General features: G+C 42.2%; 5 protein-coding genes, 1 long non-coding RNA gene and 5 other non-coding genes across 12 annotated transcripts in view; 7 read left to right on the forward strand and 4 right to left on the reverse strand.

Annotated features, from left to right (window-relative positions):
• Positions 1-4,307: 4,307 nt before the first annotated feature.
• Positions 4,308-33,365, reverse strand: fgd1 (FYVE, RhoGEF and PH domain containing 1). Its single transcript, XM_063894621.1, has 18 exons — positions 33,230-33,365; positions 16,308-16,613; positions 15,976-16,174; positions 15,076-15,820; positions 14,693-14,782; positions 13,982-14,130; positions 12,894-13,050; positions 12,658-12,796; positions 11,289-11,347; positions 10,689-10,835; positions 10,408-10,500; positions 10,239-10,318; positions 9,697-9,727; positions 9,471-9,572; positions 8,347-8,475; positions 7,377-7,535; positions 7,120-7,266; positions 4,308-7,012 (listed from the first exon to the last, which is right to left on the reverse strand). Exons 1-18 carry the CDS (start codon positions 33,336-33,338, stop codon positions 6,737-6,739), a joined length of 3,117 nt encoding a protein of 1,038 aa, XP_063750691.1. The 5' UTR covers positions 33,339-33,365; the 3' UTR covers positions 4,308-6,736.
• A 1,880-nt stretch (positions 33,366-35,245) lies between these two features.
• LOC134868777 (uncharacterized) lies at positions 35,246-40,154 on the reverse strand. 2 transcript variants are annotated; one of them, XM_063890085.1, is made up of 10 exons: positions 39,844-40,154; positions 39,027-39,200; positions 38,744-38,901; positions 38,393-38,591; positions 38,136-38,232; positions 37,874-38,045; positions 37,316-37,362; positions 37,067-37,241; positions 36,757-36,953; positions 35,246-35,380 (listed from the first exon to the last, which is right to left on the reverse strand). In XM_063890085.1, the coding sequence occupies exons 1-10, from the start codon at positions 40,104-40,106 to the stop codon at positions 35,339-35,341; spliced, it is 1,524 nt and encodes a 507-aa protein (XP_063746155.1). In that variant the 5' UTR covers positions 40,107-40,154; the 3' UTR covers positions 35,246-35,338. The 2 variants fall into 2 exon arrangements, with proteins under 2 accessions (XP_063746155.1, XP_063746160.1); XM_063890090.1 differs by lacking the exon at positions 39,844-40,154 and adding an exon at positions 39,655-39,761.
• An 897-nt stretch (positions 40,155-41,051) lies between these two features.
• mecp2 (methyl CpG binding protein 2) lies at positions 41,052-52,246 on the reverse strand. The gene is made up of 6 exons (XM_063880604.1): positions 52,215-52,246; positions 49,736-49,907; positions 49,017-49,228; positions 48,738-48,931; positions 48,353-48,489; positions 41,052-47,394 (listed from the first exon to the last, which is right to left on the reverse strand). Exons 1-6 carry the CDS (start codon positions 52,244-52,246, stop codon positions 45,010-45,012), a joined length of 3,132 nt encoding a protein of 1,043 aa, XP_063736674.1. The 3' UTR covers positions 41,052-45,009.
• A 744-nt stretch (positions 52,247-52,990) lies between these two features.
• cacna1fb (calcium channel, voltage-dependent, L type, alpha 1F subunit) lies at positions 52,991-98,781 on the reverse strand. Its single transcript, XM_063889171.1, is given in 51 exon segments — positions 52,991-54,934; positions 55,490-55,590; positions 56,027-56,089; positions 56,184-56,427; positions 56,883-56,995; positions 57,221-57,357; positions 57,658-57,765; positions 57,872-58,094; positions 58,189-58,261; positions 58,413-58,547; positions 58,642-58,772; positions 58,866-58,967; positions 59,055-59,157; positions 59,610-59,706; positions 59,802-59,929; positions 60,008-60,167; positions 60,512-60,603; positions 60,761-60,826; positions 60,928-61,056; positions 61,169-61,252; positions 61,645-61,755; positions 61,945-62,103; positions 62,279-62,480; positions 63,220-63,366; positions 63,466-63,518; positions 63,680-63,787; positions 63,963-64,050; positions 64,906-65,012; positions 65,106-65,165; positions 66,797-66,926; positions 68,453-68,555; positions 68,718-68,775; positions 68,855-68,924; positions 69,623-69,698; positions 70,450-70,570; positions 71,062-71,269; positions 71,999-72,224; positions 72,364-72,524; positions 72,631-72,657; positions 72,871-72,952; positions 73,633-73,707; positions 74,285-74,436; positions 78,216-78,319; positions 78,770-78,966; positions 79,133-79,285; positions 79,374-79,525; positions 83,153-83,292; positions 87,043-87,148; positions 88,534-88,634; positions 89,285-89,541; positions 98,482-98,781. Coding segments are annotated over 51 exon segments (6,309 nt in total). The 5' UTR covers positions 98,504-98,781; the 3' UTR covers positions 52,991-54,670.
• On the forward strand, positions 53,680-57,033 carry LOC134868214 (uncharacterized). Its single transcript, XR_010166259.1, has 3 exons — positions 53,680-55,644; positions 56,042-56,129; positions 56,311-57,033. It is a non-coding gene; the product is annotated as an uncharacterized LOC134868214 (long non-coding RNA).
• On the forward strand, positions 75,476-75,548 carry trnak-uuu (transfer RNA lysine (anticodon UUU)). Its single transcript has one exon. It is a non-coding gene; the product is annotated as a tRNA-Lys (tRNA).
• trnak-uuu (transfer RNA lysine (anticodon UUU)) lies at positions 76,331-76,403 on the forward strand. The gene has a single exon. It is a non-coding gene; the product is annotated as a tRNA-Lys (tRNA).
• On the forward strand, positions 77,383-77,455 carry trnak-uuu (transfer RNA lysine (anticodon UUU)). Its single transcript has one exon. It is a non-coding gene; the product is annotated as a tRNA-Lys (tRNA).
• Positions 77,664-77,736, forward strand: trnak-uuu (transfer RNA lysine (anticodon UUU)). The gene has a single exon. It is a non-coding gene; the product is annotated as a tRNA-Lys (tRNA).
• On the forward strand, positions 77,883-77,955 carry trnak-uuu (transfer RNA lysine (anticodon UUU)). The gene has a single exon. It is a non-coding gene; the product is annotated as a tRNA-Lys (tRNA).
• A 25,148-nt stretch (positions 98,782-123,929) lies between the features above and the next one.
• The window catches only part of LOC134862609 (membrane-associated guanylate kinase, WW and PDZ domain-containing protein 1-like), a 28,689-nt gene continuing 16,361 nt past the window's right edge, over positions 123,930-136,257 (forward strand). Inside the window, exons 1-15 of the mRNA XM_063880616.1 lie at positions 123,930-123,971; positions 124,052-124,289; positions 124,412-124,528; positions 125,042-125,161; positions 126,151-126,324; positions 128,238-128,442; positions 128,560-128,630; positions 129,118-129,285; positions 130,800-130,969; positions 131,048-131,141; positions 131,629-131,803; positions 131,884-132,529; positions 133,443-133,506; positions 133,706-133,924; positions 134,072-134,350. Coding sequence (XP_063736686.1) covers positions 123,930-123,971; positions 124,052-124,289; positions 124,412-124,528; positions 125,042-125,161; positions 126,151-126,324; positions 128,238-128,442; positions 128,560-128,630; positions 129,118-129,285; positions 130,800-130,969; positions 131,048-131,141; positions 131,629-131,803; positions 131,884-132,529; positions 133,443-133,506; positions 133,706-133,924; positions 134,072-134,350 — 2,782 coding nt within the window. The remainder of the gene's footprint in view (positions 123,972-124,051; positions 124,290-124,411; positions 124,529-125,041; positions 125,162-126,150; positions 126,325-128,237; positions 128,443-128,559; positions 128,631-129,117; positions 129,286-130,799; positions 130,970-131,047; positions 131,142-131,628; positions 131,804-131,883; positions 132,530-133,442; positions 133,507-133,705; positions 133,925-134,071; positions 134,351-136,257) is intronic.

Below are 136,257 nucleotides of genomic sequence, written 5' to 3' on the forward strand. Positions count from 1 at the left end.
AGCCGTTCTGCTCACAACCAGCCAATAGGAGCGCGGCTGTGTTTGCTGCCAGCCAATGAGCTGCCTCTGCTCTATGTCAGCCTTCAGAACCGCCATCAGGTTTGTTGTTTTATCTTCAGTTACGAGAAGTGAGAGTGGCGGGGAAATCCGAGGTGACGTCAGCCGAACAAGACTGATCGGCCGAGCTCAGACTGGCCAATCAGAGGGCGGAAGAGATAAAAGGGGCGGGACGGAGTGTTGCGTTTGCTCTTTATTTCTGTGGTTATTACACAGCATTTCATCAGCACCGATAAATCATTCACAAAGTTACATTTCAAAAGGAAATGCAATTAAAACTCAAATACAACAGAACCATGACATGTTTAATGTATTTAATTAAGACAGTAAAATAAATAATGCATTTGTGTATATGCCTGTATATGTAATCTGTTTTATATCTATATCTTTATGTGTAGGCAATATATTCATGTTGTGGCTGGTAGAGGTGATACTAATCCTAATTATTTAACATTTCAGTATAATCTGCAACATATTTTCATATTTTATAAACTCAACATAGTTATTTTTCTAAATTATCGATCTATCAAGCCTTTTGAATTAAATAATAATAGTAGTAGGAGTAGTAATAATATGAGGAGTAGAAGTAGTGGTAGTAGTAGGCTAATAGCTGAAGTAGTACTGGAAGTATTAGAAAGGCAGTTTTGGAAATATTTGTACTAGTATTGGTTGTATGATAAGATGAACTTTCAGACGTGTAGTCAGTTTTCATATTTTTATTTCATTGATAACCTCATAATAAACATTTCTCATTGTATTTTCTCATACATAAGGGCATGATGGGGAAACAGACAGGATGGAAGGCAGTGGCCGGCCACTAACCAATAACCTGCGATCAATCAATCAATCAATCAATCAATCAATACTCAATAGGAACAATAAGATACCAGAAGCACAACAGGAAGAAGAAGAATACACCACCATGCTGCTGTTACACCCGGAGAGAGAGAGAGAGAGAGAGAGAGAGAGAGAGAGAGAGAGATTTAATGTTGTCGCCGCGGTAACCGGAATCCAGTAGTTGCTACGGTAACAAATGTGGAACGGATGAGGGTTCCGAAGCCTCGTTGTTACCGTGGCAACACGCTGCGCAAGGAAACCTGTAGCGATAGGGCAATGGGAACCGCGGTTCACTCTGCGGCCATCTTTGGAGGATAGCGTCTGTACTGTAGCACAACAGAATCCGTTAATGTATTTACTGTTATTCTGCGGTTACCTTTTAGCTGTTTTGCAACCGAAACTAATTAAGTGTGTGCAAAATATAAATGCCCTTACAAAGACAAGCTCTATTTAGAGAAGCATCTTCAAATTTCCAGATTTAATGACACTAGATGTAACATGGCTAATGTCATGCTAGCTCAATGCTAACAATCATTGGCTTATCGTGCATAACACATATACCAATATATTTACGTATACTGTGATGTTTCATGTTTTAAATCATTCTCCCTCGTTTCTGTGTGAGTCTAAAAGAATAACATGTAATCCCATGGGCCTTTTTTTGTTTAGTTCGTTGGTTAAGTGATGGTTTGCGTTTGCTGGTTTCCTCCAAAGATGGGCGACTTTACGTTGATGACGTCACATTCCCATTCCTTATATGGTAACGCGTCAGGAGATAAAAAGAGCTCTTTTCACTAGAAATATTTTGTTCAACTCAATGTCATCACTGCCCAGTCCTCTTCTGATTGGCTGTTTTAGAGCTCTGTATTATATAAAATCTGTTTACATTTATCAACATGATTTGGTTTGTTATATATTTTTCAGCTTCAATCTCGGCAAGTCAAAGCATTGATGGTCTTCATGGTAACAGCAGCCCATAATAACACTGTATGACCGTCTGATGAGGAGGAATCGGAGACAGTTTACAAAGGTAATCCTAAAAACCACTGAGGATATCAGAATCAGGACAGGAACTTGGAAAAACCAAAATAACATATTATAACAGTTTGGATTAAAAATGACAAATAAATACAAAACCACAGACTGTAACTGTTGAACAGATCGAGTCGTCTGATTTGGCACAAGCAAAAGTTCAATAAAATTCAGAAACTGTAAGGCAAAATACTGATGACAGTCCAGTGTGACAGAACCAGCTCTGACGGGAGAGAAACCAGTTAGAACCGGTTTTAACCAGCTATCGAAACTACAAGATACTGCACTTGTTACCGGCTCTAACTAGTGAATAAAACTGCGTTATCCGGCTCGGCTTCACTAGAGATGCGGAGGTCAAGTTTTTTAAGTTTAAGTTTAATTATGGTCACATAATAAGTCTCAGAAGTAAAACAATATAACGTAGGGAAATTCTAAACCTTACATAAATGAGTTTAGTATTAGAAAAAGTAAAAGTAATGCCAATCTCTCATGAGACCATTGGTCTGAAAGCATTTCATTATAAAACCCTGCCTTTTATCCCAAATTTAGAAACCCACTGCAAGCCAATTTGGCAGAAATTACCTTGGGGTGTCTGTTAATTTGACACCTTAAAACAAAAATCTAATTTGTGTTATAATTTAAGAACTTTCATCTCTAGTTATAGCTGGCTCAAACTGGTTTATGAGACTGCAACTGGCTATAAACTGGTATCCAGCCCAAAGTAACAATAAGAAATACTGGAAAAACATAATCTGATATATTAGACAACTTCACTGAATACTGTATGGTTCTGAATATTGGCACATAAAGAGAAAAGTGCACACTGGACTGGTACAACACACTGTTCAATTGTATCATACACACACTGGTCAGAACCGGTCAGAACCAGTCTGCAAAAATATCTGAAAACAGAAAGGAAATAAAACAAAAATAATCAACAACTGCTCAACACGAGTCACTCAGATTGAATCTTTTAAACATTTTTCATCACATCAAGACAACTGGTGATGATGGGAACTAAGGCTGAGTTACTGGCCAATTCCCAGTGAGGGAGGAGAGAACACACCACTGCTTTAGTCTGCTTTACACGCCAAAAACACGCTAAAAATACATTGTGACAACCAGAGCCACGTTCACACTGAGCACCATGTTAGTGACAGAGCTGTGAAGGTGAAGAAAGAGTTCAACGGTTTTAGAAATCCAGTTTTTAAAACATTTTCAGAGTTTCATCTCTGTGTGACCAGGATGAGGTTAGCCTAGCTTAGCACAAAGACTAGAAGCAAGGGGAAACAGATAGCCTAGTTTAGCACAAAAACTAGTAGCAATGCGGAACTGCTAGCCTGGCTTGGACAAACTGCTACCCAAGCTTAGCACCAAAGACTTGAAGCAGGGGTAAACTGCTAGCCTAGCTTAGCACCAAAGACTTGAAGCAGGGAGAAACAGATAGCCTAGCTTAGACTTGGAGGATGGAAAATGCTAGCCTAGCTCAGCATGATGTTTGAAAAAAGGAAAGAAATAGCTAAGCTTAACATAAAGGCTAGAAGCAGGGGGAAAGTGCTAGCCTAGCTTAGCACAAAGACCAGAAATAGGAGAAAACTCTTAGCCTAGTTTAGCATTAAGACTAGAAGCTGGGGATAGTGTTAGCCTAGATAGACACGAAGACCAGACACAGGAGAAAACCTGTAGCAAAGCTTAGCACAGAAACTAGGAGCAGGGAGAACCTGATATTCATATGAAACACAAGGAATGAGAGGATTTACTAAAATGTCAGATTGTTTCCCTAAGCTTCACCCTGTTAGCCGTTAGTCAAATGTTGGAGCCAACATGGCCGCAGCTGAAACCCAAACAGTTTGATTGGCTCTGGCTGAATTGAGGGATGGCGAGTTTTAACCTTTAACCTTTACATAGTCACATGACCGGGGAGGTCACAGGAGAATAAATTATATTTACAAAATCTTTACTCTTTGTTTTTCTTCTTGCATCAACTTGCATCAAGCAAACATCAAACACAACCCGGACTCATAAACACCGAAATATCCAACAAGAAGTCTGTTCACTTCATCATAGCATCAGAATAACAATAATAATATTATCAATATTTTCACTATCAAAACACTTTGTCCAAAAGGTGTTAATAGAGACAGAGAGAGAGATACTGGACCACTGGAAGCGAACATGATAAAAACAACTAAAGTCTATTCATTTATGTTCTGTTCGGCTCCGTCTAATAGCTGGATTAATTCCCACCATCCAGGAAACAAACCCCCACCGAGTCCATCTGACAACATGAAGGTGTACAGTCCAGCTGGTTCCTGGTTCCTCTTCATGTATCCGTCTTAAAAAACTCTTTTTACATCCATCTTTAAAAAAAAAAAACCTTCACCATCATCATCTTAGGCTGCGCTCATCAGTGTCCTTTAGAGGCCTCGGTTCTTACTGCAATCAGTGCTGTAGCTAACGATCATTTTCATTCTCTAACTAATTATCTTCTCAATTAACCAATCAACTGTCTGGTCAATAAAATAAAAAATCTCTGGGAGTCCAAAGTGACGTCTAGATGTGTTTAGATTCTCTTAATGGTGGTTATAAGCTCATATATTTTATTTAATATTGGGTGAATATCTTTGGACTGAAAAACTAAAGCATTTAAAAAAACATTTTGGACTTTTTTTGTTTACTTTTCTGACATCTTATAGACCAAACAATCCAAATTAAGTGTGAAAATAATCAGCAAAATGATTAACAATGAAAATAGTGGTTCACAGTCTCCAAAGGTATGCTTCAAATAATGACAAACTAAACAAATGAAGTCACCATATTTACATTTTTGGAGTCTTAATCTGCTTTTTTTTGGTGATCTGAAAACAGAGGTTTCTTTAGGACCCCGATGAACCGCCTCAGTGATTTATAAAAAATCTGCAGTACCGAACCTCCCCAGCAGAAGGCAGAGAGGCGTCAGGTAAAATGAGTCCACCACTTGGAGCCGAGGCTGCTGGGAAATGTAGTTGCCCCCTCGACAGGTGATTCCATTAGGCAGGTTGGGATTTGTCAGACAGTAGCGATGAAGTTTCAGGGGGAAATTTGGGGGTTAAAAATTCAAAAGTCTTTCAAGTGCATTTAAAGAGGACACATCAGTCTGTTTCTTCTTTTGTTTTTTTAAAAATCTCACAGCGTTTCCTCCTTTTGACAGTCTATATCAACTTCCTGCTGACACGTCTCAGGGATTATCTTTTAAAAACAGGGAACAAATCTCTTCTTTAATCTCTTCTTCATGGCTGATCGAGTCCGGTAGAAGAGCCATTCCTAAACCCTCTGCTGGGATTCTTTATCTGTTGTCCATTTTCACTCTGAAATGCTTTTTCATGTGCTTGTTTAATCCGTTTCCACTTGTTGTCAGATTAATGAAGGTTTCCGTTTCATATCAGAAACAGTCTGAACACTGATAGTGGAAGATTCTGCAAAACAACAGATTTACTTCCAACACCAATTTTTAACACTTTTTTACTAAATCTGTGAGCCAACATGCACCAGACGGTGGTTGTAGTTACATCGCTGGCGTTGGATGTAAAACTGGAAGTGCAGAATTGTTCAAAATGGGTGTGAATCACAGGGACACTGAGCTGGACTGCACTCAGGGGGGAATTCACAAAAGGATTGCACAGCCTCTGCAGCCAAAACCCTAAATCTGCATGAATACAAAAATAAGAAACAAAGCGCCTACAAAAGGTTCAATGCATTCCTAATCGCACTTCCAAGAAACGTGCCTCTCCGTTCTCCTGTCGTGTTTGCACGTATTCAAATCTGATTATTTGCAAGGATTTGGCATTAAATTTAGCATCATGCAAAAACTGTCCAATTCACCATGTTTAGCGGTAAAAGCCACACGCAGTTACAGTGAAGTGTCTTCAGAGAGTTCATTTCACCTGAAGCACATTTAAACCGACTGACAAGGAAAGACAATCTAGAATCAGGTTTTTCTGTCTCCTTTAAATACCGTACCTCCTTTTCTCTCTTCCTTTACAATGTGATTAGTGCAAAGACAACCATAGCTTCAACATATATGACCACAATAAGATGCCATTTAGCTGCAAACCTTAATGGGTGTTAATTGTAATATCATTAGGGCAGTATCTTTAGTGAATCGGACTTTGGGATGGTGCAAATAGACGTCGCTAATGCTGCACGATTCATGAAACTAAAAGCAGCTGCAATCCAGTTTTTGTGAATTCAACCCAGTTTGTCCAAGCTGAATCCCTTAACGTTGCTTTGTGTTTCCGAGCTTCTGTATGTAAGTCTCTTAATAGAAGATAACTTTTTACTGGTCTGTGCAGAGAACTGAAAATGGTTGAGATAAGTTAATACTGTTGCACTAAAACCCTCTACGAGTTGTGAGCTCTGTTACAAAGTCATTTAACTACCAAATTCCACCAGTTGATCCTCTGAACACCAGATTAATTGAAACCATAAGTTAAATTTTTTTGTGAAGCAGCTGATGAATGTGCTTCACGTTCCAGGAAATCCGTCAAATCAGAGAGTTCTTTTTTAAAGCCTGAACACCGCTGAGGCTTATGGGTACTGTAGTTTTTGAGACCAAACTGAGGGGATGAAGAACACAGTGCTTCCCATGATTCCTGCGGGAGAAGAGGCTCCGCCCACATCACTGCGTCACAAAAATGTTAAGAAGAAGAGACGTCATCATGCAGTGTGTGTGTGTGTGTGTGTGTAAATATCGGCTACTGGTTTTGTAATGGTTTTCCAACAGGGACCAATCTTCATCATCGCCATTTTTTTTTATCCTCGTCCAATAGAATCACGTGTTCTCGTCCTCCGCTACGGTCGCTAGCTCCTCCCCCTCCTCCTCCACGCTCTCCACGATTGGTCGATGCAACTGAGGCTCCTCCCCCCTCCCGGCGCGCAGTAGGACGTCGATCCACCGTCGCTGCAGCTCCTCGCAGTCGGCGCTGAAGTACAGGGTCAGGTGGCTCTGGGAGATCTTGAAGGCGTGGCGTCGCTCGAGGCGGTCACATGACTCGGGGAGGGAGACCTCGAAGCCAATCAGAGGCACGCTGCGCTGTGCCTTCACGTCCTGGAGGGGAGATAAATACAGTCAGTTATCCATCCAATAAGCACCTGAATGCACCATGGTCTTCCAGGAGAACACTTTTACAGTATTATATATATATTGAAAGGTACCTGTGGAGCTCCGTAGATGTAGAGCACCAGCGGCTCGTTCTCGGGGACGACGAACCAGGCCTTCTGCCAGCCCCGCCCACTGCCTTTCTCCATGTGGTGCAAAAAACTACAAATCACACTGTGCTCCGCTGCCAGGGAGGCCTGTTTCTATAGCAACAAGGGACAGAGATATAAAGAGGGTCAGTGTTTCTGCGAGAATGAGAGGAAACGTTCACAATCAGAGTTCTTTTCTAACGCTACGAACACGTGACACGGACCTCCAGGATGGAGCGCCTCCTCTGGCTGCTGCTGCTCAGCGTGGCGGGCGACGGCGACGCACCCACCAGCATGGCGTAGCAGTCGATACACACGCGGTTGGTGCGGTTGTTGTCGTACGAAAGGCGAGCACGAAACTCTGAGCATTTCCCACAAACCACCTGAGGTGAAAAACAGTCAGTCAGATGTTTGCAGTTTTTAAAGGGGCCATATTCTCCTCATTTTCAGGATGTATTTTGGCCGTCTCCTGGGACATGTCTCCATCCTTTAATGTTCAGAAAGCTCTTTATCTTTCTCATACTGCCTGTGCTGCAGCTCCTCTTTTCACCCTCTGTCTGAAACCAGAGCCCAGTCTGCTCTGATTGGTTAGCTGTGTTGTGATTGGTCGACTTATGAGAGATGTCCCGCCCCTTAGCCTCTGATGTACAATGTGTTGGAGCGCTAGCCAATAGCAGCGCGAGTGTTACAAAGTGATGTCACTTTTTGAGGAGAGAGAAATCTGAGTTTTGGATTGTTAGCCTATGCACATAAACCCACTCAACACACTACATGTAAGGGAAAACCCCAAAATCATTATAAGGCCTCTTTAAAATGACTTCAAATGTCCAGGAGGGCTCAGATCCTTTACTGCAGTAAAATAAGTACTGATTATTACTTATTATAGATCTATAATTGTAACTATAGAATAACATGCATGTCCAGGGGCAGTGTTGTTCATTATTACAGGTGTTAAAACACACACCTTATTAAAGATGACATCATAAATGTAAATTTAGAATAGCCTCTGAGTCCGCAGGCGTCAGTGTTGTTGTTAATTAATACAAATGTAAATATTCATGAATTACCAGTCATTTTAACACTTGTGTAAATATTGAATAATGTCCTCGTCTGCAGGCTCTGCAGGGGAGTCATTAATGATTCAAAATGTAAATATTTATGAACGATTACAGATCTGAACACATGTAAACGTACGTGTCCGCAGGCTTTGCAGTGGTGCCGTCTCTTGGTGATGGAGTTGAACGGCTCCTGACATTTCATACACAGAGTCACCTCCTTCTCTCTGATCGGGGTCGGAGCTCGTTTCCCCAGCTCCACGCAGCTCTGAGGAGGAGCAGATCTGGGGTCAGTTTAATCAAAGTAACTCTGACTGGTTTATCTACTGCAGGTGAAGACACTCTGTAACTAAGCGGAGTGGAGTGTTTTACATTTTGATTAAAGTCAGCTTAACGAAGACAGAATAAAAACCTGAATCGAAAACGATGTATTTGGTTCCTCCTGTAGCTCTTTAATTTACTTTAATTTGAACAGCATCTTTATTCATTTAGGAAATTATTCAAAACTAAAATGTTTGCATCAAAAGAATTTCCCAAAAATAATTCATTCATATTTTTCTACTTTTAATAAGTTGCATTTTTTAACCAAATTCAGTCAAATAACTGATAAATATGAATTCAACTCTTTCTGCATACAGAACACTAGGGATTCTTATCACTGATTAGCAACATTAACTTCAATGCATTTGTGATAACTGGACTTATACCATTCTGTACATTCATTCTATTTAATATTCCACACCTTCACACTTATTGTACATATCATATTCTGCTTTATATTGTCTTTTTGTTTATATTTTCTGTACATTTTTTTCCAAATTGTATATTTTTTACTTTCTTTTTTATTGTAATTACATTGCCTTGTTTTTATTCTGCTGCAACGAAAAAATGTTCCCAAATTGGGATCAATCAAGTACTCCTACCTATCTATTATTGGTGCAGAAAAACAGTAAAATATCTTGTATTTCTCCCACAGGGCGAACATGAGACCGGGGCTCTGGATTGAAAGCTTTGAGTTTCTGTTGTTATGGGCATCATAAATTGTGTAAATGGGTTTCAATGTGGACATTTTTGTCCTTTAGGATCTGAGTGGATTTTATCACACTGTGTATTATAGACTCAATACAGGTTCAAGACTTCCAAAAGTCAAAAAACTAAATGAGAAACAAGTCCTGCCACACAGAATGATTGCTAAATGTCTCTAATGAAGCACAAGGGCTAAGCTTGAGACGTATTTATTTTGAGTCTCAGTGAGTGTGTTACCGGGGAGTGAGGCGGCGTGGACTCGTCGTCTCGCAGAGAGCAGTTGAGATGTCTGAAGCTCTCCATCGTCTGCTCGTGTCTCTGGATGGTCGCCTGGATGGCCTGAACACACACACAGAAGAAGTTTCACAATAAAAGTCTCTGTCGTGCTTTTAATTTGACACATGAACAAGCAGTTTTCTGAACAGAGACACACTGACAGGTGACAGGAAGTTAGAGTGTTTACCTGAATCCAGTCTTTCTTCTCCTCCTCCGTCCTGCAGAGACACAAACAGAGACGCTGTCAGAAAACTAAGATATATATTGTAAACTTTAAAAGCATTTTGGAAAAGAATTGGCAGAATTGGCCGGTTTCCATCCACTGCCAGGATGCATTGTGAGGTGATAAACAGTAGGTGGCGCCAATTACACTGCAGAAGAAGAGGGAGCAACAAGGTGACGTAATTAAGATGGTAGTCTAACCTTAAGGGTGAGAAAACTACTCTGAAAACTGCATCAAAACCAGACATTAGTGTTAGTTTCATGTATAAATGTGAGGAAGACTGTGTATTTTTCCTCTCTTTGTACACTAGTCATCATTTATTCCTTAAATCTGTTTCCATTGCTTCGTCGCATTTTGCTTTCATTGATACATATTTCCCACCACTTCGTTTCATTATTTAAAAAGTTTAAAGATCTCTGAATTTCCTCTCAGGTTATTTCTGGCCAAAATGCTAAATAAATGGCACAAAGCAGGTGGATGGAAATGCACCGTGTCCGTATGTGTACCTGGCCTGCAGCTCCAGGGATCTCTGTTTTCCAGAAACCAGGAACGTCCGGGGAACCGCAGCACTGCTGGTCTCCTTCAGCTGGACAGAGACAGACAGAAGGGTTGGATCAGCTTCAGGTTTATAGTCAATGCTACTCTCAGTTTCATCAACTTAAAAAAGTGTCTCACCTCCATCCCGTCCACATCGATGCGAGCACGGACGCCGTACTTCTGACCAATCAGACGAAGCTTCGGGACGCAGTACAGCAACCTGTCGTTAAACTGCACAGAGACAAGATATTAAAGTGCAGCAGATTACAAGACAGTAGAAAAGACAGAACCTTTTTTATACTGAAGGAATGTATAGACTAGAGTATACATGTACAATGTGTAAGAAATAATACTGACATCAATGCCTAGAGGAGTAGCAATACAAGGAAGTAGTGAAATAGGTAAGAGTAAACTAGTACCAGGATGAGGTATCGGTCCTGGGTGGTGCCGTTCTTGTTGGACAGTTTGAGGATGTGTCCTTCTTTAATGAGCTCGTTAGTTGGGTTAACGATGTCTTCTTCTCCTCCCAGCAGCTCGTACACCTTCAGCAGCTTCCTCATCCGCTCCTGACACAGAAACACAGAGGCAGGTTAAATGACTGTTTTCATTAATGGAGTCTTTGAAGGGAGCATGGGTAACAGATTGTTGGACAGAAAAGTAAAGGAGTCAAAATATTGTTCATTTAGCATTTAACTGATATTTCATTTCATTAGGTGTATCAAACACATCCACAGTTAGCTTCCTGCTGGTACTCCTGTCTCTTTCTACAATCTGCATCTAAAGTAGGTGATACACTGACTTGAAACCACACCTAAAACACTCCGAACTCTCCCCTTAACTCCCGATCCAGAGGAGAAGTTGGTGAGGAGAAACGTGACGGAGTTAAACCCACATGAAGGAGCAGCAGCTGTGAGTAACCAGTTAATGAGTGTAATCAGAGTTTAATTAAAGATGAAGTCGAGATAATGACAAACTAAGTGTGTGTGTGTGTGTGTGTTGTGTGTGTGTGTGAGACTCACCATCTTCCTGATGGCGGCGTTGGAGTGTTCTGCTGCGGTGGCGATCAGCTCCAGAGACTCTGAGATTAAAATGAAGTTTAAAAGCTCACATTAGTAACCTTCACACACACATTTAGCCTTATTTTCATCTCTGTTGCTCTTTAAACTTTACTCTGTGAACTTTTACACATTCCTACACGAAGCCGTACAGCTCACGGATTTTTTTTTAACATGTTTTAGCTCGCTCGGTTTGTAGGTCCACAAGAATTTCCCCTCCCTTTGGCGGTCGCAGTTTTCACCCCAGGAGGCTGAAATCTGGCATGGAGGTAAAGTGTGTGTGAACAAGTGTGTGTGTGGATGCATGAGCATAAGTGGTTGCAGCTCTGGCCAATTTGATCTTGTTTATTGCACCTTATTATCATTACTCAGGAAAAAGGTGCGTCGGCACAAAAAGTGAAAAACAACCTCATGAGAAAAAAGTCTGAACCACCTGAACTCTGAAGATGCTCGCAGAAAAAGACCATTTATTTAGTGCAGTATCAACATTTCTACATTATTAACTCATTAAATCCCTTAACCGTGTTCGCTCTCTTACCCACTGGATCCGTCCAGCGTTTTATCCGCAGATATTTGTAATTAAACTCAAAATCATGATCAATTCATGTTCTTAATTCACACCATTTTCGCCCAATGTAAATGAAATGTAATGTTTGCCTTTCACAGTCTTAACCGTAGATCCCATTATTATTTGCATAGTTGCTTTATATTGTAGTATAATGTCTATATTTTTAAATATCTCCCAAGAGGAACAAATGAAACACATTTTCTGTACATTTATATTTGATTTAATATTCCATTCATCGCACTATAATGTAAATAATATCCTGCTGTATATTCTGTTAATTCCAATAGTGTCTGACAGTTAATAGATTAATTATCTTCATAGTCAGCTGTATATATCTTTCTATGCCAGTTTATTTTTATTCTATTTCTATTTCTTTGAGACATCTCTACTTTTATTTCTTCTTATTGTTTCTAATTATTTGCTCTGCCTTGTTTTGTTTATGCTGCTGCAACATAAACATTAATAAAGTCATTCTTATCTTATGTAATTAACGTAGTTTTCATTAAATGAAAATATTTCTCCTCCTTAATATTGAATATTAAAATGTGTGGTGTTTATAAAAAGCTCTTAACGTTTGCACGGATCATAAAGAGGTTTTAGCGTCTGTGGTGATCAGATATGACGGTGCTTTATTGTCCGATCAACGCTTGAATGTTTTAAATCAGCTCCATTTGCAAAGTCTAAAAGGTCAAATATTAAGACAGGAAACAGACTTATAACGTGTGTGTGTGTGTGTGTGTGTGCGTGTGTGTTTGTTTTACATACTCTGGGCATCCCTGTGGTCCGGGGCGTCCTCCGGCAGTCGGTGCAGATAGTCTTTCAGCAGCAGCTCGTAGCGAGGGATCCTCTGGACCGGCTCCAACATGTGATGCTGCAGTGTCAGGTTCCCACAGCGCTCCTCCCTCTGCACAACACACACACACACACACACACACCCACACACAGGTTAACACACACACTGATAAACACACACACATACACACACTGGGACAAACACACACCTGGATCTCCTGCACGATGGTCTTGAACTGCGCGGATCTCTCCATCCAGATGTTCACCAGCTCCATGGCCCGGTCGAAGTTCTTCACGTACTCTCCGTACATCTTCAGGAAGGGAGCCAGCTTCTGCAGGATGTCCCCGATACGAGGGTTTGATTCCCTGCAGACACACAGAGGAGAGAGGAAATCAGCAGGAGGAGGAGGAGGAGGAGGGGAACGAGGAGATGATGAAGAAGGAGGAAGAGAAGATAAAAGCTGAAGAACAACGAGGAGGAGAGAAAGAACAGGAGGAAGGATAAGAAAGTGAAAAGGATAGAGGTGCTAAGAAGGAAAGAGAGGAGGAGCAACAGCAGTCTAAGAAGAAGAGGTAGGAGGAGGAGGAGGAAGAGGAGAATGAGGAGGAGGAGAAAAGAAGGATAAAGAGAGGAGGGAAAGAAGAAGAGGAAGGAGATGAAGAAAGCAAAAAGGAGGATAATAAGGAGAAGGATAGGGATGCTAAAAAGGAAAGAAAGGAGGAGCAAGAGGAGACAAAATAGCAGAGGAAGGAGGAGAAGGAGGAGAAAATGATAGCGGGGAGAGAGGAAAAGGAGAAGAAAAAGAAGATGACGTGGAAAGAGGAGACGGTGAAGAAGGAGAGAGGATAAAAAGCTGAAGGATAACGAGGAGGAGGAAAAGAACAGGAGGAAGGAGATACAGAAAGTGAAAAGGATAGAGGAAGGAAAGAGAGGGAGAGCAAGAGGAGACTAAGAAGAAGAGGTAGGAGGATGAGGAGGAGGAGGAGAAAAAAGGATGAAGAGAGGAGGAAAACAAGAAGAGGAAGAAGAGGAAGGAGAGGAAGAAAGCAAAAAGGATGATAATAAGAAGAAGGAAAGAGATGAGGACCAAGAGAAGACAAAAAAGCAGAGGAAGAAGGAGCAAAAGGAGGAGGGGGAGGAGAAGGAGGAGGAGAAAAGAAGGAGAGGAAAGAGATGAAGAAAGCCAAAAGGAGGATAATAAGGAGAAGGATAGGGTTGCTAAAAAGGAAAGAGAGGAGTAGCAGAGGAGACAAAAAAGCAGAGGAAGGAGGAGGAGAAGAGGAGTAACGTCCTCACCACTCCTCCATGCGTTTCTGCAGTGCCGGCAGGAGGAACTGCTGGTGGAAGCAGTAGATGGAGCAGATGTTGGAGAAGATTCCCTGAACCACGTCGCAGGGGAAGGAGGAGCGAGAGCGCGCCTCCTCCAGGAGCCGAGCACAGAACACCTGCAGGAGGAGAGAGGAGTCAACACTGGAGGGATATACGGGCAAAACCTTCGCTCCCGGTATGTGTAATTGTACATCGCATTAAAGTGATTGTTCAGAACATCAATAATGATCACATTTTATCACAAACACAACCTTCAGAGCAAAAGACTGAAAGCAGTACAACTACTTTTGTTAAGCAGGTGCAAATAAATGCCAGACTATAGATACACATTTAAGTAATATAATCATCTAAAATCTTAAAGGAAGAGAACCTATAATATCAGACAAAATCCAACCCCTTTAATAAGAATCTATCCAGACATAATTAGCCTGTATTTAAGAGGCATAGCATTTCTTTCCTTCGTCTATTTTAAGAACAATAAGCATGATCAAAGCTCCAGTCAGGCCTGATTCTGGTCCTGTGTTTTTATTCCTTCTTCAAACTGTAAAAAGAGCAATTCAACTCAAATGCAAGCAATACAGTATAGTTCCCAGAGTTCCAAGTGACAGATGAACAGGATACCAGAGAGCATGTGAACACACTCCTGGACTGAGCAAGCTGAGCAGCGCAGGAACTCACCTGGTCCAGGAGGTGGAGTTTGGAGACGTAGCCGATCTCTGTGTGCAGCAGCTCGTTGGCGATGTTGAAGACCCTCTGCTGCACAGACAGCTGCACAGAGAGAGAGAGAGAGAAGAGAGAGGGAGAGACGAGGTGAAACATCTGTACAGTATCTCAGCGACTGGGGGGGGGGGGGGGAGTGTTAGAAATAGTTTACTTGTTTTTTTAACAACTTTTTCTTGTTCATGCATCATTTTACACTAAATCAAATCCCTGGTGAGTGTAAAACTACATTGGAACACATGTAGCAACGTCACATTATATTTCTGACGCTTTGGCCGAGCGGTCGCCTCAACACGTACTTGTTTGGTGAACAAAAGGTCTGGTCTCACTTCCTGTCTCACCTCCACAGAGTCCTGTCTGTCTGTTTTGGGGGGTGGCAGCACCAGGGTCAGCTCGGCCTCCTCCTCCTCTTCCAGGTCGCTGTCTCCCTCCTCGGAAAAGTCCCTCCTCCTCCTGGCGCCGCCCCTCGCCTCCCCCTCCTCCCCGTCGCCTCCCTCCCCGGCGTACGAGGAGGAGCTGGAGAGGCGGGGGAGGAGGGCGGGGCTACACGGGTAGACCGCGCCCCCGTCGTCCACGCCGGCGAAGCAGAGCTCCTCGCTGTGCGACGGCGAGCTGATGCTGTCGATGCCGCTGTCCCGATTTGCCAGCTTTCCCTCCGTCTGCGAGGAGGGGAGGGACAAACGCTCGGAGGGGATCTCTGATTGGTCGAGCTGCGCCGGCTGTTGTTCCCTCATCTCCACGGCAACCACGTCGTCCTCCAGGTGTTTCTCCGATGCGCTGTAACCCGACTCCATGGAGAGACGCTTCTGATGGACGTCGTCACGACACGCCGCCGCCAGCTCCTCATCGTCGTCGTCGTCTTCATCATGCAGGTCTCCCTCTTCCTCTTCCTCTCCTGCCTCACCCCCCAGTGTGATGTCATCGTGACCTTTGACATCAGAGGGAGGATCCTCTTCAGGAGGGGGGGGCGCAGCTGAGGAGGACGGTGGTGATGAAGGGCGTGAGGAGGAGGAGGAGGAGGTTGTGTCCGGCAGGCGGGGGCACAGTGCCCCCCCGGTGATGTCAGGAACCACGATGATCTGCTCGCTGCACACACACACACACACACACACACACACACACACACACACACACACGCTAGAGTTAATTTCATCAAGAAAAAGTTCAGACACGCTCTATAAAAACTCTAATAAAGCCCCTTAATGATGACATCACTCCTCCGTTGACCAATCAGAACTCACCGTTCAAACTTCTCGATGAGTGACAGGACGCATGTGGGGGAGGCAGTGCCATCACTGCGACTGGGTGGAGACCGGCCACCCCGAGGGTCTGCAGGGAGGGGTCTGCAGGGCGGGGGAGGAGGGAGGGGCTTATCTGGGACACGTGGGCGGGGCCTCGACACCCCCGCTTGCTGCTGCAGGTGGGGGGGCTTCGGGGGGACTGTGGAGGGCGGGAAAAGAGCTTAATTAGTGTCCAGGGTGGGAGTGTTACTTTAAAAATATTACAATTACCTGTAAGAGAGTGGAAGCAATAAAATAAACGTTCATATTTAAATTTATATAAAGTTTGTTACCCTGAGGTTTGGGTCCGGGTAGTGGCGGCCTGCTCTTGCTCGTTGGTGTTATTGTGGTAGCCGGTAGCTCCGGCGGCCCCGTGTCGTTGACCAACAGGAGCCCGTTAGCGGAGCTGCGGCGCTCTGTTAGCCCCGCCCCTACTTCCAGCGAGGCGGGGTCTGAGGAGAAGGAGCTGGGCCCCGGGTCGGAGCTCAGCTGCTGGGGAGCATCGGCATCCAGCGCCCCCTGGTGGCCGCACGGACCGCAGGACGTCTCCAGAGAGAGACCTTTAGCCAGCAAACTGGGGCTGGAGGAGGAGGAGGGACCTGAGGGGGGGAGGAGCCAGAATGAGTCACATGACATAACGGCCACACCCACAGACCGCCAAAATAATAGCCGTTTGAATATTATCACCAAAACAAACAACAGTTTAGGACCGGTAATTATATACCCATTATTGCTGCTTTTTCCCCATAACTAAGCCGGTAATCGCAATCCTGAAGAATTCTCGATTTTTTGTTGTTAAAGTAAAAAAATAGGTTTTAAAAAAGAGTTTAAAAAAAGAGTTTTAATTACTTTTAAATCAAAATGTCAGACTTCCTTTCTCACAATCAAAAAGTATTCAGTTTGTCCTTATATTAAGCAAACATTTTTAACCTGTGAACCATTATGTTTATTTTTAATCTGCTGATTCTTTTCTGAATTCTTCTATTATTTTTTGGTCTATAAAACCACAGGAAATATTTCAAAAATCACAGTTTCTCAAAGTCCAAAGATGATGTCTTTAAACGTCTGTCGTCAGATACTCCAAGATAACATATTTAAAGTGATATAAATCACAGGAAAACAATTCATCTTGATATTTGAGAGACTGCCATATTTGCATTAAAAATGACTTCCACGATGAATAGAAAATCAAAATACTCATTATTTGATTTGGTCGATCGTCAAATTACGACAGATCACATCTCTAGACTAGGGTCTGCTTCTAATCAACAGCACAATATATCTGCCTTTTCATCCATGCTTAATTAAGGTTCAACATAAACAAATCCACTTCCACAACTCAGGACAGTTAGAAATAAGCACTGATAAAAAGTCTTCTCCATTATAAAGAATACTTTTGACCACTAGGGGAGTTTTGACAGCAAAGATGAATGTTTTCTACCTCAAACTTATAATAATATTTGGGAAGATTTGAGGATCAGAATGTACAGGAATAACTTTTTGTGGTGTGAGTGAGTGTCTCTCTCATTCCCTTAGTTCTACTCTAATCAGTATTATAAATAAAGTTGTTAAGACACAGACAGACAGGATGTGTTCACCCCCACACACACACACACACACACACACACACACACACACACACACACACACACACACACACACACACACACACACACACACACACACACACACACACACACACACACACACACACACACACACACACACACACACACACACACACACACACACACACACACACACACACACACACACACACACACACACTAATAGCTTCCATATGAGGTCTCTGGCTGCAGCTGGACAGAAATAAACTCCACATGGAGGAAAGAGAGAGAGAGAGAGAGAGAGAGAGAGAGAGAGAGAGAGAGAGATGTTTGTGGTTAAGGTTGAAGCTCATTGGTTGAATCCTGATGCTTCCTGTCACCTGATTGGCTAAAAAGGAATCATTTAAAACAACAATATCAGATTCAAAACTACAGACATTTTTGCTTTGGATCAGATCAACAGCTGCAAGGCCAAATGGAGCGAAAAGATCTATAAAACGGTTTAATACTCATTCTGTACATTATTGATACACCAGAACCAGGAGAAGGAAGATACATGATGTCTAATGATATTAAATATCAATATTGTTTTTAAACTCCCAATTTATTGCCTCCACTGCCTCCAAAATAATAATAAATAACAATAATTAATGTAAAACCATTTTAATCAGTCTTTAATAAGATGTATTTGACATATCAAAATAAAGAATATATAAGTAATTAAACGCAGCAAAATGTTAATATATAAGTACTTTTGGTTAATATTTACTACATAATATGTTCTCCAATACTCACCAATCAAACATAAGAGGTTCATTGTCATTAATCTAAATATTTATAAAAATCTAAAACTGTATGCACTCTTTTGCATCAATATCTGCTTTGGAAAATGGGATTGGATATAAACATTATTTGAGGGAATATATCAAAGCTAGAAACCCAGTATTGTATTTACTGTACCAACTTCCTTGGAAATAACAAAAACCTGATCATTTTCTTTGCCCAAATTACACCATTAAATAAGGGAAGACTAATACCAGCCTTTTGGACAACTAAAACAGCAACAAAATAAACAGATTTGGACTTAAAATGCTTAAAACTAACAAGGATGTATGACAGTAGACCTAACACCCTGAAATCTCAGCCGTGTTGCTAACCGTTACGGGGTCACCGGGTTTACACAGTCTCCACATTAACGTAATGACGGGGGAGGGGATTCAGTTTATTGCTGAGTTGCTGGTTTCTCTCCCCTCTGAGATTCATTGATTATTCAGGATGGATCACAAACCCGTCCGATCGTCAATACGATAACACCTGCTGTCGATTTACGTATAGATTATTCATCTCACCGTCCTGAGAGCCACCTGTTTAAAATTCAGAGTTTTGAGTCAATAATGAGAGGATCCAATCCGACTGACGGACCTCTGTGATTCGCTTTAAACCACAAACACTTAAGATGTTCTGCAGTCGATCAATGTCCTTTTTCTCAGAGGCAAAAGACGACCCTCTGACCTCAGCATCCCAGGGTAGGACAATCTGATTGGTCAATAATTTGTGTTTGAATCAAATAAGCTCCGAATTCATTGCTTACTGATCTGAAAATAGTTGGAAGTTGTCTTTAAACAACGCAAAATAGAATAATAGCTAACAACATAAACCATTAAGTTGTTGACACAATAGCTGTGTGTGTGTGTGTGTGTGTGTGTGCGCAGATGTGAACACGATGGGAAAGGTCATGGGAAAACATCAACAGGCTAATTTAGAGCAGATGGTGTGTGTGTGTGTAGTCTATAAATAACAACAGTCTAAGCTACTAAACTGATTTTCTTCAGTTCAGACCATCAGTCAGTCATTTTTATTCTCCTGTCTGTTGGCAGTCTCACCAAACTACATTACCCAGAATGCCTACAATCGCAACCGTCAAACTTCCAGTCAAAATAACGGAGATAAAAACTAGATTTAGTTCATTTCTCCTTTAGAAAAACCTACCGTACTTCAACTAATATGTGAAAGTACGGTAGGTCGGTCATTCAGTCTGATATTTCTAGGTTTTTGGTAGTAGGGTCAAAAGATTTGTAGGCCAATGGGCCAGTTGGTCAACCTGTAGTTTGGTTGCTAGGCAGATTAGTTTAGTTAGAGGTTCATAGGTAGCTGGGTTGGAAGACAGATCATTGAGTATGATTTATTACAGGTGTCATTTGGGTCTGTCAAGAGGTACGGAGGTAGATAAATTGTTCAGTAAGCAAGTATGCATGTCAGCAGGTCAGTAGGTGGGTAGGTTACCGTGATGTGTGGATGGTATAACCACAGAGGTAAACAGAGGAATTATGTGCACAATATTTCACTGGAGGTGTGCCTAATCTGTCCTTTCTATCTAGTATTGTTCAGCAGTCAACAATGGCATTAATGTACAACTGTTGTCCTTCTACGCTATAATCAGATCAGTGAAACCAATCTTCTTGTTTGGCTGTGGGTGTCTTCAATCAGACAGGTTACTGGTTCGATCCCCAACCCTTGCAATCAAAATGTCAAAGTGTTCTCATGTTTTAATGTCTACGCAGAGGGGTGTGTAAGTCTCTTCGGGTAAGTGTCAGCTAAATAACATGTAATTAATATTTGTTGTTGTTGATAATGGAGCTGCTGTGATGCAAGAAAATGTTCCCACTTTGACAACAAGAGCATCATCGCATCAATTCAAAACCAGACCACTTAAGAGCAATGTCCTCAGCAGTGGAGTCTCTAAATTGAAAAACAATTGCTTCGGGTACATGTGGATTACTATTATGTCAATCCAAGCATCTTTAGGAGGTAAATAAGTGTTTTTGGGGTAATTACTGTTGGCAGAAACCTGCTAGGTAGACTGGTTAGTGGGTAGATTGGTAGGTATGGTGGTGTGTGATATAGGTCAGTGAGAAGGAGGGTAGGTCAAAAGGTTAAGGGTACAAATGAAGGTTGTTCAGATTTCCCCCCCCCCCCCCACCACGGTAGATATTTCTCTGGAAGTTATTATTGTCAATAAGGCATTTTTGCTGTGATTGTGTGAACACTGATCAACACACAAACACACCACACTAAGAATCCACCACTCCTGCAGATATCTTATAATTAAGACCAGGTTTTTGTGAAAATTCCTAAACAATACCCAGATTTACATTCCCGGCGTTCAATCCCGTACCTTGTATTTTCTTATCTTAGGATGGAGCTCGGCTAGCGGTTTGTGCTAAGCTAGGTTAACTATGATTCATTAATTAAATGCTTTGCAGAATCCAAGATGGTTTACCAAAAATATTTCCCTGTGCCTTTAACACAGCCAGTCTGCTGCTGCAGCACTGTCACCTTCACAGCTGACACACACACACACACACTTGCATACACGTTTACATTGAGCTTCCACAGAAACCATCCTGCTGTAACACACACACACACACATTCATGTCTCTGGTGCACAAACCCTTCCCCCTCCACACACACACACAGACACACACACACACACGTTTGTCAGTGATGTATGTTGCAGACAGCTGATGCAGCAGTGAGTGTACTGCACAGAATAGAAATAAATAGAATTAAACAGAGGCGTTTCATTGATTCATGCAGCAGTGTTGGAGAACACACACACACACACACACACAGTCAAAATGAATATAAATGACTGCAGAATATAAACAGTGTTAGAACGAATCTCTCGTGATAATCCACATATTCAGATGACTTCAGTTCAGTGACACACTGTTGGTTCTTCCATTCATTCCTCTGTCCTTTAATTAATTACATTTCCATCAAATCAGCATTGATTCTGGAAATGGTGCCATTGAGGATTATAGGAGACGGGTTGCGATCCAACAAACTGACTCGAATTGTCACAAGTTTTTTCTAAGGTTGCATCATCATCGGGGGGTGTTGCACAATCCGAACCAGAGTCTAACATTTAAAGGCAAGGCGTAGGAACGCGTTGATCGAGTGTGAGCTCAAACATGCAGTCGTTACATCTTGGTCAGATCACCATTATTAACCAGATTCAATCTGGGTTTTTATTAAATAAATATTAATTAAAAAGCAGAAGACGTCATTCATGTTTATATCATGGAGGTACAGTACCCTAAAAGGCAACTAGAACCTCCAAAAGGGCATGTTAAGCCTCCTAGAGCACCTCCATAGCCTACCCACTGACTACTGTAATATCTTTTATGACTACTATGTATCTCTAGAACATCCAAAAAGAGAACTTATCATCTGTAAAACCTCCTCACTGACTACCAAGCATCACTGGAGACTCAAAAATGACTACTAAGCATCTTTAGACCCTTTTTTTACATCCAAAAGGGTGCTTAACATCTGTAGAGCCTCCTAAATTACTAAGTATCTCTAGAACCTCACTGAGTACTAAGCATCTCTAGATCTTCCTTAATGCATACTCAGTATCTATAGCACCTCCTAAATTACTATAAAGTATCTGTAGAATCTACTCAAGGATTACTAAGTATCTCTAAAACCCTCTAAATGACATCTGAGTATCTTTAGAACATCCAAAAGGGTACTTAACATCTGTAAAGCCTCCTAAATGACTAAGTATCTCTAGAACCTCACTGAGTACTAAGCATCTCTAGATCTTCCTTAATGCATACTCAGTATCTATAGCACCTCCTAAATGACTATAAAGGATCTCTGGAATCTCCTCAATAATTACCAAACATCTCCAGAACATCCTAAATAACTACAAAGCATCTCCAGAACATCCTAAATAACTACAAAGCATCTCTAGAACCTTCTAAACGAGCAATAAGCATCTCTAGAACCTTCTAAACGAGCAATAAGCATCTCTAGAACCTACTAAATTACTACTAAGCATTTCCAGAACATCGTTAATGCATACTTATACAGTACATATAGCATCTTCTAAATGACTATAAAGTATCTCTAGAACCTCAAGAACGACCATTTGACCATAATGATGACCAGAACCTTCTTGAAAGGTGACAGGAAGTGACATTACACAGTAAAGGGGGTCTCATAAATACTTCAGGCTATCCTTTAGAAGATGGGTATTTGAAGTGAGACTCTGGGCCTCCAGTTTAGACAAAGCTTGGAAAAAGGCATCCCTGACCCGTTTAGTTTCACTGAATTCCTGGATGCCTGTATGTTATTTGACCCCATAGAAACCAAACATTTGAGTCAAAATAATCTAATATTGTGTTTGACATTACTTCAGACTACACAAAGAATTAAAAAATGTCATTCCTAGAGGCATTTAATTATTGATGACCCTGGGAATTGGGTAAACAGTCAATTTTACATAAAACTACTGTATCTCTGAATCAGACACATCCGGGCGAGTATTTGTGAAGTCTCTTGGTCACTGATGTTTGGAGGATTCTTTGGGGAGGCTCTCCTACCACTTTGACAAAAAAAAAACACTGCTGAAGATGGTTTAACACATCAATGAGAGGATTTCTAATATTCAAAGGCTTTACAGACATGTGCACAATAACTACATCATAGATTTTGGCAACGGAAATCTTAAGGACCGTAAAGAGGAAATAAAATAATGCAAAAGACATAACGGTGCAGTTCTGGAGGTCCCTTAGATTTAATGGTTCTTCAACACGTTCTGATGACTACTAAGAAGTGCCCTTCAGTAAATAAGATGGAGGGGTTCTTAGTGGTCAGAGAAGAGGTCAGTTAAGTGGTTCTACTTCATCTTTAAGGAGGTTAGGGTAGGTTTGGTGGGTTTAGGAGTCTTTAAAGGTGTTAATCTGTTGCTAAATAGCACATTTAGTTTCTTTAAGAGGTTGATCTGTTTCTAAAAACACTATAAATCAGATGCAGATCACAGGTGGAGACGAGGTCTACAGGTGACATATTGTCTGCAGCATGCATAACGACAGGCACACGTGACAGCTGTCAGACATAATACTTTTGTGAAGACGTTATTTGAATGGTTCTTGTCTTCACTGGTTGTTAGGCTAGGTTTGCTGGTCTTTGTTAATCAGTTGGAGGTTTAAGGAGTCTTTAGGGTGTTAATCTGTTTCTCAACACACTGTCTTGGTCTTTAATGGCAGACTAGACCTCCAGATGTGGTCTGAATGAAATGTTCTGCTGCATTAATGCGTGTTTCTATGGATCCAGATCAGATATCAGATGCAGATCACAGGTGGAGATGAGGTCTACAGGTGATGCCCCGTCTGCAGCATGCATGATGATACAGGCACACGTGACAGCTGTCAGATATAATACTTTTCATCATTAACAGCATTTTAGGGGTTAACATGGTGAGATTCTGCTCCCTCTGTGTGCATGTGTGTGTTTAGGGTGGGGGTGTGTCTGTCTGTCTGTCTGCAGAAACAAACCGACACTAATAACTGACACCACCTCTATCCTGCTGTGCATCCACATCAGCATCCAATCAGCATCCCCCTTTAAAAATCAATGGATTAGCAGTCAATCAATAATATGACAACACACACACACACACACTGACACACACACACACACACACACACACACACACACACACACACACACACACACACACACACAGTCTGGACCTGATTGGATTCAGTCTGTCAGTCCTGATTAAATAATACATGCAGCAGAGATTATTGATCAGCTGACATCCTTTCGGATCATTAATATATTTGCACATTTAATGTCACATGCCTGCAGCACACACACAAACCTGCAGCAGTGTGTTGAATAAGGATGATTCCCCCCCACACACGCACACACACACATCTGGCAGACGCAGTATCATGCAGCCATACTAGCCTACATTCACTGCGGCGATATGTCGGTCAGTGTAGGCGCGTCCACGGCACCCTATGTGAACGCGCATATGTCATTCCCAACCCCCTTCTTCCACTATGAGAATTTCTCCCATTAATCATATTTATGCAAGTAAAAAACAGATAAAACGCATAAGAAAAAAGGTGCGGTGGTGAGAGGAGGCTGCAGCTGCATGTGTGCGCGTCCCCGTGTGCTCGTACTGTTGCAGCAGCGGCAGCAGCAGCAGGTATACACGGTGCAGATGTGTGTGTGAATGTGTGTGTACACATGCAGTACACGGTGATGCTCACCTCTGGTCAGGCTGCTTCTGTCCATGTACATCGCGCAGCAAAACACAAATCCGGTCATTAAAGAGAATGTTGGTGCGGAGAGAGAGGGCTCTCCCGGTCTAAGCACGGAGAAGAAACCGGGTCACACACACACACATACACACACACACACACACACTGGCAAGGGTCGGACCGGAGCTTGATGGTTCCGACCCACACATTCACACACACCGACGGTCCGGACCGGCTGACAGACCCCGACAGGCTGCAGCTTGTGGACGGATAAGTAGGTTAGATCCGCTCGGTTTGCTCCACTGGGCAGCCCGATGTGTGAGCGGCAGGCGGGCGGAGGCAGAGCAACAGAGAGAGAAAAAGAGAGGGAGAAAGAGGGAGAGAGAGGGGGGGGAGGTTTTGGTTTCCTTGACAACGTATTAAGAGAGAGGTAGAGAGAGAGAGGCTGGTGTGTAAAAATGATGAGACTGAAAAAAGTGTGATCATGTGATCTGACGGTCACATGTGTTATTATATTTATACTCTATGTTTTATAATGTGTTTTGATTCTGGTTTTCAGTGCATTTCATTCTATGGGTTTCTAATTTGTTGGAAAGCAACTGTAACTGTGTTATCGACTACATACGGTGGCCGACAGGTGCACACGCGCTACAAAAACACATTGCCATTCAGAGGAACGCACAGCAGTTTAAAACAGAGGAAAATATACAAACACAAATGTGCCAAAACACATGCAAAGAAAGGAACATGATTACCAACTTGGCGAAACATGCGCAGCGTTGACTAGAAGCGCCGCATAAACGAAATGCTGCAAGAAGGCCGAAACACAACGGGAACCAGGGGACATTAAAAAGTGATGCACAGAGTTATTTCTAGAAGACTTGCAGCCTCTGCGACGTCAGGATCCGGCTAACCCGGGAAGCTATCCTGTGATTTACAGCGCAATTAATCTACATTTAATTGAAATCGCAACATGGCCAAACTCAATGTTCGAATTGCAGGAGACGCAATATTTGTCAGAAGGAAAAATAAGTGTTAATATTTTATAAATGAAGGATAGTGGTGAGGCAAAGGAAGTCCCAGCCTACCAACCATTATCTATTCACTTAATAAATAGCTTTCTACCACTCCATGATTAATTTAAATACAGCTCTCGATGATAATGACAACAATGATCCTCCCCTCTAATATCATGGTCATATGGCAATGCAGTATCTGACAAAACAACCGCAATAATTTGATTTAGACTTCCACCTCAGACCTGAGTGAGACGATCCCACTGACAAAATATGTCAACAAATAAAGCCTGATGAATTCCTCACATTCCCCTCTGTGGTAGTTCCTGCTACAGCAGACACATGATGACACACACACACACACACACACACACACACACACACACACACACACACACACACACACACACACACACACACACACACACACACTCTCTCAGATTTAAACACAGAACAAACTGCTGACTGGTGGTTTTCCAAATAAGGACACAAACTGCTATCCTTCGACCTTAGCATTGGGGTCGGAAAAGGTTGCATCTGAATGAAATGAATTACATTAGTAGATTGCACGCAGGGCTAACCTGTAACACACAGTCTATCGCCTGCTACTGAATCACAGCAACGAGACGGAACCAGCTAAAGGGCAGGGAATGCATTTTATAAGTGAGGTTTTTTTTTACTTCTCAGCATTGTTTTACATCGTCCTACACAAACTCATTTTAATATCTATTATTTTATTTATTATTATTTACCTTTTCTCACCCTCTGTCTGAAACCAGAGCCCAGTCTTGCTCTGATTGGTTAGCTGGTCGGCTCTGTTGTGATTGGTCAACCAACCGCTTAAAGATGTCCCGCCCCTTTAGCCTATCAAGTACAAGGTGTTTGCGCGCTAGACAATAGAAGCGCTAGTGTTCCACAGTGATGTCACTATGTTCTGGAAGTAAACAAAGGAGTCCAATGGAGGCGTTTCAGGGCGAGTGTGTCACTCTGGAGTGAACATTAGAATTTTAGCCTTTGGAGACCATTTACATGCACTAAAACCTATATAACACACTACAGGAAAATCGTAGGGTTGCCGGTTCAAGTCCCCAAACAGACATGAAATATGGAAAGTGGACTGCTACTTTGAGAGGTCCCAGTTCACTTCCTGGGCCCTGCTGTGTTGCCCTTGAGCAAGGCACCGGACATCTCCAATCCCATTGCTCCCCGGGCGCTGCACGGTAGCTGCCCACTGCTCCTAGTACTGGGATGGGTTAAATGCAGAGGACCAATTTCCCTGTGTGTGCTCTGCTGTGTGCATGTCTGTGACAATAAAGAGGGTTTCATCCTCCGATTCTTCTTCTTCTTTAAAGTGAAAAAGAGGACACCTGAGATAAGCCCCGCCCCTCCAATAACATAAAACCCCCTGATATTTAATCTGCCTTTGCTCTAAATGGAGAGATTTACCTCTATTTCCCCTGAGAGCTGCCACCATCTGCTGCTGCACACACACACACACACACACACACACACACACACACACACACACACACACACACACACACACACACACACACACACACACACACACACACACACACACACACACACACACACACACACACACACACACACACACACACACACACACACACACACAAATGCTGACCTTAAACTCACTCACTCAGATTATGTCCATACTAAATAAAATCTGTTACACAACAACACCTCAAATAATATCATTTAGTCCCGATGAAACCACCAGGGGATGGACTCGTCTGCATCTCAGGATGAATTTTAAATAATCTTGTATAAAAATGTATATTTTTCCACAGCAGAATTTCAACAACAACACTGTCCTGACTCACTGAGTCACTTCTACTGTTGTTATTGAAACTCAACACTTCCTGTAGGTTTTTCAAATTAAAAGACCACCATGAGTGGGAGGTGTTGACTGCTTTTAGAGCCACTGGAACACAGACAGAACGGAAAAATAAAAAAAGCTGACGAGAAGTAAAAATCATCCAGAGTTTTCCTAAATAAAGTTCAACTAGTTACTCTACATGTTTCTTCTGAGCAGAGATCAACACGCTGCAGTGAAACAAGCGCTCCTAATCAGAAGTTGATCCACCCAACAGCTGGGTCAAGACATGATGAACGAAAACAAACACACCCCTGTGAGGGAGCTGCTGGTCCAGCAGTGCAGACAGACAAACAGGGTGATCAAAACAAATATCCCCCATGTCTTCAGTGTCTCAGCTTGAGTCAAACACACCCACACCAGTCACTGTTACATAAAACAAACACACCCAAGTCACTGAAGAAGACAGAGGAGTAGGAGAGGACTCATGACTGTATTGACAACAAATCAAGCGCACCATGTGGTTATTGTATGGTCAGTGCTGATAGACAGTTAAGCTCCACCCCTCTGAGGAGGATAAAGTCACCTCTCTCTAAATCTGAAAGACACCCGAACACACACTGTTATCACCTGGCAGGGGAGGAGATAAAACTACAGGCTGACCTCTGACCTCACACACACACACACACTTGTATATGCACACACACACTTATATATGCACACACACACACACACACACACACACACACACACACACACACACACACACCTCCCTTCCCCCCAGAGCAACAGTAAGCGACCCAGTGACCCAAAGAGAGACATGCTCGCCCGGCCATCCCCCCGGGACAAATGTTAAGAGAGTGTGTGAGAGTGTGTGTGTGTGTGTGTGTGTGTGTGTGTGTGTGTGTGTGTGTGTGTGTACGTCCTTGATATGTCTTTGTACAGCGCTCAGCTGTTCGACTGGTTTAAAACTGAGACCAGGGGTGGTAACAGTGTAATGCTGACAGAGCTGTGTGGATATAAGAGGAGAACAAAATCTACCAAAGGTGTGGGCTGGAATCGAACCAGTGACATCATGATTAAGCGTTAGGCATCTCATACACTCCGTCACCAGGACAGCAACATGTAGAAAAGCACATAGGATCAATTAGTTTCCAATTCAGACCTATCAAGATCAATGCTGCACTCACATGACACATTTCCAGAATTTGGGAAGCTGTAGTTCCATCCTCTGTGTGTTCAAGAGTTTAAAAGATGTCCTTTTATCACTTTTTGGGGGTTTCCCATTCCTGTAGTGTGTTATATATGTTTTATTGCATGTAAATGGTCTGCAAAGGCTAAAATCCCTGCCTGAAACACCTCAATTGGACTCCTTTCGTTACTTTCTGAACATAGTGACATCACTATGGAGCACTCATGCTATTGGCTAGCGCTTCAAGACATTGAGCGTGATAGGCTAAGAGGCGGGACATCTGTAAGAGGTTGCATTTGAGTGTTTTCAGCTTCTGCTACAGGCACATTGTGAAGGAAATGGATCAGGTGATAACGGTTCACCAAATAATTTGCAGATTTTCTGAGCTGTTCTTCAAACTTGAGGGGGTTTAATGCCAACGGAATATACATTTCTTTCCCCCTGCTTGATTTGGATTCACTATGAATGTAAAACTCCCCAAAACACAACTGTAGAAACTTGAAGACCACAGCACAAACTCTAAAACCACAGAAAAAACTCTTTAAGATGTAAAGCCTGGAGCCCTGGAAACATGAGCCGAAATCTGGAGAAATTCAAGGAACAGAATCTCTAAACACTGTTATAGAAACTTCCTAGAAACAATCTGAAGATCACAGAAACCCTGGGAAGAACAGTTTCAACTCTCTAGGAACTCCAGAGACTCCACACAGTCACAGTCACATTGGAAACACACTGATTCAGCCGTCTATTTTTAACCCTCACCTCTTCATTCATATCTACTGTACATGTCCTGCTGCTGCTGCATTGCATGCTGGGAGCACACTGAGGCTTCACATGTAAAAAGTGTCACATGTTTGCCGTGTGTGTTTGACACATGATGCTGTGTCATGAGGGCAGCTGGAAACTAAAACAATGAAAAATGCATTTGCTGTAGAAAATGTTGCCTGAATGCTAAACGTCATGCACTGCTGGAAAACCTGGAAGTTGAAATGGAAAACTGGCAGAGCTGGAAGCCAAACAGATTCCCAGTGGACTGATTTTTTCATAATATGCACAACAAAGGAGCGTGGGTATCTTTAGGGGGTCCTGATGCTGTCAACAGAACACTCACGTTCTCTGGCCCTAATCAGCCTTCAAACTAAAAGCACACGCAGCAAAATCTGAATAAAATCTGCACACGAGAGGAGCAGAAACAATATTCAGCTGACGGACAAATAATCCTGAACATTTCAAATAAACATCAACAACAACAACTGAGTCATTATGGTGTAAGACTGAAGAGAACCCTTCAGTTTCATTCTTTTATGGGGAAACTCTCTCTCTGCCACGTTGTCTGTGGGTTTTTCCGCTTTGCTCGCTCACATTACACACACACACACACACACACACACACACACACACACACACACACAGTTACTTATGCCTGTTTATATCATATCTATGAATTAACAAACACTACATTAGAGGATCTGCTTTTTCCTCCCTAAAGTAAAGTCTTATCCCGTCACACAACTTATTTTATGAACAATATAACACACACACACACACACACACACACACACACACACACACACACACACACACACACACACACACACACACACACACACACACACACACACACACACACACACACACACACACACACACACACACACACACACACACACACACACACACACACACACACACACACACACACACACACACACACACACACACACATTTAGGTTTTTACTGGCAATAATCTTTAAAAGTCTTACATTAAAGTATAAAATTCAAACTGTGTTCAACATATTGCCTTCAAAACAAAATGCCCAGAATATTTTGTGTAAAAACACAAAGGTTGTCAGGAATACTGCTGTTTATTTTCCACAGACATCACAACAATATTTACTCTTAATCTGTATATAGAAACACGTTATGTATAATATCATACTTAGTACATATCAGTTCAACTACCGTGAGCATCATCTTTTATTTAAACATACAAAGAGATCAGATATCAACTATTTTAATATTATAATAAACCAAATAGGAATTCCTAGACCTACAGTCGATGTGAATCACATTTCAGTCTGCAGACACAGGAAGCTCCATGACTAACAACACATTTATTTACCACACACACACACACACACACACACACACACACACACACACACACACACACACACACACACACACACACACACACACACACACACACACACACACACACACACACACACACACACACACACACACACACACACACACACACACACACACACACACACACACACACACACACACACACACACACACACCTTTATCTGCAGTTTGAAACATCCTGATCATCTCCCTGTCACTCTTTGTTTCCTCTGTACTGATTACTGATTGGAAGATTTGGCTGTTACTGATTGGTCTAATTTAGGACTTCACAAATAAAAGCTCAAAACCAGGAAGTCAGTTCTTCATTTTCAATTAAATCTCATTTTATAAACATGTTTTTATTGTGAGCATTTATTCAATATCATCTTTTCATTCTTTACATTTCCTTAGTAATAAACTCCCTATGAACGGCAACCAGCCCTTCAAAATAAAAGCCCCAAAAAGTAAATGTATCCCTACGGTAAGCTCAAGATCAGGCTTGTTTTTCAGAATAAAAGCTCTCAGGTAGGCTTTGACCCATTTCAAAGTAAAAGTCTCACAAATCAGCGATGAGACTTTATCTGGTGCTTTTCCCTGTTCCACAAAGATAATTAAAGGACATCTTAACTCCTTCTTTATAGAAGCACATTTAAGTCCTTGCTGTAAACCCACATTTGAAGAAGTAATTTCATAGCCTACTTTATGTTTGACATCCCTCATCCCCTTCCCTCTTTGCAAACTATTTAAAATACTTCACCACCTGTCCCTATATCGACATACTTAAAGTCAAGTTGACAACAACAGGGTTTGGGAAACAGATAAAAGCTGATATGACTCCCCTACATAAACTGAAATGCTCGATATGAGATGATGAAAGTACTTGAATAAACAGCTTCCTTTGATTTGAACGGGACTGAAAGGATGAGGGTAACTAAAGATGATAAAAACCAACAAAGAAAGAAATATAGTTGGAATAAAACCAGTTATTTGTATCAAGACTTCAACTCTGTCGCTGCTGATTGGACTCGGCTCAACCATGCCAAATGTCAGAGGTTAAATACTGGCGTGCGTGCGTGCGTGCGTGCGTGTCACAGCCTCACTTCCTGTGTATGTACTGAGAGCTTTAATGTGTTCACACAGTCTGAAAACATCAGTCGAGCTTCAGCCTCACAGCAGGATGCCTGGAGCACTCACCAGTGTGTTTGTGTAGTGAGCATACAGACGGACTAATGATGGATCATACGGCATGGCGTGTGAGAGTTTGAGAACAGACGTTTTCCTATCTTGGTGTTAATTGCAACAGCCTTAATTCAACAAGACGTCCATCCTTTATCTACAGTGGAGGTATGCGAGAATTCCTCAGTTTAAAAGACAGCTGCAGACACCAAGAAAGGGGGTCACATTACACCGTCTGTCAGCTTCAGAATACTACTGTTGCTTCACAAAGCACTGACGGGCTTAGGACAGGGGTTTCCACCTTTTTCAAAGAGGACCGGATTTGATAAATAGTCCCTTCTGAAATCTCTTTAAAATGAAAGTGACCTCCAACACATCGTTATTCAACAGTTTTAATTCTCACAATTATCTTTTATTTTGCAAATAGCAATGGAACCAAATGTTAGCCCCTCAGGAAGGCGTGAGCAACTCTTAAAACACAATTCCTCCTTTCATTCATATCTGGGGAGTCCGATAACATCAAACCAACTATATATACACACCTTAAACTTTGTCGTTGGTTTGACCCTATTTTTAATAAAGTGGGGCTAGTCAGAATCAGGTCTAACAAATACTAATCTACAGTTCAGTCTGCTTCAGCAAAGACTCCGGTTGGTTACAACCCCAACAGAAGTTCAATCCAGTTCATGGGCCCACAAACAAAGGCAACTCAAAAAGTCCGCTCCGGCTCCACCCAAAACCAAATAAACCAGGAAATACCGAAACAAAAATACAGCGTCTTTAACAGAAAAACTGAACACAAATACGACCGGCTTAAATTGCACTTCTTAATTCCCCAGACTCTCAGTACGTCAACCAGCTAGCGGGCCATAAATAATACATAATAAGACTGAAGATGCGGGCCTTATTAAACCTTTCCCTGGCCCGACTTTGGACATGCCTGGTTTAGGAAAAACGTATATATTTCTGAGGTATAGAGTTTGTACTGTTGTAAAAGGCATGAATGTACTAAAGGATCTGATATACAGAATACACAGTAATAAAAGTATAAGTACACTGCAGGTCTGATATGTACGGAATAGTAAAAGCAAAAATACAAACATCGTGTGAAATGTACATCACAGTCAACGTATAAGTACACTATAGTTCTGATACATAAAGCAGTAACAGTATAAATACACTATGGAATAAAACAGCCTCACTCATTGGACCTGCAGTTCACTCACCTGTCCTGTGGGGGGCGCTAATGTGTGGGGGTGCAGGAGGAGGCGGGGAGGTGTTCAGGTGGTAGGAAAACCTCATGGTGCTGAACTGATTGGAGAAGGAGGGCTGCATGCCGCGCAGGAACGAGCGTCCGCACGGAGGGTCAGAGGTCACGCTCCGTCAGCTTCAGTTCAGTTCATCTCCACCTTTTCAAAAACACCAGACTCTTATTTTGACGGGTTCCGTTTGAATCGGTCACTTCCTGTCGGGTCCTCAGAGAGTTCATCACATCGAATAAAGTCAGGTTTCGGGAAAACTTCAGCATCAGTTTTTTTTTTTTCTCTCTTCTTCCTCTCTGGTGGAAGTCATGAGGAGGTCAGCGTCTCGCCTCCCTCATCCTCCCCCCCTCTCTCCCCCATCTCTCCCCCCTTTAACCCGGTCACTCGTTCAGAAATCGTAAAAATCCTCTCGTCTCCATCTCCCGAGAATCCAAATAATGTGATTTGAAAGATTAAAATGAAACTTCCTCAGATCAGCTGATGCTTCTTTAAGTTTCCCCAAGATAAGATCCCAGCGTACGTGAAGAAAAAGTGACAAAAAAATGATTTTATGTCCTTAAAATGTAACTTTTCTCAGTATTTTCCCCCATGAAGAATCCAGAATGTGCCGACTCAGCTCCAGCAGAGAAGCAGCTTCACTTTTCCTTCAACTTCCCACTTTTTCCCAGATTTAATTTCCCTGTTGCTGCTTCCTTTTTTACATCTTCTTCAGAATTAAAGTGTCTTTACTCCTGCATCAGTTTCCTCCAGACGGTCGGTAGATTTTCTCTTGGTAGCTTCAGGCTTTTGTGTGAAAATCTGATGTGAGCTGCAGACACACACCACAACTCCTCCTCTTTCTTCTCCTCCTCCTTCGGCATGCCGACATCTGATCCCAGACCAGCCCCCCTCCTCCTCCTCCTCCTCCTCCTCCTCGCCATGGTCTGGTTCTCATTTTCTTTCCTCCTTTTTTGTTTTTTCTGGAGGCTGAAACTTGAAGCAAAAGGAAAACTGTGTGGAGAAAAATTCCAGCAGCAGTTTTTTGTTTTTGTTCTGTCCTCTTTCTATCAGAGCTGCAGGAGTCAGTCAGCTGATTCTCATCTTCATCACTTTGTGATATTTGTATCACTTTAAATCAGCACAGATTAAATTAATCATGTGATGGTCTGTCTGCCAGCAGAGGGCTCTATCCCTCCTCTGTCCATCTGCTAAAATTGACATATCAGAGCAACTTTGAGTCATTAAACTCTCTATAGAGTGGTGCAGGAATGAGTCCTAAAACTAAGAAATGAGTCAGCATTTTACCACTTTTGGTTCAATAAAATACGTCAGTAATTATCCCTGTGGTGAATGTCTGAAGCTTCTATGTGTCTTTATAACGGGCAGTTGCTAACAATTGTCTAAATGAGACCACTAAGCATCATCAGGCCCCAACATTAGCCTCCTTTAGCTTAGCCGTGGTGACGTGAAGTCATGTGACCGTGCGGTGGCTCCTTTATAGCCTAGCATTAGCTACTTGGTGTACCTCCAGATTATTTGATTTTATTGTTCTTTTAAACCAATCAGCTCTCGGAGGGGCGTGGCCAGCAGCAGCTCATTAGCATTTAAAGCTACAGACACAGAATCAGCACTTATGGAACAGGACTGAAACAGAGGGGTTTATGGGATGCTACAATGTTCTGTTTAGTGTTTCAGCCAATCAGAGACATGTTCTGTATATATCAGAGACCTTTGATATATTGTTGAAAAGGAATCAGGCTATGATTTATGAAGTTCTTTCACATCTGACCTGTTCTTCTAGTAACATACATATTTTAATTATGATAAGACATGATGTTGTCTGCTGTGAGAGAAGAAGCTTTGTTTGTTAAACTATAATAAGAGTTATCAGTTTCTCTTTCCAGCTGCTGAACTGAGAGGCTGTGATGGTCCAGACGTCCTGCAGGGGGCAGTGTTTGTGCATGAACACTAATAATAAAAAAAGAAAGAAATCTTTAAAATATAACAATTTAATTTATATTCAGAAAAACAACAAAATTCAGTTTAAAATAAATAGCATATAAACAACCAATAAACGAGACAAATGTGACTCCTTCAGTGGGTCTCTGATCTCCTGCTCCTCAGGCTGTAACGAGGCTGAGATAAAAAGGAAACATACATTTAGATATCAGATGTTGTTCTTGAGTAAAAGTAGAAGTACTCAGATGTTGTTCTTGAGTAAAAGTAGAAGTACTCAGATCTTGTACTCGAGTAAAAGTAGAAGTACTCAGATCCTGTACTTGAGTAAAAGTAGAAGTACTCAGATCTTGTTCTTGAGTAAAAGTAGAAGTACTCAGATCTTGTACTCGAGTAAAAGTAGAAGTACTCAGATCCTGTACTTGAGTAAAAGTAGAAGTACTCAGATGTTGTTCTTGAGTAAAAGTAGAAGTACTCAGATCTTGTTCTTGAGTAAAAGTAGAAGTACTCAGATCTTGTACTCGAGTAAAAGTAGAAGTACTCAGATCTTGTACTTGAGTAAAAGTAGAAGTACTCAGATCTTGTACTTGAGTAAAAGTAGAAGTACTCAGGTCTTGTACTTGAGTAAAAGTAGAAGTACTCAGATCTTGTACTTGAGTAAAGTAGAAGTACTCAGATCTTGTACTTGAGTAAAGTAGAAGTACTCAGGTCTTGTACTTGAGTAAAGTAGAAGTACTCAGGTCTTGTACTTGAGTAAAGTAGAAGTACTCAGATCTTGTACTTGAGTAAAGTAGAAGTACTCAGGTCTTGTACTTGAGTAAAGTAGAAGTACTCAGATCTTGTACTTGAGTAAAGTAGAAGTACTCAGATCTCGTACTTGAGTAAAGTAGAAGTACTCAGATCTTGTACTTGAGTAAAGTAGAAGTACTCATTCTACTTTAGTAAAGTAGAAGTACTCAGATCTTGTACTTGAGTAAAGTAGAAGTACTCAGATCTCGTACTTGAGTAAAGTAGAAGTACTCAGGTCTTGTACTTGAGTAAAGTAGAAGTACCAGAGTGTAGGAATACTCTGTCACAGTAAAAGTATTCTAAATGTTCCTCCAGTGAAAGTAGAAAGTACTCTCCTCTAAATGTACTTAAAGTAGCGACAGTAAAAGTAGTCATTGTCAGATTGGTCCATTTCAGAATAATATCTCTGATATGTTTTATAATGATTGATCATTAAAGTGTTCTCAGAGCTGGTAAAGGTGCAGCTAGTTTGAATGGCTTTGTATACTGCAGGGTAGCTGCTGGATTTACTGCAGGGGAACTAAAGTCTGATTTAAGGGCTGATTATATTTACCATCATTAATCCTAATCTGCCTAGCAACTAAAGGGGTAAATACATGTAGTGGAGGAAAAGTACACTGTAGCATAAAAAGGAAATACTCAAGTAAAGTACAAGAAATCTCAAAACTGTACCTAATGCCAGAGAGGAACCTCCATTCCCTGTGACATACTAAATAAAGTTGTGTAATTAAGTAACTCAGGATCACATAGTTTATATTTAGCTTTACCCGTTCGTCCTCCACCAGGATGCTGTACACCAGAGGGGCGGAGGAGCAGGAGCGACGGGGACGCCTGGCCGGACTCACTGAGGCCTTCCGGGTAGTGGTGCTCAGCACTGAAGAATTGTGGGTAATGTCGGGCAGCAGCGTGCTGTCGGCTGCAGAGCTGTTCACTGTACTGCTGAGGAAACTGTCAGGCGTCCAAGCTGCAGAACAAAGAGCCCACTTACATGGTAATCATATAAGACAGTGACATATTTAAATTAACCTCGGTATTTAAAACAGATTATAAAGAGTTCATTTCTAGACAGGAACTGACCCATGAGTGAGAGGGTAGACAGATCTGTGATGTCGGTCTGAGACAACAAAGTGCTGCACCCCTCCCCCTCCTCCTCCTCCTCCTCCTCTTCCTCTTCTTCTTCTTTTTCTTCCACTATTTTTATTTCTTCTCTCCTCCTGAGCAACTCCTCTCTTCTTCTGCTCCCTGACCTCCTCTGGAAGAGAACCGATTGGTTAGTTTGATCAAACAGGAAGTAACCTTTTCCCCCTCCCTTCCTTTTGTTCTCACCTTCACCTGCAGCTCATTGTTCTTCTGCTGCTGCTCCCCCAAACTCTCTGCAGACAGACGGAGTAACGAGTCACATGGAGATACATTACATCCTTACATGTAGAATAAGAAACACTTATGGGGGAAAATGGATTTTTAAAAGTGTTGTACAGTAACGATGCTAAAGCGATGTTAGCATTGCAGAGCTAAATCCTTTTCCAGGTTATATGGCATATGTTTTGAAATGCATTAGCATCTTTATATGCAATACTTACTTTTTTACATTTGAATATTATTGTAGTTACTATTTTCTACAGTTATTACTGGCTACTTCTACTTGTTGATTTTGTCTTTATAAAGCGGCTACTTAATGCAGGACTTTTACTTGTAACAGAGTATTCCTACACTCTGGTACTTCTACTTCACTCGAGTACAAGATCTGAGTACTTCTTCAACCTCTGAAACTAAAAACAGACATGTCTCTGCTGCTGGACCAATAAAAAACGTTGACGCCTGATCAAACGTATGTTTTAGATTCATTTCCCAGTTTAAAACACTTCTCCCTCTGCTTTGTCTCACCTGCATGCTGCAGCGCCTCCTGCAGGCTCCTCTGCGTCTCCTTCAGCTGCTGCAGCACATGCAGACTCTGCTGCACGGGGTCTCTGTACCGGACACACACAACCAGCAGCACACACACTCCAACACACACCATGAAGCGCCGCAACACACTCACATACGTACTGACCAGCTCCTGCACACACGCACACACACTCACAGAAGTTATGACGATGACACCCGGCTGCTGCAGGACACGTCAGAGGCTCGGGTGAAAGGTGCTCACCATGTGTTTGTGTTCAGGATGATCCGAGTTCATCACAGACTGGTAGATCTTCCTCTCCAGGTAGAAATTTAAACACACCAACGTCAACAACACTAACCTAAACAAACACACACATAAATACAGCTCATCAATCAAGCACAATCTGAAACACACACATTGGTCACTCAAAAAAAACTTGACAAGGAGGTGTCTGAGATGGGAGGTGAGGAGGAGGAGTTTCCTCTCTGGGGGTGGAGATGACGAAGAGGAGGAGTAACCTGGCTCTGGAGGAGCGCTGGGTGGCGGTGATGAGGAAGGCGGTGCAGATGGCAGCAGCGCTGTAGCAGCAGGAGCTCAGGCTGTGAGCCTCCACCATCAGGAAACTCTGCAGGAAGGAAACTCTGTTGAAGAGCTCAGACAGCGCCACCTGCTGCTGCTTGGAGGCGCCGTTCAGCTCCGAGAACACCGAGCGCAGACCTGACAGACAAACGGGTGGAGAGAGAGACAGGTGGAGCAGGGTTAAGGCTGCTGACCCATTTTTGGCATTTTTCTTAAGGCTCTGTTGTACGTGTTTTTTAACCCAGTGGCTAGTCTTTAAGGCTGTTTTTGAATATGGATTTATTTTATACCCTGGGTCGAGTCTTGCAGGGTGACTCTCAGCTCTTCTCCGTTATCAAGGATCTCCTTCTGTGCTTGTAAGGCAAGGGTCTGGGCATCGATGAGGTCTTCAGCCATCTGCCTGGTGGACTGAAGCTGCTCAGCTACACCAGCCGAGCTCTCCGTCAACCTGACACACACAAAGTGCATATGTATAGGTACGGATCATGTTATTGCAGTGTGTGAAACGCAGTGTGTCAGACGTGCGTTAAGTCCGCTGCTAGACACCAAACCCCTGTGTTACCTGAGTCTTACCTGTGCATGGTGTTCTCCGCTCGGCTCTGCCAGGCTTCAGACTGCAGGTGTTGACAGATGGAGTGTGTGTGCGTGAAGAACTCAGTGTAGGCGTTGAAGGCCACGGCGTCCATCACACCGGTACAGCTGCTGACCTCCGACCCCTCAGGGCATGATGGGAAATCCCTGCCTGAGCTGACAGACAGAGATCATTTACTTGTCATTGCACAACACAGAATTGTGCAATGAAATTCAGTCATGAGACTATTTTTGGACGAAGACGAAACAAAAAAAGGCATTTCGTGCTTCTTTATACTTTTTAGTCACCTAGCTACTTTATCTGATGTTACTCTAAAGACTCAAGAATTATAACACAAAATATAGTTTGGGACATTCACAAGCTACTAACAAAAAGTCTGTCCCTTGCCCAGCTGCAACATTTAAGTGATGAATTGCATCAATACTTAAAAGTGCATTTTGTAATATATAGAACTTGCCCATGTTTAGTAACATTTTGAATGCAGATGCTTAACTTGACAGAGAACGGTTACACTCTAAAGTAAAACACCTGACAATGAGTACACAATAATAAAAAGGTACATCATTCTAATGTCAACAATATTATAATGAGTAAATGAGTGAAACGCACCAAGAGGAATCCTGCAGGTACGTTAGCTTCCAATAAGCCACGTCAATTTAGCATGTGATGTGACAAGGCCAGACAGGAAGTGTTCGTCCAGGACACTGCTCTCCTGTCCCTCAGGTTATTTAATATCTTTAAGTATAATCAAGATAAAGTCAGATAAACGCCTCTTTCAGAGCCTGCTGTTTCACTTACCTGCTCAGGTGACAGAAGGTGAAGCTCAGCGCGATGCGGCTCTGGCTCTCTGACGTCATGTCCCTGCAGCGCGTGTCCAGGTTCTCAAGAGCTCGGGCCCAGCACCCTCCGTACCTGGGTTGAGTCGCGAGGCTTTGCACGCGCCGCAGCTCCGCCATGCCTCGCTCAGAGTCCGGAGTGGATCCCCGTGGGGAGAGCGCGAGCAGCACCGAGCCGCCCAGCAGCAGCAGCAGCCTCAGCAGCGCAGACACCTGAGCTGCCATCTTCACCTGTCTGAAGCTCAGCCAATCAGAGAGCCGGAATTTCACCCGGTCAGAGGTCCCCGAGAGGTCACGAGGTGTTGTTATTATTTCAGTTACATAAAAAAAGCATCAGTCAACTTTATTCTCTAAATTTAATTTGAGTGGTTTTTATTTTTTGTTTCGGTGACGTACTTCTTTGTTTTTGGTGTCAATAAAGTTAATGATTTGCTTTTAATTTAAATTCCTTTCTGTCTTGTTTTATTCCGTTTTTATAGTTTTTTATTCATCAATTAATTATTGTTCGCTGGATAGTAAAGGTGTTGTTTTGTTTTTATTGATATTATTTTCTTAATTGTTACCTATTGTGTATCAAAAGTGCTCTTTAAATAAATAAACAACTATAATAGAAAGGGTCAAATTGTTTTAGTTTAATTGACATGGAAAGTGAAGCTCGTAAAAAAAACTCCCCTTATTGAGACGTGATCCTTCAGCTGAGCAGACGCAGTATGAACTCGTGCCAGCCAGCAGATGGCAGCAGTGCATCATGGGATGTGAAGTCTTTACCTTCACATGTCTTTGGAGCCATTCAGTTTGAATGAAATCTTATATTGTTTTTCATTTGAACAAAATATACTTAAACTATTTAACATACTCATTGTGCAGTACAATGCACCCTGTCTTATTATAATATGCAGAATGTTTATGAATTTTCCGAATATAATTAGACCCTTACCCAAAATGTCGAGGTAAATGTTTATGTTAGTGCCAGAAAAATAACGTTTGCTTGAATACTACATTTTTACTTGCATTATGTTTTGGTTTTATTCAAATTCACATCATCTGTGAACTTCTGGGGTTCAATCTGTAAAATCATTCAACATTCTTCCCTTTTTTAACTCAGAAAAATGAAGTCTAAAGACCATAAATGAACGACTGGTGGTATTAAGTATGAAACAAGTTGCCTGATTGTGGTTTTTATACTGTATTCTTTATTAATAGTCAAACCGGGAGGATAGAAGTTGATAGGAAGACAAGGGTTTTCACTGCAGGTAGGGGATGAAAAACTAAAAGATAGATAAGAGAAGTTAAATTAAAAGTTCAATATCCAATAAGTGAAGTAGAAATAGCACAACATGTAAATACTCAAGTAAATGTACTCAGCTAATTTCCAGCAGTGTTTTTTTGTGTGTGTGTTGAGCTACAATCAGTCAGACGACCACAGATCAGGGGACAACAAACGCTTTTAGTTAGAAAGAAAAAATAAGAAAACAGGTAAAAACTAGTTTTGTCTACAGCGACATTGTATTGGAGTTTCCACTGAATTCCAACCAGAGTAAAAGCAGAATATTCATCCTCAATATTAGCAACTATGAAGTCACCACACACATCACTACTAAGTCTAGAAACACAACATGGCTTGGCTCGACATGGTGGCTTCTGGCAAGACGCACAATATTATAGGCACTAAACTCTGGAACATGCAATATGGTGGCTGGTTACTGTAGGTTGTGCCGGGTCGGGTCCTGTGGAGGGAGTCCGTTCACAGAGGGGCGTTTGATTTATGCAGCTGCGTGAGAGACAGCATGCTATAACTGGGCGGCAGGCGGAGCGTCAGGTAAGCAGAGGTGAGGCTTCAGGTGGAGACAACAAACATCAGGTGAGAGGACTTTAGAGAACGAGGCACATTTATCGGATCCAGGGTGAAGACATTCAGTTTGTTTTTCTTGTTTGAGGGTCGAAGAGCTCAATTTTCCCGATTTATTTGTTAAAGTGCAGGAGCCTTCCCCCACATGTGAAAAATAAGGTGCAAAAGTTTTAGATTTCTGGATGGCAAATCTATCGAGAGAGCATTAACATTCAGCATCTGGACGTTCAGATTTGAGAGCTCAGGAGACTATTACACAACTTCCCTTTGTTTTAGGAGTAGTTTCAGCGAAGAACCTACAAGACCCCTTTGGAAATAAAACTACAGCTGTCCAAAAAAACCTCAAAACTGATTTCTTGGCTGAGACGGACGACAGGGCATTGCAACACGTATGTTTCAGGTTAATTAAAAACACACATTTTCTTTGATTCTGCTCTTTGTATGGTTACAGCCAAGGTGAAATAAAGTGTGAGTGCTTTAAGAGAGAGGGGAACGTAAGCCCAAGATACGTTGGCATATATTTCTACATTTTCAATCAGAACAAGTTAGATATTTAGTGCAATTACCAAGTATAAGGTGCTGGGTCTAGCACTCAAATCTACAATCAAAGGAAAGACATCAACTACCACTCCCAGGGTGCACTTCACTAACAAACAGCCAATAACAGAGCTTAAATAAAGCTGAGGTGAAGATGAAGATAAAATTGCTGAGAACATTTTACATTATTGTATTCGTCAAACTTTATCAGAAAGGCTTTCCTTTGCATAAAATCACAATGGGCCACGGAGAGAATCTCTACCGAGCATGTGCAGTTAGATCCGTGAAGCTAAAAAGCAATTTCCTTTAAGTTTGCGACATATCTTTGATATCTGGTCCTTATAATACATTCATGCTTCAGTAGGACACGTCCATATCTGTCAGCTTAACGTCCAAACAGGTGCAGTGAATCCTAAACTGAAGTGCCATAAACTGCAGTTCCTCATGTGGCCACTTGAGCAACAACAACAACAACAACAACAACAACAACAACAACAACAACTGAGTCATTCACCTAAAAGCATCTGCCTGAAGAATACTTGATCCCATTGACTTACATTGGGAAACAGACATCTGTAAGTAATTGTTTTTAGGTCGAACATTTGTAAAATGCGCTAAAATGCATTAATTTGTCCCAAGACCGAACGTCTACGATGTAGCGGCTAGGAGACGGGTTTAAAGATCGCCAGAAGATCCGGATCATTTTGTTCTTGAAAGAAAGGCCATTTTGAGTTCCTGTGCAACCAAGAACATTTCATAGGAATGAATGAAGCCCCGTACCCAACGCTGTATCCATTTCTCAATAAACATCCATGGCTAATTGGCTACAATTACACTGATGCCCAGTTGTAAATTAGCCAGAGTTATACCCTTCAGAAGCCCATGGATGATATTAGAAACCATATCCATATTTCATACGGTCTATGGTTTCAAGTCATTTAGACAGATAAGAACACTTCCTAAGCCCAACAAGTGACATTCAAGTCGAACCCATTTAAAGATGAACTGTCTGATCTAAACACAAAAGGCACTAAGAAATATTTTCTAAAATGTCAGGAGGACTGTTTGATACGAAGTTCATGATTCTGTTATTAGCTCTTCAACGTGATTAGAAACCTTTGAGTGATTTGGTTGGTTTTGTTGACACCCGCTCCCTGTTTTCATGTTCACCAACTGTTGAATCAAGTTGAGCTAGTTAAGAATATCAACCGAGTTGCTTCAGGTTGTCAATCAGATGATCTCTATGTTGAGTCCTTGCAAAAAAACTCCTCCCACTCTTACAAATATCTCCTTCATGCTCTCAAATCTGGACTTTCAGACTGAAAGGTTGTTGTCTGCTCACTGAATGTTGTGTCTCCACACGACCAGACCTCGTTTAGGGTTTAACTTCCCCGAAGAAGTCTTCCCTGACTTAACCAACATGTCCGACAGTAAAAACCCAGCAAGGTCGACCTCTGCGTATGTTGCAGCTCTGGTTGAACGCCTGCAAAGTCTCCGAGCGACATGCAGGCGGTTGATTGTATAAACTGGAGGGGATGCAAACTGTTCCAGACATTCAACACGAAGACACAATGAGTCCTTTTCCCACTCATTTCATTAAGACTACAAACTAAAACAGAGCTACTGTGAAAGTGGGTTTGGTTTGATATTAAAAGCGCTTCCTTTGGAAACAAAAACACTACCAAAACAAACAGATTCAATGAAGACCTGAATGGAAGAATCTCTAACCTGGAAGAACGTCTCGGTGGGTTTGAAATAAAACCAAATTAGGAGCTCTTGAGATTTTTCTTATCAAACATCTGACCTGTTTAGGCTGTTCAGTGTCTGATAGGAGGACTCAAGAACTCCTAAAGTTGATCAAATATTTTAAACAATATTCAAAATGGGTTTGAAAGACTCAGCTCAGAGTGAGGTCTGTGTGAATTTGCTTCCTGTCAGGGGCATTTCGGAAGTTGATGGGAAACATTACAGACCCCATGCCTTTGTTTATCGTGGGCCAAATGGGAAATGGTGATTAAAAAAAAATATGGTAGATTTCTAAGAAACCAGTTTAAGGTGCAAACCACCGCCCCACATCACCTCTGAGGCTCTCAGTCAAGGACTAGTTTCAGTAAGGGACTTTCAGTTAATAGAAGGAGTCTTGATGAGACACCGTCAGTTTAAAAAGCAGGACTTTAAATAAGGGACTGTCAGTCAGCAGCACGGCGATGAGTAAGGGTCCATCAGTCAATAATATCAGAGTTTAAAGCTGTATAACAAACAGACAAAACAATAAACTATCATAATACCAAATAAAAAAAAAACAGGTTATATTCCGGAAGCAACATTTCGTTCAGAGTAATGTGTTGTTAAGCGTTGGTTTTTAGTTCCAAACTACTCCCCCCCCTTCCCCCTTAGAGACTAGCGGGACACAACAGCTGCCTTTTGATTATATATACACACACACTTTTTTTTCCTCTTTGTTTGATTTTCCTAGAAAAAGACACTATCTGTTCTCCTCTCCAGCTGCCCTTGAGCGTCAGGTTGGTTCTCAAATCCAGATCCTCTGCAGAGTCTCCAGACAGAATCAGACGGAGTAGAGACTCCGACAGTCCTACCAGCTCTGACGTTATCCTTCGTTATCTGAAAACAGTGTCCAATCATTAAAACTCCGTGAACAACCCTGTCCCACTCCTTTTCCTTCTGTCGCCGACTCAGTCCGCGAGTCTACCGATCAGTCATCCCGGTCATCCACCTGACCGATCAGCTGACTCTTTCGCTGACGGCAGTCCGTGACTCTACGGTTTCTTCTCGGCTAGGACAGGGGACTGCGGACTGGGGGACGATGTCTCTGAGCTCCCTGCTCTCACCTGCTGCTTCTGGTTCAGCCCGGAGCCTCGCCCTTCCATCTACTCCACCAACTCCGGCTCCGGATGCTCCTGTGGGTCTAGGAGGAAGGGAGCTTGAAGGCCTTGAGTTGCTGTTTGAACCTCTGTCTCCTCTTGAAACCTCTCTGCTCTCTGATGCAGAATCCCGTCTGCCCTCCGCCCTGACGCCTTCATCCCTGACCTCTCGGATTGGCAAAAGGCTTCCGCGGCTAGGTCGTGTGGTGCTCAGATCTTGGGGCTGTTCGCTCTGGTTCTGCTGAGCCAGGTTGGTCCTGGTTAGGCTTGGAGATGGTCGGTGGGATGAGTGGTGCTGCACATGGGGCCTGGTGAGCTGGGGGTGGGGCTGGGGACGTGGCTGTGTTTGAATCCGTTGAAAATGTGGTTGTGCTTGGGACTGGGCCGGGGGTGGCGTAGGCTGGGAGAGAGACTGTCTGGCTTGTTGTCTGTGTTGGGTCTGGAGGTTTTGCGATGGGGGCCTCGTCAGGGACTGGGGCTGCATTTGATGCCTTTGTTGCAGGTGAGGTTGGACTGATGTCCGGGACTGGGGTTGAGGCAAAGTTTGGGCTGGGGTCCTGGATTGGGGTTGATGTGGAATTTGAGCAGGACCCCTGGATTGCAGTTGATTTGGAGTTTGGGCCAGGTTCCTGGACTGGGGTTGAGGCTGAGTTTGGGATGGGGTCCTGGACTGGGGCTGAGGCTGAGTTTGGGATGGGGTCCTGGACTGGGGTTGAGGCTGAGTTTGGGATTGGGTCCTGGACGTTGGTTGAGGCTGAGTTTGGGATGGGGTCCTGGACATTGGTTGATGCTGAGTTTGGGCTGGGGTTCTGGAATGGGGCTGAGGTGGAGTTTGGGGTGGGGTCCTGGGTTGGGATTGAGGCTGAATTTGGGCAGGGGTTCTGTGTTGCAGTTGCGTCTGAAGTTGGGCTGGGGTTCTGGCCTGGGGTTGGAGTTGGAGATGAGACTGCAGTGATTGCCGGAGCTGGGGTTGTTGTTTGAGCTGTGTTAGGGGTTGAGACGGGTGCCTGGGCTGGGTTTGAGGCTGGAGTACTGTGGGAGACTGGGTTTGTGGAGGTGGATGCCTTGTTTGGGGCGGATGAATGTGCAGGATGGATTGAGGAAGGTGTGTCCGAGGGGGAGTCTGAAGCTCGGTTTGGTGCTTGGCTGGGGAAAGGACAGGATGTGACTGGCCTTTTTGTGAGGATGCCTGGCTCTGACTGTGAGATTGGGGCCGTGGCTGGGGCAAGAAATGCCTGGTAGGAGAGGGCTGGGGTGCTGGGTATCTTGGCTGGGCTTGTGGCTGAGTGGGAGACTGGCACTGGGGATGCTGCTGGGAACTGGGCTGAGGGGGAGTTTGTCGAGGTTCAGGCTTGGATTGTGGTTTCGGAGGAGCTTCATGAGTGTGGTGCACTTGTTGTGTGGAGAGCTGAGGTACAGCCTGGGGCTTGACTTCCGCCTTTGACTGGCTGGATGGTGCTGGATGTCTGGAGGCTGGAGAAAGAGGCGGATCCAATGTGGAGGCGGAGGAATGTTGGTGGCGGTGATGATGGTGGTGGTGGTGGTGATGATGGTGGTGTTTGTGTGGCGGTCGGTCCTTCCGTTTGTGACTTTTTGATGGGCTAATGCTACTACTGCTGCTGCTACTTCTTTCTCCAGTTTCCTCCGCTCCTCCCTTATCACCTATATCTTCGTCTAATTCCTGTCCTCTGCTTCTGCCATCTCCTGTTGCTATTCCCGTTTTCTCCTTGTGCTTCTTTCCTTTATGCGCCTTGTGTCCATGTGGTTGACTTTCTTCGGAAGCAGATTGCTGTTTCTGCGATTGTGTCTGGCTCTGCTCAGAGGGGGTAGGCTGAGGTTCTGGGGTTGGAGCTTCCTCCCCTTTACTTGCCTCCCCCTTTACTGTATCGGCCGTTGAAGCTGATGGAGTTTGAACACTTTCCCTTTCCTCCACTGTCTCTCTCGTTTTGCGCTTTTTGATTGGCAGGGCTGTTTCCTGGACGACAAGTTTGGTGGAAGACTCCTTTGCTGCTCTCCGCTTGGCCTCCGCGGCTAAAATGGCGGCTGCAGCGTAGCTCCCAGCTGTTGGGCTACCAGAGGTCGATGGCGTGGAGGTCGATGTTGCCGCAACGGATGACGCTGCTGAGGCTGAGGCTGGTTTCCTTCCCCGTTTCTTCGGGGCGGTCTGTGGCGGGGCCGGAAGTTCCTGTTCTGATTTCCTCTTTCTGCCCGGACGGGATTTGGTCACCACGGCAGGAGACACCACCTGTGTTGGGAAATACCGCATCATTAGGTGGCATTAGCACCAACGTTGTTACTGCTTATTTAAAACGGTATAGTAAGGTCTAGTACCAGATATACTTTGCCAATGAAAACATCTCAAGGGTCTGTTTAAGGTATATTGACTGCATGAAGATGTGAAATTGAAATGTTTCAAAATCGAAGTGTTGGGAGCTTTAACAAAGTATGCTGATCTGTTGAATGCTTTCTTTCACACAGCCTTGGTTAGTGTAATACCCACTTTAAAACAAAGTCATGGGACTCCTCCTCAAAGCACAAGTGGACTGGACCATGGAAACACATGTTGCTTTAATAATGCTTTGCAAGGATAAAGAACCAATGATGAGTATTTTGTCTAAATCGTATGCAAATAACTGTCTCTCTCGCTCCTACTTCTTCCTGGGGCCTTCTGAAAGTCCTTTCTGTGGGCTGATTTCAAGTTTCAAACCTCCTTAGCCAGACTTTCTCAGTTCCCCTTTACTACAGGTTTGCCTCAGTCTGGCATCCTCCCCTGCCAGCAGATTGAACTGAGGTGCTTTTCTGTCAGTTACTCAGTTGCTTCTTTCTCTTAAGTTCATCATCAATAAGGGTTTTTGGTACCAGGTACTATATCAAGCTCCAACAGTTCATGTGTAAATTATAGACCGATGATAAAACACTGCTCAGATTCAGTTCAGACAGCCTCTTTCAGTTTGCCTTGCTTTCACTTGTTCATCTTTTTTGTCTGCTGCTTCATAATGATCTTTATATAAGTTGCTATCTTGAGACCAATTTTCTTTTGGAGACACAAACAAGAGCTGCTGAATGATTGCCCATCAATCACAAGACGATGGTGATTCACAGAAGAGAGGCCCCAAACATTCTACATTTAGCTTTGTTTTTCAGTTCTTCCATGATTGGAGCTTAGAGAAAGTTAATTTCATTTAATGACAGACTGATCCTACCTTTGAGGCAGCGGAGGCGGTGCCAGTGGAGGACTCTGCTTTGCCGAAGGGCATCTTGACCAGCAGTTTGCCCGGAGTTTTCTCTACCACACGCTTCATGGCCACGCCCTCCGTAGCCTGCCGCATCTTCCCGCTGCCTACACAGACACAAAGAAAAATAAACATATCCAACAAACAACTAGGGTGTTCTTTCTTATAGTCGTTCTGTCCTTGATCTTATCTTACAACTCATTTTCTTATGTTGTTTATGTTTACCACCAAACACCAAAGCAAATTCCTTGTATGTGTGAAAGTACCTGGCAAAAAACTCAATTCTGAAATGAACTGTGCTGATAGTTGGGTTCAATTAAATAATTTAGGTTTACGTTTCTAAGTGCCTGATTACCTTTTGGACGCCCCCGACCTCGACCTGATGGTTTCACCACCTTGACTTTCTTGGGGGGACGCTTCTCACGGCGGGAGGGACTTCCACGTCCGGTGACGGTGAAATCAAAATCGTTGGGGTCGGTGGTCGTGTCGCCGACCTTCTGGAAGTAGGCGATAAGTTCAACCTTGGAACGAAAGGCTTTTCCGTCCGAGCTGAACAAAGAGAAACACGTTATTTATAAAACAGTTTGATTCTCCATCTCTTGATAATAAACCAACACAGGGAGGTTTGGCTTACTTGATCAGGTAGACATCGAACTTCCCGGCTGAGCGACCAGACTTCCTCTGTTTGAGTTTGCGGGTCCAGCCTTCGGGCAGTGAGGGGTCGTCGTACAGAGGCCCACGGTCCCGGATAACAGAGCGTCGCTGCCTGGGAGAACCTGCAGACTCGCTACCGGCCGCTGACTCTGATCCCAGCTCTGAGGGGCCCGCCACCGGCTCCTCTGAAGGCTGCAGAAAGGAGGGGACATTTAAACAGATTCTGTGCTCAACATGTTCATAATATTGTTGTTACTAGGATAAAACTCAGGGACTTGACTGGATACAATAACACTTTATTACAAATACTAAAGACAAGACACAAGCGTCAAAACTATTAAACACAATAAAAAAAACCATCCCCATCACTGAAGAGAAAACCTATGACGTACATTTGACCTGGGATTTAACTCTATTTAATTTGAGGATTGACTCGTGCACAAAAGAGCGCTTCAGTCTAACTTCATTAAATCGCTGGACCCTTGGTAACAATTCATATTCACTGTTCAGGACGGATGGTTGGAGTCAGAGATGCTGTTTTTGGCCAGCCTCTCAATATGTTGTTATGGTAGGCTGATTCATAGAGGCTCTCAAAAGGTTGACCTACATTATTTGAGCAGATTTCAAACTGGTGGAGCAGTTTTGACTCAACACTTCTGGCTGACCATTAACTACTGTTATTGCTACACCTGCATTTACCTGGGTCTGTGTCTCCGCCCCCTGTGGCTGCAGCACAGAGGCTGTATCCGTGGTCTCCGAATCCCGGTCAACATGGCGGCGCTCCCTGCGTTTTTTCTTGGACTTGCTGTGGGATCTTTCTCTCTCCCTGGACGGAGGCTGGGGGTCGACGGGTTCGTCCTCACTATCCTCACTGTGGAAAAAGAGATTACATCATGCCTGTTAAAATAACATCACTGGTAACATTACATGGTCATAGCAGTGCAGTGTTTTGTTTATGTAGCGGCCATTTCTCCCTTTGGACGACAGAGTTGCGTCCAGTAATGAAATCTGACGATCTCTGACGCAGTTAACTCACTATCTCCACTCGGGGCTGAGATGGGCTGTATATGGTTTGACAAAAATAGCCGATGCTGGTGCGTGTCTTTTCTCACCCAAATATTCCCTTTCAGTGTTTTCAGTGTCAATTCCTCTCTAGTTGTGGTGACCCTGTTTTGGTTGTTTGATAAACTGATTAAGAATAACTTTGATCGGTGTTTGGCTTCATGAAGGCCTGCAACCCACCCATTAGGAACAAACGGTGTGTATCCCAGAAACCTTAAATGGGCGGTTATTAGGTTATCAGACTCGATGTAGATCAGTCACGTAAAATATGTTCCTCTTGTATTAAGCAGTAGAAACGTGAATTTATTTGCCTTACTTGACATTGCAAGTTAAAAAAAAGGCTGTGTGACTTTTGCACGTTGCGATGTCATGCTTCAGCTACATAGTGTGCAGATCTAAAGTCCATTTATTTACTTTTCCACTCAAAGCATCCTAACCCCCTACCTTTTAAAAAGACTATTGCATATTCCACAGCACTTACACTTTAAATTTGACGATATAGATTTAAACATTAAACTGCATTTAGGCTCCTAAAGGATATGTGGAAATCTCAAATCAAAGTGAAACGAAATACATTAATGAATTAACCATGTGATAAATACCAATAGATCAATTCATTCAAATCGTTGTTTTGTAAGCTGCAGAACCAACAGTCTATAATTAGAAATGGAGGAATTATGGCACATTTTAGATGCAGGTAATAAGCCATACTGATTAATAATACAGTGAACTTTTAGCCTAATGAAAGCTCACTGAGTGCAGTGAGTGCAACGACGACCCTGTAAATAACAGTATTCTTGCGCAGGGTTGCATCACAAGCTGCACGCATGTTGTGATGCAACTGATACCCCACAACTTTATTCAGTGGCATTACTAACCTAATTAGGCCAACATAATTGATTAAACAATAAACTAATTGGCAGACAAGCAATGACGATAGTTGTAATAATTGTTAATTGCGGAGGAAAGTATTCGCACAATAACACATCACGTCTCCTGTTTACAGTCAGATGACCCCCCAGGTTCATCAGCTGACCTCTTGTTGGGGACTGACCTGCTCGACTACACCTGGTCTCACGTCTGTTTTTTTTAAATACATTTTGTAGTTCATGTTAAAAAAGTATACATGTTATTCTTGCTTTTGTTCAATTTGTTTATGAACTGTCAGACTTGTACACAGCTTTGGCAATACTGTATGTGATTAAGGTCAAGCTAGTAAAGTTAATCTAATTGAATTGTTATGATGATGAAGCTGCAGGTAGCGATGAAGCAGCAGGACAGGAAGTGAGCCTTTCCACTAACAAATACACACACACACACACACACCCACACCCACACACACACAGCTGCCTTGCTCAGCTGCACTGATAGATAGATAGATAGATACTTTATTGATCTGAAATTGGCGAACTATTTTGTTACAGCAGCAGTGTGTTAAAAGGTGGAATAAAGTAAAAACATAATACGATAAATAGTAAACAGCAAATATAAACATATTTACAGTTGATAATACCTATATTGCAAATAATACACAATAACAAATATTCTGGATTAATTAAAATGTTCTATAAAACACCAAAATACTGCAGCAACAGAAATATAGATGTATACTACAGGAGAGCAGACATATAGGATAGTATAGTAATAGATGAACAATAAACCAGGGGGGCGTAGGGTAAATAACGGGACGTGTGTGTGTGTATATGTGTGTGTGTAACACGGAGGGGGTTAACCCGGGTTATAGAACAGCAGTCTAATGACAACACACTCTCTCTGTTTTTGCTAACGAGCTAGCTTCCTGTTAGCCCCACTTGCTGGTCTGACGGAGGCGGGCGGACACACGCAGACTCCCCAGCCCCGGCCTCACTTTCCCGGGGAGTTGTGTGGAAGTCTGAGCGGCCCGGCGGAGCACCGAGAGCGGGCTAAGGGCTAAAGCTGCTCCGACACAGCAGCAAGTTGGTGACGTATTCCCGCTAACCCCGCTCCGTTGAGACAGGCCGGGGTAAAAAACAACGCACTTTTTTACTTCAATAAAACACACGACGGATAACGGTTTGGTGGCTGCGGCGGTGGCGGTGCTATAAAAGGAGGATAAAATATAAAAAATAACACTTACAGTCTTTCCTCTCCGCTCTCCACGGCGGCCATTTTTATTTAAATAAATAATTTTATATTAAAAAAAAGCCTCCAAACATCCCCTGCTGCACCCCGCCCCCTCGGACTCCATTTCCAACCGCCGTCAGTGTGCAAATATCGCGAGAACTGCACAGATATGAGGTCAACATGCGCATGGGTGGTGTAAATCCCGCGAGATGTGAACTTATCAGGTCAGACTGAGACGTTCATGGGCACGCTGTGAAATCTGTGAAAATAACAAACTAAGAATCTGTGCCATTAAACTTCAGGACAAGCGACAGAATAAAGGCAGGGTTTCTCAGATCTCTACAATAAATAATTAAAAAACTTAAAAAAATCTCTTTGATTTGTAGGCAAAAATATTTGAGGGGTGGTTATACAAGTAATATACATTCATTTAATTATTGTTATAAAATAATCCTTTTTGTAAATCATAAATCACTATATTTTTCCATCTTATCTTTGGAAATGCATCACAATAAGAAAGCATTTGGAAAATGTTTAATATCAAATAAAATATGTAAGAAATGTATGTAACTTAAACTAAAAAATTACACAAACCCCAATTATTTTAGAAAAGAAATATAACCACTGTTGTTGGTTTTTATATATGTTTTGTATTAGAATTAAATAACCCAATCTTTGATATTTAGCTAAGTTTTCCCTTATACTTCAAGTGCTTTCAGTACAAAGACGTTCAAGAAGAATTCTTCATCCCAATTTACAGCTGTTTCACAGACTTAACAAAAGATAAACATACATGGTTTGAAAAAACATTGGGGAGACAAATCGCAACTTTTTCAGTCTTTATTTGAGGTAAATGAGGGTTCAGACAGAGCTGTTTCTCAGGCTGAACGTGGCATCTGCAGATGTATTTTGGGGTAATCCAGGCGTGGGATTGAAAAGCCCTTAACTGCTGGGAAACTCTCCGAAATGTTGGAAAGAAAAGCTAAAAGATGACGGAAACACGAAGATCCAGACAAGACAAAAACAACACCGGACTGTCTGCCATCCAGAATTAAAACAAACAAACAAACAAACAAAAATCCAGTTTTCTGTTAGAATAAAAAGTATCAAACATTTAAAAAAGAAAATCTGAACACACTGAACAAACGACTCTCTTCTGCAATAAAAAAACAACAAAGAGACAAAAAAGTATTTTACAGTTCATCGTCTGAACGCCTTCATTTATGAGAATAAAAATACACATTAATAAAATATGAGAAATATATTCCTCCGAGTCACAGAGCTCGACACATTTAACGTTTTACAGCATTGAAATACATCAGAGATCCTGATATAAAAACTCACATCTGAACGATAGAAGCTCAGCTGACAGAATCACGCTGAACACCTGTGCATTCATTCACACTGTTACCCGTTGACTTTCATCCTTACTTTACATTAGAAGGTGTCTTGTTTGTATTTCACACTCAATCTATGACATCTCACTAGAATTCACAATATTCCAAATTTCAGGATTTGACTTGAGATATGCCAATACTACTCTGGTTCTAGGAGTTTTCTCTGGACATGTATACAGTGCATTCAGAATAATTGGGGTTTTTACAGCAATTACACACACACTGCTAGCACACAGTTATGCAAAACGGTAACAAGGGTGGGAGAAATATGGCTGCAGTTAGAAAAAGAGGTAAATTAACTCTATTTAAAAGGACCACACATGGGGCGTTTGAATTGGAGTAAGCCAGTAAACGTGGAATATTCGTTAGCCATGTAAACAGTTCATCATGTAGAGCTCATAGTCTAATGATTAAATAATGCTCCTCAATGCAACCTCAATTTGTGTCGAGACCATTTTCTTGACTTTCCACAGGGCCATCTCCACAGTGTACTGCATTTGATATGTCCAGCTCACTTAATTATTTTGCAATTAAAGCCTTAAAACTAGCCGTTCTTTTACAGTGCTAGATCATATCACACGCACAGGGCCCTGGGAGCATAGCTGATCTCCTGCTCATGTTAACACTAATCAAATCATCACAGTGTGTCTGATAAGTGCCACAACACAAGCCGAAACTGCTGAGTGAGTGACATAGTATAGTGTTTGGCTAGCTTGGTTCTTTGAGGCAGAGGAGGCAGTTTCAAACGAATGAAACTGATTACTTTTCGGGAATTACATATAGTAAAATGACAACACCATTAGTCAAATAATGCATTGTGGGTAAAGTGTGATTCTGTGCAGCCAAGCGACGTTCTTAACGGTCCCGCGCTAACGAGATGCGTCTTTATGACGGCACAACAGCGCTGAGTCACACTCTGCTGGCGGCCATCTTCCATCGTTTTTCTCTCTAATCTCCGCATTAAATGTCCATTTGATTGAACACCGCCCTACTCTCTGATTGGTCGAATGTCCTGCCAATCTCTTGACGCCTTTCTCAGTCTTTTTTCTGATTGGTCCAGAGCGCCAGCCCGTCAAAACGATGTCACGCAGGTCATCTCGTCCGCTAACTCGTCCTCCTCGCGGCCCGTCCTGATTGGCTCCTCGTCGCTGTAGAGCATGGCGGGGTCGGCGGCGGCGTTAGCGAGGAGAGACGGGTTTCCCGAGCCGAGCAGATCGCTGGCGGCCGACTCCATTTCATCCACCGTCATGTGACACGCGTCGGCGATCTCCCGCTTCGCAAACGCGACAAACTTCGGATCCCGAGCGTAGAGGCCGAGACCCTCGGAGATCAGAACCTGCAGAGAGCAGAACAAAGACTCAGTGACGGAAGTTTGATTTTACTCATCAATATGTACTATTTGAAACTACTCTGGACCCGCACTTGCTCTAAGATGTATTCATAATTATCTTCACTTATATCTGTATTTGTGTACTCCAGTGGATGGAAGTACATTTATTCAAGTATTAAGTACTTTTTCGACATATTAGATTTTTCCCCCTTTAATCTACTTCTACATTTCAGAGGCTGGTATTGTGCTTTTACTCCACTTTAACGTTCACATTTAGTAGTTACTTTTTTACATATAAAAACATATTATATGCTGATATGGTATAATGCAGTACTGTACTACTGATCTACACTAGCATTTATGTACTTTAAGGCCATAGTGCTTGTACTTTTACTTAAGTAAAGGATCTGAATACTTCTTCCAACACTGATGAACACTCATCTACTGTTACCATTCCTGTCCTGTGTTTCACTCTTATTGCTGCTCTGATCTAAATGTGCCTGTGGGGATTAATAACGGTCTATTTGAGCTAATATTATGTTCATAGCATCGTTTCCTCACCGCCTCCACCAGACTGTCGGCCGATCCTCGTTTCTCAGTGAGTTGAGCGCCGAGCTGTGAGGGAACTCTGAGGGTGGTGTACGCTCTGTACGGAGGAGGAGCTGCAACGACATGTCAAACGTCCAAAAACACCGTAAAGAGACATACTCAGGATTGTGAGAATTGTTTCCACACACACACACATCCAATTAGCCATGACCATGACCCTTCTTGAGGGATAGAAAAAATAGATTCAAGTGATGGATATCAATGCCATTTATCCCGATTGATCTTTAAGTTTGCTCTATATTGATGCATCATGTACAAAATAAACATCATATTGTATTTAAGAAGATTTGAAAGTAGTAGTAGAGACAATACACTTGTCAGAAAATGGTTCACTTAGATAATAAATCAGATTAGAACTAGGGTGATTTTCTCATAGACTTCTATAAAATCGGAGTCCTTTGTGGAGTTGCCCCCTGCTGGCCATTAGAAAGAATGCAGGTGTCGATGACTGTCTCCTGTGTGTGTGTGTGTTTTATCCATCCAGCCTACCTGATGTCCCTGCAGGGCCACCGTACCAGGCCGGTCTGGGTGTTGCACCTGTGATGTTGACACCTGATAAAGGAAAGGAAAACAGTGAACAAATACATTTAAGGTTTCTTATCTTGAAGACATTTGTAGTTTTTACTTCAGCTCACTGTCACTTTACCAAGTGTTAGCACGTTCTAAGGTAGAGTCTCCTCACCTCTTCCTGCTCCTCCCTTCTTTCCCTCTCCTCCTCCCCCTCCTACTCCTCCTCCTCCTCCCCACGGTGGGCTGCCTTCCTCCTCCACCAGGATGAGAGGAGCGTAGAGGAGGCGACCGCGGCGAGGACACGGGTTAGCCCAGGACGCTGAGGATGCCGCCGATGAGCGACCGGAGGATTGACGGGACTCGTAATTGTTGACGGTGTGCTGAGGAAGAAGTGAAGGAGATGAGGGTTACACCAGATTCTTTTGCCCCATGGTCACAAAAGTAAATACTTTATACCCATTTTTAACAGGCCACATTTCCTCCACCACTGTGAGAAACTGAACTTTATTAAAGACCAAGTTTCTGATTTGTCAGTCTCAGAAACACACTCTTGATCTTTAAACATAATGTGTTACAGTGAGTCAAACTGCTGTAAAATTTGAAGCTAACATCCACTCACATTTGGAAATGACTGGCTCAAAAGTGTTCATAAAGCTCAACATGTTTGCTATCTGTGTAGATATCTAATGATGGTAAAGAAATGTATAAATATGAGACCACGCCCATTTAGGAGACAGGAAGTGGATACCCTTTCATACCAATGTTGCAGATTTTATTATTCTATTTTATAGAATATGTTTGGTTACACGTGTGTGTGTGTGTGTGTGTGTTATACCTGTCCACGTGCACGGCGTGGTGGTGAGGTGGGGTGGTAGGTGCCGGGGATCGGCAGGTCGTCACTACTGCCCTGCCTCCTCAGACACTGGATGTTAAATGACGGCTTCCGACCTGACAGACAACAAACAAACAAATAAACAAACAAACAAACAAACAGTGTACGATTATAAACCATACTAAAGGAGTGAAATACTTCCCCTTCATTCCCTATATATATATTACATTACGAAGTATTAGTAATTAAATCATATTTGATAACTGATGTTGTCCTCGTTGACTCTCGTTTCCTTTGGTCATCTCATCTGAGTAAGTAACAATAGTCCATATAACAGTTACCTGTGGGTGTGGCAGGAAGTAGTCGTCTCCGGGTCGTCCTCCGGGCATCGTTGTATCCGTTACCATAGCTACTGTCGGGGTAGGGGGCGTGGCCATCATAGTGTTCTCTGTACAAAGGATACTCATCAGGGTAATGTCTGCAAGGACACACACACAACACACACACACACACACCTGTAATAACTAACTATTATTCTGTATAAAACACGTATGCCGTCTATTTGAATTTAACAAAAATTAAATTTAAAATGTCTCCCAGTTTCTCAAAGTCCAAGGTAAGGCCTTTAAATGTCCTGTAATGCTCGACTTAAAGATATTCATTTTATTATTATATAAATAAATCATATCTCACTTTTGGAGAGAAAATGCATAACTAATGACCTTTTTAAACAATAACTCCGTTACAAAATGCTGATTTGTTTTTTATCTGCATTTACCTGTCTCTGGAGGTGATGCTGTCGTTGTCCTCCTCTCTGCTGTAGTATCCTTGCTCTCCGTATCCCTCCATGTCTCCGTTCCTCCAGTACCGGTCCCTTGAGTCCCTCCTGCAGAAAGAAGAACTGTGATTGGCCGATACACCTGTCACCTGACAAGCAGCCTATAACATCATGTTTAATTAAAAAACAAAAGGATATTTTGCCTTTGCAGTACCTCATGGGTTTGTGATATGAGGGTCTCTTGTGGCCGTGGTCCACCATGCCGTTCTTCGCTGACGGGCGGCGGTGATGGTGCTGATTGAACGACGACCTCGCGTTGTCTCCACGCCGCAGATGTTCCTCATGTTCGTTGCCGTTCGGCATCTTAGTGAAGGAACCGACCCGGTGGACCAGACCTCCGTTAGATACGCCGCCTTCTCCGACCACACCACCAGGACCTGCAGGACAAATACATACAGAAAAATGTAAAGATCTGTCCCTCATAGTTAATTAATACATCAGTGACCTTCAAATCATTATAATTAATAATACCAGTGGGCGTGAGGAGGGAGCCTCGTCGTATGGAGCCCCGTCGATCTTTCTCTGGTCCCAAACCGTTCTCACCCTGCAGAGACAGAGACAGATCAGCTGTTTACAGACAGACAGACAGACAGACAGACACACACACACACATAGAGACAAACAGACAGACAGACAGACAGACACAGACACACACACAGTCAGACACACACAGACAGACAGACAGACACACAGACCTTATGTGCTGCGTCCTCCTGGGTCTCCTCCTCGTCCTCCATCATGTTTTCATCGTCTTCCTCCAGGTCCTCGTTCAGAGCCAGGCGCATCTCCGGACCCAGATCCTGCAGGGTCTTTAGACCGGCCTTACACAGCTGCTAACACACACCGACAGAAACACACACTCCAATACAGTAACAAACAAACACTCAATTACAGGAATACACACACAGGTACAGACAGACAGACCTGAACAGCAGACGGGTTTGTTTCGTCGGCCTCTGCGGTCAGATCCCCTTTCTCTTTCCTCTTCCTGAACTTCCGGAAGTAATCCTGAATCAGGAAGGTCGCGTAAAACTTCCCGACGGTCACTTCCTCTTCTGCAGGATTTCACAGAGCAGTCAGCAGTGGTAATTGTTGTAGTATCAGTCGTGTTTGTGGTACAGTTACTCTTGTTGAAGTGTTTTTAGTACCTTCATGTGGCGGTATAACTTCGTCCAGTAGTTTTGGTTTCATCCTCTTCCAGATCTTCTTGATGATTCCCCTCAGCTCCTCGTTCTCCTGGTCAGGGTTACCTAGCGACAGAGAGCGGGGTCGGAGATAAATCATCATAATGCTGCATTTGAAAACCGCAACAGAAGTTAAAAGGAGTAAAAACAGACCTTCAGTTTTGATTTTGAGGGCGGTGCGAACCAGAGCGAAGAGCGTGGCGTTGAAGGTCACCATCCCGTCAGCGTTAAGAGGCATGTTCATCGCTACGAGACGCTGAGAGAACAGAAGAGGAGAAAGATGCACAAATATTACAGTATGTTTCTGTGTCTTGCGTGAGTCTCAGGCTGAGTTTTGTAGCCTGATGTGAATAAAGAAGGGGATCTGCATTAGAGCCCTGTGGGACACCTCAGAGATAAGTAATCACTACGCAGTTCTAGAAAAGATTCTCCCTTTCACAAATGTTTTATATTTATATATTGGATTTATTCTTACATTAGACTTTCCTTTGGGTGTGTTGCATCGACTGCCATGGACTTTAATTTCAGAGGATAATGGCATACTTCATTATAGGACAGTTTACAGTTCTTCTGTTCAGGAACATGGCATGAATCTGATGTAGACTTAGGAAGATACTTGTGTATAAGGTCCCATTGTTCCTACGTTATATCCATCCAGTCCAACTTGTCTAATACACAACCCGCTGTATACAGTGCAGTGTATTTTACCTTGCAAGCCACTCTGTGAGGACAGAGTTTCCCGAAACCCAGAGGAGGCTGAATCCGCCTGAGCAGAGCAACAACATCCAGGTGTTTTATACGGCCCCTGAGGAAAGAATGATAAAGAAGACACTAACTCCCACTGTCCAGTTAGCATGTGCTAAGCTAGGCCAACATTTTGAACCTGGAGAATAAACATACTTGGCCTCTGGATCATATTCAGACCAGATCCTCTTAAACTCATCCAGATGATGGGGTCCCAGGATGGACCAATCGCGTGTCAGATAGTCAAAGTTGTCCATGATGACAGCGACGAACAAGTTGATGATCTTAAAGAGAAATGAACAGTCAGTGTGTGTGTGTGTGTGTGTGTGTGTGTGTGTGTGTGTGTGTGTGTGTTTACTGACCAGGAAAGCACACAGCATGAAGAAGCTGATGAAATAAATGATTGCAAAGTTGCTGCCGCAGGTGAACTCTTCTCCTGGTTCGTAGTCTGACTCGGGGTCACAGCGTTTACCTGGAAGACTGGCCAGCATGATCTCCTGCCACGCTTCACCTGTAGCACACCTGCGCACACACACACACACACACACACACACACACACACACACACACACACACAATACTCAATATTTCACCTTATTGTTTTTGAGTTAAAGATCATAAAAATATTCATCATTGAAGTTCTGAGATATATTGGAAATATAACTCAGAGCAGCAGATAATGGGACAGTCGGACTACATTTCCCATAATGCAACTGGAAAGTGCGAAGAATATTTTGCCCTCTGACAACAGAACATTGAAAATGTAATTATGACCTGAGTCTGTCCAGAGCTGCAAGAGGACAGCGAGTTCATTTTTTGAGTTTAATAAAGGAGGAGGTTAAGGTGGAGTAGGAGGAAGACCTGACCTGAAGAGGAGGAGAACAGCCTGAGGAAACGTCTGGAAGTTGTTGTTTCTGTTGATCTGAGTGTAATCCTGCATCGCTATCTTCCCAAACGTCTGACAGACAAAGAGACAGCAAAAAAAGTCAGAGAACCATCTGCGACTCGAATAGAATTTCAAACTCAGTTCACTGGAACTCCTCTCATGGAGAAGTCATGGCTCTTGTTGTGGTTTCGATTAGAGCGCCCCCTTGCAGGATCCCCTCTGTACTCACCTGCATCCCGATGACAGCGTAAATGAAGAAGATCATGGCGATGAGCAGAGCGACGTACGGCAAAGCCTGAAAAAGGTAGAAGAGGAGAAAGTTAACCTGCCGCTGTGCCCTGAAGCAAGGTAGCGCCCCGTTAGCCCCGCCCCGTTGTATTGGCCCCGCCCCCTGACCTGCAGCGATTTGATGAAGGTCCACAGCAGCGTCCGGATCCCCTCGCCTTTACTCAGCAGCTTGACCAATCGCATGACTCGAAACAGACGGAAGAAGGTGATCGACACACGAGAGCTGTCCTCCCCACTCTGAGAGAGAAACAGGGAGAGAGGGGAAGTTATTTTATCAATAATAAACTCTACTTCTGCTGAAGTACTAAATGATCAGACTCATGTTACTTAAATAAGTTTGAGTACTCACGCTGAACTCAGTGACCACGATGTCGACGACGCTGCCGACCACGATCAGAGCATCAAACGAGTTCCAGGCGTCCACAAAGTAATGCTGCAGTATAAAGTAATTAAATTAAGTAAATTAAGCAAATAATGTAAATAAGGAAATAATAATAAATACATTTAAGTTATTCAAGTAATTAATACATTGAATTAAGAATTAAATTAAGCAATAAATAAAGCAAATTAAGTTAGAAATGCAATTGAGAACTAATGATAATTAGGTGAAATGTAAGAAAATAAGGTATTAATTAAAGTAAATAAATAAAGTTATTATTCAAATAACTAATAAATAAATAATGTAATAAATAAAATAATGAAGTAATAATATGTAAATATGCTAAGTAATAAAGATGAAATAAATAGTAAAGGAGGGAATAAAGAAAGTAAAATAAAAACTGGATAATATCAGGCTTTCGTCCTTGGTGCGTTTGTTTTGCTCACCCTGAGTCTGAGAGCCAACAGCTTCAGCAGCATCTCCACGGTGAAGAGACCAGTGAACACCATGTTCAGGATGTCCATGATGTGGCTGAAGGTCTTAGACTGCTCATAGTGCTGCAACACACACACACACACACACACACACACACACACACACACACACACACACACACACACACACACACACACACACACACACACACACACACACACACACACACACACACACACACACTCACAAATTATTAACAGTATTTATAATATGACAAACACAAGGCAGGTGTGTTTGTGAGTGTGTTGTACCTGGACAGCCAGGGTGACGGTGTTGAGCAGGATGAGGACGAACATGACGTACTCGAAGCCGGTGGAGTTGATGATGGACCAGAACTTGTACTGGACCGGGTTCTTCGGGATGTACAGCTTCAGCGGCTGAGCCTTCAGAGCGTACTCCACACACTGACGCTGCACAGGGAGGACGGGGGTCATTCATATTATTAAAAACACTGACAGAAATTCAGACATCTGCTGATTCAATCTTATCTTCTCCTGCTTATACAATTCCAGATTTGATCGGACGATTCAGTATTATTGATTTTCATGGTATGGTATTTTCCCTGTCCCTGAGTAGGACTTTTACCTGGTTCTTGTCGAGCTCGCAGTTCTTGTACTCCTGCTCTCCTTGCTCTCTGAAGGTGATGATGACGAAACCCACGAAGATGTTCATCATGAAGAAGGCAATGATGATGATGTAGACGATGAAGAAGATGGAGATCTCCACGCGGTAGTTGTAGATCGGACCGGAGTTCTCCCCGTTAGCATCGATGGCTTTATACAGCAGCCTGAGGAGAGGGGGGGTCAAATATCTCTCAAATACCTTAGTGTACACCTGGAAACTAACTAAGTACTTTACTCAACTCCGGTACAAATGTTAGGTTGTTTTATTTACGTCTATTTCACTGTATTCATGTAATAGATTTAGTTACTTAGTGACTGAAAATACATTACGAAATGATGTGCTTTCAAACTGTTTATATAAGCACAGCAGAAACACTGAATAAATGACTGGAATAAAGATAATTCATTAATGGTTTGTGTAAAAAATGTTTGATGCTGAAGTAATGGGATTAATAAATGAGTTTTTCTTCTTATTATAATTATTACTAATGAGTTAATTAATTATTGATTTGAATATTTATTTAATTCATCTTTTGTGTTTTTTATTTTCCTCCTACTGTTTCTTTAAAAGTAGTTTAATAAGAATGTAATAATAAATTAATAACATATAAAGAAGTTAGATTAAACTATAATAAACCAAACTACTCAAATGTAAAAATAGGATACTATATAAAGTAGGTAAATGTTTAAAGTCGTTGCGTTTCTTTGTTTATAATTTAAATGCAATGAGGTCAAATTTGACTTCCGGGTACTTTAGTCACCTTTTAAATGTAAGGTTTTTACAGTACTTTCACAGTGTGGTATCTACTTTTACAGAATTAAAGGGTCTAAATACTCCACCACTGCATCAGTGTGTTTCTGTTCTGTTGAAGTTAATAAAAACATGTTTCTTTGTAGACTCACGCAGGCCAGCCCTCGAAGGTGGAGACGGTGAAGAGCGCCATCATCCCCATCAGCACGTTGTCAAAGTTAAAGTCGCTGTTCAGCCAAATCCTCTCTCTGACCATCGGGTGGTTCACGTCTCCGTCTTTATACACCACGAAGGTCCCTCTGAACACACACACATAGAGCGAGCACACACACACTCAGGGAGGTCAGATCTCAGTATGTAAAACAGAAAGTATGTCTCCAAGTTAAAGACAAACTCACTTGCACTGTTCAGGAGTGTGTTTGGCTTCGTCTGTGCAGCGATAGAATTTACCCTGAAACACAAAACAAGTGACTCATTACGTCATCATCTGTCATTTTACTACTGTAACAGGTCAAAGTGTGTGCTGGCAAAAAAGAGGCCTATAGCAGATCCAGAAGCAGTTTCAGAAAACAGAACAAAAGGAAAGTGACTTTGCTTCTTCTTCATCCTCACCTTGAAGAGCTGGACTCCGATGCAGGCGAACATGAACTGCAGCAGCGTCGTGACGATCATGATGTTCCCGATTGTCTTAATGGCCACGAACACACACTGGACCACATGCTGCAACACACACACAGACACACACAGACACACACAGACAGGTCACTTGTGTTCTTTATCTTTTTTGATGTTTGAGCCTTGGACTTAAGATGCATGTTACAATAAAGCCGTTCAATCTATGTATCCAGCTTCTTTGCGGCTCAGTGTGTGGGTGTGGGTGTGGGTGTGTGTTTACCTTCAGTCCTTTGGCTCTGTTGATGGCCCTCAGAGGTCGGAGAACTCGGAGGACTCGCAGGATCTTCACCACCGAGATGGCACTGGAGCTGCAGACACAACCACAGAGTCAGTATCAATAATACATCATGTAAAACGAGTTATACGACATGTAGAGCTGCAGTTACAACAGCTGTAGATGCTGTATTTCCCCAGCAGAGGGCAGCACACACACACACACACACACACACACACACACACACACACACACACACACACACACACACACACACACACACACACACACACACACACACACACACACACACACAGTTAAAAGGTAAAGGACCATTGCTGTATGTCTGAGTATACAAATCAACCATCAGTGTTTGAATTGAGAGTTAAAGAATCTTAGTTTAGTTTCTAAGAAGCTTTATTTTATTTTTGGTTTTGTGGTTTTGCAGTTGAGGTATCTTTTAGAGGTCTGACATTTAAATCACAGCTTCATTTATAAGAATACTGAATAGTTTATATGTTCATCATACGGAAACTACTGAAATAAAATAACGATATTATTAGAAATTGATAAGAATACAAATATTTATACAGACATCAACATTTTAATTAAACAAATTAAAGATATTTATATAAAAACATAAAGCAACACTTCAGATAAATAAATAAATAAAACTGAATAAAACATTAAAACTGCTACAAACAAAAGAGAGAATTCTCTGCTGGGTATTTTCATACATGAAATATACTGAAACTGTCAATCAATATTCCCAAGCTTGGTTCAATAGATTCAAACTTAAATATATTTAAACTCCACATAAACCAACCTGACAGATCCACCTGGTGAGAATTTACTGCCTCCACCTGTGGTTCCTATACCTGCTAATGTTACTGTAATGAAAGTGTCTGGGTGAGTCTAACATGGAGATGAAGTTTGATGTGATACTGACTGCAGGAAGAAGGAGACGAGCGACACGCTGACCACCAGAAGATCCAGCAGGTTGAACCAGTTCCTGCAGAACGAGCCCGGATGGAGGAACGCCCCGTGCACCACCATCTGCAGCACAGAGGAAACAACATTAAATAAAGAGGAGAAGAAGAAGTTGAAGAAGAGAGTTATTTAATGCTAACTGAAAGGTTTGGTTTTTACCTTAAACATAATCTCCACAGTGAAGATGGAGGTGAAGGCGTAGTCGGCATATCCCAGAATCTACACAAACAAATAAAGAATAAACAAACACAAAGAATGACTCTGGACAAATGATGACATCGGAAGGAGGAGTTATTTAGGAGATAATACTGTATTCAGGGAGTCCGTCATTAATGCAAAAAGAAACCCAACAGGGGGAGATCCAAGAGCCAAATGCTTTACTGAAAGAGAATCAAACTACATAAAATCATGATAAGAAAGAAGTCAAAATTTTAAAATAAAAAACCAAAAATTGGAGAACAACTTGAGACATGGCAGCCGCCCACATCTTGAAATGTGTGAAAACAGCTGGAAATGCAATACAATCATTTTAAAAGAATAAAATCAATATTGAATCAAACAGACATTGTTCCTAGCTACAGAGCAGGAGAGGGAACATTCACTTCCATAAGGTTTTTAGTTCAAATCTGAGCCTGATAGGAATGGACACACATAGAGTAACATAGTGTTCATATTACAGTTTACATCCTCAGCTCGTCTTTACAGTACAGGTACACACGACCAGCACAAAAAAGCACAAAGAAATGATCAACAAAAAGAGGGTTGATATTGACGGTTGAAGAATTACAGCTGCTGCTCCGGACCAATACCGGACCAATACCGGACCAATACCGGACCAATACCGGACCAATTAAAAAATAATTTCCCTCATTTGTTACTTTTTATCCAGAACAGAGGGGGCTTATAACGAGTTAACTTCCTCCCAGTGTGTGTGTGTGTGTGTGTGTGTGTGTGTGTGTGTGTGTGTGTGTGTGTGTGTGTGTGTGTGTGTGGGTGTGTGTGTGTGTGGGTGTGTGTGTGTGTGTGTGTGTGTGTGTGTGTGATGATTGTATGTTATAAGTAATTTCTTCCCTCAGCTGCTGCTAATTGCTACGTCTTGCATGAAGCCAGCTGCTGCACAGCAAGTGCGTCAGTGTGTGTGTGTGTGTGTGTGTGTGTGTGTGTGTGTGTGTGTGTGTGTGTGTGTGTGTGTGTGTGTCTCTGTATGTGTGTGTGTGTACAGTTTTTCTCAGGATCAGACAGTAAACTGGTGATTTTCTCCCTCCATGTGTTTCCATGTGTTTCCCTCTTTAACCCGGTAAGTCAGTGACCCAGTTCTTCTGTAATCTGCTGCCGCCCTGCCCCGCGCTCAGACCTCAGAGGTGTGTCCGCATCATTATCGTGATGAGAAGTCGCCGAGACACATTTAGACCCTCTGTTATTATCTGGGATGCAACTATCCTCCACACTGGGAACTTTTCAGATCCAGAGTTTCATAAGATCACACCACGAGCAAGTTAGCATGCTTCTACAACAGCTAGCAGCTAATGGCTAACAGCAGTGCTACATGACATAAACCAGTGGTAGACTTTCATAAAGACCCTTTAAACTGTGTAATTCAGCATTGATATCTTATTGATATTAATACACTGCTGTGTGTATTGTAATATGTTATATCTTGCAGTACAATGTGCACATTTTGACTTTACCTTCTCTATTTTAAATAATTTTTTTATTCTATTATTTTTATTTAATCTTATTTTTAATCAATATTTAAGTTTATATAAATATTTGTAATTTCATTAAATGGACAAAGGTAAGGTAATGAAAGCCAGAAACAGAGAGCTAAAACCAGAGGATTTCAGACTCACGTTGTTCCTGAAGGAGTGAGCTCTGATTGGATCCTCAGCCGCCAGCGAGCAGCTGCTGAGGATGATGAAGACGAGGATGAGGTTGGTGAAGATGTGGTGGTGGATCAGAATGTGACAGCCAACACGGATACTGCAGACAGAAAGAGAGACTCGGTTGAGAGGCATTAAAGTGACTCGACACAGGCAGGCATACACACACCTGGAGACTGACTGAATACCGACATGGCACCCTGAACTTTAACAAGGGATGAGAAATAGAAACACATATTCATCGACTGCAACTCACATTCAAGCGTGTATACATCGAAGCTATCAACATCTACAACAGTTATTAGTGCCACCGTCCTCCACATATAAATTGAGGAACTCCAAAGCAGTGGGTAAAAGATAGTGTATGTTCAGAGCTCCTTCTGACTGGAGTCATTTACCACCAAACATACGATGCTTTACTTCCTTTACTAGACTTCTAATGTTGCTGTGAATTATGCATCCTATTGATGATTTGACAGTACGCACAAAACATTATGTTTGCAGGGGTTTTGAGTGCACCCTCATACCAAAATGCAGATTTTCCCACACTTTAGTTAAAGGTATTATGTCAACAGGTTCCCCATAATGGTATTAGTATCAGAAGCAGAATACCTTAATTTGTCCCACAGAGGGGATATCTTCATTTGTTACAGCAAAAAGAGCCAAAGACAGCTTAATATTACACCCGAGATACAAAATATACCGTAGAAACAGATCTGAGGTATGTATTAGGTTAGTTCAAATCAAGAGTATTAAGTTAAACATCTCGTTTTTATTTAAACTTAATATTATTGCTTTCAACTAACCAACTGGAATTCAATTACGTGGAATTACTTTTTTGGCAACTTTTCAATTTTTCTTTTAATTGCATTTTAAAAAGTGATGCCAGAAAACAATCTTTCTGTTCGTCAAAAACTGTACATTACTCCTAAAATATAGAGCGTCAGACGGCACAGACAGCTTTGTTTTGACGGAGGTCTGACGTCCTGTTGCTATACCATCTTGTATACAGGCTGGGCAAATGTATTTGTTCACAGCCCCTCTGTGTCATATAGTGGTTGTGTCCACATTTGTAATCCCTCCTTTTTGTGTGGTGATAGAAGTCTTGTCTGTGTTTGTATTGTGACTTGATTTGGTTTTGTTTTGTTTGTTTCTGGCTTTTCTTTTGAGATGGGTCGTTTTAAGGGTTTTATCCTAAATAATTACATTTTGAGGTAACATAATAAAGTAGAAAATAAAATAAAATGAATAAGAAGTAAACAATTCAAAAGTATGAACATAAAGAAGAAATATAAAGAAGAAATATAAATAAAAATATATAAAATACAAATAAAATAATAAATGAAAAGCTCAAAACGCATCGCGGGCTTGCAGACTGCAAAATGGGAACAAAGGATATCAATCCTGGCATTTTTGGCATCCTGCATTTGACTTACTAAATGTTACTGGTTTAGGAACGCAGGGCTAGTTTTACTGTTTACTGCACGGAGACTTTTGCTCCCTGACTTCAGTCTTGAAAGCAACACCTCCACTCAGGACTTAAATGAAGCCTTATCTGAAATACATTCACATGACCCTAGCAGCAGCTATTAGGTACATGTGTGTCTCCGGTGCAGTGGGACTTACGGGTTCGTCTTGCTGAGGCAGAAGAACGCACTGCCTTCTGGGATCGGTTGAACCTTCTCTTTGGGAGGAGCCAGGTCGGCAATCTTTAACTGGACTCCTGCATCTGTGAGGAGAAGTTCTTTTGGTATAACACCTCAAAACCCCAAAGGTGAAACAAGGGTTATCTTTCATATTGTGTTGAATGAGCCAACATTCATCTGAAACACATGGACTACAAATTATGATGATAGTTCAAACGGAATAAATAAAAAGTGTTAAAGCTGACCATCTTCTTCAGGCAGCTCCTCTTCCTCCTCGTACTCGGTGTCTTCATCGATGTCCACCTGCAGAAACAAACGAGCTTCAGACTGACGGACTCGCGTGTTTAAATATTAAAGATTAAAGTCAGACCTCCATGCTCACCTTCACTTCTTCCTCTTCTGCTGCTTCTCCCCCCTCTTCTGCAGCCTCCTCCGTTCCCTCCGGCTTCTTTCTGCAGAAACAGAAAATATCATCTCTATTTCATCCTCTCATTTCCGTCTTATTTTTATGGTTCTTTCCACCAATTATAACGTCTCATTTCAATAAATAAAAAATGTACTGACTGCACACTAGTCTTTACAGTATGTGTGTCCTATGTTTTTATTTTAGAAAAATTATAAATAATAATGAATATTTCACATGTATTCTGCAGAGACTCCGTACAATAACACATGTTATATTTCTCACATTTCTCTTAATATTTTGCACATTTCTGCGCAATAATACCAATTTAACTACCTGTTTTTCTTAATGTAAAACATGTACTGTATTTAATATTTTACATATTTATATTGCTTGTACAAATGTTCAGACTTCTTATCTAAAAATATGTTTTCATTATAATATTTTCTATTATTTTTATACATTTGTGCTTTTAGAATATTTCCACAGTTGCTCCTATTCTAAATTATAATTCCTCTTACTGTGTTGTGTGCACTAATTCCTTGTATGTAAGAAACCTAATTTGCAAAACACCTGATAAGTATTTTCAGATATACATAATCATAGTGTTGACATGTGTTGTATGTACCGTGTGTTTATTACATATGGAGATCTAATTATGTGATTGCAGCAGCAGTATGTTATCAGGCATTGCACATGAGTAACCATGCATATTAATACGTAAATAAACACAGGAACTGGACCCACTCGTTCTTCTTGTCGTCCCCGTCCCCTCCTGCCAGGTTGTCCACAGCGATGGCCAAGAAGACGTTCAGCAGGATGTCTGACACACGTTAAGAAAACGCAACAGAAAAATCTACTTTTCTAAAAAAGGGAAATAGACTACATTTATCCGACAGCTGCAGGTTCTGTTTAGAACAACATGCTAATTATGTTTTATTCTAATATTAGTATGTCCACAGTGAAACAACAGCCTGTGGGGGGAGTTGTGGCGTGCTTGTTTGCATGCTAAAACCGTACGCTGCGTTACCCCGGGAGTTATAAATAAAGTGTCCCCACACACGTACCATCAAAATGCCTTCTTAATATTACAAAAATAAGAGTAATTATATAATAAAGACAGAAATGCCTCTTGAATTACAACTAAATTACTTTTCAATAATACAACAATAACAATTCTACTAGCATTAATCAAAAAAGGAAATGATCTTTTACAAGTGTTGCTATTTCAGTGTTATTTTAGCCAAAGCTAAGCACACACACTGACCTAATGCAAGTGACTCAGTGTGAAAGTGCTCCCTTATATTCACTCCAGATATGTTAGCTCAATATCAGCCAAACTAGTCAGCAAACAACTCTCAAAATGACTCAGAAAATAGAGTTTCTGGCTGAGAATATCTGCCAAAATGAGATTTGCAACTCCCTATTGTAGTTTTTACGCTCAACGAAAGGAAGTTGAATACACCTCCAAATCAACAAGAGACTGCCTCAGATCAAATCTGTTGAAGGAGAGTTTGTGTTTTGGTTTCAGAGGCTTGGTAACAAAGCCCTCGCTCTCTGCGGGAGGAGGATACAGTTACCGCAGATGAAGAGGATGACGAAGTAAACGCAGACGATCATCCCCGGGAACACCGGGCCCCCGTATGCCATGATGCCGTCGTACATCACCATGTTCCAGTCCTCTCCGGTCAGGATCTGCACACACACAACAGCGGGCAGAGGTAATTCCCAGAATGCAACACAAAAAACATACATGCTACATTCCTCAATGCAATCCATTTTGTTTCACTTCCAAACTCTCGATGCACTGCACACTATGGATCAGACTCCTGCAGAGGTCCAGTTTTACAGACCAGTTTTCCTTAAAGCTCGATGCTGACACGATAAGTTACATATCATATGTATCCAACTTCCTCGCGATTGAACACATAAACTGCTACAGGAACTCATCTTTAATCACTATATTTTTACTTGCACTATTGAAATATGTACAAACATCCTTTTTTTGGATTCAAAATGAGTTGGTTTGATTTATTTTTGGGATAATTATAGATGCAGACGTATAATCACACAAAACTCCAAAGAACTATGTTTTCCACATTTAAATGCTTTTATTTGAATGATATAGTCCTCTTAGAACTCCTCCTGACACGACATTGTGCGAACAGATCCCTCAGCTGCGTTACCTGGAAGCAGGTGAGCAGCGCCTGCGGGAAAGCGTCGAAGGTGCTGCGTTTGGTCTGCGTCTCGTCGAAGTTGAACTTCCCTCCGAACAGCTGCATGCCGAGCAGGGCGAAGATGATGAGGAAGAGGAAGAGCAGCAGGAGCAGCGAGGCGATGGACTTCATGGAGTTCAGCAGAGACGCCACCAGGTTAGAGAGAGCCGTCCAATGGCTGCGCAGAAACAGAGTGACATCACAGTGACATCAGAGAGAGACTCACTAATGAGCCGGGTGTGATGCTATAAGTACCTGATCGTGTGATTAACAGAAATATAAGTACACTAGTTAACGAGGGATGGATTAAGACAGGATAGGGTCATTACAGTTAGCTCCACATTCTTACTTTACCCTCTTATGTTTGTATTCATATTTTAGTTTGACTGAATTTTTACATTTCTATCAAATCTTGTACTTCTTGTATTCATAAAAACACAATTATTTTATTACATTTTATCATTCCACATACTTACTTTGACTTAATTATAATTATTTATTTATATTATTAATATTTATTTGATATTTTATTGGACATTTTACTTGATTTTCTTAATGTTTAATTATTTTCTGTTTATTTATCAGTGCACATTTATACTAAACTCTCTCATGTTTGTATGAATATTTTTATTGTGTTAGTTTGATCTTTTATGGGTCTTCTTACATCTTCAATACCTTTGTTTACTTTATTTTATTTAACGTTTTGATCGCACATTCTTACTTTAGATTCTTAAGATTACATAAATATTTTAATTCCTTTTCAGTCTTTTTTTTTCTAAAATAGAGCAACTATCACAAAACCCATTTTCCCTTCAGGATAAAGTTTTCTGATTCAAATTCTAAAACATGCAGGTACTTTCTTAACTTATATCTGTTGTTGTGCATCAGGAGCGTTTGTTTTCCTCACCGTGTGACCTTGAAGATCCTGAGCAGGCGGACGCAGCGCAGCACGGAGATCCCGAGCGGCGGCATGATGCCCAGCTCCACCAGGATCGTCTCCATGATGCCGCCGCACACCACGAAGCAGTCGAAGCGGTTGAAGAACGCCACGAAGTAATGAGCCAATCCAAGGCTGTACATCTTCAGCAGCATCTCCACCGTGAACAGAGACAGGAGCACCTTGTTGGCGATGTCTGCGGAGAGGGAAGACACTTTGTGGTGGAAAGAAACTGGGTGCATGTTTGGTTTTAAGTACAATTTGAAGGTCTGTGTGTGTGTGTGTGTGTGTGTGTGTGTGTGTGTGTGTGTGTGTGTGTGTGTGTGTGTTGTTACCTTGGACCTCTGTGAGCCAGACGGGCTGGTTGTAATGCTCCGAGGCGCTGAGCGAGGTGTTGAGGAACACGAGCAGCAGAACCAGCCAATAAAACGTCACCGATTTGACGGCGGTGCGACAGTTCCTGCGACACACTCTGTTCCAGCGGCGCAACGTCCGACTGAGAGGGAGGAAGAAGACTCAGAAAAAGAGACAGAAACTAAAGGGAAGAAGAGTGTAAGGGGGAAATGTTTTTCTCCTGAACGTCCCACAGTCAGTGAACTCACCAGCAACCAATCTTCATCATCTGGGAGCTGAAACGAGACGGAAGTTACTTTGAAGAGTTTTGATTTGACTCAAATACTTTACATCAAGCTTCAATATCTAGTCTCATGTGACATAATCAATGTGTGTGTGTGTGTGTGTGTGTGTGTGTGTGTGTGTGTGTGTGTGTGTGTGTGTGTGTGTGTGTGTGTGTGTGTGTGTGTGTGTGTGTGTGTGTGTGTGTGTGTGTGTGTGTGTGTTACCAGCAGGCCTGGCAGCAGTTTGTGTGTTCCTCGTCGATGTTTTCCGTGTTCTCAGACCCCGTTTCACTGGCAGGAAGACTCGCTGACAGACAGAAAAACAAATGACAGGGATAAATATCCAAAGCTCAACACTTATTTATATCTAACATCACTAAAACACATCTATTAAGTCTAAAATCTATTCAAATCTTTATAAACTCTGCAAACGTTATTCGTTTCCTGCTACAAAGCTCGACTTTGGTCCAGTCTGAGAGGACTACTGTGTATTTCAAATGTTTTTGAATGGTTTTATTGTAGAAAATCCTCCTTATAAATACAGTATATGTGATTATAGAAGGAGGGTTTCAACTAGAAGACTAAATTCTAAAGGTCAGAAGGAGACAAAGAAACCTCTAACAGTTAAAGACGAGGAAAAACAGCACTATTTGTTTAAGAAAACGGCTGAAGCTTAGCAAATATCTTCAATATAAACACCAAACCTGCAGCTATGATTCACTGTATTTGTTTATTCATTACTGTCGATGTTAACTTGATGCCAGTAAATCTTTCCTGAACTGGATCGAGCTGAAATAACGGAGAGGAAAACCTGCTGATAAGAAACAGGGTCACACAGAGACCCAGATACCCTTCTACATTTAGACTTCAGTGTGTGTGTGTGTGTGTGTGTGTGTGTGTGTGTGTGTGTGTGTGTGTGTGTGTGTGTGTGTGAAGTACATACATAGAGCTGATATACATATATGATAAAAAAGAAGGAGGTCGTACCGTGTGTGTCATTGGAGTGACTGAACCATCCAAACTTTCCTCTCTTCTTATCTGACAGATCGCCCAGAGAAGGACCTAGAAATAAAAAACACGTGCAGTTCAGTTTAGTATTATTTTGTCATATTGTCCATATGAACGCAGCATTTTACAGCTCTAGCAGCAAAGAGGGGTCTACAGAGACATTAAATAGGACACAGAGCAAGAAATAGGCACTTATTTTAACGATGTGTTATATTTAATACGTTTATCGCGTGCATCTTTTTCAAATCTTGAGATCAGTATTCCTCAAATAACTTCAAAGGTTCTTTAGTAAAAATGTCAGCCGCTCTGTTTCCTGCCTCATCGACTTCTCAGACCGATTCGTTTGTTTTTAATTGGCTTCATTAAGGGATGTCAATTAACTAATGGAGCCAATTAGAGTTAATTTGCTTTAAATTGACATCCATGAAGTTGTTGTCACCGACTGATTTTTCAATCAGCTGTGAACAAATGAACATGATCTCTATAGCAGTATTTAAAATATCACAAAGAGAGAGACATTAAAAACTCATCAGATGCTGACACACACACACACACACACACACACACACACACACACACACACACACACACACACACACACACACACACACACACACACACTAAATCTTACGTGGGTTACCGTCCTCATCCAGTTCGTCCATGTCCTCCGCCTGGGTGATCCAGTCCATGTAGCCGCACAGATCCTCCTCCATCTGCTGCTTCTCCCTCAGCTTCTGGAAATCTCCGCGAGCCTTCGCCTTCTCCCTCTCCTTACTGAACTCTCTGCAACGTCCACACACACATTTACATGTCATTCAATGGCTGAAATTAGTTTCTCCAGACATGTGGAAATGTTAACATCTACACAAAGCATCATTTTCTCTGGAGCCAGCAATGAAGCTAAGTGTTACGCATGGATGTAATTCGAAAGTAAACAAAGGAGTAGAAGTTAAAGTTGCGGACTGGAAACTGAAGAAGTCGCCTGAGTCACATGGAGAGAGGTTTTGCTCAGAGAGAATCACAAAACTACTACTAACGCTACTAATATGTCTTCTCTTTCCCATGCTACACACACCTCTGTGTCTTCCCTCTTCCAACCTAGAAGGAGGTGGTAATTGCCAAACATTTAATGCACATGGGCTCAAATAACCAATTGGATGGCGAGTTCCTTTGGATGGTTGTCCTGTCGAAGCCTGGATAGCTCAGTCGGTACAGCATCAGACTTTTAATCTGAGGGTCCGGGGTTCAAGTCCCTGTTAAGGCGATACCTAAATGCGCAAATGAAGTCCTCACTACAAGTGCTGGTATAGAAATCTAGGCGCACCTTGGCCAATCACATCGCACGATCATTATGACGACAGAGTTGCAACCGTTCCGTGTAGTCCCTGCGTCTCTGCTACATGTAAATAAAGAAGATGGCTGCTGCTGGTGAACAGCAGTTTTCCGAATTGTTTTTGGCCTCTACTTTAAACGATATATAAGAAATAACGGCACAGAGTTTTGCCGACCGGATAAGGCAAAAGTGTAATTTATCACCTAGCTTCCGCTGGTGGCCAAATGCATGGGACTCAATGAAAACCCACTGGTGATTGTTGTCTCACCACTGATTGCGCTTATGGAAGACCAGGTAAACGAGGCTACCAAATTTGGACTCTCGGCCCTGCAACTTGGCAAAGGCGACCAGGAGGACATTCGAAGCGGCCGGTGCCAGTTGGATTGCCTGAGGGCAATCAACCCACGTCAATAGGGACAGCTTTATTTACACTTATCCACAGATATCTCTGTTGGTTACATCAGGTTACCAGAGGATGGCCTTCTCAGAGCCTGGATAGCTCAGTCGGTAGAGCATCAGACTTTTAATCTGAGGGTCCAGGGTTCAAGTCCCTGTTCAGGCGATATCTTAATGTGCAAATGAAGACTTCAAGGAAATCTAATGCTGGTATAGAAATCTAGGTGCACCTTAACAGTAGCATATGTAATTTCTGGTTGGCCAATCACATCGCATTTAAATGATATATAAGAAATAACGGCACAGAGTTTTGCCGACCGGATAAGGCGAAAGTGTAATTTATCACCTAGCTTCCGCTGGTGGCCAAATGCATGGGACTCAATGAAAACCCACTGGTGATTGTTGTCTCACCACTGATTGCGCTTATGGAAGGACCAGGTAAACGAGGCTACCAAATTTGGACTCTCGGCCCTGCAACTTTGCAAAGGCGACCAGGAGGACATTCGAAGCGGCCGGTGCCAGTTGATATAAGGGAGTCCTGAATCCTGGCTTCTTCAGAAACAATGGCGAGACATGTTGGTCACCAAGGCTAGTCTGGGTGTGGTCCATAGTCTGCTTCTGGCCATTGCTGTGAAAACTTCATTAGCACTTAGCGAAAGATGTCTCTGTTTGTTACATCACAAGTTGGTCGTTGCTTGATGGGTTCCTCCAGAATAAGGTGTCCTTGAAGCCTGGAAAGCTCAGTCGGTAGAGCATCAGACTTTTAATCTGAGGGTCCAGGGTTCAAGTCCCTGTTCAGGCGTTAAATCTATTCTGCCAGCATCCAAGTCTTCAGGGCCACATTGCTAGGGACAACTACATTAACACTTAGCCACCAATGTTTTTCTTTCACTCAAGAACGAGGCGGACGTTGTGTGATTGGTTCCTCCAGAAGATGGTCATTGTGAAGCCTGGATAGCTCAGTCGGTAGAGCATCAGACTTTTAATCTGAGGGTCCAGGGTTCAAGTCCCTGTTCAGGCAATACCTTAATGTGCAAATGAAGACTTCAAGGAATTCTAATGCTGGTAAAGAAATCAAGGTGCACCTTAACAGTAGCATATGTAATTTCTGGTTGGCCCATGGCATTTAAACGATATATAAGAAATAACGGCACAGAGTTTTGCCGACCGGATAAGGCAAAAGTGTAATTTATCACCTAGCTTCCGCTGGTGGCCAAATGCATGGGACTCAATGAAAACCCACTGGTGATTGTTGTCTCACCACTGATTGCGCTTATGGAAGGACCAGGTAAACGAGGCTACCAAATTTGGACTCTCGGCCCTGCAACTTGGCAAAGGTGACCAGGAGGACATTCGAAGCGGCCGGTGCCAGTTGATATACGGGAGTCCTGAATCCTGGCTTCTTCAGAAACAATGGCGAGACATGTTGGTCACCAAGGTCTTCCAAGAAAACCTATTAGGGATTGTGTTGGATGAGGTTCATCTCTCTTACAAATGGTAAGTATGTTTTAGCGATGAAGTAGATATTCAACAAGTGATCTGAACTGAATGATGTTGGGGGTACGCTACAACCAAAGCTACAACAAACTACTCTGATGTTACAGCAGTGACATCACAGCACAATTAACTAATGGATAGTTTGATTCAGACCTAAACATTTTTTGCTGTAGAGTGTCTTGTGTGCTACTTTTTCCATCGCTCTGACTTCATCACCATCTTCGTTGCTCTGATTGGTTGTAGCGCTATCCTATTGCGTGCAGAGGGAATTTGAAAAACGACTGTTTATCCCGCCCCTCGGATTGAGCCCTGCCAATTGTGTGCGCCCAGACCAAACATCTTGATGTAGGTCTGGTTTACAAGGCTAGTCTGGGTGTGGCCCATAGTCTGCTTCTGGCCTTTGCTGTGATAACTTCATTTGCACTTAGCGAAAGATGTCTGTGTTTGTTACATCACAAGTTGGTCGTTGCTTGATGGGTTCCTCCAGAATTGGTGTCCTTGAAGCCTGGATAGCTCAGTCGGTAGAGCATCAGACTTTTAATCTGAGGGTCCAGGGTTCAAGTCCCTGTTCAGGCGATACATTCAATCTATTGGGTATCATAACTGAAGTCCCCAAAGCACCAGTTGCTAGCACTAAGCTTCATGAAGCTTAAGAGCTGTGCTGCTGGGCAATCCTGATTGCAACCAGACTGTCTGAGGACAATCAACCCGACACCTTTATTTACACTTATCCACAGATGTCTCTGTTGGTTACATGACGTGACCAGAGGACGGCCTTCTCAGAGCCTGGATAGCTCAGTCGGTAGAGCATCAGACTTTTAATCTGAGGGTCCAGGGTTCAAGTCCCTGTTCAGGCGATAAATCTATTCTGTCAGCATCCAAGTCTTCAGGGCCAACTTGCTAGGGACAACTACATTCACACTTAGCCACCGATGTTTTTCTTTCACTCAAGAACGAGGCGGACGTTGTGTGATTGGTTCCTCCAGAAGATGGTCTTCTTGAAGCCTGGATAGCTCAGTCGGTAGAGCATCAGACTTTTAATCTGAGGGTCCAGGGTTCAAGTCCCTGTTCAGGCGATACATCCAAGCTAATAGGTATAACAGCAGTCCTCAAAGTACTTGTTGCTAACATTGAGCTTCATGAAGCTGTTCTGTTCGGCATTCCTGATTGCAACCAGACTGTCTGGGTACCAACATACCTACCAAGTCTTTAAAACCCTTACTTCCCACTTCGCTGATCGACTCCAGAAGGGAAGAGTTGGTTAAAAATACAGAATAAAAACACACCTTTTATCATTTTCACAATGTGTTTAAAGACAAGTTAAGTGAAGACGAACCCGCTGAGGACTCCCAGAACCAGGTTGAGAACAAAGAATGACCCGAATATCACCAGACTGACGAAGTAAACCCACGGCAACTCGAACCCAATGGCATCATTCATCTGCACAAAGAGAAGACATTATCACTTAGATAGAATCGGAGGATGAAACCTTCTTTATTAGTCACATACATGCACACAGCAGAGCACACACAGTGAAATTGGTCCTCTGCATTTAACCCATCCTAGTACTAGGAGCAGTGGGCAGCTATCGTGCAGCGCCCGGGGAGCAATGGGGAGGGGGGGATTGGAGGTGTCCGGTGCCTTGCTCAAGGGCACCACAGCAGGGCCTAGGAGGTGAACTGGGACCTCTCCAAGTAGCAGTCCACCTTCCATATTTCAAGTCTGTTCGGGGACTTGAACCGGCGACCCTACGATTCCCAGTCCAAGCCCCTACTGACTGAGCCACTGCTGGACAAAAGGAGTGGAGATGCCGGGGATTGAACCCGGGGCCTCATACATGCAAAGCATGCACTCTACCACTGAGCTGAGATGAATTGCGGCGTATTTTACCCAGTAGAGAACGTCGGTCCAGCCCTCCATCGTGATGCACTGGAACACGGTCAACATGGCAAAGAAGAAATTGTCGAAGTTGGTGATGCCTCCGTTGGGGCCGTCCCACCTCCCCCGACACTCTGTACCGTTGATGTTGCACTGGCGACCGTGACCCAAGAACGCACATGGCACCGGGTCATCCTCCACGTAAGTATCTGGAAAAACAGGTTTGGAAAATAATTAAGAACTTGAGTTTGTTTTGAAGTTCATGCTTTCTTTCTTTAACGTATCTTCTGGTAGGATTCTTCATTTGTATCCTCTTGGTTATTGCTTTGATTAAAGCCAAATGAAATGTAATCGTAGCAATCGTAGTGCATGTACCTGATTCTTTGTAGTAGCAGGTCTTGTGCATGCGTCCGATGAAGAGCTCCAGGCCAATGATGGCGTAGATGATGATGACGAAGAGTACCAGCAGAGCGATGTGGAGCAGGGGAACCATCGCCTTCATGATGGAGTTCAACACAATCTGTAAACCTGACAGACACACAAAGCTTTACATGTGTTCAATGACACACAACACAACACACACATTGACACTCTCTTTCCTGTCCAGTGCACTTACTGGGGACTCCAGAAACCAGTCTGAGGGGCCGCAGGACTCTGAAGGCTCGCAGAGCTTTGACGTCCAGACCTCCAGGTTTCCCCGGCACATGATGAGTGGTCGCAACCTCACCGGATTTATGAGTCATCGTCTCTAAAACTACACTGAACAATCTGCATGGACAACAACAAGACAGAAGAAGAGTTAAAGATTCATCTCATCAGAAATGAAGGGAAAGAAACGCTGAATCATTTCAATCTTTGATCTTGAAAACATTGAATATAAAAAGTGACAAAAGAGAGACTGATGTAGAACATGGTATCATCTGCATAGAAGTGGAGGTAAATGTTATTGTGATTCTTTTCTCCTTGAAGAGGAACGTAAGTTAAGAAGTGAGGTGGGCCGAGCAGGATATAATTAGAAGGTCTGATTAAAAATCTTTTAGCTCTATTAACGCACAACATGTGAGCAACATCTTGTCCTTCTTCCTGAATACTGTGAGCCATGTTCATGCTCGGCTCTGACTGCATTTTACACGTTCCTGCACACACATCTGCACAGCCGTCCACTTTAAAAAGCAACTCGTTTGCCTTATATTGCCATATGTTCATTGTCCTAAGTGTTTCTGTTTTTTTAGCTTTTAAGGTTTGTTATATTTTTTACCTACTTTTACAACCTATTTTCTTAGATTGTTCGCACCATCAGACACCAAATGAAATTCCTTGTATGTGTAAACGTATCTGGCAACAAACTTGATTCTGATTTACTCGAAAACCAGATTTGAAATTATTTGAAAACACATGAAATTTGTCTCTAAAATGAGTCAGTACAATATTCTATTAGCAGTTCTAGGAGCACAGGTCAGTCAGTTTGGTACAGACTGAAATATCTAAACAACTATTGGATGTTAGCCACTTAGCATTGAGCTAAATCTAGGGTTAGGGTTGGAGAATCTCCACCGTCCCTCTGCTTACAGACCACAAAACAAAGGCAGAAAAACACTGAACTCCTGCAAGAAAACCCCTCTCTCTGTCCCACATACAGCAGCCTCTCAGTATTATCATCTCCCGCTGTAACGAGGGGGCCGGGGCGTCCTCAGGGCAGTGTTACCATGACAACAGGCTTAATCACCACCGCCCCGAGGTCGTCCCGAGTCGCGTCACCGTCCCGCAGCGAGGACATTAACCAACATGGAGGACGAACGCCGAGGACCTGCAGGACTCACTGAGACCTCGGCAGGTGACTCCAACACGGACCTGCTGATTATTAAAAAATACTTAGTTTGAGTTTTATATTTGATGCTATTTTAGTTTGTTTGCTGTGGTCAGAAACTCAATTAATGTCTAGGGCACCCTGCTGTCTTTACTTTCAACTGAAGTGATTCTCAAGATTTTCCTGCAGATGTTTAACATGTTTAACAAAGACAGATATAGACTTTATTGATCCCAATTTGGGAAATTATTTTGTGACCTAAGCAGCAGACTTAAAATAAAAATAGTTTAAAAAGTGGAATAGAGAATTAACAATTAAATCAACAACAACATCAAATATTCTGGATACTTAAATAGCAAAGATATAGGCTTATACCAAATTACTGCAGTAGTATATAGGCTTATAAAACCTAAAGCTTGTTTGGACCAGTTCTTCCTAAATGATTGTGTTGTTTCGGTTGATGTAAACACAGCACTGGGATGGGAGGCAGAACAAGAGGACAGAGACCGCCTATAGATAAAGGTCTTTGTTATATTTTATTCCAAGTGATATGAGTATCGATAATTATACAAACTACAAAGAATCCGTTAATTAACTCAAATTCCAAGGAAGCTTTAATTTAAATATATTGAGTGGATTATTATGTTTATATCTGAGGCATTAAACACACGTTTAAATTATGATCCTCCAGATAAATGTGACAATCAATGTTGATATTAATCATGTCTCTGTTATCTGTTAATTATGTCTTATCTCTGTCCTTAGACCCTTGCAGCGAGAAGAATACCCCTGAAGAAATCAACAATCTAATCAACCAGGGAATGTCGGAGTCAGGGTTCTCCTTAACATAATGAAATATATATTTTAAATGCAACAGATGCTGCTTTCGTTTCATAATTAGGAAGAAAATAGTACTCTCATCTAAATGTACTTAAAGTAGCGACAGTAAAAGTAGTCATTGTTTGATTGGTCCATTTCAGAATAATATCTCTGATATGTTTTATAATGATTGATCATTAAAGTGTTCTCAGAGCTGGTAAAGGTGCAGCTAGTGTTAATGGCTTTGTATACTGCAGGGTAGCTGCTGGATTTACTGCAGGTGAACTAAAGTCTGATTTAAGGGAGATTATATTTACCATCATTAATCCAGATCTGCCTAGCAACTAAAGGTATTAAATACATGTAGTGGAGTAAAAGTACAAAATAGCAAAAAATGGAAATACTCAAGTAAAGTACAAGTTTCTCAAAGTAGTAAGTACTTGAGTGTACTTAGTTACTTCCCACCTCTGGTCTGTCGTGTATCAGAGATTCCTGAAAAGCTAAAGAGGAGAGTAAGAAAGGCAGCAGGACTTCCACAGAAACAAAGCGTGTGATTAAAATCAGCGTCACTGCATGACTGTGTTTGTGTCGTGACATCCAAAGTTTATTATCGGAGGTTAAATGTGTATATTTAGCGCGGTAGTTATAGTGTACAGTGATCACGGTCAGCTGTCACATGCGCTCAACCCAAAACCCCTAAAAGGAGATTAATTGAGGCATTGCTGCAGGGTTTGTTCCTGCACTGCCCACCGGACAGGAAGCTGTTGAGTTTACAGCAGTCAGATCAGATTTACTGCTGCAACTCTTCAAACTCTGCTCCAACGAGCAGGAGACTCAACAGCGAGAGAGAGAGAGAGCAGCTGAGGACAAGAACCCAAAAAACTGGGGTCTGAAGAAGAACCGGAGTCTGACGCTGGGTTTGAACTCTAATCTGTTGCGTGAGCAGAAGTCTGGCTGAAAAATACAGACTTTATTTCTATTAACTGTTCTAATTTGAAGCTATTTTGGTTAGAAGTCTCTTGTTTGTGTTTTTTCTGCTTATATTAAATGCTATCGTCGCAATAACAACCATATTGCTTGAAAAATGCAATTAAAGATGTTGGAATCTAATCAAGTTTACCTGATGCACCCTCTGAGAAAATGATGTGGCATTAAGCTCATGTCAGAGGGCTCATTTCAAAAGAGGATGGGCTCTAATTAAGTGAATTTATAAATGATTTTACTCTACAATAATAACTTCTTGTCACACTTACTCTCTGTTGTCTGGCAAACATGTAAAACAGGGTGCGTTTGCAATTAAAATAGGAAAGCCAAACAAACTGTAATGTTTCAAGTAAAGAAAGTACGAAAAAATAGAACCAAACAGTTAAAATAAACGCATATCAACAGAAGAGTGGGTTATATCTATTAAATATGAATAGAAAACCCAATATAAAATGTTAGCAGAGTTAAAATAGATCATCCGTATGTTTTCTTGACATTCTGTTGCGGAGAAACTCGACCAGACCCAATTTAAAACGTTGAAAATCACAAGTTCTGTCCTATGTGACTAGCCCATCCACTTTACATGGGTTTTTTCTCCAAAACTCTCAATGCTTCCTCATCAAATGTTAATCCAGGGTAAAAATAAAAACAATTTCTGGAGTGAGAACCAGTCGTTTCTACAGAATCAACGTCTAAAAAGGAGATCCAGCACCTACAGAACGGTCCCCCCTACGTCTTAAAACAGAGACATCATCTGAAGAGGGAACCGATGTGTGTTTTCTCACCCCACAATGACAATGACGAAATCGAGCAAGTTCCAGCCGTTGCGGATGTAGGAGCTCGGGTGCATCACCAGACCGTAAGCCAAGATCTTCAGGAAGGTCTCGATGGTGAAGATGATGAGGAAGATGTACTCCACTTGTTCCTGAAACACAGAGAGAACATGTCCTGTTAACACTGGTGAACATCACACTGTCTATATAAGGGGGGAAACTGAACCACTGAATAACAAAAGGATAGATTCCTTTAAGCAGTAGCAAAGAAACACTGGTTTTAACTGGACAGGAAGAGGATGCAAAACCATGCCTTGGAGTAAAAAGCACAATATTTACCTCTCAAATTAGTCAGAGTTTATAGAAATGAGCAGAAAATTGATATAGAAATACTTCCAATTCAAACTTGCAAGCAAAACATTTCAAGTTGTTGTAATTTACTGAACCAACCATTAATTTCTTTATATAATTTGTGTAAACAGAACCGTCAATGCTCTCTGAAAGGAGGTTTGAACGCTAGAGGACATTTACACGGTTTTACATAATACAACAGTGTGTGTGTGTGTGTGTGTGTGTGTGTGTGTGTGTGTGTGTGTGTGTGTGTGTGTGTGTGTGTGTGTGTGTGTGTGTGTGTGTGACCTGGTAAACGTGGATGTGGAGAATTTGTGAGCATTTCAGAGGATTACCAATCTGTCATCATCCCTGCTCCACACACACAAACACACACATGTTTGTTTTACTATGGTTGTGGGGACTCAATCAACCTAATGCATTCCCTGCCCCCCCCTGCCTCTTAACCATGGCACGACAATATCTAAAAAAAACAACCTTTCCCCTTCACCTTCACCTCAGGATCCAAATCTTAACCCTGTGCAGCACATTGAAGAAGTGAGGACCTCATTTAGTATTAAATGTCCACACCACAGTCTTGAATTCAATCAGGTCCTCACACTGCACGATGCACACAAATTCAATTATTAATTTGAATAATAATGATCTGCCCTTTTATGCATTTGATCCCTTTCATATATAGCATCCTCTGCACGTGCCTGCATTTTTAGTAGAACCCAAGTGCAAGCCTTTTAGCCTTATATGCCAGACATAATTTCTCCTCACTCCATGCTAACATCGACCAGGAGTTCCCCAAAAGGTACTGAACTTCACAAGCATAAGTTAAACACCTTGAGAAGTCAGACAGGAAAGCAGACAAACTTGTTCCAAAAATATTACAAAGCACTCAGAGACCGTAACCCTGGCATCATATCAAGTCGCCTGGAGCATCTCAGGAGCTGAAAAACCAAACAGCGAAGGGGAGTGGTTGAAATCTTGTCTGAAAAACTGTGGTATCGGACGTCAAACTGTCCCGCCACAGAATATCGGACATATAGGAAGATGAAGAAGTCCCACAGAGGGAGATTAACATTCTGCCTTTTGACCCATCCTAGTGTTAGGAGCAGTGGGCTGGCCGGAGATATACAACTCCACTAATCGCGTGTGTGTGTCTATGCGAGGGTGTGTCTTTGAGTGTGTGTGCTTGTGTGTGTGATGTGGCTCTTTGCAATAACAGAGGAAAATGATTGGCTTTTAACCTCTGAGTCGTCGGCCACCGCTGCACTAATGCATCAATAAATACAGTTCATCAAAAATAATAATGATATTTTTTTCCTCCTTTGAACTGGAGTAGTTGTCTTATTTCAGCCACCACAATGTCTCACACACACACACACACACACACACACACACACACACACACACACACACACACACACACACACACACACACACACACACAGCGAGGAGGAGGCAGAGTGCTGCGCCGTCACTTTAATCTGAAACGTCTCGATGAACGGTGTGTACAGTGTAAGTGTAAACGAAGGTAGAGAGACATAGAAACACAAAGGAAACACAGAGAGAGAGAGAGCCGAAGCATCCGAGTGGAAACTTCACAGAGCCTCATCTGATCAGATCTGATCTCAGACCTGTCAATCATCTACTGTATTTACCCACGACCTGTGACCTTTACAGCAGCAGGGGGGTGTGTGTGTGTGGGGGGGGGGGGGGGGGGGGGGTGGAGGTTCAGATCAGCTGACTGCAGGAAGACACTTCCAGTTCACAGGGATAAAGACATGCAGGACAAATATATAAACGAGAAGCAAGAGAAACTCCTTCATATAAACCATATTGTTGACCCTGAGTCACACACAGTAGGTCAGGTCAGGTTAGCCTAGCTTAGCATACAGACTAGCATGGAAACTGCTAGCCTAGCTCCATCAAAACGTATAGAGGACAATAATGACGTTTATTTTTTACGATTTATGAGTGTTAGCATTGGCTCCTTCTATACTTTTCTTAAATGCTATCTTCACCAGGGTTGTGTACTTATTTGATTTGATTTACTAAATATGTTCTTGCCTCTTTATGTAATATATTGGTCCCCTACTTTTCCTTTAATCTGCACTGCCCCCTTGGCTCTTGCTATGCTGTAAATTAGGTACTTTTTCACAGTTAGCAGGAAGCTAACAGTGTACTGCTGTGACATATTTTAGACACCTAAAAGAAATGTTTAAATGTACACTTTATTTAGAGTATTTTCACCTCTTTACTTCATGTCAGATAGCCCTCACTGAAGCAGCAAACAATGTCCATCTCTTTGAAGCCACCATTGACTAAAACCTACCTAAATACCTGCTGCTCTACCGCTACCTCGTCAAATAATCTGTTCCTTTACGGGGATGATAATCGATTTACAAAGTGTCGTGCATGCAGGGTTGTTGCCTTACAAGGACCCAAACTGCTACGACAACCAAATGTGTGTGCAGTTTATTTGTCAGTGAATAAAAGCTTAAATTCCTCAAGATGCAAATCACGTTCCTGTGAGTAAAGAGGTGAAATATTCTAAATATATCATACACTCCTGGCTGTTTCTCCACACTTCTATAGACCACATCTACTGTAGGTAACACACAACACCACCACACTTCAAAGCATCCTCACTGTCCCTTTAACATTCAACAACATGATCTAACCTTACACTCCTGAGAGAGGAACACACTAACCTGAAGCTGAAAATGCTAACGCCACCTGAGTCCATCCCCGCAAACCCAGAAGAGTGCGAGGGAGTCTTTCAACCAGTAGGTTGTTGGTTCGATCCCAGCCCGTGCAGTCAGCGTACTGAAACCGTAGTTGCTATCGATAGCCAAGGAAACTCTAACTTCAGATTTAGTTTTTTATTTCTGGATTTCTTTCAAAATGTCAGACTATTTCTTAAAATGATGATCTTTTTATTCAATTTTTGGAATTATCTTAAAATGTCGACTTAAATTTCTGACTTTTTTCAAAATGATCAGGTTTCCCTAAATATTTGGAATTTGTAAAAGTCTGTACGGTTCCATTAAAATCTGAAATATTGACTATAAGATGTTTTTAATTGAATTTATTATAGTGTGGAGATCGTATCGTGAAACGCAGGAGACGTTCATTACAGTTGAGCACACGAATGCGTGTCTCGTTTAATCACACAGTCAAAGTTATAACCAAACAAGATGGCGCTGTCCTGTAAACCAACAAGCATGGGGCTCCACGTCATCGTAAACACAGATTAATTAAAGGGACCACGCTCCCTTTTTACAGTCGTACTTTCAAGCATAAACCAACGGTCATACTTACAGGCATGAAACAACAGTGTGTAGAACCACACTTAAGAAGGAGGTGAATTATGTACTATTACATTCACTACAATAGTATCATTATTTTAGGAACCGTGCACGACTGATGTTTTTTTAAATTAACATAAAAAATAATCTCACGTATCCCCTGCAGTGCTCCAGCGTACCCCTAGGGGTCCGCGTACCCCCATTTGAGAACCACTGTATCAGTGTGTGTGTGTGTGTCGCGGGACTCACCAGGTCGTGGTTGGTGGAGTTGGAGTCGTCTTCAGGAAACGGTTTAGAAACTCCCAGAGCGACACAGTTAGCAAAGATGGCTAACAGAATGAAGATGTCAAACGGTCTGAGAGACAAGTTAAGGAAGATCAGGAACAAAAATACACTCACTGATGCTTTCATAGAATTAAGGTTACACGTTTGAGGAACAGTGTGCCGAATCGGCTACTGGAACGCTCTCCCTGCCTCCCTGGACATTTTCATCCCTTAAAACCCACCTGTTCACCATGGCCTTTCAACCCTAACCCATCACAGCCCCCCTGCTTCCACTCCTACTGCTGTTCATTACTTTATTATTTGCTCTACTTTGTTTGTTTGTTTGTTTTGTTGTCTGTCCTGACTCCATGCAAAGCGTCCTTGGGCTCCTTAAATGAAATCTATTAAGAGTGCTGAGCATAATTTTGTCCAAGTGACCTCTACAGTCTGATTGTATACGGTTGTGATGCTATATGTGGTCTGCATTGTTAATTAAAGCAGAACAAGCAGAGGCAGGTGTCTAACCTTGGGCAACTTGAACTAAATGAGTCACTGGGATTAAAGAGTTTGTTTGATTTCATTTGTTTTCTTTGTTATTTGAACAGGGGAAATGTACCAGGACTAAATGTACCAGAGTGAAATAGAAAGTTACGTTTCATTATCAAAGCAATTATGGCATCACATAAATTAAAAGCACCTCCTATTAAATACACAACATCAGACGAATAAATAATGATGTTTTTGCACGTCGATGCAGTATTGTCCGATGCACAGTGTGTGTGTGTGTGTGTGTGTGTGTGTGCGGCTCTAATGGAGAAAGCTGAAGTGTGTGTGTGTGAGTACAGCCGCCTCTGGTAGATGTTCTTGTTTGCCAGATGTTATCCGAGCATATTGAAGCAAACTGTGAGTGGGGGAGGAGCGGGATACGGTAAGCATAAGTTTGCGGAATCATTTATCAAACGTCCAAACATTGTTTTTGTTAAAACACAGCAGGACAGTAATGATACCTGCGTGGATTTTGCACGTTAATCATGTTAAGTCCAGTTTGTTTCAATGATATACTGGGCTATGCAGTTATTTATAGTAATGACCCATTAATTATCTCACAATCAGTATACTGAATCTGACAGCTGATTGGTCTTAAAGGTCCCCTGTGATACTCTTTTCCAACAGCATATTCCAGGTCTCAGATATATATACAGAACCTGTCTCTGATTGGCTGAAACAGATCATTGCAGCATCCCATAAACCCCTCTGTTTCAGCCCCGTTCCAAAAGTGCTGTGTCTGTAGCTTTAAATGCTAATGAGCTGCTTCTGGCCACGCCCCTCTGACAGCGGATTGGTTAAAAAAACACAATGGGGTCTAGGAGGAGATTCAGGTGATCAGGTGGGTGGGGGTTAACTGGGTTGGTTATTGGCTAATGGTTGCACAACCCAGAAAAACATGCTCCTTTGTTTGGGTAGATTAAAGGATACTTCCACTCGACGATGGAGAGAGCGGCTCTTCTGATCGGGTTGTTGAGTTTTAGACAGTATAACGCTCTGGGAGCTCTCTGGACCTGATTACTGCCCTGGACCTGAGGAAGAGGAGAAAAATCATCGTCTTCACCATCATCATCATCATCATCATCATCATCATCATCATCCTCATCATCAGTCCGATCTTGATTGTTTTTTATCCTGGGTAAATGGCTTAAGGACAGGTGAAAAAAAATCTGCAAATATTTACAGGTCGGTTTTGATTGACACGTCATTGAGCAATGATTGCTCCTTGATATGTTGTGAGGGTAAACATATCAGAGTTGGCATATTTCTGTAGGGTTGTCCTATTGAATAGCCTCAACTTGTTTCTTATCATATTGTTTACCCTGTTGTCTCACCTGTTAGTGTGTTGTCTAATTTGTTTGTTTGTCAAAGGATGTCATCCTACCTGTTTCTGAATTTTTTCTAGCTTGTTACTCAGCGTGTTGTCTCAAACCTTTTTTTCTTACATGTTTTTAGCATGTTAGCTCACTTGTTTCTTAGTGTGTCTTCTCACCTGTTTTTAGCATGCTAGCTCACATGTTTCTTAGTGTGTCTTCTCACCTGTTTTTAGCATGCTAGCTCACATGTTTCTTAGTGTGTCTTCTCACCTGTTTATTTAGCATGCTAGCTTACCTGTTTCTTAGTGTGTCTTCTCACCTGTTTTTAGCATGCTAGCTCACATGTTTTCGGCGTGTTAACTCACCTGTTTTTTATGATGCTGCCCTCTCCTCCTCTGGGTCCCGGTTGAACTCGTGGTCGAGTGAAGTGTGTCTGTCCTCGTCATCCTCATCGTTCCCTCCTCTCCGTCCAGCTCTTCATCCCATTCTGGGTCCTTCACCTCTCCATCTTCTCCTCCTCCTTCTCCTCCTCCGTCCCCCTCTCCTCCCTCCTCCTCTTCCTCACCCTCACCTCCTCCCTCCTCCCCTTCCATCGTATTGGTGTAACCATTACGACCAGTACCTGTGGACAGACGGAGATAAGAAGATTATAGCTTCTAAATGATATTCAAAATGTTCTGTAAACGTCACTGTCGTTACTTTGATATCCAACCAGTCCTATTTTTAAGGTGTCTCTTTGAATTAATCATTTAATGTCCAGAAAAAATGCTGGAAGAGTGTGTTGTCTTGAAGTTAATAGGGTGCAGCTTGGTGGTATTTGAAATATTTGTAATGTCATGCCTGTGTATTTAGCTAATTTCAACAATGTGGCAACGCAAAGCCTGGTTGGACAAAATATTAAACAGAGAAATCAAGTTAATGGAAAGATATTCTGTGACAAAAACAAGTATTTAAACACGTTTGAAAATAGCTGCAAAATATCTGAAAAGTATCCGAAAAAATTTGCAAGACAAATAGTATATTTCTGAAAAATGGGCCGAAAACATTTCAGATAATTAAGTGAAAAATATATGAAAGAACAACATATGAAGATATTATAGAACATGATGCACTGAGGCAATTAAACTAGCCAACAGTAGATGTCTAATGCAGCAGTAATATGAACCTAAAACACATACAACTCTGACAGGGAACATCTGCACAATAAATACTTCAACTTCATTTAAAGTCTTCATAATACTTTTATTTAATTCGGGTTTTGAATGCAGGCCTTTTACGTGGTGCAGTGTTAGGACTTTTCCTGAAGCAAAGGATCCAAACACTTTGTAAGGAATCCATTCTTATTTCCCCGACTTCATGTTTCTATCAATGTCAATTAAAAGGAAACCGGAGGAGGACGATAGAAACAGAGAGATGTGACAGTTTCCAGAGGAAGTGAAAACAGAAATATTGTAGTGAACAGCTGTGACCTAGATCTGTGTGTGCGAGTGTGTGTGTGTGTGTGTGTGTGTGTGTGTGATCTGGGCCGTAATTTATGTGTTAGTACCTGAGGACCCTGAACACACACATATACACACACAGACAAACACACACTGAGGCAGAGAGATAAACCCAGTGATGGACAGCACAGTGAGATTACATCTATTTCTCACCCCTGCCTCTCTCTCTCTCTCTCTCTCTCTCTCTCTCTCTCTCTCTCTCTCTCTCTCTCTCTCTCTCTCTCTCTCTCTCTCTCTCTCTCTCTCTCTCTCTCTCTCTCTCTCTCTCTCTCTCTCTCTCTCTCTCTCTCTCTCTCTCTCTCTCTCTCTCTCTCTCTCTCTCTCTCTCTCTCTCTCTCTCTCTCTCTCTCTCTCTCTCTCTCTCTCTCTCTCGATCATTTAGTGATTTCCTAGATTTCTGTTTCCCATAATGCTTTGCTGTTGTGTCCAGCTGTTTTTTGTACATGCAGGTGTTGAGAGTCCGACCTCACTGAAGACACGTTCACAATCAGTGTGAAAAAACGGCTTCAAACTCTCACAAAATGTGAGTTTTTGGGTACTGTCCTGATTAGTGACGTCAGAATTGCGTCTCTATGCAGATTATATGACTCTGTTGGCTTCATTATGACCTCCAGCACATACTGGGAATCGGGATGAGAGTCAGTACCTCCAAGTCTGAGTTCATGGATCTCTGCTGGAAAAACGATGGATTTATCCCTACGGCTGGGGAATGAGTTGCTGCCCCGTGCAAGAAAAGGTCAGCTAGCTTGGGGGCTTTTTGGCGAGTAATAAGAAAAATGGAGCGTGAGATAGACAGGTTGAACCGGAGCTGGAAGGCAAGCCCTCGATTTACCAGTTCATCGACAACGATTGCATTGCGTCACATTGGAAGCTGCTGATTCTGTTAAATATGGACGTCATGTAGAAAAAACGCTTGACTATCAGCACTTGAGATTAGCCCAGATACTTGACCACTTATCTCCCCAGTACTTCATACACAGAAAACAAATACTTACATTTACTGGAAATGACATGCAAAATAGCCAATCGCAAGCAGGTAACTTTCATCTCCCTGGCCAACTCTGTACAGGAAGCTGATCATTTCAACTTCACAAATAAGATATTCCTAACCATAAACGAGGGGTCAAAATGACAAGGTCAGGCCAAAACAAAACAATGCTTTCAATACCGTCTTGCTTGCTTGCATCACATTTAGTTAGGACACGTTTTAGAGGAAGAGGACGAGCTCAGACGTAGCGAGGACCTTGGAGTAAAACTTGTACTAAAGGAGCCAGTTGAAGTGACAATTGACCTTCCTTTGGAGGTTTCCTGGATACGACAACTGGATGGAGACCCCGGGGCCGACCCTAGAATACACGACAGAGATGCTATCTCATCTGGCCTGTGAACATCCAAGGATCACCCAGGAGGAGCTGTGGACTACTGCTTAGTCTTTACCACAGTAATCAAACAATTCAAGATTATCTTGGTTTGTGCGTCTTTTTTTGTTTCTCAATTAAAGAAAATAAACATTATCCATGAGTGGTAGGTTTGTTAGTTTTAGGTTGGGTTGACCTAAATGTCTGCAACAGAATGACATTAGGGGTAGCTATGACCCTTTTCATAGGCAGGATGGGTGAAACAAACAAGACTTTATCCAAGGATACCTGGGAGACCTATGAAGAAGGGATTGTAAGAGTCCTACAGGTCTTACAGGTCCACTTGATTCCTCAAAAACAGATATCCAACCCAGAACAAGAGTCAGGACAAATTGCCTCATCACAACACAAACTATGACATAATTTTCTAAATAAAATCATCCCGAACTGTGTCACTGCAGGATTATATCTCTGAAGGTTGATTTGATGACCTCACTCTTAAATAATGGTCAGCAAAAATGGAGAGAGATTACACATTTACAGATACAGAATGCTTCATTGATGGCGGTACCGCAGCAGGTTTGTCACCCCCGTCCAATCAGATGCTCAGGTTTGGAAAGTGTAGGTCACATGACTTTGGGGGGGTCACGTTGTTTCTTCCTGCATCACCCGCAGGACCGCAAGAACCGACTAATTATCCCCGAATTATCCCGAGTCAACTCACAACATCATGACAACAGTGTGTGTGTGTGTGTATGTGTGTATCAGTGTGAGAGAGAGTGTGTGTGTGTGTGTGTGTGTGTGTGTGTGTGTGTGTGTGTGTGTGTGTGTGTTCGTGTGTGTGTGTGTGTGTGTGTGTGTGTGTGTGATGGTGAAACGGGGCATCCCATCACTCGCACACAACCATGCATCCGCCTTGTTAACTTCCTACTTTCCCCTGCCTTGTCTCTAGCTTTGTGTGTGTGTGTGTGTGTGTTCGTGTGTGTTCGTGTGTGTGTGTGTGTCACGCTGCCCTCCAGCCTGGTCCAGCTGGAAGGTCATCAGTTTGTTTAGTGGATGTTGGGGCAGTTTTTCTTCTTCTTCTTCACTGCTCAGATTGCAGACTCCCAGGAGCACTGGAACTTCTAATGAAGCCCGATCGATACGTCATGGTGTCGTTATGATACTTCACTCAGAAAGCGAAGAGTAGATCTCCGCCAACACCATCTCCATACGTGAGAAGGTGGGTTCTTACATGGTCGCTGATTCACGTTTCAACCACATACACATTAACAAAGCCTCCTTGGCACAGCTAATTCATTTCCTCCGTGACATTTGTGTTCATGTTTTCGACCTTTTCGAGCTCCTTACCCAAACCACTGTTGGTCTGGACTCTCCATCTGTTATGTTAAATTAAAATGTGAAACCTCCCTCTACCACCAGCTGATCTTGGTCTTTCGAACCAACAACAGGATGTTTTGGGAGGCTGTCTCGAAAAAAACCCTGAGGCAGAGACAGCTTTGTTGTTATGGAGAATAAATAGGTGATGGATGTCCGGTGGGTCTGCCGGGGGTCGAGTGGCAGGCAGCAGGCTGACACTGAGACTGAGATTTCTGATCCTTTCTTTGACTCTCCTTTTTTCTGGAGAGGAAGTAAAGAAACCGCAAGTCAGGATTTATTTGTTGTTTGAGGTGCAATATCTGACTCAGACGTGAAGACACTATTATTTTCTGCTTCACTCTAATGCAGGATTTTCTCCGGAAAGTGGGCGGGGTCTAATTTAAACAGGAAGTGACGTTAGCGCCTCATACTATATTTTTCTAGAAATAGATCATTTTCTACAGGCAACAACACAATGGAAGATCCCATCTACAAACCAATCAATGTCAATTATCCGGGGATGTAGCTCAAATCTGTAATGAAAGGATGTACTGTATTTCATGTACATGTTTAGTGCGTTTGCATCGTTGAAACCAAAACGAACTGGATCAAATGTAAACAAAATGACAAACGAGAGCCTTTCAGGTCTGAAACAGTCCTCAGTTAAAGTGCCTGACTCTACATCTGCCACTCTTTGATGCCTGAGGTCTCCATGGTTGAACTTGTTGTTAGCCTCTTCTGTCTCAAATCTGGGCTTTAGATTAAATAAATAAACCAACATCTCTTTAGAGAGGCTGTCCATGCCACAAAGACTGTTGAATAGGGATTCAGGTAGGACTGAAGGTTTCTCTCGGGGTGACTCGGGGTGTCGGTAAGAACACACAAGATTCTCGGTAGAGGTCGATTTCCTTTACTTATTAATATCAACAGGGACTTTAAGGTACACTACGAGGACTAATCACTCGTTCAAAGTCTCTCCTGCGTCAGAGGGAAGAACCACACAACCCATTTGGTCGTCAGGGTTGGATTGAACTGGTTGAAACTCAGTTATTTCACTATATGATATAACAACCCTGATGAACCTTTTCATGGTTTTAAGACTTTAATCTCATTGGTTTCACACTTCATACGAAAGAAGAATAATCCAGCATCGTGACGGTTATCTTAACAGTGTTACGATAAAACCCAGAGGAGCGTTTTGCATATCTTCCTGGTGGAGCGTTCAAGGAAACTGAGTCACCGGATTACCTTTTTCACTTTGGTCAAATTCACGTCACAAGGTCCATGTTTGATATTTGCTGTTTGAGATGTTTAAATGTAATCAATGCAATACAACATGAGTGTGTGTCACCTGTCTTTTAAAAGGTTTGTGTGAGGTTCAGATGTAAAGTTAAAATAAATCCTCCGCTCCACGGGCCGAAACAAAAGGGGCGGATTAACTCCGCTGCCACGGTAACCGATGATGTCACTTGTGTTAATGCTCATTTCCATGACAACGTTATCAGAAGGTCCGTCGGGGCCATCTTAATTCGGCGAGCAGCGAGCAGGAAGGTCTGATCCTCGTTCGGGATCAGCGGGATTAAAACTTAGTCTCCCTCTCCAAAAGATGGAGGTTGTGACCTGCGATAACCACCCTCACCCCCCCCAAAGGTAGCCTGAGGTCAAAGGTCAGGATGGAACACGGAGGCATGTACCTGCTCAGGTTACACTTTAGGTTAGGTTGCTAATTAAGAGACAAGGCTCTTATTTTGAAAATCCTGTCACTATAAGTCGGGTGTATAAATAGATGGAAAGATGATTGAAGGGAGGAGAAAGAAAAATAAATAATTGGTAGCTTTAAAAAACTTTAAACTCGACAACGATTGCTTTTCTAACTTGCAAAACACTGACTCCTCATCAGCCCTCTAAAAGTCCTCCATATTAATCATGTTAAGACGGTAGCCCTGTTTAAAGACACTTCAAATTGTGCATAGTAGCGCTCTTTCCACCTTTGTACAGCAACTTCTGCACAAACACTGTATTTCCCTCTGGATGAATAAGGTGTAATCTTATGTTACAGTCCTAAGTGAAAAGGAAATGTAGTTTTATTTTAAATTAGCCACTCATCTGAACCTCTTACAGGCAGGAGAAAACTAAGTGTGTGCTTTTATGGTCACATCTGAGAACTACTTCAAAGAGAGCCATGATACAGTAAGGGCTTAGACTGAACATACGTAATTATTTCATATTTAAATTAAAACTGCCTTTTTTGTCCTCAAGGCTGTCCCTCAATCAGAGAGCAGGTTCAAAGGGAACAGAAGACCCAGGAGAGGGCCATACAAAGGTCTATTCACACACTTTTAACTGCTGCAGATATGCAAAATTAAACACGTGCAAAGATAAGGAGCTCCGAGTTGGGTCCAAATTAGCAAGTTTTGTCCCCTTGTCCATTATTTCCTGCTGACTGCCTGCCCTACAGTGTCCTGCAGGCTCGAAACACTCAGAGGCTTCAGTCAGTAAAAAACTGAGTACTGTTCAAATCCCACAGTGGTTCAAATGTGAATGTGTTTGGACAACGTGGAAGAAATACAGTGAAGGAGCACTTTGAACTGAAGCATGCTCAGTCAGTTTATCAAAGAAAAGAGGAACTACTGCACGGTCACATGACTTCACGACACCACTGCTAAGCTAAAGGCGGCTAATGTTGGGCTATAAAGGAACTACAGCATGGTCATATGACTTCACGACACCACTGCTAAGCTAAAGGAGGCTAAAGTTCGGCTATAAAGGAACTACTGCACGGTCACATGACTTCACGACCCCACCGCTAAACTAAAGGCGGCTAATGTTGGGCTATAAAGGAACTACAGCACGGTCACATGACTTCACGACACCACCGCTAAGCTAAAGGAGGCTAACGTTGGGCTATAAAGGATCTACAGCACGGTCACATGACTTCACGACCTTACCGCTAAGCTAAAGGCGGCTAACGTTGGGCTATAAAGGAACTACAGCACGGTCACATGACTTCACGACCTCACCGCTAAGCTAAAGGCGGCTAATGTTGGGCTATAAAGGAACTACAGCACGGTCACATGACTTCACGACCCCACCGCTAAGCTAAAGGAGGCTAATGTTGGGCTATAAAGGAACTACAGCACTGTCACATGACTTCACGACACCACCGCTAAGCTAAAGGAGGCTAACGTTGGGCTATAAAGGAACTACAGCACAGTCACATGACTTCACGACACCACCGCTAAGCTAAAGGAGGCTAACGTTGGGCTATAAAGGAACTACAGCACGGTCACATGACTTCACGACCCCACCGCTAAGCTAAAGGAGGCTAACGTTGGGCTATAAAGGATCTACAGCACGGTCACATGACTTCACGACACCACCGCTAAGCTAAAGGAGGCTAACGTTGGGCTATAAAGGAACTACAGCACGGTCACATGACTTCACGACCCCACCGCTAAGCTAAAGGAGGCTAACGTTGGGCTATAAAGGATCTACAGCACGGTCACATGACTTCACGACCTCACCGCTAAGCTAAAGGAGGCTAACGTTGGGCTATAAAGGATCTACAGCACGGTCACATGACTTCACGACACCACCGCTAAGCTAAAGGAGGCTAACGTTGGGCTATAAAGGAACTACAGCACGGTCACATGACTTCACGACCCCACCGCTAAGCTAAAGGAGGCTAACGTTGGGCTATAAAGGAACTACAGCACGGTCACATGACTTCACGACCTCACCGCTAAGCTAAAGGAGGCTAATGTTGGGCTATAAAGGAACTACAGCACGGTGACATGACTTCACGACCTCACCGCTAAGCTAAAGGAGGCTAATGTTGGGCTATAAAGGAACTACTGCAGGATCACATGACTTCACCTCACCACTGCTAAGCTAAAGGCAGCTGACATTGGTTGTTGGTTTAGTCGTCTCATTTAGACACTTGTTAGCAACCTCTGTTCTTAAATTATTTAATTATTTACTGACGTATTTTATCTTGTAGGACAAATATCGGAAGTGCTAAATTGCTGAGTACCTTTCCGGGTTTAGGACTCATTCCTGCACACAATCAGAGATAACTGGTGGGACATTGCTAGGCTGCTTGTGGTAAATTAAATTGAAATTAAATCATATAAACATGGTATATGTATGTTATCAAATTCCTCTGCACACAGCCGATTATTTCTCCATCAGTGATTCATGTCACATGAGCAGGAGAGTAAAGATGAACGTCTGTACATTCACTGTAAAGACAGTTTTGTAGAAGAAATATTAACAATAAAACATCTGCTGTTTGTTTGGAGAAATGAAAATAATTTAATGTACAGATATTATATAATTTCTGCAGAAATAACACATTTATTTCTGGAAAAACTGACATTTAATTATTTTAAATACAATAGTTTTACACTTATATTTTCACCTTTAACCTCAGTGTTTTGTGGACAAAATAAAAATCATAAAATGTTGAATTTTAATTTCAGTGTGGACAGATGTGCAGTTCTTGTTGTATAAAGTAAATAAATAGAAAATAGCCCAAATTAAAAGCAGTTTTGCCAACACATATTGTAATTAGATAAATGAAACGTCATTCTGCAGGGATCACACATCTGCTGATGAAGTGACCTCTGCTCCTTTTCTGTTACGTTTGATTTTCAGCTGCTGCTATTATGCAGCTATGTTTACTATAATACATAGTAAAGTGTTTGCCACTTCCTTTCAATGTGTTACCTGCTTTTTAATTGTATTTTTTATAAACATATATGTAATTTACTACTGTATACATTAAGTAGCTTTCAGTTTGTTTGCTTTATTATGTCTAATTCCTTATTTTTAATATAAAAAATATAAAATAAACCACAGTTCTGATCTGAATCATCACATTTTATAGAAACTGTATACTATTTATTATTATTATTGTTGACTGCTAGTTCAATTACTTTTGCTGTTACCAATGTAAGTTACTTTTTTAATATTATTTTGCGTAATTATATATTTTATTATTTAAGATTAGTAGTCGTTTTAAGTCTGGCTTCACGTGCATTTCTTCCCCTTTTCTTTAAATCACAAAATATAAACCGTTTTATTTTTTTATTTTTGCTGACATCATACTACCTTATTTTTGCATTATTGTTGTACTTATTTGAACTATAATTACTTATTTTTAATGTTTTAATTAAACCTGTTTACCTCTTCTTTTTATTGCATTAGCTAACTCATTTTTATGGGATTTCTTTTTACTCGATTTGTGATTTTTATTTGTCCCTTTTCCGCTGGATTTCTGAGTCTGATGCAACTTGCACAACTCTTTAAAGCAGTTTTAAGATCTCGAACTAAAGGACTTCTTACTTTTGTGTCTCTCCTCGTACATCTCCGCTGCTTCTCACTCTCAGCTGCAAAAACCGAGAATCATCTTCACAGTTTCATCAGTTTCGCTTTTATCCTCATCAGCCTCCTCTTCCTCTGCTCCTCAAACAACTTCACTGCATTTCACCCGAGACAAAAAACTCAAAATTAATCCACTTCTGCTTTTTATTCCTCTTCCTTCCTTTTCTTCTTTTCCTGGTGCAGCTGCGGATCAATGCATCGATTTATATCCAGAATTTGATCATAAAAAGTGAGAGGAGCAGAAATAAATCCAGAGGAAAATCTGAGGAGAGAAATTCGCTTTTTTCTTCGGCTTCGCTTCACTAATCTGACTCTCTCTCTCTCCCTCTCTCTCTCTTCGTCTGTCTGTTCATTCTCTATGTCTCTCCCTCCCAATTGGGGATTAAATAGAAAAAAACTCAGTGTGTTAAAGGGGAGGGGAGCTGGAGAATTAAAGGGACAGACAGAATAAAAATCAGCAGTTTTTATTATTAAAAATATGTAAATAAACAGAGATGTTTCCTGATAATGAATCAATGGCTATAACTCTGTTTTTATGCATTAAATAAATATATGTAATGCCATATTTCCTATTTATATTACTAATACTGTGAACTTTTGTACATAAATATTTTGAGCACATTTCTAGGTCATTTTTAGCCTTTTAAATAGTATAACTGAATGAATTTAAAACAATACATTCTATTCAAAATATTTTACCCATTTTTTTCTATTCTTAAGGAAGCAGGCAAGGAAAGGAGGTAGAGGAGGGGAGACGAAGGTGAAGGAGGAAGGTGAAACCGTTCTTGACTTTGTGCTGAAATTGAACCTGAAGACTTCATAGACCAACAGATTAAACTGTAATACACTGTGTGTGTGTGTGTGTGTGTGTGTGTGTGTGTCTGTATGTGTGTGTGTGTGTGTGTCTGTATGTGTGTGTGTCTGTGTGTGTGACCTCATGGAAGGTTGATATTTCATCTTCAGACGTTTTAATTTACCTTCAAGTACGCCAACAAATCTCCTTCATGTCTCAATGTCACTGTCTGACCTACAGTGTACTTGCTATATGATGGACAGTCAGACACACCATGTTCCTTTACTTCCTCTTTCCTCCTCACCTTTCCTCTCTCCGTGACCTCCTTTCCTCTCTCCGCGACCTCCTTTCCTCTCTCCTCGACCTCCTTTCCTCTCTCCTCGACCTCCTTTCCTCTCTCCTCGACCTCCTTTCCTCGGACACTTTTCTTTATAAGTACTTACAAACTTAGGCCTCTCTCTTCAGGTGGATCCAGGTCCTCTTCCTCTGTTCCTTCCTTTCCCTGCCAATAGAGTTGATCTCACCGGAGGTTCGGGAAGTACAGAAGGAGGTGAAGAGCAACAGGGAGTAGAGAAGGAGTGAAGAGGAAAATGTTAGGAAGTAGAGAATGAGGTGAAGAGGTGAGGTTAGGAAGTAGAGAAGGAGGTGAAGAGGACAATGTTAGGAGTAGAGAAGGAGGAGAAGAGGAGAACAACAGGAGTAGAGAAGGAGGTGAAGAGGATAATGTTAGGAAGCAGAGAAGGAGGTGAAGAGGTGAAGGTAGGAAGTAGAGAAGGAGGTGAAGAGGAAATGTTAGGAAGTAGAGAAGGAGGTGAAGAGGACAATGTTAGGAAGTAGAGAAGGAGGTGAAGAGGTAGAACAACAGGGAGTAGAGAAGGAGGTGAAGAGGATAATGTTAGGAAGCAGAGAGGAGGTGAAGAGGAGACAACAGGGAGTAGAGAAGGAGGTGAAGAGGATAATGTTAGGAAGCAGAGAAGGAGGTGAAGAGGAGAACAACAGGGAGTAGAGAAGGAGGTGAAGAGGAAAATGTTAGGAAGTAGAGAAGGAGGTGAAGAGGAAAATGTTAGGAATTAGAGAAGGAGGTGAAGTGGAGAAGGTTAGGAAGTAGAGAAGGAGGTAAAGAGAAGAATGTTAGGAAGTAGAGAAGGAGGTGAAGAGGAGAAGGTTAGGAAGTACAGAAGGAGGTGAAGAGGAGAAGGTTAGAAAGTACAGAAGGAGGTGAAGAGGAGAAGGTTAGGAAGTACAGAAGGAGGTGAAGAGGAGAAGGTTAGGAAGCAGAGAAGGAGGTGAAGAGGAGAATGTTGGGAAGCAGAGAAGGAGGTGAAGAGGAAAATGTTAGGAAGTAGAGAAGGAGGTGAAGAGGAGAATGTTAGGAAGTAGAGAAGGAGACTAACAGGAGAGTGTTGGGAGTAGAGAAGGAGGTGAAGAGGAGAATGTTAGGAAGCACAGAAGGAGGTGAAGAGGAGAACAGGGAGTAGAGAAGGAAGTGAAGAGGAGAATGTTGGGAAGCAGAGAAGGATGTGAAGAGGAGAACAGGGAGTAGAGAAGGAAGTGAAGAGGAGAATGTTAGGAAGTAGAGAAGGAGACTAACAGGAGAGTGTTGGAAGTAGAGAAGGAGGTGAAGAGGAGAACAGGGAGTAGAGAAGGAAGTGAAGAGGAGAATGTTAGGAAGTAGAGAAGGAGACTAACAGGAGAGTGTTGGAAGTAGAGAAGGAGGTGAAGAGGAGAATGTTAGGAAGTAGAGAAGGAGGTGAAGAGGAGAACATTAGGAAGTACTGGAGACTAAGAGGAGAAGGTTAGGAAGTAGAGAAGGAGGTGAAGAGGAAAATGTTAGGAAGTAGAGAAGGAGGTGAAGAGTAGAACAGGGAGTAGAGAAGGAAGTGAAGAGGCAAATGTTAGGAAGCAGAGAAGGAGGTGAAGAGGAGAACAGGGAGCAGAGAAGGAGGTGAAGAGGAGAACAGGGAGTAGAGAAGGAAGTGAAGAGGAGAATGTTAGGAAGTAGAGAAGGAGACTAACAGGAGAGTGTTGGAAGTAGAGAAGGAGGTGAAGAGGAGAATGTTAGGAAGCAGAGAAGGAGGTGAAGAGGAGAACAGGGAGTAGAGAAGGAAGTGAAGAGGAGAATGTTAGGAAGTAGAGAAGGAGGTGAAGAGGAGAACAGGGAGTAGAGAAGGAAGTGAAGAGGAGAATGTTAGGAAGTAGAGAAGGAGACTAACAGGAGAGTGTTGGAAGTAGAGAAGGAGGTGAAGAGGAGAATGTTAGGAAGCACAGAAGGAGGTGAAGAGGAGAACAGGGAGTAGAGAAGGTGAAGAGGAGAATGTTAGGAAGCAGAGAAGGAGACTAACAGGAGAGTGTTGGAAGTAGAGAAGGAGGTGAAGAGGAGAATGTTAGGAAGCACAGAAGGAGGTGAAGAGGAGAACAGGGAGTAGAGAAGGTGAAGAGGAGAATGTTAGGAAGCAGAGAAGGAGACTAACAGGAGAGTGTTGGAAGTAGAGAAGAAGGTGAAGAGGAGAATGTTAGGAAGCAGAGAAGGAGGTGAAGAGGAGAACAGGGAGTAGAGAAGGAAGTGAAGAGGAGAATGTTAGGAAGCAGAGAAGGAAGTGAAGAGGAGAACAGGGAGTAGAGAAGGAGGTGAAGAGGAGAATGTTAGGAAGTAGAGAAGGAGACTAAGAGGAGGTTGTTGGAAGTAAAGAAGGAGGTGAAGAGGAGAATGTTAGGAAGTAGAGAAGGAGACTAACAGGAGAGTGTTGGAAGTAGAGAAGGAGGTGAAGAGGAGAACAGGGAGTAGAGAAGGAGGTGAAGAGGAGAAGGTTAGGAAAGTAGGGGAGACCAAGAGGAGAATGTTATAGAAGGAGGCGAAGTAATGCTTGGTTCTTTCTCTTCTCCTCCTTCAATAATTCCTCCCAATGATCCACTGATGATGATAGTAACAGTGAAACAGAACAGGATATAAACTCCTGTGGAATAAACCTGACTCTGATTCACCTCCCTTTATCAATTCAACGCTCACTGTTTCTTTTTTATAGATGAACAGATACAACAATCTTTCTGTCTGCATCAGATCAGAGATGAAAGGATGAGTGTGTGTGTGTGTGTGTGTGTGTGTGTGTGTGTGTGTGTGTGTGTGTGTGTGTGTGTGTGTGTGTCACTAAGCTATGTATTAATCCGTTCATAATCCCGCTGCTGGACTCCCAGAGAGGATTTACTTCTTTCTCTCTTTTCGGTCGTTTTGTTGTTTGTGTCAAAATAAAATACAAAATAAAAGCCGAGCGTTTCCTGTCAGCAGACTTCCTTTAAACGTCTCCTAAATTAATATTATCCACTCTAAGTACGAGACAAATCAATCAACCAACATGCTCATTTTTACACCACTTGTACTTTACATTTTATAATACTTTATATTTAAACACGGTACTTTTTTAATGTATAACATTTATCTAATTCTAAACTATAGTAAGTTTTAATATGAGGATTTTAGATATAAAAACATGAGAGCAGTTAATCAAATGTTTAATTTTTTTAACAGAATAAAGAAGAGCTAGTCCAAATGAATGCAAACAATGCAAAATTAATACACAAATAATAAGAATGGATTTATAATCAAAATCATAATTAGCATTACTAATAATTAACTTAATTTTGCAGGAATTTAGAGTGTTTGTAAATAATGGTTTTAATACTTGTAACAGAGTTAATACAATATAAAATAATACAATAAATATGTTATTAATTTAGACGTAGAATTACTTTTAAACCACTGATTGAACATCAAGTTTCACTGTAAATATATAGATTTATTAATGACTTGGGTAAATACATGTTATATATATTTCCCTTATAAAATTATATGTTAATTGAATTATCCTTTAACAACAAGTAACATCTCTCATTTCTCTCCCATAATCCTCTCCTCTGGATGATGTCATCACTCAGAGAGAAAGCAGAGCTCTGCCGCCTCCTGCTGGACAAACAGGGAGTTACACCTGGAGAGGAGGAGAGGGGGGAGGAAGAAGAGGGGGGAAAAGATGAAGAAGAGGAGAGAGGGAGGAGGACAATAGGCAGAGGAAAAGCAGGAGGATGAAGACAAAGAGGGGAGGAGGAGGAGGAGGAGGATGAAAAGGAGGAGGTGAAGGAGGATACAACACAAGTTAAAGTATATTTAATAAGTAAAATATAATCTCAACACCAAATTAATGCATCAATCTGATCCAGTATTATAGCTATATGGATACTTACTTTTGGTAGGCATGATTGATTATAATCTGATGCAAATACTTTAGCTGAAGAAATGTTTTGAGAACTTCTTCCACCACTTCACCGTCAAGACCTGAAACACTAAAGGGTCCTCAGAAAGATGGATGTACAAGAATAAGACACACACACGGCCGATGATAAAGTGATCATTAGGAGCCATATGACAGAGTGCAGATAGAGACACTAATGGACCGGAGAGAAAGAGAGTGTGTGTGTGTGTGTGTGTGTGTGTGTGTGTGAGAGAGAAAGAGAGAGACTGCGTGTGTCTGTGTGTATGTGTGTGTGGTCCCCTGGAGGCCACAGTAACTAAACAGCTATTGATTAAGAGAATCCCTCAGGAAACCGGAGTGAATAAATACTCTGGAGTAAAGAACTACATTATTTAAACGGTAGCTTTGTATTAATCTGTGGTTCCTCGTGATGATCAGATGCCTCAGAAGTAATCATTTCATTTACTGCAGTTAAAGTACTGAAACCACACTGGGAAAATATAGTGAACTGCAACTCAAAGTCCTACACTTAAACACCTTCCTTATAATTCAAAGTACAGAATGTACTTAGCACCAGGAAAATGTGGTTTAAGTATTTAAGGGGCCCTATTATGCTTGTTGAGGTTTTCCCTTTCCTCCTATACATTTGTGTGGATGTAAATGGTCTGCAGAGGCTAAAAAAGGCTGTTTCTCTCCCGAAACGCCTCCATTGGACTCCTTTGTTTACTTCCTGAACATAGTGGCATCGCTATGTAACACTCACACTTCTATTGGCTAGCTCTCCAACACATTGTACGTGATACGCTAAGGGGCGGGACATCTCTAAGCGGTTGACCAATCAAAACAGAGCCGGCCAGCTAACCAATCAGAGCAGACTGGGCTCTGGTTTCAGACAGAGGGTGAAAAGAGGAGCTGCAGCACAGGCAGTCTGAGAAACATAGAGAGCTTTCTGAACATTAAAGCACGAGCAGACACAAAAATACAAAGATGATCCTGAAAAGAACAGAATATGGTCCTTAAGTGTCTGCGTATCCAATCTGGTTATTTAATCTAAACTGAATTCAAGTAGAGTCGGTTTTTTTATAGCACAATAACGCACATTAGCTGCGGGGGGCTTTGTGATATGTACATCATATGACATCCGCTGTCCTTGGACCCCTCGCAGCGGATTAGGAAAAAACGTCCAAAAAACCTTTAAAAATGTAGAAAATCTCAGTGAAAGAAACACATGTGCAAAAGACGCTGTGTGTAAAGATGTACAACGGGGTGATGAACACACACAATGGTTGTATTGAGTGTCAAAATGTGATGATAGGGGTGGTTTGGGCTTACACACACACACACACACACACACGCTGATGTCAGCCTATTACCCTGAATACCCTCCTCATCACACACACACACACACACACCGACTCCTCCCTCTGAAGGTGGAGCTCGCTCTCTCACTTCCTTCGCTTTTCCTTCCTCGTGCCCCGCCCCCTTCACACACACACACACACACACACACACACACCCTTTATCATCACCCTCTCTTTCCTTATTGCCTCTATGAGAGAGAGAGAGAGAGAGAGAGAGAGAGAGAGAGAGAGGGAGGATGGTGGAGAGACATTAACTCGTCATTGCTTTCACTGTGTAGTAAAGCTCCATTAAGCTGCTGCTGCTGCACTACCTGCAGGCATCACACTCACGCGCACACACTGTTATACAGTAACACGCATGGTTTATCGGTGTGTGTGTGTGTGTATGATCCTCCACCTTTCAGCGCTTTGCATTTTTACCTGCAGTGGACATCACGCACTGTCAAGCGTGCACGCACTTCCCCCCTACCACTCACCGTGCACGCTCACGCACGCAGCAGCAGCAGCAGCAGCACCGAGGGAGCGATCAATACACTAAAAGCCCGGAGAGGATTTTTTTTTTTTTTTAACCGGATCGGAGAAAAGACGCGTTGGGTGAACCGGAGCAACACGGGCAGGAATAATGAAGGTAACGGAACACCGGTTTCTCCCGGTTTGTTTTCTATCATTTCTTTGTGGCTCAACCGGAGGTTTCTCGGTCAAAGCGGCCGAGGAACCTTACGGTTGGTCGGGGATGAGTGTGTTTCCTGCAGAGTACAAACGGCGCTGTCAGCACATTCACAGCCGAGACATGCAGCCTGCAAACCGGGCACAGGGGCAGCGAGCTGTCGGTCATATCCCCCATCCTCACCACCGTGTGTGTGTGTGTGTGGTGTGTGTGTGTGCACCTGAAGGTCTCATCTGTCACCCTGCAAAATTGTAAACTACCAGCTGCTCTGGGATCAGTGTGAGTGGTGACACCGTGTGTGTGTGTGTGTGTGTTTACATGGTGGATCTGCGCTATAGAAGCTCCTCTTTGTCTGCCCTGTAATGAATGTCAGCAGGAGGAGGTTCACTCAGAAGGAGCAGTGAGGTAACTGGTGTGTGTGTGTGTGTGTGTGTGTGTGTGTGTGTGTGTGTGTGTGTGTGTGTGTGTGTGTGTGTGTGTGTGTGTGTGTGTGTGTGCATTAAGCAGAGGAGGTGCTGTGTTCACAGTAATGAGGGATCATGTATCTGCACATGTTGTTAATGAGGAGAAGTCCTGATGCATCGAGCACAGAGGAGGTGCAATTAGTGGAGTATTTAGGGAGGAAAGTGGAGCTGTTTCTCATTTAAGAGGAGGGGCTTATCAGGAAGTAGCTGCACACAGTGAAGAAGAGGAGGAGCACTGGAGGACAGGAGGAGGTGCATTTATGTATATACTACATGTTATACTATATACATGCGTTTTTGCACCCCCTCTCACATAGTGTGTATATATTTTGGTTGCAGTGTCCGTTGAAATACATTTTTCAGAGATCTATTGTAATTTTTACTATTTATGTTCCTTACTTTGCACATGTTTGTGTTATTATGTCTACTGCACTACACGATAAAGCAAACCTACTTGATAATACACCTTATCTGGATTTGAAAGAAAAAGGAGGAATCACGATAACAATGAACCATAGTGAAGACCTCCCCCTGTGAAGACATATTTTATATGACAACAGTCCGATATTACTACTGAACTGTGTATCCTCTGTCTGCAGGAGTAATACTTCATCATAAACACTTAGATCTGCATTATTATATTCTGGTCAGCAGTGATTTCACTTTTCAGTTGTATTAATAACTGTTAACGAGGAGGTGTTAAAGGTGTAGTACAGAGGCTCTTTCTTACTGAAGAGGTGAGTCCCAGGAGGAGGAGGGGGAGGAGGAAGAGCTGTTCATCTGACGGAATGAGACAGAAATATGTTTTCAAATATGGATTATTGGATGGATGTTCTGTAAATATGTCGTCACGCAATCACGGCTTCTTAAAACATCTTATTGCAATGATTATTTTAGTTCATTTTACGACTGTGAGGAACGTTTTGCATCTTTTTAGAACAACTGTACTCAAAAGGGACTGCATGGGAGATAAACACTAACATAACAAACAAGTACAAATTATTTTCGATCGAAACAAATGAACCAAGGGTTATTTATGCTGTCGATCTTTAACAGACAAAATATGAAGGTTAAGGAGCGTAAACTCGTTAGAAACTACCTTTAAGGTCCTTTAAGCTAAAGTAATGCTCATGTTATATTCGTCCTACATGAAATTAGAATATAAATGAGATCTGGAAGTGGCCAATGTAAGATTGATCCGCTGCATGTTCATGAGTTGTGTTTGACGGCTCAATGATGCTTTTATTTTGAAGGTGTGAAAGCGTGTAGAGGTGGAATCACAAAGTCAGACTGCAGCTACAAACACAGACGGCGTGTTTCAGGGGAGGGAAGGTTTTGAGGAGTTCATGTTTATCCTGCAGATTACTGAACACACGGCAAAGAAACTCAAACAGGACTGTGGTGAAAGAGCCGAGTCAACACGAGAGAGAACAAACAAACACCACAACAAAAGATCTGAGAGCAGAGGACACTCAACTCTTGTATGAATGAAGAGTGAATGAATGATTATATTGGGCACTAATGATATGGAAATAATAAAGACACTGTTGAACGGGTACACTTAACTTATTAATTCAAAGTGATTAATTCAAAGTAATTGCTCAGTTACTCCAGAGAGGGCTCAGCAGGTCAGCTGTGAAAACAATTAAAATATATAAAGTGTGTGTCTAATAATAAGCTCCTAATCAGAACAGGACATTTAGTCTGGTTTGAATGGAAATGTGCAAATTAGTCGACAACTGTAATTTCATTTGAATGTAAAATAATTCGCTTCCTTTAGTTTCTCAGCCCTAGTGATGTTAAACGTTTGTACTGCTAGTGTAGAAGTGTTCTTATTACCTCAGTTGAAGATGTAATCCTCTGTACGGTGGCCTTTTTGGGACCTTTCAGGGAGAAATGTCGTTCTGAAGGTTTCTCTTGCAGCTGTCTCACTAATGTCGAAGCAAAATGTTAAAGACACATTTAAAATTCACTTCAAAATAAATAGATTTTTAAAACTACTTTACGTTTAATCTTCTGGATTATCCCAAATGAGATGTTTGCAGATGTCAACGTTACTGTATTCTGGGTTCTGCACGTGCTACATCTGCATAAATTGCACAACAATAAATTGTCAAAGCACTTTCAAAGAGTCAAATTCAGCCCGTTATCGTCTCGTTAGTCATATGCAGGCATTTGTTATCGTGATACCATCGGCGTCTTTGGAGAGTCTGTGGAAACTGAAAGCACGTTTATAATTAAGACAAGACAGCAGTGAATGAAATGTTTGCATCGTGTCCTCTCATCATTTTCTAACAGAATAAAGACGAGTTAGTTCAAATGAATGCACACACATTAATACACAAATCATAATAATTAAATAGTATTGAGAGCAGCTATTCTGCATTATCAAAATAAGAAAGGCATCATTATTAATTCCATTTTGTGTAAAACACCATTTGGACTTTTACCTTCATTTTGCAGGAATTTGAGTTTGTGTCGTCAATGGCTTTTTTAAAATTAAATAAGCTGGATATTTATTATGGAAATTTAACAGAGATAAAATAAATAAATGTGTAATTGATTAAAAAGTTAGCATATAGAATCTATTTTAAAACTCTGAATTGAACATCCAGTTTCTCTGTTAATATACAGACTCTTTTTATATCCGTATTAAAATGATGTTTTTGATCACAAATGATGCCATCTTGTTTTGCAGTATGAAAGGTTTGGAAACACCAACACATTGGGCTACAGTTGTGAATGAAAGAGCTCCAACATACTAAACACGTGTAAACACGTATCAGTGCTTATACCCAGGAGTCTGCATCACGCTGTGTGTTCTTGTATTAAGAGTTAAATTATTGGGGACAGTCCCTGCGATCGACTGCTATGTCCCAATGCACAGGATGCCAAAATGCAATGACGTCCTCCAGCGTGCATATCTGTCCCACAATCCTTTGCACAGCAGATATACGACCAACAGGGTCAAAGATCAAGGCGCCATGTTATTTCAAAAAAGTACGTCCCATTTATATGCAAAGTGCATCCAACAGCACGTACTTTGTGAGGGACACACACAGAAGAGTGTGAGATCTGAGAGAGTGTTTGCACAGAGAAGGATCCGCTGTCTGATAGCGTGATGCAGATCCATGTATTTATTACGGATTACGTTATGGATGATCAGAAGCTGCTCTGAGATCAGCAGGAGAGGATCTGTCTCTCAGCAGCTTCTCTGCAGGCTGACTCAGCTGATCTGGAGTCAGACTGCAGCTCAATATGTTTCCTTACAAACAGGCTGGTTGTCTAGTTCAAACGAGGAAACACAACAACATCATTTATTCATATTATTGTGTTTAATTTACATCAATTATTTATATTTGACTGTTATTTATGAATATGATTTATCTTATTTGTATTTATTATTATGATTATATTTTTTAAATGTAGTTTTTATTTATTTAAAACACATTATTTATGTTTCCTTATCATTTATGAATAATAAGAAATAAAACGTATAATTATTCATTTATTTAAAATGTATATATTATTACCAATATGATTTATATACCTGGACAAATATTTATCATGTTTATCCTAAATGATCATCAATGATTTTTGAGTCGGCTTCAAATCTATTTTACGGTTCCTGTTTCCAGTAGATAAGAAATTAAAACCCCTTAAATTAGAGTTAAGGGGTTTTAATTTCCTGTAAATTAAAACCCCTTAACCCTAATTTAAGTTTAAACATTTGTCTTTTTATTTGAGTAATTACTCAAGTTTTATTTTTCCCTAAATTCACTTTTCCACACGTTGTTCTCCACACTCTCAATTCATTATTTTATCATGGAACATTTAGTTTAGAGGAGTTTTTGTGTTTATCTTCAGAGTAAATTATTCTCCATTTATTTCCCCACAGCCCTGCTCTGATAACGCATAATTAAAACTTGCATTATTAATCTTTATGATTATTCCAGCGTCCGACTCGTTCTGTTTCGGTCCGTCTGAAACTTCTAACTTTCTGTTAATTATTTAAACTTTTCCTATATGGTCATTTTATTGATATCGATTACGTTAACGATCGGTTTTGTACAATTAACCAAACACAGGAAGTGTGTGTGAGAGATTTAGGGAGAACATGAGAGGAAGTCACATGACGTCACAGACAGGATGATGTCACACCTGTCAGGTGTTGTACCAGGAAGTGAAAGACTTCCAGGGAAACTCAGAGGAGAGGAGTGACATAAAAACATCTTAAAAACACATAAACCTGCAGCCATGTGACGTTATTTACATATTTAATTCATAGTTTCAGTTTCATATTTAAAGGGTAAGTTTATTTAGATGAAGGCTTTATGATTATTTGTCCTAGGAGAGATTTTCCTTCTGTGGAGGTTGCACTTTATGAGAAAATACGAAAAGCTGGTATTTGCTACAAATCCTCGTTTAAATTAAACTAGAAGTGATTTAGAATTGAATCTCTTAATTTGAATAATTTCAGATGCATATGAGGAGTTAAAGGGGGGTTATCTACCTTCAAAAATAAGCTTTAGTGTGCTTAATAGGTCTTATATGTTTGAGACGTCCTATTTGTCCACTGCACAAATGAACCTCATCATGGAAGATAAAGTCATTTGTATTTAAATGGTATTTTTCTTTCAAGCTTCAGGAAGTCTTGTCTTTGTCCCTCTGTTACCTATCCTTAATCACCTTCAATTTATTTAGTTTGTGGACAAAACAGAGAGATTGTCATATCTGAAACACAAACACTTCTTCATTCTGTCTTTTGTTGACGAGAGGTAAAAGAAGCAGCTGGTGATAATCAGCGAGTAAAAACCATTATAAGTGTTTCCTCCGAGGACGATGTGAGAGAAACATTACAGAGTGTATTTAGAGGAACAGGTGAACCTGAGGAAGAGTCGTCTGCAGAGATTCAGACTGACAGCGGCTGTCGGAGGCGCTCAGTGTTACCGGGCAGGAAACAACAACAGGGAGCTGGTCCTCCTCTTCATCCCCCATCTTCTTCTCCTTCATCTCTCCAGACTCACATGTTCCTCTGCTGTCAGCGAGCCGCGACCTCTGACCTCCTCCCTGAACACAGAGGCATGAATCAGTTTAGTTTTTGCCTCTGCTGCAGCACGTTGATATTTAAACGCTATGAAGCTGCAGCTAATGTCTACATTTCATCCATCCATTTCACAGTCAACTGTTTGGTCCACAGAATGTCAGAATACTATGATAAATGCCAAGAAAACAGATCCCACTTACTGAGACAGAAAACAGGACCACTGTTGAATAATTGAATGTGATATAATATGATTATTCTTTGTTGTCAGGTCTAGTCGAGTCTTTCATGCATCACAGCAGCTCCATTTGCAACTTCAACAGGGGCAAAAAAAAGACAAGAAACAAGGACACTTAACATTTATTTGGGTTTAAGATCTGTATTTAATTCGAGGAATGACTGGTGCACTAAAGAGCGGTTCAGTTTCACCTTAAAGAGGACATATTCTGCTAACTTTCAGAAGTAAAGGCAGGAGTCCAATGGAGGAGAGACTTCCTATGGAGGGAACACAGGGATTCTAGCCTCTGTAGACCATTTACATGCACCCAAACCTTTATAACACACTATAGGAAAGGGAAAACCCCTAAAGCATGATAGGGCCTCTTTAATGTTACAGTTTTGCCAGGTAAAAGAGTCCCGGTCACACATAAAGTCTATCCCTCAAATGTTCTTGCACGGTGAATAGGAGCAGGGATGGATATGAAGGAGGAATCCTGCAGCCGTGGATAAATGAAGTGGATTTATTTCATTCCAGACAATAAGAAGCGTCTTGTGCTCCGTTTTCATCCTTCGTTACTCGACTCATCCTCTTCTCCTTCTCCTAATTGCGGTTGGCATCCATAACTGTTGCATTAGCCTCATTTGCATCTAAGTGTTTCACTTTAATTGGTCTGATTTTAAACAGAGATATCCAGACATGCTTCTGTATTCCTTCAGATTTTTTATTCAGGAGCGTGAACGACTCCGATTCCTCGCCTCAGATTAACCTGTAGCGCTGAGAGAAACCTCTCAGACTTTTAACGGCGACTCTTATGTCAGAGTTTTGATGATTAAACGCTTCGTTGCTTTGAAGGAGAATCTCGTTCATCGCTCGTTAGAAAACAGGCAGCTGAACACGACTACAGATCTTTGATGTGAAAGACTACAACTCCCAGAGGAGCGCGCGAGTCAGTGTTTGTAGTGTTTGTGAATGATGAGCGACGTGTTCGAGGCGAGAGCTACGGGCCTCGAGGTGAAGCCGACTCCGTCTGATGCTGACAGCTCGGCCCTCTGGGAAACATTACCGAACACGCTGTAAAAAATATACCGTGAAACACACTGTAAAAGATCATGGAGTTACTGTGTGAAACAACCTGTGTGTAAATATGATAAATCTCCCGTTTAACCCCAGAAACAAAGTGAAATTCAGCTGAGAGAGGAAAAACTAATGTATTAAGATCTCCAGTTGTACTTTGCTACTATATTTTGTGGCACTTTTATCTCCAAAGCGTGTGTACAACATGCTATGTTAAAATATACAGTAAGTATATTCCCCTACATGCTGTACTTAAGTACACATTTTAGATACTTTTTCTTGAGTGTACTTCAACTGATGTATGCTTCTACTCTACAAAAGTTATACGACAGCATTAAGTTACTTTAAAAATTAAGATTTCAGCCAAAGAAATACAGGGGAAATGTGGAGCTCAAACGATTCGTCATTTGATCAATTAGTTTATCCGCTACGTCTTTTTCAGATAATTCAGACACCACATGAAACCTACAGCATCCGTCCTTTAGATTCAAACCTGTTCTAAAATGTTATTCCTTAGTTCTTTTGCTGCACCTTTCCACCAAGTTTTATTCAAATCAGGCTGGTAGTTTCTCAGTATTCCTGCAGACTGACAAATTACAAACACCACCTCCTATCAAAGGTTATAACCATTAATCAGCAGGTTAAAGAAGCCAATAACTTTAATACATAATAACTAAAACTAAAAGCTAAAATGACACTTGACCGATGATGCATTCAGGTGCTCCTCCTCAGTTATGCCGTTTTCTTAAAACTTTGGTGTGCTCGTGCACGCTTATGTGGAAACAACATGGACACTACAAATAACACGTGCTGTTTTGTGTTTTATAAAAGTTGATATCTGTTTTTGTGAGTCCTCCCTCATTTTCCAATTGTTCTGAGGCCACTAAATGCAGCACGATTATGTCCTATCTTGCAATGTCAGAGATGTAATGGGACCAAGTTTCATTAGAACAAGGAGCAGTAGTAGTTCTGTAATCCTGCAGACTGTAAACACCGCATCCTATCAGAGGTAATAATCATTAGCTCAGTCTAACGAGGTCTGATAGAGTCCTGTGGTACCGCTGCAGGTCTCAGGGCAGTGTGTCGGATCTGATCTTCATCATGGAGCTGCTTTAAGATTAACTACACTCCATACACCTGATGTTATTCCTATTCATTTGCAATGACTTCATAAGCTACTTCCTAATTAATTTGTGGATAAAAACATCAGAAACCTTCTGACAAATACGTACAGTTACACGGCTGTGTCAACGATCTACTAAAGACTAGGATCCTGATCATTCTGTTTAAGTATCTCCATAATGTTAAAAAAAGGAAGGTACCATGGATAAGGAATATTTACACATTGAGTATCTGATGAATACCTGACAGAAATATGGATTATTGACAATAATGCAGGCTTTAAATCCAGGAAAAACTCTTATGACATTAGGAAATCTAACATCTCTTTTACAATATCTACATTAATATATATTTCCCAGCCCTACACCGATAACAGCCAACACAAACAGCTCTTATTTGCCGTTTCATTTTTGTGAAAGAAACCCAGAACATTTGAAGAAATCGATACGCACTGCCCGGCCAAAAGAAAGGACACCAGCCTGTGGGGGGCAGAGCTATGATCTGGGGTTGCTGCAGTTGGTCTGGTCTTGGTTCAGCAACGTGCCCAAAGAATGAGGTCAGCTGACTCCCTGAACATACTGAAGGACCAGGTTATTCCATCTATGGGTTTTTTCCTCCCTGATGGCACGGGCATGTTCCAAGATGACAATGCCAGGATCCATCGGGCTCAGATTGTGAAAGAGTGGTTCAGGGAGCACGAGACATCACTTTCACACATGGACTGGCCCCCACAGAGTCCAGACCTGAACCCGATTGAGAATCTTTGGGATGTGCTGGAGAAGACTTTGCGCAGTGGTCTGAATCTCCCGTCATCAATACAAGATGTTGGAGAACAATGAATGCAAGACAGAAATAAATGTTGTGACGTTGCAGAAGCTCGTGGAAACGATGCCACAGCGAATGTGTGCCGTGATCAAAGCTAAAGGCGGTCCAACGAGTATTAGAGTGTGTGACTTTTTTTTTGGCCGGGCAGTTGCAGGAAAGTTTTGACGTTTGCCTGAGAAGTATTATAAAGTATCTGCATGAAATATAGATAAAAGACAAGCACTCAGGCTCGAGCACCAGCGTGCAGTGTCTATACATAAGCTTGTTTAAGCAAAATGCAACTAAGTGGATTGGATTCCGTTAATATTTAATGACGTACATTAGGCGTGTGATGAGGAGTGAAATCTGTCCCCGTCGCTCCACGCTGATCTGATGTAACCTTCCTCACATTAATACAGTTACATCTCACAGAAATGTCCAGTTTGTTTCAATTATTTAAGGTCAGACTGGCCTTGTATACTTTGCACATTTCTCTCCACAACATTTATTTTGTTTTTTTAATCAGCACGGCTCTTCAATTCAATAACTGCTCATATTTTTACATTTTTTCTGAGTATTTTCTCATTTTTGACAGATTTTTTTTTGTTGCATATTTCTATTTGGAGTAATATACGGATTTTACTGTAGATCGTTTTTGGATATTTTTCTTATAATTTACTCTTTCTTAGTGTGTCTATGTTTGCACCATGCACACTAAAGCAAATCTGTTTTATATATAAACATACTTGTCAATAAACCTGATTCTGATACCATTAGTAGATAAAAACAAAAAGCAAATCACGTTCTCTTTTGCATATTGTCACGAGATTCGATTCGATTGAATTGCATAACAGTAGTGCACGAAAACAAGCTTTGATTTGCATTTTATTTTGCAGATTTTCTCAGAATTTGATTAAAATTTGCAGTATTTTAGAAAGTATACATGTCTTGCATCGCATGGTCAGAGCTGGTTTGCAGTCTGAAGATCTGCAGCCTCATTAGAGAGACGCTGGAAATGACACACACACACACACACACACACACACACACACACACACACACACACTAACACACACAGAGAATGAAAAATAGGTTACATACAGTCGAACAGAAAACACGGATAACGAGGCCACAGAGAAGCTTCCACAGAGTTAAACAGTACAAGGATCTGTGTGTGTGTGCCCTACATATGACCTGCTGAATATAAATCTACACACACACACACACACACACACACACACACACACACACACACACACACACACACACACACACACACACACACACACACACACACACACACACACACACACACACACACACACACACACACACACACACACACACACACACACACACACACACACACACACACACACACACACACTGCATTACAGAGCTGATAAGTCTAAAAATCTGCTCTCAGAGAGACGCTTGTTGGTAACACGGCATGAAAACAGTCCTGCATTTCTTAAAGAGAGAGCCTGTTCTTTAAAGACGAGACGATGAAAGATTGAATTAAATCAGAAGTTTTGAAGTTATTAATGAGACACTTTTACCCCAGTTGGGAAACGCAACTGGGGTAATGTCAGAAAGTCAGCAGGGGTTTGAAACTCTGACAGGAACCAAGGAAAGTATTTATTTATTAGAACTTTGGGATTTTAGCCTTTGCAGACCATTTACATGCACACAAAAAAGCTTTATTTAAACTTTTAAAAAGGTCCCATTATCTCTATTATTATAACTCCTTCTTCAGGTGGCCCCTAACATTTTGTCTCCCATTCTCTGACATTTTTTCAAATTTCAGAATGTTCTTCTAAATGTTGATTTTTTTAAAATTCCGATTCTTTTAACAAAATGATCACTTTTCTTGTTAGTGTCTATTAAAGTTACACAAAACCAGTACTGATAAAGTCCGTACACAGGGACTTGAACCGGCTACCCTACAGCCCCCAGCCCAACTCCCTACTGACTGAGCCGCTACCGAACAGACCTCAAATATGGACTGCTACTCTGAGAGGTCTCAGTTCCCCATTGCTCCTGGGCACTGTAGTAACAGGATGGGTTGAATCAAATTTCACTGTGTGTGCTGTGTGTGACAAATAAAGCGGGTTTTGTCCATAACATCTCAACCCTTAATGCATCAATGTACCTAGAGCTTAGAAGTACGACCCGCAAAGCTATATCCTTGAACTTCCAGAGTATATCCGCTTCTAGTGACACTCTGATTGTTTCCCAGAACAATCAGAGAGGGCAACATGCTACCAGTAGACATTTAGCGGGGGTATTCACTGAGCGCGACACCTCTGGGTTTAGCTCAGTATTAAATCCAGATGGCTTTAGAGAGAGTTATTGGTAGAATACGAACATCTTGTCAAATTAAAACTCTGCTCTTTTTCACTCCGGGCCGATTTCATGTAGGTAATCTGACTCCATATCTACACGTGTGTTTATTGGTCAGCATTTGCTTGGCACGGCTTCCTGGTGTTGGATATGATTAATCCTTTAAAACCTCCCGTCAGACCTGGATTCTGTTTAAATCCATGTGATTATAATCCATCAAATCATCATCAGCACAACAGAAGGCATGCTGGGTAATGTTTCCCCGTGCCGGTTTCATGCTCAATCGGAACAAAAACACCTGACGGATTAAACCTATCAGAGGCCGCGCTCCGTGATCCTCTGCACACATAATCCAGCTGACACACACACACACACACACACACACACACACACTTCTTACTTTTTTAATACAGGTGTGTGTACCTCTTTATTGGGTCCGAAAAGGCTCGATGGAGACGTGATGGAGGGGTTTCTGTTCATCGATTTTCTGCTTTAAGCTTCATTACATCCAGCAGACTCGGCTCCAGGAACAAGATCCTAAAAACAGATGTTTCCTCATTATGCTAAGGGAGTAAAACCTGAGGCACGTTCATCTATAGCACATTCTGCAGCGAGTGCCTTAAAGCATTCAGACATATTGCAAAAAAAACACGTTTAAAAATACACTCTAGGAGTACAAGAGAACAGAAGTACACAAAGGGGGCTCAGAGAAGACGCTTGCTAACAGTTAGTTGGTTAGCGAAGTTAACACGGTTTATGCAGTGTTTGCTTCGTCTTCAGAGCAGCCTACATCAAACTGGATGTTTGCCTTAATGAGCTGTTCCTCTAATTAGGCTGATTTAATTGAAATGAATTGACTTTTTTTGTCCGAGGCACTTAACTGAATGTGTGTGTGAGTTAGTTTTACATGAGATGCTGCTGACTGCTAGTGAAGCACACAGACAAGTCTTCTCTGTGGAAAGTACATTTTGTTTCATCATATTGTCTTTCTGGGGTCAAATAAGCAAAATGTGCTATTTCTTATTCATGATTCTTGACTGTCGTCGTACAGTAGGCTACTTTTTTAAAATTTGGACAAAGGAAATGGTCACGATGTCTTGATTGACATGATAAAATGAGCCAATGACGTTCAGCTGTAGAGGTTTCTGATGCATGCTCCACCCAAAAACTAATTGAAGGTCACAAAGGTGTTTGATTTATACATGGAAAAGTTGTATACATTGGAACACACACACACTCTGATTGCCTATCACATTCCTTCACACTAGCGTACATAAAGCGTTTAAAGCAGTCCACTCCCTAAACACACTCTTACATCACACTCTGTACTCTGACCAGTGTTATCAGAGAGAGAGAGAGAGAGAGAGAGAAGGAAAACAGAAACAGAGAAGGGCGAGAGACATAACCCGAGAACGAGGAGAGAAACACACAGAAACTCTGAGATAGTTTGGATATGACAGCTGAACACACACCATCCTAAACCATCCGTCTGTAAAGGTACGACACACACACACACACACACACACACACACACACTCCAGGCTCATTAGAGAGACGCTGGAAATGTCACACACACACCACACACACACACACACACACACACACACACACACACACACACACACACACACACACACACACACACACACACACACACACACACACACACACACACACACACACACACACACACACACACACACACACACACACACACACACACACACACACACACACACACACACACAATGTGTTTTATTTTGATGCGGGAGCAGCTGAAGTGAACGCGGTGAGCGACAGGAAGTGGCAGAGTGTGTGTATGTGTGTGTGTGTGTGTGTGTGTGTGTGTTAATGATGTGTTAATAGCAGCACATGTCGACCTCACACTGCGACGAGTTTTACATCCTGTCAGACTGAGAGACAGATCCATTCATGACTCCTCATCTCCTCATAATGAGGACGCTTCTTTATTCCATCCTAACATAATTAGGATCTTTTGTATCTCCAGCGTATTTACCTCCTCACGACGCACCGAGTGAGCTACCTTACCTAATGAGGAACCTTTTCCATCTTCTTAATACCTTTAGAGGAAGCTTCTTTACCTTCTCATAACAAAAAAGGTCTTATCTCCTTACAACCTAAGTAGGAAGCTTATTTATTTCCACCATACCTAAAAAGGAAAGTACTTTATCTTTGAACTGCCTAACAGGGAGGCTTCTTTGTGTCCTAACTGTGTATGTCTATCTCTACACTACCTTAAAAGGACACCTGCCTAACGAGGACGCTTCTTTAGCTCCTCAATAAAAGTCCCCTCATACATAACTGGGACGTTTTTTTATCCCTTCAAATAGGATCCTTACTAAACTCCTAATAAGGAAGTATCTTTATCTCCTTACAACCTAACAAGGATGCTTCTCTGCATCGGGGATGTTTCTTTATCTTCACACTATTCAAAAACTCTTACTTAACTCCTAACTAGGATGCATCTTTAACTCCTCACTACCTAACGAGAATACTTTTGTTTATCCTCATAACTAGGAAAAGTCATCTTCTTACAACCTTACAAGGACTTAAACCAACAAAAACTCTTACTTAACTCCTAACTAGGATGCATCTTTAACTACAAGAACGTTTCGTACCTCCTCATTCCCTACGTAGGTAATGCTGTACCTCCTAATCTTACTTAACTTCCTACTTCCTAACAAGGTCGCTTCCTTATAAAGGTGGCTCTTCATCTCATCATTACTTAACAGCTCACTAATTCAGAATCTTCTTTACCTCTTTATTTCCTAGCTAAGGAGAATTCTACACTTCTTCCTCCCTAGGAAACACCAGTAGCTCTGTACTACCCAGACACAACCTTTTTTTAATCCTTGGTTTCTTCAAACATATATCCACCTTAGCTCTGATTCTCCTATTAAGGATGCTTATTGAAGTAGTCTTGAGGCATCTTCTCTTAAGAAGGAAGCTTATTTACTTTCCGATTCCTCCACGAGCGTCCTTGCTTCCTTACTAGGCTTCCCTTTTCTCTGTAATGTGTAGTCATGAGGTAAAGGCCATCACTTTCTTTCTCTTTCATATCTAAGAACGTTTTTCAGCTTGTATTTACTGTTCAGGCCTCCATTCTTACATCCATGTTTACTAAGGATCCTTCTCTCCTCCTTATTATCTAGGGAGCGTTCTAGCTTTGTGGATTTAACACATATTTAATACCTGCTAGCTGCATAAATACGTTCCTTTCCACCAGAAAGCTTCTCCCCCTCTTTGCTTCTTCATCTCCTCACTATGGGATATCCTATTTACTGACTCGACTTCCTCCCTCTGGTTTTGATTTCCTCAGATACCTTTCCTGTTTAAAGCCTCAGATTACTTGAATTGCGCTGTGGGACGTTTGTTGTTTGTTTCTTCTCTGACTCCCACCTCCACATATGCTCATCCATATTTAATGCATGCTGTCTAGCAGTGTGTGTGTGTGTGTGTGTGTGTGTGTGTGTGTGTGTGTGTGTGTGTGTGTGTGTGTGTGTGTGTGTTTCCCTGTGGGTCTGAGTGTGTATAAATGAAACGGTGTCAGTGACTGGTCTGCGTGTATTTGTGTTTGTGTGTGTGTATATAATATTTGTGTGTGTGTCTGTGTGTGTGTGGCTCCCTGCTGCCTGCCACCATCTGCCGTTGTGTGAGACCGGAGGGCAGACTCGATGAGTTGATGGAGGATCCGTGCGATCGGAGAACACGGTGAACGGTTCTCCGCGGCTTTTTCGCTGATTAAACATTTCATCACAACGTTTCACTGTTGCTAGGAGACAAATTTAAACCGGTTGCACGACGAAAAAATCCCGTCTGCAGGTTTCTGAAGGAGGGGTTTACTGTCGGGGGTTTGGAGGAGAAGCTTTGTAGTTAGATAGAGGGGAAAGTAAGAGATTTCTGACAAAGAAGCAAGGAGGTAAAGATGCTTCTTAGTTAGAGAGTGAGGAAGCAAGGAGGTAAAGATGCTTCTTAGAGAGTGAGGAAGCAAGGAGATAAAGATGCTTCTTAGTTAGAGAGTGAGGAAGCAAGGAGATAAAGATGCTTCTTAGAGAGTGAGGAAGCAAGGAGATAAAGATGCTTCTTAGAGAGTGAGGAAGCAAGGAGATAAAGATGCTTCTTAGTTAGAGAGTGAGGAAGCAAGGAGATAAAGATGCTTCTTAGAGAGTGAGGAAGCAAGGAGATAAAGATGCTTCTTAGAGAGTGAGGAAGCAAGGAGATAAAGATGCTTCTTAGTTAGAGAGTGAGGAAGCAAGGAGATAAAGATGCTTCTTAGAGAGTGAGGAAGCAAGGAGATAAAGATGCTTCTTAGTTAGAGAGTGAGGAAGCAAGGAGATAAAGATGCTTCTTAGAGAGTGAGGAAGCAAGGAGATAAATATGCTTCTTAGTTAGAGAGTGAGGAAGCAAGGAGATAAAGATGCTTCTTAGAGAGTGAGGAAGCAAGGAGATAAATATGCTTCTTAGTTAGAGAGTGAGGAAGCAAGGAGATAAAGATGCTTCTTAGTTAGAGAGTGAGGAAGCAAGGAGATAAAGATGCTTCTTAGTTAGAGAGTGAGGAAGCAAGGAGATAAAGATGCTTCTTAGTTAGAGAGTGAGGAAGCAAGGAGATAAAGATGCTTCTTAGTTAGAGAGTGAGGAAGCAAGGAGATAAAGATGCTTCTTAGAGAGTGAAGAAGCAAGGAGATAAAGATGCTTCTTAGTTAGAGAGTGAGGAAGCAAGGAGATAAATATGCTTCTTAGTTAGAGAGTGAGGAAGCAAGGAGATAAATATGCTTCTTAGTTAGAGAGTGAGGAAGCAAGGAGATAAAGATGCTTCTTAGTTAGAGAGTGAGGAAGCAAGGAGATAAAGATGCTTCTTAGTTAGAGAGTGAGGAAGCAAGGAGATAAAGATGCTTCTTAGTTAGAGAGTGAGGTTTCAAGGTTTCAAGGTTTCAAGGTTTTATTTGTCATATGCACAGCAGATACAGCGTATATGTTGGCAATGAAAATCTTATGTCGCGTGCTCCTCCAACAACTCAACATACATGGTGCAAAAGATAAATAAAATAGTGCAAAAAGAGAGAAGAATATTTACAGTAACAACAATAAAGATTTGAGGATGTGAAATATATACATATGTGGAATACATTGAAAGTATTTAAATACTTGTTGAATGAGGAGGTATGGACAGATGCATATATTATGTATAGCAGATGTATATGGCAGATATGTATAATATATAGATATGTGTACTATAAACAGATATGTATGGCAGATGTGTATAATATATATGTATGTGTGTACTATAAACAGATGTGAGTAGACATTCACACAGCTCAGGAGTTCAGTAGTCTTATAGCCTGTGGTATAAAACTGTCTCTGAGTCTGGTGGTCTTGGTCCGGATGCTGCGGTACCGTCTGCCAGACGGCAGCAGACAGAACAGATTGTTGCTGGGGTGATGGGGGTCCTTTAATATCCTACCGGCCTTCTTCCTACACCGCTGGGTGTAGAGGTCCTCCATGGATGGCAGCTCCGTCCTGGTGATGTGCTGAGCAGTTTTCACCACCCTCTGTAGAGTCTTACGGTTGAGGGCGGTGCAACTGCCATACCAGGCGGTGATGCAGCCAGTCAGGATACTCTCGATGGTGCACCTGTAGAAGTTGCAGAGTATCCTGGAGTCCATGTTGAACTTCCGCAGCCTGCGGAGGAAGAAGAGCCGCTGTCGAGCCGTCTTGGATATGACCCTGGTGTGATGTGTCCATGTCAGGTCCTCACTGATGTTTACCCCGAGGAACCTGAAGCTGCTGACTCTCTCCACAGGAGTCCCGTCGATGGTGATGGGTGTGTGTGCCTCTCTCTGCCTCTTCCTGTAGTCCACAATCAGCTCCTTTGTTTTGCTGACGTTGAGATGGAGGTTGTTGTCCTGGCACCAAGATGTCAGGGCTCTGACCTCCTCTCTGTACGCCGTCTCGTCACCGTCTGTGATCAGGCCGATGACGGTCGTGTCGTCAGCAAACTTGATGATGGTGTTGGAGCTGTGTGTGGCCACGCAGTCGTGCGTGAACAGGGAGTAGAGGAGAGGGCTGAGCACACAACCCTGAGGGGCTCCGGTGTTGAGGGTCAAGGTGGAGGATGTGATGTTCCCCATCCGCACTGCCTGGGATCTGCCCGTCAGGAAGCTCATGATCCAGTCACAGAGGGCGCTGTTGAGCCCAAGGTCCCTGAGCTTAATGATGAGCTTGGAGGGCACAATGGTGTTGAATGCTGAACTGTAGTCAATGAACAGCATTCTCACATAAGTGTTCCTCTGGTCCAGGTGGGAGAGGGCAGTGTGGAGGGTGAGGGAGATGGCATCATCCGTGGACCTGTTTGCTCTGTAGGCAAACTGCAGGGGGTCCAGTGAGTCAGGGAGGGAGGAGGTGATAAAAGTTTTGACTAACCGCTCAAAGCACTTCATGATGATGGAGGTGAGTGCAACTGGGCGGTAGTCATTGAGGCAGATGGGTTTTGTCTTTTTGGGGACAGGGACAATGATGGACTCTTTAAAGCATGTGGGGACTACAGACTGGAGCAGTGACCTATTGAAAATGTCTGTGAACACATCTGCCAGCTGAACTGCACACACCTTGAGAGCACGGCCAGGGATGCCATCAGGTCCCGGAGCCCTGTGTGCGTTGATCCTTTTCAGAGATCTACACACGTCTGCACTGGTTAAAACCAGTGAGCAGGGATCCTGGGCCTTTTGTGCCTCCACAGCCGGGGGCTTCTCAAAGCGGATATAGGAAGCAAGGAGATGAAGATGCTTCTTAGTTAGAGAGTGAGGAAGCAAGGAGATAAAGATGCTTCTTAGTTAGAGAGTGAGGAAGCAAGGAGATAAAGATGCTTCTTAGTTAGAGAGTGAGGAAGCAAGGAGATAAAGATGCTTCTTAGTTGGATAAAGAGGAAGAAAAAGAGCTCTCTAACAAGGAAGGATGCTTCCTATTTAGGTGGTAAGGAAATGAAAGAGTGCTCTACAAAAAAATCAAGTGGGTAAAGAGGCTTCCTAGTAAGGACAAAAAGATGCTTACTACATAGGAGGCAAAGTGGTTACCAAACCTTTTGGTTAGGTAGCAAGGAAGCTTCCCAGGTAGGAGGCAAGAAGAAACAGATGTAAAGATATAGGTTGCAACTGAGCATCAGTGGCTGCAATCTGTGCTTGGTGAAATTGATACAGGAAAAGGTGATGGAGCTATTCAGTAACTCTATGTCTTTCTTCTTGCCTGCAGCTCGGTCGCTATGTCTAAAGCGACGGTGAAGAAGCTGCACTGGCGCTCGAAGGTAACAAATCCTTTTAAATTTACCTGTAGTGAAAACAAACCCTATAAAATACCTGAGTAATGCTCGATGTGTCTCTCCAGGTGCAGGAGAGCTTCGTCCCACTGGGCGGCGGCTCCGGGGAGCTCGGTCTGGCCATCGGGGGCGGGGCCGACTACGGAGAGTTCCCATTTGTCACCGCGGCCCACGGGGGCGGGGCGACTGTGGGCGACATCATCCTGGAGATCGGAGGGACGCCAGTATTAGGGATGACCCTCGGTGATGTCAGAGGAGTCCTCAACTCCTGCCCTCATCCAATCAGGATCAAGACCGTGTCGCCGGGTAAGATACAGCAAATATTCTGCAAATAAGAAAAATGGTTTGATGTTATTTACTTGATGATTATGTTTTATTTGAATGCTAACCTGCCATCACTATGACATCATTTCCTGTCCGTCCCTCAGGCTCCTCCCTCTGTAAGGACCTCAGGTTGTACCTCAGTAAGTGTTTCACTCCGGGGTCCATGGACAGTCAGCTGCAGCAGCTCATCAGAGAGAACCTGTACCTGCGAGCTGTTCCCTGTAAGACACACACACACACACACACACACACACACACACACACACACACACACACACACACACACACACACACACACACACACACACACACACACACACACACACACACACACACACACACACACACACACACACACACACACACACAGTAATTCGGCACTTATATTTTATACTATAAGAGTAATTTTACCTAGTATGAAACCAGGGAATTCGTATCCTGAAACACAGAGTTCATTGTGCTCTGTGTTCCAAGCCCCCAAAGATCACAATCTGTATGTAGTGAAATACAAGTCACCGGTATGTCCCTTTAAATTCATGTCAGGTTAACGGTCACCTGAGCAGCTGCAGGTTTCTGTCCTCTGAATTTAAATAAAGAGTCTGTTAATGATTAGTGAAAGAGTGTGTAGTATTGCAGGTCACACCCCGTGTGACAGCCTGAGTGGAAATGTTGGTTATCAAAGGAAATGTACTGACACACACACATCACGGTGTGTATCCCCCCCACCTTAACAGGTACGACCCGGCAGCCGCGGGACGGGGAGATCTCAGGTGTGGATTATAACTTTGTCTCCATCGAGGAGTTTTTCTCCCTGGAGGAGTCTGGAGCGCTGCTGGAGAGCGGGAAGTTCAAAGGTATGAAAAACAAACGCACCCTCAACGATACAACAGCGACTGTCCCTTTAATAAAACACTCAGGCGATGTTTCACTGTAAACACACGCGTCACAGTGACACTGATGGATATTTAACACAGCGGAATATGTTTTGCACAATGCACGCTTTGGGAGTATGGAGTATGTCGAGTGATTTTTCACTTTTATCATATTTCCTTCAACTTAAAAATTCCTTGATTATCTGAAAATGAAAACCTGTAATTGCAATGCAAAAATGAACTCTTAATTCTACTTTGTTATTTTTTACTGCATGCAATTAAAAAAATACTGTAGAACAAAGAGTTTATTTTTGCATTGCAATTACAGGTTTTCATTTTCAGAGAATCCTTTTGAGTTTAAAGGTATGTTATCTTTTTAACTGTCGGTGATAAAGTCGTTTTGAGAAAATAAAGAACAGTTTTTGCTGAGTTGGATTTTAACCATGAGGGATAAAGGATATCATTTTTCACAGAGAGCGATAACGTGTTTTTTATTTCATTAGATTGGGTTTGTTGTAATGCATGACGTTCCGGTTTGCTTTATAAAACCTCGGTGATTTCACCCAGACGGAAAGCTTTTCTGACAGGGAAGAGAAATGTGATGATTGACGGTGAATATATTTACATTACATTTCTGAGGAAGAGAGGATCTTCTGTCTTTAATCCTCAAACATCAAACCTCCCTCTGTCTCACGTCTCCCCCGCTCTTCAGAGTAAATCTGACGGATTAATGGGACTAAAATAGAAACTGAACACACACATAAATGCATTATGCACTCTAAACAAATACTGAGCTTAGATTTAAAAACGGAGTCTGATCTGTTGAATCTTTTTTTTCGGGCAGGATAATTTGACAAAAAAAAACTTCCAATCAATTTGACTTAATATTTGGAATATTTTACTGTGTTTATGTTTAACAATATTCCTATAAAATAAATAATAAATGTCCTTCTCTCACCGTGGGATCACAGGGAATTACTACGGGACGCCGCGGCCGGTGCACATCGGTCCGGAGAGCCCGCCCATCACGTACCAGGAGCACCGGAACCTTCTGAGGAACTTCAGAACGAGGAGCAAATCCCTGAGCAACCTGGAGAAAGCTGTGGAGGAGGGCGACAACAGTGAGGAGGACAGCGGCCTGTCGGGTACATAAATACTGTTTATAGATGATCTGTTAATGCCGTTTATCACGTGTGTTTCAGACATTCTTTCAGTTTCACCTATTTCTCAGGAATGTCTCACCTTTTCTACCTTTTTAATGAAATTCGTTTTCCTATTTGCTCAGACTTTTAAAACTCTTTTCTCAAATATTTTTAAAAGATTTTCATGTATTTTTCAGACATTGTCCCCCAAAATGTTATATATTATTTCACTTTCTTTTTTTAACACTGTTTACACATTCTTAGTCTACTTTCCCAGAAAGGATTTACCTTTTTTCCTGATAATTTTACTTTGTTTTTTTAAAAATCCTAATTTTGTACTTTTTAATTTAACACATTTCTTTAGTTTCATGTCAATTTTCCAACTTTCTTTTCCCATATGTTTGGGGAGTTCAAAACATATTTTACATACAATTTTACACATTTTTCACATATTTGGACATTTACATCATGATTAGAAACGTGGAAAGTGAGACAGCAGTAAATGGGGAGGGGAAATGGACATTTTTAGCCGATGCGAGGAACAACAATTGAACATGTTTTTGGAAAAGTGACGACGTTAACGTTCCAAATAAAGACAGAAGTAAAAGATCCAACGTGAGAGCTGAAGCACTTAGTCACAGTTAATTTGTGAATTCAGCAGTTTCAGTTAGAGCCAAATTATCTTCAATCTGGGAAAACATCCAACGCCTGGAGAGTGTGTGTGTGTGTGTGTGTGTGTGTGTGTGTGTGTGTGTGTGTGTGTGTGTGTGTGTGTTCTGGAAGGTTTGTTTTGGTTTCTGTTTTTAGAAAAACAAACTGTTTGTGAAGCTGTTTACCAAGTGTGAGTGTGTGTGCTTGCATGCGTACATGTGTGTGTGTGTTACCAGTTGTATCTGTGTGTTAGTTAAACTCTCTCTCTCTCTCTCTCTCTCTCTCACACACACACACACACACACACACACACTCTGGCTGCGGTCCAATTGTCTTTTTCTCTTAGGGAGGTTCCTAACTGACTGAAATGACCCGAGAGTGTTAAATGTATTTAGAGCTGTTTGATTCTCTAGAAGCTGAGGAAAGGAGCTTCAATGCTTCCTTTATTGTCTCCTCTAGTGACGGAAACACTGCACCAAAGCAAGGAGATAATACCGTCCCACAATTCCTTGCAGCAGCATTTAAAGCGTCAATCCGTGTGGCTGTTTGCAAACCATGCACACTTTTAGATCCTTACTTTAAGGGGGTGTGACTCAGTTTGGAACAGGAAGATTTACTTGCATTGATTTAGTCACTGTACACATTTAATCAGTTATGAATGAAGTTGCTTCAAAACAAACATCAGGCATTGTGTACGTGCAGTGGGGGTCTCTTTAAGTGGTCCTTGATGTCTTTCCTTGACCTCATGATGTTTTCCTTCGATGTTGAGGAAATATATGTAGCTTTGTTTGAGTATATGCACATGGAAATGTAGAGTTTTTTAATGTAATGTTAGTGAAAAGGCTATGTTCTGCTGTCTGCATGCCTTTCTTTCACTGTTACCTCATTGGTTTTTGTGGAACAGTCACACGTAATGTATGCCTGCAGGTTACATAGCAGCCATCAAAAGAAAAGGCCTTTTTAATGGCTGTTTTTAAATGTAATAATGCACTCTTTCTGCACCATAAATACAAACTGTATGTCTCAATGCTCTACAGGTCTCATTGTAAAAATGCTCAGTGTTTTTACAATATGTATCCTTGATTTGTTCCTCATACTAAGTTGTGCTGGGATTTTGAGGAAGTTGGGCTTGAAAGTCCTTAAAACTCCCTGAAAATACCACATTTGACATATAAGAAAGGTGTCGGAACCCGGGGTGAAAAAAAGGTATGGACGTTATCATTTCTTCTAACTTTTTGACCCGAGCTCATCAGTTTCTGTCACAGCAGGTTCAGCCGGAGTCCCGCCCACCATCCTGCCTCTCAGCCAATCGTGGGAGTCGGCGGTGGGGAGTCGGGAAGGATTGGAAAACGGAATAGGAGGAGGAAGAGGGAGAGGAAGAGGGAGAGGAGTTGGGGGAGCGGGAGTGGGTCCGCTGCCTGACAACTGGGAGCTGGCGTTCAGTGAATCAGGAGAGCCGTACTACATCGAGTAAGTTATAAAGTTCAACTACATTACCAAGGATTCATTCTGACCCTGGATGTAGTCAGACTGATGATGATGATGATGATGATGATGATGATGATGATGATGATGTCACTCTTTCAGTCACAACTCAAAGACGACCAGCTGGCTGGATCCTCGGACTCTGAACAAAGACACGTCTCCCTTCACAGAACGTGAGTCCTTCGTCTAATCTGTTCATCAATTACTTCACTTAACATTTATCTGAAGTGACTCGGCTGTAAACACCGTTCTGATGAAGCCACACTGCTAAACGTCTTAGGGTTGTTTAGATGAAGTCCTAAAACAAACATCATGTATGTTTCTGGTTGGAAGTTGATCTTTTATTTTGTAAACTGCTGCTGTTACAGTGTGAAGGGCTTTTATTTTGAAGGCAGCAGCCAGCAGGGGGCAGCACAGACTTTTACTTGATGTGGAGTTTCACTTTGTTGTTGATTTTACTGTAGATAAAGCTCCTTATTTTTATGAGAGCGTAAAGGAAGGGAGGCTCTAATGAAAATTTAGGTGAGAAGCATTATGGGTAACGTAGTTTCCAATGTTTCTGGACTGAAAGTTATAATATCTCCACCTTATACAACATTTTACAGTATGAAGAGACTGAACACTGTCTGCTCACTCACAGTGTCTCCGTCTGTGTTTCAGTCCCGGAGTTCACGGAGCAGCCGAGCCAGCTGAAGGGTTACTCCATCCACACCCGGCTGTCCAAAGGCCCTCGAGGCTTCGGCTTCAACATCGTGGGAGGAAGTCGACCCAGAGAGTTCCTGCAGGTGTACAGCGTCACACCTGGGGGACCACCGGCACTAAACACAGGTACTGACACTGTTAATACTGACAGGTAAATACAGCCAGAGAGTTTCTACAGGTGAACAGTGTCATACTACCTCTGCTCTTCATACTGCAGCTGCATGTTGCTCAAAATAGATGAATAAATAATAAAAAATATGTATTTATTTTTACACTGATCTCTCCTGGCTTGTGCAAACAGTTAATAAATAAGTAAATAAATAAAATAAAATAAACACATAGCATGAAAAAAAGTATAATTTTAAGAATCCTCAATAAAGGCTTGAAGGCCAGATTGCTCAGATAGTTCTTCAATTCACTCTTAAAAATTCATCAGTCTTACTTTTTCGGGAAATTAATGCCAAAAATATGAATTTGTATTAAATGTTTCTGTTGTGAACCTGAGCGCTCTACAGCTCTTTTACTTTTCGTCCTCGGCTGAAATCATCGAGGCGTATTTATTTAATCTAGTTTCAAAACACGTCAGATCCGTGGACCTTTTTCCAGAACACATTTTGAATTCCAGGGCAGGAATATCACAGGGTGACTAATAACGCTAACGAGGTCCTGCAGCGCAGCAATTAATGATGTAATTAGTTCCACCTGTGAGAAGAGGTCAATTATGCCTGCAGAGGAAAAGGTCAGTTCATGAAACATAAAGGGGTCTGCATCTATAAGTCGTGTTAGAAATACACATCGAGGATGGAGACATTGTTATATATTTAGCTTTTATGAAACAGAGACAGATATCTAAATGCTCACACTCTCTCTGGAGGGAGGATTATGTTGCTGTTTGAGAAAAATAAAGACCTGAGAACCGCAGACACAATCTCATGATCTACTACTTATCCACACACACACACACACGCACTCACCCTTTAATCTGTCCGACACACACAGCCTCCTTTCTCTCCCACACTGGTCAGACCTGCTCACGTGCGCTGAGGATAAATAGTAAGGAATGTAACACACACACCGACATACACACACACACACACACACACTGTGAAATCTCCTGGGAAAGAGAGCAGAGTTTCAACAGGCAGCAGAAAAACTCCTGAACATTAAAAGCTGCTCAGCGGCAGTGAAAAAATAATGGGAAGGAGTATAGATAACATGCCACTCTTAAAGATTGAAGAAACACAGGGATTTGAGCCTTTGCAGACCATTTACATGCACACAAGTCTATATAACACACTACAGGAAAGGGGAAATCCCAATAAGCATAAAAGGGTTGTTTTAACACTGCAATGTTTTGGCTTTCATATTAAACTGTATTGGCATCTTCACCTTATATTGGTGTGTAATGAATACCAGACTGTTAAACTCAAACACAACTAAACCCATGTTGGTCCCTTCATCGCTTCACAATCGTATCTAAGGTAGGAAACGTAATTTAACACAGGTTCACTCCTAAACACTGCTGACCAGTTTCCAAATTAACGTCAATCTACTGTAACCCTCAATCGACGACATGCAGCTGAAAATGTCCGATAATAATACAATAGGCTGTAGACTGACTCCTGCTTTTGGTCGTGCAGCGGACATCCTGGTGTACATCAACGACAGCTGTGTGTTGGGCCGCTCTCATAAGGAGGTGGTGGAGATGCTGAAGGCGGTGCCGATGGGTCAGAGCGTGGATGTGGTGCTGAGGAGAGGATACCCCATGCTCTACAACCCCGACGGCTGTCCCAAACAGAGTCTGGAGACGGTATGTATTGCACTTAATGTTCAATGTGTTTAATCTTAACACTGTTTGATTCACTAACCTTGTGTCCATATTTTACAGCCGCAGACCCCCAGCGAGCCTTCGAACCCCCCCAACGTGAGGCTGACACACCTCACATACAGTCGGACGCTTGACTCCAACGGCAGCACACCAGGTCAGAAAAATGCTCTGCTTTTTTTGCCAGAAACTCAGGTTGTAACGCACTACAGTTAGAAAAGCTGAAGACAAAAGGCTGGTTGCCATTTCACTCTTCTAATGCACATTTTCAAATAGGAAACATTTCCAATTTTAAGAAATCTGGAAATAATATATTGCCGATTCCCCTTCGACTTTTTTTAATGATCATATATTTTTGCAGCCTCTTCTTCTTTTCCAACTCCTATTAGTTTCATAAAGTGTTTGAAAGCAAGCATTCATTCACTTCCTCTGCCAATCCTCTAAAAATGATGTTAACATTTGGATGGAAATCAGGTGGCATAACACCTCAAACCCTTACAAGACAAAATCCTAAGAAATAATTGCACTTTTCGTTTGTTGAACACATGCATTATTTATTGTTGAAGTCTGTCATAAATGTCTAAAGATAATTATAGAAGCACATTTTATAATATTTTTACTAACTCTTTCCCTCTGAAATCCAGGACTGGGTCACACCCCGCCTTCCTACGTTCCTCAGCCAATGACGAACGGTCTGACAGGCCCACCCACCCCGACTCTCTCCGACCCCCCACTGGGTCCACCCCCCCTTCCAGACAGGTTACCAGCCTCCAATCACAGCGACTCTGATGGCGGCATGTCCAACGCTGGGACACGAAGGTGAGAGGAGTTCCAGTGTTAGCATTAGCAGTTTTAAGAGGTGATTGAATTTGTATGAAACATCTGTTGTCTTCCTCCAGTCGCAGGTCTTCTCTGATTCGCTACAACAGCAGCACTCTCCCCGCCCTCTCGTCTTCCTCCCTCCTCCACCATCAGAGCTCCAAGTCTTCAGAGAGCGACTTATCGACGTCAACACTCCCCATCTCCTCCTCCACACTCCCACTCTCCTCCTCGTCCTCCCACACTCTGTCCAAACTCCCCCTCTCTCAGCCAGAGTCGGGCCTCCTCCTCCCAAACTCCACCAGCCCCACCAACGGCAACAACCCCAACACCTCTTCCACACCTCCTGGAGTGCCGGTGCAACGCCCAGCGATGCCTCAGACTTCCCTCGCCCTCACCCCCCCCAGAGACGTCCCATCCTGCGGCTTCAACGGCTGTCCAGCCAATCACCAAGCACCCTCTCCCAGCTCCAGAGGAAACCCGGGCTTGGTGCTCCCTCTCGGGGCAGGGTCCCCCGGGTCGGCTCACGGTGGAGAGCTCGTACCGGTGGCCCTCGGGCGCAGCGAAAGTGGAGGGATTGGGTTCAGTGTGACGGCGGGGGGGCAGGGAGGTCAGCTGGCGGTAGTGAGGAGGGTCTGGGATCGAAGGCACTGCCCCTCGCTGCAGGCAGGGGACGCCATCGTGAAGATCAACGGAGCAGATGTGCAGAGCCTCAGCTTCTCCCAGGTAATAGATTATTACCCCAACAGGTCAACGTATTCTCAGAAAGCTTCACTCTCATTGGCTATACAGAATTTAAATCTCAAGAGGGATTATGGTCCAATCAAAGATACGCCCGTCGTTATTTGAGCAAGTTTTACTGCGGGATCATTTGTGTTTAGTCACATCACTCAACGTAGACACGCTGGCAAGGATGCAGAGCTTATCTCCATGTAGATACCAGCAACTACAACAGAGTTAGCATATTGTAGCGTCCTTTAATTGTTAACCTGTGCATCGTGTCCGGTGTGTAGGCACTATCATTCAGAGTGTGTACAAGTATCAAATAAACGAGGGCTTTCTTGCTGACATCTTTAGCCCTTTTGGTGAGTCCGCATATCTGCAGACCTTGCAGAATAACTCTCAATGTATTGTGCTGTGATTGTTAAACACAGGGTTTAAAGGTGAAGCCAAAAGGTTAACAAGAAGAACATTAAGCATGGCATACACTTTACAAAACAACTGCATCACACTACACAACCTTGGAGTTGCAAAAACCTTCCTGTCAAAGAAGAAGTCGGAGTAAAGTAGTTCCTAAGTGAAGTTTTTTCAAAGCATCCTTTTTCTTCTTCAAGCCCAAGATCCAGGAAGTCATTGACAATATGCACTTTAGTTCTCTTTTGTTCCTCATGGAAATCACTCCAGCAAGTCAGAGAACAATGGCATTAAGTTTAAGCATTGTTGAACTGCTGGGTGACTTTTGAGTCTTGCATCGCAATGGGTGGTACCAGGATGTTGTTTTCATTTCACAATGAATGGCATATTATCATGCCTCCAGAGTTTGAGTCTGAAAGTTAAAAGATAAGATGCATACAGGAAACTATAGAAATGCCATTTAAACCCATTGAAATTATAACAATAGGTGCATTTCCTTCCTCAGGTCCAAAGAATCCTGCAGGAACACACCAAACAGGGGGAGGTGGTGCTACTGGTCTACAGAGGAGGTACAACTGACATTAAAAACAACATCATTTCAATATCATATCCCAACGGCAAGGCAAACGGTGTGTGTGTGTGTGTGTGTGTGTGTGTGTGTAAATATTAGTTTTCCTTGTTGCAAAGCCTAAAAATGCTCTCTAAAAGTGTAGCCCATTAACCAGTATTTATATCTCTAGTATTTTAATAGCTTTGTCTCTCTCTCAGGTCCCATGACCTCGCCCGCCGTCACGCCAAATCTCTACAAGACACTCCCCTCCCCACACAGCCTGGCCACTCCTTCCTCCTCCTACCCCCCAACTTCAGCCGACTTGCCTTCCCCATCCACGGGTGCCTTGCTGGGGGGCGTCCCCCCACTCAGCCAGGCTGGCTTGGTCCTGGAGAGTCCTCAGGAGGGGCACCTAGCAGCCATAGGAACCCACCAAGGTAACTACCCAGAATCAGAATTCCTTTATGAGTCCCGCAGCGGGGGAATTTACAGCCTTAAAGCAGATAAAAAGGCAAGTGACTCCTCCTGTCTCCTCCTTGTAATCCTTCCTCTATGAATCGGACTCCTCTTTTTTTGTTTTCCAGGGGCCCCTCCTGCGCAGACGCCTAACGGGCCCCAAGCATCGGCCCTCATCCAGAGCACCAGCTTCCTGGACTCAGTTCCTGTGACGCTAACCTTAGAGCCACGGGATTTACCGGGCGTAGAGGAGAGTGCCGGTGGACCTCCCCCCACCAGAGGGGGAGGAGCAATGGGAGCAATATCCAAGGATGGAAGAGGAGGGGTAAAAGCGGTGGAGGTGGAGCTGAGGAGGAGGTCGGGCGAAGGATTCGGATTCGTCATCGCCTCTCAGGAAGTGAACGGGGGTGAGTACCCATCACTTTGAAGTTGCGGCTGTTTTCCATTCTGATGGTCACTAAATGTTATATTGACGGAACGCTTTCTTAACTCTTCGGCAAGCGAGTTGAAACGTGGATATTTGAAATAAGATCTTGGAGTATGGTGAAAAAAGAGTTGACATGATTGGATGAAGTTGAACAATTGGTGTATTTGATAAAAGCAGATGGGGAAAAATCAAGACTGAAACAGATTGTATTTATAGATGATGACGTACACGAAGCATTAGACTTCAACAAAGTCTCTGCTGCTCTGGAAAGACTAAATATGTTCTAATAATTGTTTCAAAAATCATGTTTCGATCCAGTTTGCTACCATTTGAGGTTTTGCCTAGTAGAAGTATAAAGTAGCACACACTCACTCAGACGTTACACCAAATGCGGCTTCAGGCTATTACACTGTTGCAGAAAGATGTCCGACATTGGAATAAAAACCGGAAGAGTTTTGTTATTGCTAAATGTATTGGTTGGTGCAAGGATGTCATCACCCAGTCCTTTCATGTGCTGTGATGTTCTGTTAAAATGTGCCTCACATCAAGTTTAAGGCTTGGCTAAAGCAAATATTGAAGTTCAATGATTGTCAACAACCTATAAGTGACCTTCCTCATCGAACCTGGTAGATAATAAAATGGAGGGGAGTGAATGGAGGCTCAAAACACCTGATCTTTGATTGTATAAAAAGGAGAAACAGTTTGAGTTGTTTGAGTAGATTAGAGTAATAGTTAGGAGTGTTGTTGATGTTGTTTTAGATCAAACTGCACTGCAAACAAGAGGAGTTGTGGCCAAAAGCCGCTCCTTTTTTCTGGACCTTTGTTCAACAGTTCTTTCTTGTACATTTCCACCAAGAAGAGTAGGAGGGGAATTCATTTGTAAAAGGAGTCTAGCTGTAGTCTTGAATAAAGTGACCCTGCAGAATCCCTAGTCTTTGCAAAGTCGTATATTCTCTATGACACTACTTGACTTAAATACTCAGAGTCTGGTCTTTGAAAATACTTCTTAAAGTCTTCTTGTGTATAGTAAGTGCTTAAGAACACAAGTGCTGTTGTCGGGACGGACTCTAAATAAATCATCAGGATGTCGTTGGTTCATAATATGGCTGTAATGATGCTTGCATCCTGTAGGGGGCACTGACAGCTCTGTGTGTGTGTTTGTGTGTGTGTGTGTGTGTGTGTGTGTGTGTGTGTGTGTGTGTGTGTGTGTGTGTGTGTGTGTGTGTGTGTGTATGTGAGTTCACAATTAAAATGGTTGATCAGAGCAGCAGCTGAGCTTCTGTGTCTGTTCCACTGATTCAGCTGCATTCAGGTGGAAGCAACGGCGAGTATTACAGCAGGGTTAAAGAGACCTCAAACACATCGCCTCCTCTGAAACATAAACAATAATCTCCTCTGTTAACGTGTGTGTGTGTGTGTGTGTGTGTGTGTGTGTGTGTGTGTGATCTGCACTCTGTTAGCCACGCCTCCCTTCCAGCTGTCTCCCTCTCGCTCTGACTCCAGCTCACTCTCAGTATTGCTTGTTCGCTTTCAGAGGCAAAACCTTGCCTCACACAGAGAGACAGGTGTACAGAGAGACAGGTGTACAGAGAGACAGGTGTACAGAGAGACAGGTGGAAAGAAAGACAGGTGGAAAGAAAGACAGGTAGACGGACAGACAGGTAGCTTCTTGTTTCTGCTCTGTTTCTACTCTGTTCATCATGTTGGAGCGACTGCAGTCCGCTCTGAAAACTGTCAAGGACTCCAAACGTAAGTTTCTCAGCTTGTGTGTGTGTGTTTGTTCAAAGTGTGTTCTGGGGACCACCAGCGGTTCAAGGTCCTTATGGGGTCAGTGAACGTGTCCGATTCATTCACTAGAAATTGCATTTTTTTCCTTTTACAAATATT

The sequence above is a fragment of the Eleginops maclovinus genome, chromosome 1 (genome assembly GCF_036324505.1).
Source record: "Eleginops maclovinus isolate JMC-PN-2008 ecotype Puerto Natales chromosome 1, JC_Emac_rtc_rv5, whole genome shotgun sequence".
Lineage (NCBI taxonomy): Eukaryota > Metazoa > Chordata > Actinopteri > Perciformes > Eleginopidae > Eleginops > Eleginops maclovinus.

Coding starts and splice junctions, on each gene's coding strand:
- fgd1 (XM_063894621.1), bottom strand. CDS start 33,338: ATGCAGCCCTCCTTCTCCAATCAGTTCAGCACCATGAGGTTTTCCTAC. Junction 15,821..15,975: donor CTCATCGAGAAGTTTGAACG/GTGAGTTCTGAT, acceptor GTGTGTGTGCAG/CGAGCAGATCATCGTGGTTC. Junction 9,573..9,696: donor AGAAGAAAGACTGGATTCAG/GTAAACACTCTA, acceptor GTGTGTGTTCAG/GCCATCCAGGCGACCATCCA.
- LOC134868777 (XM_063890085.1), bottom strand. CDS start 40,106: ATGGCAGCTCAGGTGTCTGCGCTGCTGAGGCTGCTGCTGCTGCTGGGC. Junction 38,233..38,392: donor CAGCGCTCCTCCAGAGCCAG/GTTACTCCTCCT, acceptor GTGTTTGTTTAG/GTTAGTGTTGTTGACGTTGG. Junction 37,363..37,873: donor GGAGGCGCTGCAGCATGCAG/GTGAGACAAAGC, acceptor GTCTGTCTGCAG/AGAGTTTGGGGGAGCAGCAG.
- mecp2 (XM_063880604.1), bottom strand. CDS start 52,246: ATGGCCGCCGTGGAGAGCGGAGAGGAAAGACT. Junction 49,229..49,735: donor GGGCGGAGACACAGACCCAG/GTAAATGCAGGT, acceptor TCCTTTCTGCAG/CCTTCAGAGGAGCCGGTGGC. Junction 48,490..48,737: donor AGGTCGGGGGCGTCCAAAAG/GTAATCAGGCAC, acceptor GTGTCTGTGTAG/GCAGCGGGAAGATGCGGCAG.